Source organism: Tiliqua scincoides, chromosome 3 (assembly GCF_035046505.1).
Source record: "Tiliqua scincoides isolate rTilSci1 chromosome 3, rTilSci1.hap2, whole genome shotgun sequence".
Lineage (NCBI taxonomy): Eukaryota > Metazoa > Chordata > Lepidosauria > Squamata > Scincidae > Tiliqua > Tiliqua scincoides.
Window position 1 is genome coordinate 103,803,156 of NC_089823.1, and position 126,352 is coordinate 103,929,507.

Below are 126,352 nucleotides of genomic sequence, written 5' to 3' on the forward strand. Positions count from 1 at the left end.
TGGCCATTATGGTGAAGGCTTACTGATTACTACTTTTCTGCCAATGTCTACTGTGTGCAGCCTGATTACCGTGATTTGTTATGGAGTAGCTAAGTTTTAAGATGTCATTCAAGATAAGTAAGTACAGTGGTGCCTCGCAAGATGAAATTAATTCGTTCCACAAGTCGTTTCGTATTGCGAAAATTTCGTCTTGCGAAGCGCGGTTTCTCATAGGAATGCATTGAAATTTAATTAATGCGTTCCTATGGGCAAAAAAAGTCAGAACAAAGTCAAATTTGGTTTACAAAGTGTTTATTAAGTGCTCTTTAAAGGCATACATACTGTACAGAGGATTTCAAAAATTTCAAGCACAAAACTTCAACTTTTTAATTTTAAAAATTTGTCTTGTGAAGCACAGCCATAGAAAAATTCGTCTTGCGAGTCACCAGAAAAAATCGCAAAAACGCTTTCGTCTTGCGAGTTTTTCGGTGTGCGAGGCATTCGTCTTGCGAGGCACCACTGTATCTCAAATAAGGATAAGGAGCTAGTGTAGCATAGTGGCTAAGAGATGGGCAGCTTAACTTGTGCTGGAACAGCCTGCCTACAGTAGCCTGTGCTGTAACCAGTGCAGGTTAGGTGCACAGTGGAGGTCACCTTGGCATAAGGGGATATTTTTACCCTTACCCAGTGTCAATCTCAGCCTACCGTATGGGACTGCTCAGATCTACACCAGCTATTTAGCTGGTGCAAATCCTGCTTGGCACAGGATGGGGTTAGGTTGTGACCAATGCCACAGTGGCCAAGCCCAGCCCCCCTCTGGGGCCCAATCCATCTCCCATTCTGCCCCCCCTTGCACAAAAACACTCCCTTCACACCCTGGAAAGACTTCCTGCCACCCTCTCCCACCCCGTGCACCTCTTACTACAGGGTCCAGATCTGGCCCTCCCAGGTTGATGCAGGCCGCCACACCAGCCCAGCCAAATCCAGAGTCACAAGTGGGATGTTTGCAACTCTTGGGAGCAGGCACAGAGGGCCCCTCAGTATTGCACCTTAAGCTGTTAATCAGGATTTCATTGGTTCAAGTCTCACCTCTGCCACAGACTCACATGGTGACCTTAGGTGACAAATCTCTTGATATGGTGTTTGTGATCAGGCAAGATGAAGTCAAGGCAATCTGGGGATGGGGGTGTTAAATTAATTCCCTAGTCATGGACAATTACTGGGCAGGGTTTAGATCAGGGATGTCAAACAAATGTGGACTCAGGAAGCAATTTATCCAAACCCCCCCCCCCCCGTTATAATTGGGCTCTCCCAGCTTGTTAGTCGGGCTCTCTCATATCTTGAAAATATTAACAAAATTTGCACATTTTCTCTTCTGACATTTGTAGCTACTGAGTTTCTGTGTGAGAAGTGTTTATTTCTGGCCATCATCTGCTTAATAATGTCACTTTCTGGTTAATGTTGTCACTTCCAGCCCTCAGTAGGTACTATGAATGCAAACTTTGGGTAGGAGGTCTGGCTCAGTTGGTAGAGCTGCCGCCTTGTATGCCTGAAGATCTGAGGCTGCCAGTTCGAAACAACCGGAAGTACCCGAGAACTGACGACACGCTGATATACTGATGAGCTGACCCTCGGTGAAAGAGAGGAGTTGCCATCAAGTGGAGCGTGGGAGGCGAAGGGCAGAGAGAGGCCAGACCGGGAAGGAATCCAGCTGGAATGAGGAGTTTGATGAAAGACTAGAACTATTCAATTGTAAAAATGCCTACGGGGGTTTAGAACAGGCTGCCTATGTAAACCGCCTTGGATTAAAGTCTGAGGAGAAATCTGACAACCAAAGAAAGGCAGTATATAAATACCTGTATAAAATAAATAAATAAACAAACTTTGGCCCTCTGTATGAAACACATTTAGCACCCCTGGTTTAGATTTTTCATTTCTTTGAATCCCCACAGTGATTGCATTTTTATTTTTGTATTATTATATTTAGGATAATTTTAATTTATATTTGAATTTTTATGTTTTATTACTGCATTTTTTTTAATATTGCAAGCCATCTTGGAGGAAGAACAGTGGGATATAGAAGCCTGGATAGATAGGTTGTGCTAAATAATCTGCATAGGTTCATTCAAGCTTTTATGCGCACAATGGTAACCTGACCACTTCATAAATGTTTGTCTGCAAATAATCCACCCAAACACAAATATAACAGGTACAGTCCAACTAAAATATGTTAAGGGTTGTACTTCTCTACTGGGAAAAATACCTTGGCCTAGACGCAGTAGAACATCATGTATTTGAATGACTTATTTGGCATCCAAACTATTTGAATAATGAAACTAAGACTAGGGAGAAGGCTTATTTACGCATGCCTCTCCAAATCAGAGCCTATAATACAGTGGTTCCCAAACTGTGAGCCATGGCACTCCAGGGAGCCACAGAAATCAGCCTGGGGAGCTACGAAATCTTCACAAAAAAACTTGCCACCCTATACGATGTATAGAATTGTAACCCTAATGGGGAAGCTGCGGCCCAGTAGGTCAAGAGAGCTGCCAGTCAAAAAAGTTTTGGAACAATTTTTAGGATATATTTTCAGATGGAAAATAGACTTTGAACAGTGCACCTAGTGGGGGCCAAAACATCCCTGAAGCAGTCACCACCCACAAACTCCTCTTGTTTCCTTCAGCATCTGAAGCAACCCTAAACATGCATTAGTGTGTGTGCACAGGGCTCTCTCCATGTGATTGGAAACCCTGACTAACTGTTTGGAAAGGTTCCAACATGCATGTAAGTGTACCCAGATGGGGTCACTTCATACACTGAGGCAGACAGACATGCAGGTTGGGGGCTACTATTAGCCCTGCCCATCACATTTATTCAATCCATGCACATTTAACATCATAAAAGGGTTCATAGCAATCTTGGACAACAAGTTTTGTTCACTGAACCAAGTTCAGAAAGTTGATAAGATCTAGAGATGTTCTTTTCTTCTTGCTCTATTCCTGACCTTCCCATCAACAATATATTCTCTTCATACCATTTTTTTCCCTACCCATTCGTGAAAATGGTATGAGAGAGCACAGTAGCACAACTAATATTGTTGGAGAAGGTTGTTGGTAGTATTTTTTAAACATGGTTCTCCAGTGGATTTTCTCCCTATAGATTTTTTTTTTTAACTTGGTATTTTAATTGCCGATTTTATTGAATTCTTATTCACAGCGCTACAGCAATCTGACTGTGTTATTCATGATGCAAAACTTAATTAGATACTAAGTAAATGGTTCATTAAATAAATCCTATTCTGATTGTTCTGGGAAATGCCAAGCATAAACATTGGCTTTGGAAATGTGACTTATTTAGGATGAAGGGAGAGAATGCTCCAATTTAGTCCGGGTTGGTGCAATTAGGCATAAGGATGGCTGGATTATAGAGTGTCATTTCTGCAAGGCAAAACGATTGTACTTGGATTTTCCATTTGGAAGATCATTGCATCCAGATCAGCTAAATTATGACCCACCATGAAATCATATCTTGAGTAAGCTAAGTTCAATTCAGGAATGAGTCCAAGTGTTTCAACCATAATTATATTCATAGGCTACAATAGATGGAGTTTGATAACACCACATCATTGGGCAATAGTTCCAAAAAGATATGAGCTGGGAACAGCCGCAGCATCCACAAACACAAATGTACATTGTGTGTATATATCTATGGCTCTATTCACTAACAAGAGGCTTTTTAATTATACATGGGCTTCCACAAACAAGTTAGTTCGGAGAGCATTCAATTCACTAAGGCCTCTTTCCCTACACTCGGGGGCCCCCGGTTCTAAGCCATTTCGTTGCTATTGAAACAGCTGTGCAATTTCTGATTTGGTCATGGATAGTTTTAATGGCTGCATAAAATGAAGAAAAGAAGAGAGGGATTATTACCATGCCAGCTTCAAACAGAACTGCCAGACAAGCTCAGCGTATATAATGTGCTGGATAAAGAATCCACTCCGACCAGCACCTGACAATTACTGTTATGAGTTTGGGCCTGATGTGGTGACAGGAAGGCAGCCAAGTGACAATACCAAAGGGCAGAGCAACACACAGTAGGTGGGAGGTAGTATGGGTGTGGGGAGAGAGAGAGAGAAATTCATTGGATTAAACAGGCAGATGAAAATGGAGAGACTAGAACAGGAATGGTCAACTGTATTCTTGACGGCTGCTCTTTTTTCTACATGCTAGTCTGTGGCCCAGAACTGTTGAGTTCATGATCTGCTCCTTCATTGCTATGAGATGATGGGCGCAATCCTAACCCCTTATGTCAGTGCTTTCCAGCACTGACTTAAGGGTGATGCAGTTCTGAGGTAAGGGAACAAACATTCCCTTATTTTGAGGAGACCTCCATGAGCGACACCCAATGGCAGGATGCAATACATGTCCCATTGGCACCACTATGCCAGTGCTGGAAAGCACTGACTTAAGGGGTTAGGATTGCGCCCGTAGTCTTCCAACTCCCAGCTGTCTGGCATAGGTCCAACTTGACAGCTCCTGATCTCATCCTTGTGCCCCATGCCCATGCAGGGCAACCCTCTGAATCACCATCTGACTTCAAGCAGGGGATTAGTTTCACACTTCTCTGCAAACAGGATCTTATAAGGAAGACATCTCCACTTCAAAACATGGCATCCCCGACAGTCAACTTCAAATATTTCCCACTCACCCATCAGAAAGAATGTAACTGGGAAGAGGGGGGACCTGCTATTCTGACACACACACCCCCCAAAGCATATTTGCTTTGAGGGCAAATAACTGTTTCAAGGAACAATTTTGGGTGGGAAATTGCATGAAAGGAAAGAGTTAATCCCCTTCCCCCTTGTATCCCACTCAACCCTGAAGGTCCCCTACAGTTGTTCTTATATGAAATAAGACACATTTCTGGGCTGGAGAACACCTCTACAGCATGTATATACATGAATATTTAGTTCAAGTCTTGGGAACAGCTGAGAAAAGGGCGGTGAGATAATTTTCTACCTGCTACTTGTGCCGCTTTTAAACTTCCCGTCGTGTTCGCAAAGAAGTAATGCCCTCTGACCAAGACTTCACAGTTTTTTGTGTAGAACTAATGCCTGACAAAGCCTCAAATTTCTTAACTGCTACCACCAGTCATTGTGGATGCCAAACAATCCAAAGATGAGCTTAGAATCAGCCTCTTGGTCCTATGTTTCATGGGACGCCAAGTTTCAGACCTGCACCTTAGAAGCACTTATATTTCAAGTTCTACCCGGTGAGCAGCTGTTTTCATCACAAACAATTTCTAGGAATGCATGTCAAAGGCACACGTTCCTTTGCTTAGAAATAAAGGATGAGTGTGGATCTGCACTGAATAGTTTCGTTGCCGTCTTTTTATTGCTCCTCGTGTCTCTGAACTGAAACTTCCTTGGAACAAGGAACTCAGACCCAGATGAGACATGTATAAGAAACCCACATGAAAAATGAGCATTTGCCACAGAATCAGTGCATGCGTGGATGCCAAACCCATGGGATTTTCCTTATCCGTGAGACATCCATGAGTGTTTCCTCAGAGAATATCCACGTACCTTTTTCACTTTTTATTCCATGAGTTCCAAATCTTCCACATGGGTTTTGATGGAACCTTCATGGTTTTTGATATCTGTGGGTGCTGAAGGAAGAGGTCAGATGCACCCTAGACTATCTCCCGGCAGAGCCCTCTTTCACCAGAGCTCATTCACCCATCTCTTCCCCCTTGTTATGGTGTAGGAGAGCCAGCAGCTAAAGTGGCTTTTGCTCGATCTTTGGCTGAAACCTGGGGAAGGGGAAGAAAAGAGGGGAAGCTGACTGGCTATGAAGGGTGGTGTTTTGGGTGACCATCCCCATGTGCTTGCTTTGGAGCATTATCCTGTGGCTGCTTGTTTGGAAGTCCCAGGGAGTGGCTGGCAGCTTGCTCTGCAGAGGTTGCTGGCAGACACACACAGCCTCTGCAGATTTCAGAAAGTCTTCAAGATGCAACTGGAATGTTCCGGTCCGCTTTGGAGGGTTTAACGGGACAAAACCCATGGATTTAGTTATAAGTGGTTTTATGTATCCACAGGGGGTTCAAGAATGATCACTCATGGATACTGATGCCCCACCTATAACTCACAGCCAATCCTATCCTTTTCCCGGTCACAGCATGTAGCCATGCCAAAAGAGGACACACTGCATACAGCAGGGAGGTGAACAAGAGGCTTGGGGGGAAAGTGAAAATACCTTACCTGTCTGTAAGCCCCACTACCCCCAATGGGTGTCTTTTGCCTTCAATATGCCCCTGGTTCCCTCCCTGTTCCACCCCAACCATCCCACCCCTGCACCATTCCACCCATCCCGCTGATTTAGTGGGATTGGCAGGGCTTTTTTCATTGCCACTGCACATGAGGTCTTCCAAAGAGACCTTCCAAACACTGCACTTCCAAAGAGGCTTTCACAACACTAAAGCATCAACCACCACTGGAATACTACTTCCAGCAGTGGAGCTGCATGTGAGGATTGGACCATCAATGAAGGAAAAGGGGAGGTGGCTAATTGCCGCCCTGGAGAGTAGAAGCCACATTGTATTACATGACCAAAATATACTTCCTTTCCTCACTCGCCTGATTAGAGTTGCCAGAGCTCAGGTTTTGGAGGGTCATCCTTGAACCTCTAGGGGAGTGGCTTAATCTGCTTACCACTGGTGCTCCCTCTCCCTTCCCACTTCAAAAATAAGTGCATGTTAGTGGCCCCAGGGCCAGGGTTTGGGCACCCCTGCTTTAGTTTATGCCAAATGCGCAAAGGATGCTCCTGCAGGATGTAAACCTTGGCAATATATTGAAAGTCACTTGCTTACCTATGTTAGACCACAACAACTGTCATTTTACGGCAATGGAAACTGGCCCTGCAAAATGTTACAGCAGTGCAACACAAGTGAGCACAGGATGGAGCACTCAGAAGGAATGCTGAGACATCAGCCAGGAAATTGCAGGGGAGTGGTAGTGGTGAAGAGAGAATCTACCGAATGTGTAAAGGGAGTCTGCAGTGGCTCTTTTTAATATCTTTCCTTGGCCCCACTTCCCCTGCATAACCCTACAGAACGAGTCAGGAAGCACTTGCAGCACGCAGGCAAGGCCGTCGCTGCAGTCTCCTGTGTGCATTGTTTCAGTCGTGCTCGGCTAGAGCTGCTCTTAAAATGTTTATATTTTATTCAGAAAGCTTAATTGGGAGGTTTTTACTGCTCCTGATTAAACTGTGTATAACAAAAGGAAAAGTTAAAAAACTGCTGGCAAATTGCTGCTGGCAAATGATATGCAAACTGCCAGCCCCCCCCCCCCTTCAAAAAAAAGTTTGCTTTAAAAAAAAAGAGAGAGAGAGATGCAATAACACAATTTTCATTTTCACTGCATTTTGGTTAAGGCTTCTTTTCTACTTTATTTCTACAAATACTTGTATCTGTGATGAGCTGTTTCTTAACAAAGGCAACCTTTCCAAGGTGGCTTTTCACCCCACAAGTAAGGACTGCACAAACTAGAGAAAACAAAATAAAAAGCCCTGGCTGGTCATCAAACAGGGCATGGAGGCAGTCCACAAATTGGCAGGAAGGGAGAGTGCACCATTTGGTCCATGGTTGATGTGCTCCTGAAGCCCTGCCCTTCTCGTAAGGGTGATTTCTCCCATTCTCAGTGGCTGTTGCTGCAGAGCAGTACAGATTATAAGGAGGATGAAACTTTGGACATGTGTCAGCTTGGGGGGGGGCAGGATTCAGGGGCACGCACTCACTCTTCCCTCCACAGTTCATGAACTCTGTCCACATGAGATATAACAGGCTGAAAGCCCAATCCTGAGCTTGCTCCGCCAGGGGTGAGTGCCGCAAATGTCCCATAAAGCATGTTCATGGCCCTTACTGCTAGTACAGTGATGGTACTAGTTCAGCGCCAGCCGGCACTGGGATAGCACTGGTGGATAACCAGTGCTCTGCCACTCAGTGGTCGCATGGACCGCTGGGTGGTGGAGAGATGAGTGGAGGCATGGGGGAAGGCAGGGAAGAGGCGTCCCATGAAAGGGCAGGCAGGGGAGAGGGCAAAGAGGGGGCATGGTGGGGGAGTAGAGAGCGTGCTGACATGGAGGCTTTCGATTCTACAACAGCCCAAGGGTTGCCACAGAATCGAGTCGCCTCAATGCAGGACTGCTTGCGTTACCCGGGAGTAGTGGGAAAAGCCCCCTTCTCCTGAGGTGCCACCAGCACTACTCTGTTAGCAATCTGGATGTCACGGCAGCCATTTTTAGCACCGTGGCAGCCCCACGCTCTGGGCAGCATAGGATTGGGCTGCCCAGCATCAGTATCAGAGCCTGTGGAATCTTCCCTTCCAGGGCTAAAACCAGCTTCAGGGGTATGAAGTTTTTGTGTTTTTTGAGGCGGAGGAGGGGGATTGCAGCACAAAGAGAAACGGCTAAGAACATCCACCCCACATTCGACAAAACCCAGCCCTGATCATAACTTTTTTACTTTAAAACTATAGGGCCAAATGATATAGTTAATGGAAACAACATGTTGACCAGTGGCATAGCTAGGGGGGGCCAGAGGTCAATTGCCCCAAGCCTTGAGAGGGTGTCAGGAGAGTGCCTTTCATCCAGGGAGGCCACGCACAGCCTCCTCAAATCTCAGAAGGCCTCAGAAGGCCTGCCAGAGTTCTTAGAAAGGAACTTCTGGTTTTAGCTAAATCTGGAAGTGGCTTTCTAAGGCCTCTGGCAGGCCTTTTAAGGCCAGGGGAGACCTCCCTGTGCCTCAAAAGCACCACCCAGATGGCCCTGAGGGTGTTCTGGGTATCAGGGGGTGTTAACATTTTTTTGCCCCCAGGTGCCAGATCCCTTAACTACATCACTGATGTTGACATTACCATAAGTGAGCAAATAACAAGGTGAAAACACACAACGGCAAAAAATTAGGGGAAAGTACAATAAAATCCATTCACCCCACCCCTGAGTCTCCTCCTCCAGTTTTAGCCAAATTATATCTTCCCGGTCTTCTAAAATCAGTTTGGGGGCAGATGTGCCCATGGGGACCTGGTGCAGGGATCAGCATGGAAGGGCATCATTTCGTGCACTCCTTCAGGCAGCAAAATGCCAAGGTGCCCACACTCCTCCTGATGATGAATTTCAGCTCAGCAAGTTGAGCAATGACATACAAAATGCAGATGGGATTGCCAGCTGAGTGCCTTGTAAAGATACAACCTGACTGCCCAACTCTGGTTGTTTCCACTCATCCCAGTTCAGCAACTTGCTTCTTTGGTTGTATGAACTGGTTGCAATACCAGGGGGAAGCAGAGTGTAAAATAGACCTTCCTCATTGACTCACCAGGCAGTGTTTCTACTCTGTGATGATTACAGAACATTTATAGTAACCATTATAGATGATTGGATAAGGGATATTTAACCCAAGTTTTATGTTTCAGAAAGGAGCTTTAAATACACTGCAATCTCATAAAATTCATCAAGGGAGGATTATTAGATAATGCCACTAATTAATGCTTACACTTTTGAATCCTGTACCTGCAGATAGCTACCCAAAGAAAAAATGCAGAGAAATCAACTTACAGATACACAGAACTGGTTCTAATAAAAGACATTTTCTGGTTGATCCTTCTCCATAGGACTTGCATGGGAGGGCAAATGTTTGTGTGAACCATGGAAAGTAATAACATTGGAACAGCCTTCCCAGATCAGACCAAAGGTTCATTCTAAACCAATAACCTGCTTCCTACAGTAGCCAACCAGATGCCTTCTGGGATGTCTGCTAGTGGGAATTGAAGCCAATTGCTGCTGGTGTTCTTCAGTAGGTGTTATTCAGTTAATATTGCCTCTGAACATATAACCATCATGACTAATGACATGATAGACCTGTCCTCTATGAATCCATGTAGTCTTTCAAGTCACCCAAGCCAGTGGTAAACATCATAACTTTCGGCAACAGATTTCATACACTAACGTTATGGCCACACCACTTTCTTTGATGGGGATAGACTACAAGGATTCCTCTAGTCCAGTGTTCGTTCTCCAACAGTGGCTAATGGAATCTCTGGAAAGCTGACAAACAGAGGAAAATGAAGATGGCCATCTCCTTAGGCCAGTTCTCAGCATCTGGTAATCAGAAGTATAGGTCCATTGACTGTGCTTGTTGAATTCAGACATCATGGCTACTAGCTCTTTATTAAACCCTTTCTCAATCTATCTGAAGTTATTTATTTAAAATTATCACTGAAGTTGCACATACGCCACCCACAGATGGTGGTGCAAGGGATCCTCCACACTGACTCGCCAAGCAAGTTCTGTCAACTTTTTCTGTGCTTTTCCTTTGTCTTTGATGTTGGCAACTGGAAAGCAACTGGAAAACCATTACCCATCATATGGCTAGGTTTAGGGCTACCAGCTGCTGACTTCTAGTATGGATACAATCTTCTGTTATATTGGCTTCAAGTTTAGTTGGTGAATTAATCAACTAATGTTCAGTTGATTAATCTGGGGGCACCAACTTCAAAAACTGAGGATGTATCATTTACTTTAATTACTTTTGAGACTATTTAGAAACTGGAATAGAAAACTGGTGTAGCAGCAAAGAATTAAAATTCTCCTCCTATCTCCCCAATCAGAATTGGGGCCTCTTCATAGCTACATTGCCCTGGAAAGAAAAGAAAATCTACTATGGAGTATCCCATCACTTATTTCCTGTCTCCCCCTTTAAAATCCCATGTGCAGCGCAATCCTATCTTGCTCTGGAACAGGCAAGCCAGGAGGCTTGTGCTGTAATCAGCACAAGATAGGGTGCCAAAGTAGCTCAGCCACAGGCAAAGGAAAACTCTTTCCCTTACCCCGGGTAAGCCACTGCAGCCCCTATGGGTCTCCTCGGATTTGCGCCATCTCCTGAGGTAGCACAACTCTGAGGAGACTGGAGAGGCTTGAAGCTGCTTTGTGTTGCTCAGGAACAGGGGTTGGGATTCTGCGTAACAGCCAGATCCCAGCCCCACCTCCCCACCTGCCTGCCCCGGGACTGCCCTCCACCCCCCCCTGCCCTGTCCCACCCCCAGAACACTTCACTTCTGCCTCCTCCCTGTCCACCCCAGAGCCTTGCATTAGCCGAGCTTGGCCAATGCAAGGCTCCCTCCACAAGCCGCCACAGAGGCTGGATGCAGCCTCCATGTGCCAGCACACCTCCATGCGCTGGTGTAGCTTGCTCCCAAGGAGGCGCAAATGTGCTTTACAGCATGTTTGCGACCTTGCTAGGCTGGTGCAAAGGACTTGTGCCAGTTTAACTCATGGTTAAGATTGCACCCTTAGTTCAGCAAACCTCAATTTTCCACATGTGCTGTGATAGTCTGCTGAAATATGGATGGCTTTAAACTAATTTCTAAGCAGGAAATAAAGCACAATTTATATCTCCTCTAAAGTTTAGGAGTGCATTAAAGAACAACATCTCCTTTGTATTAACATACTACAATACATGCTTAGTGGAAGTAATTGTTCCTTGAGATGATAAAGCCAAGTATTTTTGGAGACAACTTAAAATAAAATTCTGATTAGTAACCATTCTCTCTCAAATAAAAGATTTATTAGTACTATGTCTTTAAGTCAAACTAAAGAACCCATTTGATCTCTGCTTGGCTTCTAAATGTAAAGTTTAAAATGAAAATTAATGAATTTGGCTCATTCATGAGAATCCATTCAGCGGGTTGATAGTTTAGACGGCATTCTTATTTCTAATACGTCTTTATTTTCAGGTATGATCAGTTTTTTAATAGGTGTTTTCCCTATATTATGGACAATTCTTTTTGAATGAAATACTGTTCTGCATATGCCATCTGGTGACTGTACCAGTGGAGAGGTAATTCATCTGAGGATCTCTCAGATTAAAACATCAGAAGTACCCTACAAGTTTAGTGTTCTTCCTACAATCTGAAAAATGACCGTCAGTCAGCTCTCAGATAGTATGTTAATCAATAACAGTGGTTCCCAATCTTTAGGAGCCCATGGACCACCGAGGCAAACATTGGAATTGTTGTGGATCACATGCAATCCCCTCCATCCCCACTACACGAAAAAATTCCATTTGGTAGCCCATTGGGCTTGGCAAGACCATGGAAATGCCAGCTGTGAGGCGGGGTTGAGTCCATTCTCCACCCTCTCTAGTGGTCAATGGGGAAGTGCTTCCACTCTACCTGCACAGGATTCTACTAACACATCCATATGTGCCTACCCTCATGTGTAGATCCAACACACTGTGCATTATACATTGTCTGTTTTTCATACAGAGGGTTAGGGTCAAGAGTCAGTGGCACACTTGTACATACCAGGTGGAATTTGAACCTTCCCAGGTGCCACACCCACTGGAAGGATAGGAGCTGCAGGCAAAGGGAGTAATGATATAAGGAAAGTTATTTTTTCCTAGAGCATTTATACTAAACTAGGCTCTGTACATAAACCAAAATTAAGATACAGATCCTGCCTCTAGGTTTACAAATGAAAAGACAAGGCACACTAGGGAAGGGAGGGGAGGAGATCAATTCTGAGGACACTAGAAGGAAGAGGTGTGTTGTGTGGCAGACATTGAAATCCTCTTGGGGTCTGGGTGATCTTGTATTCTTGTTGGGCTGGAAGTGATGAAGCCACCTAACAGGCCTTAGTCCTGTTGCCAATGACCAAGGCCACATGGTCCTTTCTCTTGCAAGGAGGCTTTTCTCTTAAAGGCTCTTATTTACAAATAGGAGACTTGTCGCCTTAACTTTTAATCCCATATTGCATCACAATGGATGGACGGACACACATACATACAGAGAGAGAGAGAGAGCACCTCAGTTTTTTGTATTCATTCAACAGTGCTGAATTAGGACTTCATCCATTTAAGTAATCAGCAGTGGAAATGAATCCAAATCTTCCATGTTCATAAATATTTAGGCAGTTTCCTTAAAAAAACAAAACTTGAGGCTAAACCATGCCAGTGTTCATAACCCCCCCCCCCACACACACACACACACACAGGGGGGGATGGGGGGAGAGAGAGAGAGCAAATAGCTAACAAGTGAAACATCTTGGGTCATTTTCCTGATGCATCTAACTTTGGAATACATCCTCAAGGGTCTCAGAGATTTCTCCAAGCAGAGATGCAGTAATAATGAAAAGCCAACCAGGAAAGTACTGAGGTTTTTGTTTTTAATGACTACTTTTTAAACTTCAATCTTCCCAACAGGAAATGGGTGCTGTTTGGCCCAGGGTGCAATGTTCCATGGTGAGAATGGCTGTCAAGCATACCAGAACAAAGAGCATTAGCACTGAAGGAAGCAGTGTTTTTGAACATAGCACTGTGCTGAGCTAGATGGACCATTGGACTGATACACTACAAGGCTGCTTCCTCTGTAACTTGCAGGGTTGTTAGGAGCATAATCCCATTTATGCTACCCAAGGGCCAGATGCTAATGTAGTGATGATCTTGATAGGCAGACATTTTTATAACATCTTTGTGGTTCTTTTTAATACTGGTAATGTACAGTTGCTTCTAAAAGTCAACTTTTGATGCAGAACCGGTGTGATTTCTTTGACATCTTGATCAACTTACCTTTGCATCCTCTCCAGTTGCACATTTGGATCCTGAGATGAAATGCCACTGAGTTGATTTAAAATGTTCTCTCTTTTGCTACTGCTTGGAATCCCCCAATAAATAAATAAATAAATAAATCCCAGAGGTCTCCATTTGGCTAATATTACTGCACACCTGATAGCTCCCAGCCCCTTTTAGCAACGAGTTGCGTACCACAAATGTTTGATTACCAAAATGCAGTAAAACAATAATTAGATAAGGGTAATTTACATCAATACTATAAAGTTGCAAAGAACAATCTCCCCAGTAATTGGTCTTGACCAAGGTAAATAATGCCCAGTCCTTTTTATTTACATTTGGTTTCCCCCATAAACTGCCTACTGCGTTGCAAGGAAGTAAGAGCCCAGCAAAAAACTGAATCCCCATCTATCAGTATTAATCTCACACTTTACAGAGGCGCCATCCATTTATCTTTCCGACACAAATTAGAAATTCAAGAGTTTTAACAAATGAGCCTGCAAATGTAAACTTATTAGGCCATATATTTTTACTACACACTGTGCAGTGCTCTCCACAAAGCTGTCCCTTCAGAGAGTGTTTTTCTATTTTGTGTTATTGATGGCAGCTAACTAATCACATTTTTAATGTTGTCTTTGGGGAGGGCTGTTTGAGTGCATGGGCAAACTCAACTACCCAGAATAAATCTACCTTATTAAATGGTTGAAATTATGTGTCTTTTACGATAAAGAAACTCTCGAGCATTGTTACATTTGCTAACCTGCTTTTTCTCCCCCCAGAAATCAAAGAGACTTGGATTAATTAAAATAATACATCAAAACTGGGGATTGTACAGAACATGTCTGGGTATGAGGGAACAGACAAGAAAAATTGGCTAATTGGTCTCTTTATCCCTATTCACATGCCACCTCCATTGAAATAGCTTTAAGACTTTCTTCCATAGCTAGCCCAGCCAAACTGTTTCCAGCCAGGAGCCAGGTCAGTGAAGATTTTGCTGAAATAATGGATGCAACCCATTGTTGTTGTTTATCAGGCAACATCTGTCTGTCTCACCAAATCAGTCTAACCAAAACTACTCCATGAGAATACTCAGGATTTCAAATGTGTACCTGAATGATTATAGAACCCCAGATTTAATGCAACATAATAATAGGTGAAAGGGTATTTTCAGAGAGGGCATACCCTAGGCCTAGCAGAACCTAGGCCTAGCAGAACACCTACAACTAGCTATTTCAACGTTTATGGAAAGTAAACCAGTAGCCAAGAGCATATCTGCATCACTGCTTTTCACAATGTTTTAACCATCATTCTCAACTGTCAAAGAATCCTGGAAACTATAGTTCTATAAATAGGGCCACCTGAATGCTCAGCTTCTTCATCAAACTAAGGGCTCGATCCTATCCCATTTCTAGTGCTGATGCAGCCCCGAGGTAAGGGAACAAATGCTTTCTTACCTCAAGGAGGCCTCTGTCCACCACCACAGGATGCAGTGAGTGCCCTGTTGGCATGACTGCATCAGCACTGGAAAGCTGGATAGCATTGGGCCCTAAGACTCCCAGGATTCCTTGGGGGAAGCTATGATAGTAAAGCTAGAATAAAACCAATATGTTTGCAGTGCAGACATACACTAAAACAGTTGTCTCCAAACCCCAGCCCACTGTTCTCTGGGATTATCCTTCCGAGCAAAACATGGCGGTGGTGAAGCCTTACTGTTCCACACCACAGCCATTCTTCATTACACCCGATCTTCACATAGTCTCATGCCAAGGCAGCCACTTCCACTGCCTGTCACCCCAGAAAGCTCTGTGCCCTAAATTCCCAGGGCAAGCGCCTGCCTGATGCGAGGCTGTGTGCAAATTGGGCGCAACAAATGGTGGCTACAGTGCAGCACGGCTTTGGCACCGCTGCACCCAGAAGCATAACCCTGGAGTGCCGGATGTGGCCACAGACCACAATTGCCAGGACTGTAAAATGCTGCCCCCATCCAGCCTGAAGGCCTCAAAATGTCACTTCTGGTTTTCGGAGATAACAGTTGTTTTTAGGCCTTCTAAGCCCTCTGGCCCTCAGAAGGCCTTGTATGGCCCTGTAAATGGGTCTGAAGAAAACAAAAAAAAAATGGGCTGCAGGGGAAGAGGGTTGCAGTGGCACCTCCTCCCAGGTGGTGCCCAAGGGCATTTGACCTCCTTGACCCTCTTCGAGGTATGCTAGTGCTTTCAGCTACATTTACTATTTGGAGAGGCAGTTCTGGGAGTGGGGATGGATGGAAGGCAAGCTCATACACCCAGGGCACATACAAATGGGGAAAAAGATTTAAGGGAAATATAAGGCTAGGAATGTAATAGGGATAAAACCCAGAAAATATAAACTATTCCAGGAAAACCGTGAACAGTCGGGGGCTTATGGCCTCCCTGTTTTCTTCAGTCACATGAAGAGTGGCTGGCTGCTGATAGCTTTTGTTTGGGGACAGGATGGAGTAAGTGGCGGTTAGTCGCAGCAGGCCAGTGGAAACAACTTAAGAATCTCACTGCATCCTGCTTCTCTTGCTTCCAGCTACAGGATGGCAGCTCATTGACTCATATCAGGAAAGGCTATTCCAGCTGGTTCAGCTCAGCATGCCAATAGCAAGACCCTCATCCTCTCATCCTCACTTGCGGCCAGTTAGAGGGTGGTTGGTGACCAATATCAGCTTGCAGGGAAAAGGCTGGGTGAGAGTTGCACTCAGAAGGCTTCACTGCCTTGCCCTCTGGTTCTGCAACAACAGGACAGCTTGTATGAGAAATGCCTCCGAATGTGGTCCCAGAATTCTTTGCATCATGCCAGGAATCCTCTTAGCAGACAAATCAATGTGAAAAATATTCCCGGAGGGTATGAAGTCTGAAAGCTATTGCCCTAAGTTCCTGAAAGCTTCGGGGTGGGGGGGGGCACACAACCAAAATACCTCCAACATTTCATTCTTGTATTTGCTTTTAAGCAAGAATAGAGACTTTTGATCCAGTATCTCCAATGCAATTTCTAAGCAATGGCTCAAGAACAAATGTAGTAGAATTTGGAACACTACCTTAGAATACTCTGATTCCATCAGCTGTGATCCTTCACAACTGTATAAAACCCGACAGTAGCTCATCAGCTTGTCCTTTCCTTACAAGGATGGATAAATAGATGGGCCACAGCCAATTTTTACAGCCTTACAAGTTAATACACATTAACTCTTTTCTTTCCCCCATTCTATTCAAAATGCCCTTCTTTTTTTCCCCAACTTACCTGGAAGAAGAAACAAATGGTACCTGGTTGGGGAAGATAAATGAACAGCAGAAGGATAATCCATTTCTTACAAACTCCTTCAACAGAACTATATTCAGCAACATCTGGGACCAGTGCATGTTTTCTTCATCCCTCCCTTTACAAAGATTTCTTGCGCTCACTCTAAACTATATATAATAATATGCAGAACAGACAAGCAAAAACATGTCACTTTCCCCAATGCGGTCTTGAGAAGCAGTTCTTTAATCGAGTGCCTAAACAGCCTGACCAATGACATCTGTTCCATATAATCTCATTATTCTTAACATGGAGCAAAATGATGTAATTACTCTAGGAGCTTTTATTACTTTGTGAAAGGGCTTGTTAAATCATTTTAATCAATGATCTGCAGAAATGCTAATTGCCCTTTTTATAACTCCCTTCCCAGCAGCAAATACAAACACAGGCAAAGACCTCGATTCTCATCTTTAAATATCAAACAATATTACATGATTTTTAAAAACCGTGTTGGTCAAGAAAATGCAGAGCTTAGACAGACAAGTGTCAGACACAAGCCTGCAATGGGTCTTGAACTGGTAACCTGTGAGATCTTAAGTGGGCATTCTTAAGTGAGAGCCAGGGTAGTGTAGTGGCTTGGGAGGTGAACTTAGACCTGGAAGATCGAGGTTCAGATCCTCCCTCAGCCACAAAGCTTCCTGGGTGACCTTGGGCCAGTCACTTTCTTTCAGTCTTACCTACCTCACAGGGTTGTTGTGAGGACAAAAGGAGGGGAGCAGCTGTGTACACCACTCTGAGCTCTTTGGAGGAAGGGCGGTATAAAAATGTGAAAACTTAATAAATAATTCAGCCTGTGCATTGCCACTACCACCACCATCACATGCTGAAGAAAGGAAGGCACTGCAGAGAGATCAGCCACAAAATAGTCAGGGAGGCTGGACCAGGCAAGTCAATACAGGGAAACTGTTTTCCCTGAACAGTTTCCAAGTACGTGTGTTCATTAGTTTGTACAACTAGGATCATGCTGCTCCTAAATCTTCTTCACCATGCCCTCAAGCTGCAGATGAATCAAGCCACCAGGTCAAGTCGCAGGTTATATAACAAGTAGAAAATTCACAAAAGTGATACAGATGCCCAAGTTGACTTGTCAAAGAGACAACAAAGAGACTGAGTAGGTCTCTTTACACTCTCACATAACACCAGAACCAGGGGACATCCACTAAAATTGAGTGTTGGAAGAGTTAGATCAGACAAGAGAAAATATTTCTTTACTCAGTGAGTGGTTGGTCTGTGGAACTCCTTGCCACAGGATGTGGTGATGGTGACTGGCCTGGACACCTTTAAAAGGGGATTGGACAAGTTTCTGGAGGAAAAATCCATTACAGGGTACAAGCCATGATGTGTATGCGCAACCTCCTGATTTTAGAAATGGGCTATGTCAGAAGGCCAGATGCAAGGGAGGGCACCAGGAAGAGGTCTCTTGTTATCTGGTGTGCAACCTGGGGCATTTGGTGGGCCGCTGTGAGATACAGGAAGCTGGACTAGATGGGCCTATGGCCTGATCCAGTGGGGCTGTTCTTATGTTCTTAGGTAACAGCTCCACCTACCAGTGGGGGTGAATACACACACCCATGCCCACAGCTACCATTTAGGTCTAGCAGCTCACTTGCTGTCACTCTTCGAATGACTGTAACTTTGACCATTGAAATAAAATCTTAAATCTGAGGCTCCCATTCAGAAGATTGTACATCACAAGTTTTCCTATGTTTAAAAAAATAAAAATCACATAGCTCAAAACCTAGCATTATCAAGGAGAACTCTTAGAGAGATCCCTGACACAAAGTCTTACAAAAGAACACAAGAGAAGTTTAAGGCTTTTTAGGATTGCATGATGTGAAGAAAACAGGCAGAGAAAACGTTTTCTCCCCCTTCTCATAGCACTAAAACCTGGGGTCAGACTGATAGGTGGGGGACACAGAAAGGGCAAGACAAAATACCTCTTCACATAGTTCATAATCTATGAAATTCATTACCAAAAATCTGGCGATGGCTTAGATTCTTTTGAAAGAGAATGAGACAAATTCATGCAGGACAAATATGTGAATATGCAATTTCCAAATCTAAAAGCAGTAAGGCTCTGAATGCCACTCAAAGGCACATGTCCCTTTTGCCATTGCTCCCCTGCTAGTGGGCTACACAGAGGCATCTGGTTGGCCACTATGGAATACATGATGGACCTTTGGCCTGATCCAGTTGGGGTTTTCTGATGTTCAAATGAGCGCTATCAATCCAGCTGTGCAAGGTTTTATGGTATGGGTGTGACTTGGTTATTTACATCAGGAAGCATTCTAATTTGGAATGTTCCATCTTCTGAATGTGACATTAAGGTTTTGCACATGTGCTAGTTTGCATGTGCCAAATGGGAGGGAATCAGAGCCGGCAAAGGGAGGAGAGCAGGAGCATGCAACCACAGGACTTGTTGTAGTGCCAAACCATAGTTTAGTGCGAGACTGTATCCAAAACAATCTATGGTTTGTTCAAGAGTTAGTGTGTGTGTGTGTGTCCAATTTTCACCAATTCCTTCTGCAGCTGCCATCACCGACACCACATGGAATGACATTTTGGAGCATGTCTCCAGCCTCAGAAGTCATTTTGGGGAAGCACAAGGCGCTGCAATTGGGCAGCGACAGAAAAGCTACACTCCATAAGGGTAACTCTGCTTCCGGTTAATGGAAATATTTTTTCCTTCCTTTTGACTCCACTATGGAACCCCCAAGGCAGCTAACCACAGCAAAGAATGCATTAAACATAACAAGAGATAATAAAGTTCTTTGACTCCAAGCCAATATCTCCTATGCCGAGTTTCAAAGTAAAAGGCTCAGGCTTCTGAAGTTCTAAGTAAGAGCTGTGCAAGTAAAATAGTTAACATGTCACAAACCAACTTCATTCTGGCAAATGGATTTCCAACAAAGCAAGTTGCTTAAATGTCTGTCGCTGAACCAAACTCACATGTGAGTGGATGTTTGGAACTTCCAATAGACAAAGAGATCAAGCAAGAGGGAGAATGGTTATTTGCCCAGGTAGACAGGGGAAAATGAGAAAAATCCCTGTGTAATACACATAGGTACTAATGGAAGCAAAGGAAAGGACTGCTGTTAATCAAATGTCAATAGATGTCTAATAGGAGGATAAGAGGAAGCTGTATGTTTGAGACCTTGGGGAACAGCACAAAACAGTTTCCCACTAATATTTGTTCAAAAATTAAATGGATCGTTAGGCTTTGCACATCTCGTGTGTCAGCTTTGTACAAACATTTCATCAAGCAATTTCACAACCTGGGCAAAAAGAAAAAAAGAAAAGATACAATAGAATCCTCTAAGAGTGAACATGGAATTATGAGTTTTCTCAAGTTACATTTTCAATTTAAAAATTAAGGGTATGTCAGGAGGAAGAGAAAAGATGCATGTACAATGTAGATGATTTCATTTTTTAGTCTCTGAAGGCCTGTAGAGTAGTGGTTCTCACACATTTAGCACTGGGACCCACTTTTTAGAATGAGAATCTGTCAGGACCCATCGGAAGTGATGTCATGACTAGTAGTGACATCAGCAAGCAGGAAATTTTTAATAATTCTAGGCTGCAATCCTACCCACACTTATCCAGGAGTAAGTCCCACTGAATATCATTGTTAAAAGAATATATATATTGTAGCTTGTTAAAAGTACAGGTCTGTAACATTTCCCTAAATGCAGTCACATACCATGGTAGCATCAAGTCTAATATATTAAAAATAAAATATTGAAATGAATGAGGACCCACCTGAAATTGGCTCACGACCCACCTAGTGGGTCCCAACCCACTGTTTGAGAAACACTGCTGTAGAGGTTAAACATTTTGATAGCTGCACCAAAATGCAGGTCCTGGTATTAAAATTAGAGATTGGCAAACTGAAGAAATTTCACTTCAGATTATCATGAAAAATATCTGGATTTCCCCATTGCACCATAAACACCCCAAAGAAAAATGGATAAATTTCTCCGCCAATTCGAGATAAGAAAAGCAGATGTTCCCACTATCAAAACACCATCCCACCATCCTTCAAACATACCATAGATACTAGTACATGAAATTTCTGCCGAGTAATCAGGCTCCAATTCTCACTTCGCCTTATCTCCGGGTCAATCAGAGGGCAAAGCCTTTCAACTCTGAAAAGTTTCATTTCTCAAGGGCAGACAGGCGCCAAGTTTCTCAAGCAGCAGCAGGCACAGCTCCTTAGAAGCAATTTGTTTACCTTTTATTCTGCTGCAGCCTGGGTCTGCTTGGCAAATGCTTGCAAAGCAGGTCTGTTTTTTGAAACACCAGGATGGGAATCCTCCTTTCCATCTGAAGCAGGCTACAATTCAATGCACCCTTACTTAAGAATAACACCCATGGAAAGCAGTGGGTCTACTTCTGAGTAAAAAGGGTTGCAAATATATGCAGCTGCATCTCTCTGCTGTGAATTGAATTGCAGACTCTCAGTTATGTGTTATGGGTTGTATGTTGTATGTAGAGCTTCTGGCTTAACACACCAGACACCTTAAAGGTGGATTTGATTCATGGTTCTCCTGCAGTGGTTCCCAACCTTTTTCACTTGCATATCCCTTGGCAGCCCATTTCCATAAATTGTACCCTTCATATTAGCAAAATGTTTGTAATTAAAAATACAAGCCCTCATCTCCTCTATATTAAAGCCCAGACTTCAAGTATTCATCACAGTGTTTTCTCTTTTTATCTGCTTGAAGAACAGAAGACTCTGCCTTTGCACTGTTTTGCACCAGAAGTGTGCTGAGAAATTCTGGCCGATTGATCACTTTCCGTATTATGTTTCAGCTTTTTTACCGTGCTGGTTTTCAATCACTGGTTCATAGAAGAATTGATTACCAAAAACTAGCTATTGGTGGGGCTTTCACGGCCAACTAGCTACCTGCCTTGCTGGTCGTTGCAAGGCATTCCTGTCTTGCAAGGCATTCTGGAGCATGATCTGCCTTTTTCTACCATTATTCCATTCTTTTTCAAGTACCCCTAAAGGTCCTGTTGAGTGTCCCTGGGAGTACATGAATACCACGTTGGGAGCCATTGTTTTACTGATATGTAGTTTACAGTGCACTTACTCTGATAGTGCTTACAAAAAGGTGATGAAGACCAGAATTTAAAAAGAATAAAAATGTATCTTACAATCTTTTACTATGTTTTTAATAAATTAGAGACTACAGTTCTTAAGTAACAATTAGTGGTGGGTTATTTTTCAGGATCTGGCCTCGAGTAGAATCAGACAAAACTATAGTCAGACCTAAGTTTAACCCCTAACTTATCCGAGGGTAATAGAAAATTGCATGATTGTTGGTTCAAAACCTGCCCTCAACTTGTATGTGGGATCGACTTATAGGCGAGTATCTACAGTAATCTTTTCCTTTTACTTACAGTGTAAGTCAATTTACTGCAAATGAGCTAGAGAGAATGAGAGTGAGGAGACATTGTTGTGGGCACCATTCATTATAGAAAGGGAAGCAATCAACACAAGGGTGCACGGAGTAATGGTTTTTCTTAACCTTTCCTCTTCTCCTTGCTTTCCAGTGACTCTTGGGGGACTCTCCTGCCATTGCTTCGATGCTGGCAGGGAGGAGTAAACTTTAAAAACACCACCACCACCAGACCCAAGAGCCCCACTGCTCATTGTCACAAGAGGACACACAACAGGACCTTTAGGGGTACTTGAAAAAGGATAGAATAATGGCAGAAGAGCTGCATGTTTTTGAAAAAGAGGGGACTGGTAGAGAAGGTATTTGGAGAGAGGGAATCCATTCATGGTTCCTTCTGGTGATGTCAACCTGGTATGGTAGTAGGTAGAGAAGGTATTTGGAGAGAGGTAGTATTGTAGCACCCTCACCCATAATCTTGCCATGGTTTCACATACTGGTAGGAAGTCAGAATCCCTAGAACTGTGCCAGAATCAGCAGGTCAAACCGGTGTGCCTTCAGGACTGAAGACTCTTCCTGAGAGGAAGAATCGGAATGACCTTGTCTCCCGAACCACTCCAAGTGGTCTATGCTCTGCATGGGCTCAAGGTTGTTCAAACCAAAGTTGATTACAAATTTGCTGTAGATACTCCACCGGCCATTGAACATCCTGGATCCACTCCTGGTGGCTGTGTGAATGGATCAGGATGTTGTCCAGGTAGGGGTAGACCACCACTTGTCTGAGACAGCATCTTGGAGAAGCCTCTGGGTGCCAGGGACTGTCCAAATGGTAGGGTCACTTCCAAATGTACTGAAAGTAGCTTCCTGTGTAGGCAAAGTTAAGGAATCTCCTGTGAGAAGATATGAGTAGGATGTGTAGGTAGTCCTATAGTTCTATACATACCAGGAAGTCACCCCTTCTGATTGCCTTCGGTTTGAGAGCAAAGTCTCTTCATCTTGAATTATTGTTTCACCCGCCGAGCCACTTTAGGTTCAGTATTTCCCCAACATCCAAGTTGCCATTGGAAGCCTGTCACCATTGGAAGACTATGAAACATCTGACCTTGTGTGCACCAAGAGGGAGTGATTTCCCACATGCTCAATGGGCATGTACCCAGAGCCATCCTGGAACCACTGGAGAAAGACTGAGTTCTTCTACCACTGTTAATCTTCAGTCGTCCCTTGTACTGTTACCAATGTTAAAATGGAATGCCCTCTCCATAAAAGGTTGGTTGGCCCCTAGTCTGTCCTCTGTCAAGTGTTGTGAGAAAATGTGGCTGTTTTGGTCATGCTTTGGGGGGAGGCTGGCAGTCGGGTAGAAATATGTGAGTTTTCAGTTATGGATGGTGGTTTTAATGTAGCTGCCTTATTTTGTTAGGTTATTTATTGTTTATACAGCACCATCTGTGTACATGTTTTTGCATAAATGTTTTAATTGATTGTAAACATCATTGGGTCACCTCTGCAAAAAATGATCAAACCAACGTCTTTTAAGATAAATAAAATCGTAATAAGTGAGGCCCTGCCCAAACCTCTACAACATACAGTGGGCCAAATAGCATTTGTGATTACTGCTGAGGACCAGAAGTGATGACATTAAGAAGGAAGTGATGTCATTAATCAGGTCATGACCAGATATAAGCACTTTCTCACTTAGCAACCTAACTGCAAATGACAAGAGAAAATATGCAAATCTTGATCATATTTTCAAGATATGAAAGAATCCAAGCAGTGACACCTCAACGCAGCTCTGCATCTGATGATGAAGCTGGGAGAGCCTTTGGGCTAGAAAAAGAGCTTCTGTGGGCCCCATGTTAAACACCTGAGCACCTAAATACAATACAAAAAGAAAAAAATTAAGTTGGAGAACGTCAAATATTTCAATGCACCAAGAGCATCATAATCAATTACCCTCCTGCAGGTACCCCCACTGTCTTGCAAGGAAGGCATGTGATTATTGGGGACAAGGTCTTCTCTATGGTGGCACTTCTTTCCCAAGGGAGCTCTCCTGGCACCTACACATCTTTTTTGTACCAACTGAAACCATTTTATGTCCCCAGGCCTTTAACAAAGCGGCTTGAATTTTAACGCTTTGTTGTGTTAAAACGGGGGTGGGCAAACATTTTGGCAAGAGGGCTACATCATCTCTCTGACACTGTGTCGGGGGTCCAGGGAAAAAAGAGAATTAATTTACATTTCAAATTTGACTAAAGTTACATAAATGAATACATTAAAGATGGAACTTATATGAATGAATGAATTCTAACATTTATAATACAAATGTTTCTAAGCAGAAACACATGTCTTAGCAAGGCGGAGACACATGGGGAAAAAATTTTCTAGGCAGAAACTCATCCCAGCAAGGCAGAAACACATGAAGAGAAATTTTTCACCAACTCCCCCAACAACTTACAAAAATGTACAGAACCAAGTATCACAGAACCATCAGAGTTTCACCATTTCTGGATTGCAGGAGATACACACTCACCCAAACACATCAGGACATAAGCGTTAACACAGAATAAGCCTCTCATAAGCAACGGGAGGGGGGGGCCTTCAGACTTGCTGGAGACACCCACTCACTCAAACACACCAAGAGTAACTTAATACAGAATAAGGATCTCACAAACTTCTCCCTCCTGCTCAGCAGCTCCCCACTGCACCAAAGCAAACAAACATAGAAGCAACGTGCAACTTCTCCTCTCAGTGCCCACCCCCCTAACATGAAGCATACCCAAGCAGCATATTCAAACAGACCAGTTGGAGATGGGGGGCTCCCTGGGGGCCATATTAGGGGGTCCCTGAGGCATGCAAATGGCCGGCAGGTCAGAGTTTGCCCAACCCTGTGTTAAAACAACTTTATTGCTTTGTTTGGTAATTGTGACAATCTTCTCTTTTGCATAAACCACTTTGGGAATCAGTGACTGAGGCAAAGAGGCAAAGAAGGAAGGCCCATAGCCAGGGAGACAGACCAGGGACAGACTGCACTTGCTCCCGGTGCGGAAGGGATTGTCACTCCCAAATCAGCCTTTTCAGCCACACTAGACGCTGTTCCAGAACCACCTTTCAGAGAGCGATACCATAGTCTTTCGAGACTGAAGGTTGCCAACAACAACATCGAAGGGCACTATGAAATATACGTATATACTATTCTGTTCTTATGAAATTATACAGGTATAAATATATCATCACATGAACACCTTTCTTCAATCAACCTGTAGTGGAAACCTCAGGCTTTATGAGAAATCACAACATAAGTTTGCGTTCCCCTTGAACAGCAAATTGAATTTTCAGGATCATTTATAAGTTGATCTCAGCATAATGGAATTACAAAAAAATTCTCTACAGGGAAAAGGGCAAGTTCTTGCCAAGGGCATTAAGACCCACCCCTGGCACTAATGAAGCAGTTCGGTTGGTCATTAGGTTGCCGAGTTTCCCTTTGCTGTGTGTGGCACTGTCCTGTGAAGAAGCAGGGGATGTGTGTCCTCTCCTGTGCACTTCTATGGGACTCTATGGATTTTTTAGCACATAGTGCATCAGCCCAAAAGGAATTTCTTACAATGAAGGGAAAAGAGTTGCATAGTAGAAGTCAAAGCATTAGGTTCCAGAGCTCAACTGAATTTTCTTAAAATGTGCTGTGCACAAGGTAGTTATGTGGAACATATGCACTTGGATGGTGTGAGTTCACGGAAGGGGCAGAATTTCCTTAAGAGACAGATTGGAAATGCAAAGGATTGTTTCCATAATATGAAAAAAAGAATACAATGGGTAAAACCAGGCTATCTGTGAGATAATTTTAAAAGTAACTTCCAGGAATTTAAGTAATTCAACTGAAACTTTTATCATTTAGGAAGGAACAAAAGGGATCTAGACAAGTGGTTCTCACACATTTAGCACTGGAACTCACTTTTTAGAATGAGAATCTGTCAGGATCCACCAGAAGTGATGTCATAACTGGAAGTGACATCATCAAGTAGGAACATTTTAAAACAATAATAGGCTGCAATCCTACCCGCACTTACCCAGGAGTTAGTCCCATTTACTAACATTTTTGTTAAAAGAATATAAATAGTAGCTTGTTAAAAGTACAGGTCTGTAACATTTCCCCAATTGCAGTCACATACCATGGTAGCATCAAGCCTAATAAATTAAAAATAAAATTTTGAAATGAATGGGGACCCACCTGAAATAGTCTCTCGGCTCACCTAGTGGGTCTCCACCCACACGTTGAGAAACACTGATCTAGACCATTTTGGAAAGAGAAATCAGAAACTCAAAAGAGGCTTGCTGCATTTATATGGCAGTGAGATATAAAATCTATAATCTGAATCTATAAAATGCAAAGCTATCATGTTCAAACTGATTAGGAATGTTAATAAAATAGTAGCAGTATATGCCACGCCATCATCAACATCACAATCTATAAAAAGCATCGCCCAGCACACAGCCGCAGAATCAATTTAGAGAGCTGTGATGGCAGTTGTCTTACCAAGTTTTTAATTATGTGTTTGTTTGCCATGGTGGCCTAATTTAGTCAAGTAGATGAGCCAACATTAAAAGCTGGTAGGAGAGGTAAGTAATCCCCAGGGCAGGCAGCTTGTGCGGAAAGTTTAAAAGGTACACATACTGCAGCAACCAGCCACTGCACATTTGAGAAGGGGGTCTGCATGATAAACAGCAAAAAGCCGGCAAATCAAATTTTTCACAATTAGTTGAACAACAACTGTGACAGGTTCAGCGCTTAGCGTTTTCATTTGTGTGCTCAAATTTGGTTATCTGTCCTCTTTTATGCAAATGCAATGTGACAGGAGAAGCTGGGAGCACTCAAGCAGGCCGATCACTCACAACAGGAGCTGGAGCCACACAGCTGAGAGGCCTGGATTAAATGGACTGAGAGCTGATGGAGAAGTGACAAGGAGGCGCGCCGGAAATCTTGTGAACTGATTTAAAACTTCGCAAGGAAGGCATCCAAGATCCAACATCGCAACCTTCCAACGCCGTTTCCAGTATGTCAAAGTAAGAAGACAGGCAGCACTGAATACCAGTTATGTGTAAACTTAATTAAACCCAATGCATTTGCCCTCCATTAGGAAAGAAACAATGTGATGAAGATTGTAATAATTGGGATATGCATCTCTTTATGAGAGTATGTGACTTGTTAGGGAATGACGCTTGAGGGGGCAAGAGATGGAAAGAACAGAGCATGGCCAGGAAAGAAAAGAAAAACATGCTTTTTCAAGAGTTATTGGACTATAATTTCTAAAAACAATAGACCTTATGCTCAACACATGCCACCTATGTGCATAGAAATTGTTCAGCCAGTAATTCCTATGGCACTCCAGAGGATACAGTTATTATGATGGCCAGTTGAGCTGGAAAGGCTACTTGCAGCCATATCCTACATCAGTGATTTTCAACCTTTTCCATCTCATGGCACACTGGCAAGGCACTAAAATGGTCAAGGCACACCATCGGTTTTTGGGCAATTGACAAGACACACAGTGTCATCAGTCAGGGGGCTCACATCCCCCAATGGCCCTACTAATAAATGACCCTCTCCCAAATTCCCGCAGCACACCTGGGGACCATTCGTAGCATACCAGTGTGCCTGGCGCAGTGGTTGAAAATGGCTGCCCTACACACATCTTTTTTGAAGTTAAGTCCGAGGTGTCCTGCTATGTATTGCAGCGTAATATGTAGTGAGGAACCATTCTACAAGAGAAGGGCAGATCGTTTTGGCTCCACTGAAAAGCAGACATACTTGAGAAAGAATTATATAGCTCAACGAGTTGTCTGTTAACAGCAAATGCCCTCTGCAGAACAGACTGAGAGCTCCATCTTGGCCAACCGAATGAGGAAAGACAGACCTTAATTCAACTACTCACAAAATAAAGCCAAGATCAAAGTGAAGGTCACAGCCTTCCTAAGAAACAAGAGATACATAATTTTTTAATCTGTTTCCTTTCATGTGGTGGCCAGAGGCCCAGTCAACACCTGATGACTGGGCAAGCTAAAGTGGCCAACATTTTTGACTGCTCCACTTCAAACTGAAGGTGAGGAATCATCTTTTTCAAACTTCCCACATATAGAACACATCTCTTTTGTACAGTAACTACAACATATTTCCTTCCATGTGCTCACTTACCTCAGAGGTTTTTTTGTTTGATTTTGCATGTGGAGCAGCATTTTAAAATATGACTTCCCACCTATATTCTGAAGTGAGTCAAAAATTTTAAGATTTCAAGAATCAAGAATTTTAATCACCTCGTGGTGAATAGATAATACACGCAATATTGGGGTTTGTTTAGCTCCATTATCAAACAAGATTAACTCCCGGTTCCACTTCAACTCCCTGTGGTTCATTCCCATGTTAAAATAACTGTCCAGCAATCATATCTTTTAGACTAAGGGTCCAATCCTATCCAACTTTCCAGCTCTGGTGTAGTCACAATGCAGCCCCGTGGTAAGGGAGATCATGTTCCCATACCTTAAGAAGGCCCCAGTGATTGCCCCTCCACCACAGGATGCAGCACATACACCACTGGCACAATTGCACCAGCACTGGAAAATTGGATAGGATTGGGCCCCAAGTCAGCTCTCAAACTTTTTTGACTGGTGGTTTCCTGGACCTACAGGGCCATTTGGGTTACAATCCTATACATTGCATAAGGCTGCAAGTTCTTTGCAAGGATTCCCTGGGGAGCCATGACTCACAGTTTGGGTACCAATGGACTACGAGACAGAATGAGTCTCACCGGGGATTCTAAATAGTTGTGTCAGATTTAAGGTGGTGAGATATTGATGGAACAATTGCTGATGTGGTCTTTCTTACTGAGGATATACAAAGTGGTCATATAACTAACCAAACCATATGAAGAATCTCAGTGTCTTAAAAATGGTGCTAAAGTCACAATAAAAAATTTCATGTCGTAGTCCAATGTTTAGTGGCCAATATTTCCTTGTTGACCAATTGTATTGCTGGACTAGTCTTTTAAATGTGATTGCTCCACCACAACTCTAGATCTCAATTATTGGGTTTTCCTACTGCAGACTTCTGGAAAACAGGCCAAGCAATAGCATGAATATGTAGCCCATGGTCAACATAAGAACTATGAGGTACATCCCTATTATAGCATCCATTCAAAATAGATTGGAAAATGTAGAAATCACAGATATAGTCACTAGCTGAGAGAAAACTCAAGCCTAGTGAGTACCAGCCCAGGACTTGTTAGAGATAAGTAAATGAGCTTCTGGGAGTCTTTGCTGAGATTATGTAGTGTGATCTTAAGCATGCTAACTCAGAAGTCCCAGTGAGCTCAACGGAACTTACTCCTAGGATTGCTTACTTCAGTGTATTGCTTTGGAAATCTTACTCCAAAATTACACTCAGTGTAATTTTTAACAAAGTACTAGGGATAAAAATACTTTAAATTGAACAACTTTAAACTGCTAAGATATATGCTGTAATTCAGAATGGAGAGAACCATTCCAAAGATCTTAGGTATGCAATCCTATGTACAATTTCTTGAAAGCAACTTCCATGAACAAAGCAAAGCAGAACCTACTTCTGAGTAAAAATGCATAGGTAACATTTCTTGATATGTTATACAAGGTGAATATTGGCTGCTGGGGTTGTTAATCAAGCTGTCATCAATCCAGGTTGATCCCTGCAATTCAGCTATTGGCTACAACTGATTGCCTCTATTTTTGAAGTCTTCCTTAATTTTACATCTTACAGAAGCCAATCCCTTCTACAATAATATGAATGTACAAAAGATAAAAACTTTTGAATAAAACATTAAAGTAAAAAAAATTAAAACAATTTTAAAAAGCGTGCTAATCTGCTCTTATTGCTGTTATTTTTAAAATTGTTTTAATTTTTTTTACTTTAATGTTTTATTCTGGCGTTTTTATCTTTTGTATGTTTATGTTCCGTTGTACTGCACTTTGAGTAATGTAAAAACAGTCATAAAGGAGTCCCTGGGTATTATCTCCCTCCTCAAAGGCCAGGTGAAACAAATGGGTCTTCAAACTCCGCCAGAAACCATATAATGAAAAGACTATCCTCAGGTTTTCTGGCAGTTGGTCCCAGAGGGATAGTGCCACAACTGAGAAGGTCCTGCACCTTGCTGCAACTGTCTGGCTGCAGATGGCAGCAGTATCCTAAGTAAGGCCCTCTCTGATGACTACAGGGGGTGTGTAGGATTATATGGGGGAAGGCAGTCCTTGAAGTATCCAAGTCCTATGCTGTACAGGGTTTTAAAGATCATCACCAACACTTTGAATTGGGCTTGGAAAGGACTCAGCAGCCAGTGTAGCCATTGGAGCAATGGCATGGCATATTCAGCACGCCAAGGCCTGGTGACCAACTGAACTGCCACATTCTTCACTAACTGCAACTTCCGAACTGTTTTCAAAGGTAGCCCCAAGTAGAGTGTGTTGCAATAGTCTAAATGAGAAGCCAATAGACAAGGAATGGGCCACTATCACCAGACCTGACCAACAAAGGTATGTCTTCAACTGGCATTCCAGACGAAGCTGGGCAAAAGACCCCTAGCCAAAGATGCCCATCTGAGCATCTGGGAACAGTTGTGGGTCCAGGAGGACTCTAAGGCTGTGAACTTGTTCTTTCAGAAGGAGTCCTACCCTGTCCAGAGCAAACTATGGGTCCAGTACCTGCACAGCAGCCTTTCAGATCAGGAAGAACTTTGTCTTGCCTGGATTTAATTTCAATTTAATTGTATTTAGGTACATATTAGGAAGAAACCAAAAATGGAAGGAACAAGCTTAATGGTTTTACCAGATGTATAAAGAACACTGAATAAATTGTACTGTGACTAAATTTTGACACAATGTGAACACAAGAAGAGTTGTAAATACAGTTTATTTTAAAAAAATGTTTATTATAAAAGGAAAAAATCAATACAAGTTTCTTGTAAAACTGAAATTACAGAGAATAATTCTGGGACAGAATGAAACACTGCAACTGAGGTGAAAGCATTACATCTGTGTACTCAGCAGTATCACAAACATTGACAGTCATCACAATCTGCCTTGCATGCACATGTGGATTTTTTTTTTTAAATACACAATTCAAAATTCCAAACTTTTTCTACAAGAGACTCAAAGCAAGGAGTCCCCTCATGACTAAACAGGGAATTTATAAGAAGCAAAGAATATGTGATCCTCAAACTCATGTACGAAAGGCGGAAGCTTGGATCTCAATATCATATCCCAACATGTTCACAAACTGGTGTTGTCATAACAAATACTGGCTTGTTCAGTATCATGAAAAGAAACAGAAACCATCCTCCTTTTGTGTGTAGAAGAGGCACGGCTGGAATGGGGTGTGTGAATCAAATGTTCATGAAAAACCATGATTTTGCATGGTTATCCGCACTGGCCAGTGCTTGCCCAAAGCTATCCAATTACCTTCATGGCTGGATAAGGATTTTAACTGGAGTTTTCCATGTCTAAGTAACACTTTAGCCCTGCACCACACTGGCACTGTCTGCTTTAAACAAAGGAAACTTTGTTTAAGCTCTACCCTTGGAGGTTTGCTTAGGCTCCCTCACTGTTGGCATTTTGTTTGCTGGCGAAGACCTTTAGTGTTTTTACCCCACCTAACTGTTCCAATTGGCTGTTGATTACGGATTGTTCCCATTCTGCTCTTACTACCCAATTTTGTTTTATTGTACAATGTTTTTAATGGATTTTATGGATTATGATAAAATGTTCTATTATGTGAGCCGCCTTGGGGGCTGAAAGGCGGGATACAAGTTTCTATATGGATGAATGAATAAATAATCAGCAAATTAAATCTGAAAAATAGCCAGCAAGAGTAATACACTGTGAAACCAGAGCCTTATTTGTCATGTAATGCAAAATGAGGCAAGTAGGTATCTCGCTTATGTTCTTCTTTTGCACAAAAACAGATACAAGAATCTGATAAAAAATTTTCCTATAGAAAACAAATAATTCAGCTCCATAGACTATAGGAGTTTCAGTACTTTGCCAGAAACAGCTTTTTATACATCCTGAATATTTAAATTGGTAACCTGCTCAAAATTATTCTTTGGTCCTTATAGACTAACCAACTCTTGATCAACTCGACTTCCCTTTCCCCCCCTCAATGTTGCCTTTACCAATGTTATTTCTTCTCATATTCAGACAAAACACAGTTGGAAAGAAGGGATTAAAACCCTCCTTCATTGACCAGGAATCCAGCCTCCCAGAGGGGAAATCTTAGAACCATAATTAATAGGAAGGATTGGTCTTCCAAAGACAGAATGCAATTGCTTGATGAGTGTGGGTGGCGGCATGAAGAATTTCTCCATGGAATCCAAAGGCATGCTGTGGTTGATTAGCAGGAAAATTTGCAAAGCCCTCTCTGCCCTGTAATCACAAATGGACAGTAGGGGTAAGGGACAAGCATTTGACTGCCTTCTTTCTGCACAGAAGAAGCAGGCCAAAGGCAACATGATGCTGCCAGGTGAAGTGCAGGTACTCTTCCTATAAACATCTTCCTTCATTTGGGCTCCTCTAACATTCTGGTGAAGAGGATGGGGAGTGAGTACATACATTATCTGCTTTTTTGAAAGACAGCCGGGGAGAAAGGCAGATGAAGATACATGTCCTGGCCTGCCATTAAATCAGCTAGGAGTTGCCTTTTCAACTACGGCCCTGAACAGTTTCCATGTGTACAAAGGTCCATGGAGTTTAATATTTTAAAATCTAGTACTGTGAGCTGAGCAAACAGTGCTATTGCAACACTTACAGATAAAAGACCAGATATTTTATATGTATTTTAAAAAACAGCAGAGGGAGGCACTTGTGTTCTTCTAGTTAAGATACAAATATTCAGAAAAGATTGCATCCAAATCTAGGAAATCAACCTCAAACACATAACCATAAATACTAATTGTGTAAAATCACAAATTCATTTGTATTGCAAAAACAGTCTTTTTATAATGATAGCAGTAAATATGCACAAATTCACAACACCACCACCAGTTTTCCAAGGTCAGCAAGCAGTGACTATTCTGTGTGTAGAGAAAATGAATTCAGTTCATGGCTCTTGAGACAGCAGCAAGTGTTCCAGACAGGGTCAGGACCGATACATTTGTTTCTTGGACTCTCAACTATTGGTAAGTGTCTCTCTTTTAGCAGGTATGCAACAGATACCAATGCTTCTAAGCTGCTTTTTAATGTAGTGCTTTCACCATGTTAAGAGAAGACTGAGTCTGACTCTAGATTGCCAACACTTAACCAATACAAAGGTTATCGGAAATCCATCACTCAATGCAAAATAATAAGACACCTCATATTTTCAGGTGGTAAAAAAGTCAAGACTAGTGTTAATCTTCCAGGCTGTGTTCTAAGGAGAAAGAAGGAAAAATTATCGATAGCTTCTTGCATATTTCCATATCGTACACATAATTAAACATGAAAAAAATTAGGAGGATCTAGAAATGATTGAGGACAGCAATGCAAATAGTTTAAAGAGCTATTGAATCCTCTAGGGAGCAGATTAAATTTCAGTTCAGATGCAACACCAAACCACAGGTTGGCATTATGCAATTATCTCTAGAACTAACTCTCTCCTCCCATCGATTGCCAAGAACCCACCCTCCCTTCCCGTGTTCGTGACAAATCCTAGCTTGCCACTATCTCCAAATAGGCAAACTGTGGTTGCTCTGAAAACTGGAACTGGAAAGCAGGGTTTCAACCCTTGCAGGGCCCTTGCAAAATGTAATTTTCTGGTTCATATATGCAGATCAAAAAGGGATGAAAATGCAGTATGTGAGAAGAGGAGGGAGTCCATGATGTATTTTTGTAGCACCAAACCATGGTTTGCCATTATGTCTGAACTGGGCTTTTAAGGCTGCAAATTCGACATACTCTTTTTTGGGAGTAAGCCCCACTGCACACAATGGGGTTTACTTCTGAGTAAACATGCACAGAATTGTGCTGTAAGTTAATCAGAACATGATTGTACTGCTTTTAAGTTACTGGACCAATTACGTCAACTGGACTGAGCTGTCCAAAGCACTACTATCCCAAGTAGACTACTGGGAACAATGAAAACCATTTCCAATATCTTAACATACGGAAAGTGCTTTCAAATGTTAAAAAGGGAAATTGCATAAAATTACAACAAGGGCTGTTTAAATGCATTCACAACATTATGAATACATAGCTTATCTTTATTGCTGAATCCTGGCAAACCTATTACTCTACTATGACTAGGAATGTAAATGTAGAAAAAGACAAGAAGCCAATAAAAATTTTAATTTTTCAGGTGTCACTTTTTTTTAGCAAGTTGACAGTTCATATTATTTTGTTTCTTTTCAGATTCAAAATGATTTACTTTAAATTCCAAAGTAGCCCCACAATGCTGGTATGCATTCTGAGTCAGTGATGAAGGGCAATGTAGTCTTCTGGACTGCTTGCAACTACTGAACAGCAACTGAAGGTGGAGAAGAATTCCTACACCAATTTTCAGGTGCTGGGAGATGTCGCAACCAGCACTGTGAAAGTGCGCAACTGTTGTCTAGAGCAGTGGTTCTCAAACTTTTAGCACCAGGACCCACTTTTTAGAATGGGAATCAGAATCCACCGGAAGGGATGTCATGACTGGAAGTGACATCATCAAGCAGGAAAATTTTTAGCAATTCAAGGCTGCAATCCTTCCCAGGAGTAAGTCCTACTTACTATCATTTTTGAAAGCATATAGAAAGAAGCCTATGAAAAGTACAAATCTGTAACATTTCCCCATGGAAATAGAAATGGGTTATTACCCATTTCCCCATAGAAATGGGTTGTGTCAGAACGCCAGATGCGAGGGAGGGCACCAGGTCTCTTGCTGTCTTGTGTGCTCCCTGGGGCATTTGGTGGGCCACTGTGAGATACAGGAAGCTGGACTAGATGGGCCTATGGCCTGATCCAAGGGGGCTGTTCTTATGCCCAATTCCGTCACATGCCATGGTAGCATCAAGTCTAATATAATAAAAAAATATTAAAATTAATGGGGACCCACCTGAAATCGGCTCGCGACCTACCTAGTGGGTTCTGATCTACAGTTTGGGAAACACTGGTCTAGAGAATTACCAACATGAGATTCTGTTGTAAGGTCTATACAATCAGCAACTAGGGCTGGCCTCTGCTTCCTGGTCCTAGAAGATGAAAGGACGGGGTCCCCCCCATCATGCTGCAAAAATTAAAAAATTTGATTGCCAGGTAGAGGCACTAGCAGTTTCATCTAGGAAACCGCTTCACCAGGTAGTCATTAAACACTGGTAGAACCTCTCCCTCTGTAAAAACATTTTTTTCCATTTATTTACTGTGACTCTTCTATGTTATTTATCACCTTCAGCAGTTACACATACGAAAGACTGATGATACAATCCAAGTCAGGATACTAGAACCCACTAATGAGAATTACTGATTGCTTCCAAAATGACTTCTTGATCATGACACCATAATCAACCATTATCAAAAAAGAAGTTCAATAGCTTGCAAGGTAAGAATGCTCTATTAGCAAAATACCAGTGTTATTCTTTCACTGATTCTCAAATCCAAGTAGGCTGAACTTCTAACTTTTCATGAAACCAGTTTTTAGATGAGATCATGTAAGAACGTGCCCAATGTTTGCATAGATACATAAACAATGCACAAAGGCCCAAAAGAGGGGGAAATGCCTGAAGATGAACTGATAAAGGCAAGACAATGGAAGTGTTCTCATTGATGTAGATGGAGTGCCCTCTAGCCTTCAACCATGTTATCGGCCTCATTTCAGTGTAGCCTTCAACAGTGTTGTCAACCTTGGAACATTTGGCTGATAAGTATTGCTTTTAGTTTAACAATAAGGAAGTGTTCTCCTAACTTTGCAAATATCTGCAAAGCATGCAGTTTTCAGCATTAGGTATTCTAGAGCCCTTTTGGTTCTCTTCTATGTCTTTGCTGAGGTGCTTTAGCAAAGCAATGCAAACTTTTCAGTGTGACATTGAATGATCCTTGGGAATTGTTAATGTCAGATACATATGAATCAATCAATATGAAGATTACCAGCAAGCAACATTAGAGCTAGTTTCACATCTAGCATGTGAAATCACGCACAAGAGTTTTAGATTGCTTCAGAGATTAAAATATGAACTTTGCCGTTAGTGGTTTATGATTTAGAAAGAAATGTAAATTGCACAAACAAAATGTCAATAAAGAAAACCAGACAAACAGAAAAACCAACATTCACATGTTATATACCACAGATTCAGCAGCTTCAATGTAACTAATTTTAAACATCAGACTCACATCAAGCATAGCTCTCTGTTTGCAATGAAATCATATTGGGTTGAACCCAAAGGAAGTGAATCTTGACTAAGCCCCATTGAAATAAATGGTGCTCAGTTGGGATTCATTTTCTTTGGACATATTCTATTGAATTGTGACACTTATCCTGTGCCATTAAACCAGGAACACTATGGAAATACAGGTGACACTATATCATCCAAGTCATTGTGGCTCAAATGAAAGCTAAATCCTAATACCATACTTGTCTTGCAACCAACTATGTGTTCTTGAATGCTAGAGTTTCTAATAAGCCCTGGAATGTTTGGTGGAAGAATTGGAATCAGCTTGCTATAACAGTTAACTCTACATACTTCCAGTGTGTGCAATGTTATATTAAACAGTAAGTTGTGATTGTCAGCAACACAGTGTTCCCCCACAGAGCTTATCAAAAACTGAACTATTAATGGCTTTAAAGATTACCTTCTCTCCCCTCTTTCTGAAAGGGATGGGCCTATCATCTCCATGTTCAAAGAATCATCAACTGTACTGCTTTGGGGAAAAAAATACCAGAACGTTGAGAGGCTAAAAACAAGCAATGCAGTCAAAAAGGTCAATATTTCGTCAAGCTACAAATAATTCAAAGTAACACACTTGCAGAATGATAAAAGGACTCAAAAGGAGAACAATGTTAAATAAAATAATGGAAACAAGAAAAAAATACAAACATGCAAGGTAATGACACATGATTTTTTTTTTTTAAAGGAAGACTTCACACTTGATTAGAAAGGTATACTATGCTTAGAAACTGCCAAGAGGCAAAGCTAGTTAATATTCCTGAAACCTGGGTAAGAACTTTTTTTCCTCAAAATTAGACAGACTCATAATTTTTTAGTCAGGATTTTAAACAGTGACCATCAATTTTAAACATTCAAATTCTGTAATTTGTAGGTTAAGACACTAACCAGGGTTAACAGTAGATTTTTTTTCTGTAATTTTAACATAACATAATTTCAACTATTAAAACAGATAGGAAAGGATATTATTCTTACAGGATGCAGAAAAAGCATAAAACTGTGTGGAATGGCCCTAGCTTTGCCCAGTTTTGATAGTTTCAGCTAGGAGCCCCCATTTATTTGATAAAAACGATATAAAACTAAACCTATGGTTTCTCTGAACAAGTATCTGACAGAAGACTTTAATTTCAGTCAATGAATTGAATAGGGGTATCCTCTTTCTCCTCTTCTTTTTCAACTTTTTTATAGAACTTTTACCCTAATCTAAATACTTGAGAGACCACCAAGATTCTATTTCATAACTATCCAGGTATGCAGACAGTGTCATCTTATTTCTTGTGGAACCAGAGTATCAACTCTCTTGCAAAGCCTAGTTCCAATATCAAGTAATAACATCAATTGGAAGAAATTGGAGTGGCTGGGTCTTAATATGCTTCCCTGAGAAAAATCTTTATCTAGAACCTGAACTATGCCACAGAAAACATAATGTTGATACTGGCATTCAGATTTCTAATAATTGCACAATCTTGTAAAAGCTATCATAAGAAATTATACATAGAAAGAATATGTTCTGTACAATGGGATAATGTTTCATGGATATGCCAAATTTCGGTTAAGATGAACTTGCTTAACCCCTTATTTTTATTACAATTCAGTAACATAAAACCTGCACATTTAGATAACATAAGTGGAAAATAACGATAAAAGTTTATAGGATAATGTACCCCTTGCCAAAAGATATTCTGACTTCAAACCAAGAAAAACTAGGGGGAAAAATTTAAATTACATTCTTATTTTAGTTCTTGCATAACATTAAATATAAATATACAGGTATCTCCCGCTTTTTGACAGACCGATTTTCAATGATCCACTCTTTCAACTTAAAAAGTGTGTACTCGCTTGTGTGGACGCGGAAGGGTAAGCTGTTGGGTCCTTTTTAGTGGTCACCTCTCTCAGGCAATTTGAATCTGCATGATAAAAGAGACGGTGAAGCAATTTGCCTCTCTCAGGCAAAAGTATTTCAATGAGCAATCAGAATTGGCAATTAGCATTTGTGAGCTAAAAAAAGACTCCCTTCTACTTCTTGATGATTCCAGTTTTTGTCAGTGTTCTGGTCCCTAACCTGTTAAATATGCAGGGGACACCTGTAACTTAAAAATTAGTACAGGCGCCCCCCTCATATCTGGTATCTGCAGATTCAGTTGCTTGTAGTTCTTCATTTCTCCCCCCCCCCCGCAACTATTACCTTTGTTTTTCTTCTTACCGATGGTGCCAAGCAAGCATGACTCTTCCTTCAACAGAATGCTATAAGCAGGCAAGTTTACAGAAAGATGAACAGGCAGGCAGCCTGAACGCTAGAGGGACACCAGCAGAACATTAACAGGAAGCAGGAAGCTTCCCAAAGGAAGACTTGACTAATGATCCATGTATGATTAATAATAAGTTGTTTAAATTAATATAGCTCTTTAGGAATGAAAATGTTATATGGCAATAGTGATAGCAAAAGATGAGCAATATACAGCCTATTATGCCACAGGAAAATCTGACTCTAAGACTAAGATTGTTACCCTCATGCTTTGTTGAGAACCTTGCACATGTTTTAAACATCTGAAAATCCTTATACTGCTTTCAAAATGTTTAATGTCCAGCTCAAGATTTTAAGAAGAGTGTCATGTTTTTAACTATTTCTGTCTAGCGGCATTCCCTGGTTTGCATGATTTCTATGCCAATTCTAGGCTAAATGGTTATGACCCCTGGCACATGATGCATTTTGCAATGCAACATTGTGCAGATGCCTGATCTTGTCTGATCTCAGAAGCTAAGCAGGGTCAGGCCTGGTTAGTACTTGGATGGGAGACCACCTGGGAATACCGGGTGCTGTAGGCTTCTACCATAGTCTTTCGAGACTGAAGGTTGCCAACCATTGTGCAGAACATGCTGCCTGCCCTGAAAATGGAACAGAGACCACATCAGCAGTTTTGGTTTCAACTTGCCTTGAGGGTAATCCTGAGCAGCTTTTTTTTTTTTTTTTAAAGTGACATTTAGCATTCATACATACCCAGCTGAGCCATTTCCAGATGCTATGGTGGTAGGGTACCAGGTGGCCTGGGATGACCATCAGAAGTCTTTCCATTTTTTTCCATCACTGCTTAAAAGAGCCTAGAGTCCAGGAATATCTTTGTAGCTTAATGTACCACTGTTCTGAGTTACCTGAGAACAGAAAGAGATATGGCAAAGGTACCTGGATATTTTCTGAGGTGGCACAATACTGGCAATCCTACACTAACGCTCAATTCATTTTCTTAGTGTCACCAACAACGCAGTGATCCAGTGCTGAATCAGGAAACTAAACGTGCTGTGAATACATATAACCATTTACTACGCAGTAACTTGCTACTATGCACCAAGTAGTCACTTGATAAACCAGTCATCTGCAATGTTCTGTAGTGAGGAAAATGTCACCATATTGCCCACTTTCCTAACCTTCCGACTAGATAGAGAAGTGAGGCAAACTTATCCTGGCTCTTGGCAGGATGACAAAATGTCTACACTGATACTTGTTATCTGATGTTCTGGGCAGGGGCATAGTGGTAACTTTTGAAGTCATTACACACACCTACAACCCCATACTCATGCCCCACTATGCAAAAACAAAATCAACTTTAAATGTCTTCATTAGTGTGTCTTCTTCTCCAGCTACCTATTTCTACTGTAAAAGTTGGATTTAATTCATTTCATCCCAAACTCTTGAAGTGAGTTATAAAAATTCAACACAAAAGTAAAAATATTGAAAAGATTTTTAAAATCCCAAATATAAAAACTAAAATATTAGCCTACACATGCTTACTCAGAAGCCCCATTGTATTCAACAGAACCTTCTCCCAGGTTAAGGCAACATGAGATGTATACTGTCTCCCTTGGGAAAGTCAATGGCCTAGAAATTAATGTGTCCCCTTGGCACATTTTTCAGTTTGTTTGTGCTGAGCCTGATGTTCTCCTCAGTTAACGACCTTTGAAAACTGTTTCAAAGACAGACCCTGAACACTCCCTGCTCCTGCTGTAAGAGAAGTTCCTATGCAGCACTCTTTTCCCTTACACTGGATCATAATGCTAGCTACATTCACATTGTTCTGTTAATGATTGTCCATATTCTCTTGTGGTCATCTAGAAAAAAAATATCAATATTAGCTATCACTGTCCACATGGTTTCAAGGTGGACTGTAAATGCCATGGTACAGCTCATGCCAAGGGTGCTCTCACTCTGAGATTACAAACTTTAGTCTCTACTGGGTATCAGCCTATATTGAAGCATTTTCTTTTGGCAAAGCTTATATCAACTCAGTGTGTAGCTTGTTCAGAATATTTAATTATACGCTTAGTATATTTTGTAAAAACTAAATTTAAAGATTAAGATTCCAAATGCTTACATACCTGTGGAATTTTAACAATTTTAAACCTAGCAATGCTATCATTATAACTGTATTTCTTAATTATAGTTATAACATACCTGCTTCAAGAGAACTCCGGGAGGCATGCAGAGTTCCTATCAAAGCACTGTCAAGACCTGCTTCAGCAAGGCTGCAGCATCATGTACTTCCAGACCACAGGCCTGGACCTTGTAAAAACTTATAATTTATCATTATTCTAATTATTGTAAGACCCTGAATGTTCAGGGTGGCATACAAATATTTTAGCTAGCAATTATTCTAGAGTAAAATTTGGATCTCTTTCCAATTAAGGCAGGTAACAATACAGGCATGATGCAGAGCACACTATCAAAACAAAAGAATACTGGTAAAGTCGAAAAGGCTAGCAGTTGTGCTGAGAAACTACAGCTTTTCACCGTTTCCCCCCCACTACTTGCCAGAATAATTGTTCAGCAGATAACTAAAAAGTAACTAAATACACAGTTCATTAAAAAAAATATGCAATTACTACCAAATCCACATTTAAACTAATCTATCACATTTAAATCTGAACAACTGAAAAGTTTATTATAATCAGAACAAATGGCTGTTCCTAGATTCTATCCACTTGCAAGTAGCTGTTTTTATTATCTCTTCAAATGTTAACCAAACTGAAAAACAAAGCATACACACAAAGAGTGCATGAGCAAAATAAGCACATCAAAGTATGATGTGAAATTGCAACTGTTACGGGAAGGGCAGCTTGGCTTTTGCCACCTTGGCTGGAAAAACAGAATTTATCTCACCTTGGGTAATTAATTTAATTGCCTCGGGCAATAGCAACCAAAAGTTAGTCATTGCAAAAAAAATCACTCTCTCCCCTCCCAACACTATATACATCTATATAGGGAACCTTTTGGTAAGAAGCAGAAAGCAAAATTCTTCAAACTTTAACTGGAACCACTCCACTGATGACTCTGCTCTGTGCAAGGCAGGACCAGTCTGGGAAGTTAGGAGACAAGCATGTGGAGTCACAAACTCTAACTGGCCCCCAACCTTGGGTGATGGGCTAACCCAGCAATTTTCAAACTCTCAGGGAGAGTTTGAACCACAGTAAGTCTTGGTGGGTGTGGGATGAGGCAGCAACACGATCCCCAGGATCACACAGCTAACAGGGCTGCTGAGTGTGGTAGTGGAGCGTGATTGCTCCACTTTCACTTTCAGAAGCCTGGGGAGCCTTGCAGGTGCTCATGCAGGGCTCCCAGCACCCCAGGACGGCTGCTGCAAGGACTGGTGAGTGCATCCCAGTTCCTGCAGCGCCATTAGCTATGTGATCCTGGGGATCGTGTTGCTGCCTCCTCCCTGCTCCCACCCCTTAAGGGGGCAGAGGCCAGGGCCTTTAGGCTGGGGCGTCGCAATGTCCCAGTGTGAAAAGCACTGTGCTAACCAATGTATGGAAAGCACCAGGGAGGAAACTGGGTTCCTCTCCCCCAGTACAGACCACATCAAAGACCTTTCAACCTCACCATCTCTAACACGACTGGAGCGGATCCCAGAATGTTCACATTCAACTACTGTTGCCTGCCTGTATCTATTAGACAACAATCCATTTTGGAAGAGATTCTTGATTATTTGTACAATTTTAAGTGCTCAATAAATAAGTAATACCTACCGGTTTCTCATTGAGCCTTCACTTGACTGAGAAACAAAGTATTCCTCAGTTTCCCAAATGCAAGAGTAGTCGTCTCATTCCTGGAGCCAGAATTTCCATTGAAAGTCTCAGTTACAACTTCAATGCTTTTTAAAAAATTGTTTATGAAACTGAAGGATAAGACAGTGATTCAGCTCTTTTTTTGAGTATGGGGGGTGGGGGTCACCACTTGGAATGGTCTCATTCTTTTTTTTAAAAAAGTTTCTTTTCTATCATGGGCCATAGTATAACTTCGTTATTGCTTTTTTTTCTTTTCTTTTTTTTTTTGAAGACCATTCCATTTCTTTATTTTTTTAACATCTTAGTGATAAGGAGATATATGCAAAGCAGTCATACACTGTATCATTAAAACTCATACGTAAAATACGTACACAAATCCAACAAAAGGCTACTACATAGTAAAGCCTAAGCATACTACTATGCAATATTATGAATACATAACATTAGAGACTTCAGTTTAGTACTGTTATCTATCATTTCTGAAAACATTCACAAAGATCTTAAATGCAAATTTTCATTCCGTACTTGGAATAAAACAAAAACAATTGTTTGTGTTATAACAACTCTTGGTCATTTTTGTTGTGTGACCAATTCTTCTTTAAATTACAAAGAACCCAAAGAATTCTGTAATGTTTCAGTAGAAGTAATAAAAACATTGCATATGTTCCTAATATGATGTCTTTAGCAATCATTTACAGAAATGTAAATGCAACTCGGTCAATCACTCAAAATACAGGATCAGTCAGCTGCTCAGGTCTATCTGAAATCCAAGTTCACCACTTCCACCTAAACTTCTTGTAGCACAAATATGCCAAAGTACATTAGGAAATGCTAATGTAACACAGGTACAGTTCTAATATTATCAGTGATCAGCTGAATCATCTTCTCCAGGAACGAGATTCATTATCATCATCATCTTCATCATCATCTTGAAGCAATGAGTCATCTACCAAAGATTCTTCCTGAAACTGCAAAGGAAATGCCTCATAAGACACTGCTTAAAAAGCTAGGTGACATCACAACACTGAAAAAAGGAGTGGCTGCACCTAGGCACCTTTCAGATTACAAGTAAATCATCATTGGCACTTGAAAGATTGGTGAAGGTGAAGTAAACCCTATGAAAACATTAACATCTCCAGTCAACAATATCTATTTCATTCTCTAAAGCAGCGATTCCAAAACTGTGGGTCCATGGCCCACCAGTAGGTCATGAGTCAATTTTTAGTGGGTTGCTGTAAGCATACAATAAGCTGGCAATCAAGTGAACACAGAAATCAACACTTTATTTTTGCAAAACAATAACCCCGTCTATGACCTGATTACCATTGTGCAGCATACCTTCAGAATGCACACTATTTTAAAAACTCTTCTTGTAGGAAACTATACTGCAAGTTCTTCACGAACAAGAACACACCCATCTATTAATTCACATTTCTTGTTATGTGGGCTGCAAGCTTTCTGGAAAGGACAGGCCTGAATCTGAATACTTAAGCAATCAGACAAACTTCAGTTGTCCCCTACTGTATGGAAGTACCCATAATCACAAAAAGGAACTTCAACAGATTTAAATAATGTACCCTTTCTGCAATTAACTAGTTCAGAACTAGGGATAATCAATCCTGAAGGAGAAGTTACAAAAGTAATTTTCATAAATGAAATATGCATCTTCTAGAAGGTGCTTATACAAAGGTCAGAGCTAAAGACCGTAAATAACAGAAAATGTCCTGACACTGGAACAGCAACTCTGACAAAATTTATGGTGAAAGCAATGTAGGTTCTTACTCATAATTTCTCTACAGCTGATACATCTAGGACCTGGTGATTACAAATATTCTATTTCAATACTCCTGGGTGCCTGTGCTAGAAGCAGTAGTGAACTTTTCTCCTAGGAAAAGCTGACATTTAAGAAATGCAAAATGCTTGAGGGAACTTTGATTGGAAATCCATTATGTATGGGAATTTATTGAAGAAAAGAGAACTAGTTCAGTAATAGCAGAAGAGAACGTAAATTAATACAACCTGGTTAATCAAACCAGAGAAAGGCCAACACATGTAAAAGAGGAAGTGTGGGTATAAGTAGCTGAGAATCATTTCAAGTATCAGCTAGTAAAATAAATGATTTTGAATATACAGGTTTGTGATAACTATAAGAAATGCTAAATGCACAGCTTCAGAGAAAATGTTGCAATTTCGTTGCAAGAGTATTTCAACACATTCTGGTAAGGGGAAGCTCAAAGTAGACCAAAAGATATTTTATGCTTCCAAAATAAGTAAGGCGAGATCTATGTATCAAAATGCTTCTGCTAAGTCTTGTGTGTGATGTGTTCTCTGTCTGCCCCTCTGTGCCTCTGTATGCCCTTACTTTGTTTTTATTTATTGTCTTTTTGTTATTGTATGTATTGTGGTTTTTTTGTTTAAAGTTTGAAATTGTAAGCCACCTTGGGCATCTGCTCTGGCAGGGAAAAGGTGGGTTTGTGCGTGTGTTTTATAGTCCCTGTCAAGTTACTAACACATGTTAACCTTACTCAGAGCTGCTCTTGCAAGTATAAAAAGGGATAATTCCCAAGCTTCTTGAAAGAGAGGCATGACACAAATACAGTAAATAAATGGCATACAAATGTAGAATATATAGAACAGAAACAAAATACAGGATTAATACTAAATAAAATATTGTAACTGAAGTATTGCTCTGCATCCTGACCTGCAGTGTTCACTCCAGAAGCTAATATAACATCACAGCAGAAATGTAATCCCCAAAATCTTATTTTCAAAATCATGAACCACACAACAGCATGCTGCTTCCCTCTTTCATTAGGATTACTACAAAATGGGCAGGTGGTAGATATGGGAGATAAAGGAGCAGACAATGGTCTTCCTTTCTAAGGGTTTTTGTATTACTACTTAGATGGAAACACAGCATCTGTTCAAGTGCCCTTCTCTATTTCTACTTACTACAAGTAAATCCTGTTGTCCATCATGGAGTGAAGTGGCATATATGGGCTTTCCCATAGGCATCTCTGAGGTGGGTGCCAACCGGTGCACCGCTTACCCGGAGCAGCTTGGTGTTCTGGAAGCTCAGGGGTGATGTAATCACATCACCTTTGACCTTTGGGGCTATTTCATTGCTTCAAATGCAAAAAACCTGCCTCCAGACAGTGACCTTTGGCTCGCTCTGGGTCCAGTTGCTTAGTGTTCTCACTAGCAAGTGGCAAAAACATGATTGTCTGCAAGAAAATAAGACATCTGAGCCTGGAGTGGGTAGAATATCACCAACAGAGGCTCAAGCAGTGCAGTGTCACTCTTCCTGAGGTGGGCCCATACCTGATGGATTCCCCTTGTGATGCTACTGGGCTTCCCAGGCAATCACCAGATCTAGACCTATTTATCTTAGATGCCTGTATCATGTGCCTTCAGATCATGCAACCAGATAATCTTTCCTTCAAAAACTATTTATGAAACTCTCCTACACAGCTCAGGTGGACCGAGCTGGAATCCTCTGAGCAGACTGGATGCAAATATCTACATAAACAACCAACTCAACCAGGGGTTATGCTATTAAGGGTGCAATCCTAACCCCTTATGTCAGTGCTTTCCAGCACTGACATAAGGGCAACGCAGCTCTGAGGTCAGGGAACAAACATTTGCTCACTTTGAGGAGGCCTCCATGAGTGACACCCAACTGCAGGATGCAGCACATATCCCATTGGCACTGCTATGCCAGCGCTGGAAAGCACTGACAAAGGGTTAGGACTGCACCCTAAGACTATTATTGACACTATCTTTTCAATAAATGTGTATAATGACATTTCTGTCATTAAAATTCATTTGAGAGGAAATCAAGTGATACAGACCATACGGATGCAATGAAATAGCAGAAAATCTAGAAGGATGTTAAAAACCAGATACTGTCTACTTTTTGTTTTCTATCCTTTCATTTCTTTCTGAGAAAATAAAGAGACACAAACTTACTTCTTCTTCATCTGGTTCCATCTCCTCAGTTTCCACTATGGACATATTTGTGACTGGTTTGTTCCAAGCCAACTTCAGATCTTGTCCTTTGAATCGAGCTCCAAGAACAGCAGCCTAAACGGAACAATAATATTTTCCATGAACTTTCCTTCAGAAAAAAAAATACGTACTCTATGACCAGCAGCCCAAAGAGAACAGACAATGGGGACACGATCCAAAAAGCTGTGCGATTACCTCTACACATCCAGATCAAAACAACTGTTTCACATATTTGTCTGTGTGTCCAAAGTGGCCTTTGGGCTTGGGTTTCTAGCACAGCTTTTATCATGCCACATGGCAAGTCACATCTGGAACTGAAGGAAGTATTCCAAACCAGTAGGTGGTATGGCATAGGGGTCTGCTGTTCAAAATAAAAAATCTCACTAAGTACACTTAAGGCCTTGTTCACACACTTCAGTAACTCAATGGTTCCCAGACACAAACTGCAAAGCAAGTATAAGCAAGTCTTTCTCTCTGATAACAGAAGCTCAGTAGTGCAGTGTAATGTAGACTTTTGTTTTAAAGAAATGTGAATTTAAGGTTTAATTCAGTTTAAATTCACTGAGATTAAAACTGAATTAAGTATTATGCTTCATTAAATCACTATATACTATTTCACAGAGATTACAAATAAATAAGCTTAGAAGTTTGTTTACATGTTTAAGACGTGTCCATATACCAAGAGTACACAATGAAACAAAAAAAAATGAAATTAAGCCCTGATTTATTTCAAGATGCAGGTAACATGCTGTACAGAGCAATCAATTGTTGCTTAACAGTCCTCTCAATTGTGTTTTGCTTTTGAAATATTTATAATACTTTTTAATCTTCATACATTATTACTAGTACCCAAAACAAGGCACCCTGAAAATGAGCTTATGTTTTAAAAAAATTATACTTAGTGAATGTGGCTTATTCTGTTGAAAAATGTTCCGTTTTCTTCAAAGGCTTGGTAATTGAAATGTTAAAAAAATTTAACCTATGGGATATTCATGCCTTCTTAAGTACCAGATGCATTAAGTGGCTGCTTTGGAAATAGTATGTTCAAATTAAAGTAACATGAACTAGAATAAATCAGCGTTAGCAACATTCCGAAATAACTGCCATGGTCACAAAAGATTTATAGTACAATCTGAAAGTACAGCATAATGTGAAATGTGGAAACAATTACATGTTCAATGACATCTGAACATGAATTGTGTGATATTAAAGTCCCCAGGTATAAATTTTAAATCTGTACATATAAATTTATGATAAATTTTAAAAGATTCCCCGCCTGTTAAAATAGAGCTCAGGAGGTTGAATTTTTTGTCCATGGTCTCATCACAATGTCACACCACTGGAATTTTTTTAAGATACTTATAACGTGACATTTAGGCTCAGAAACAACTCCTAATCTATGAAAAAAAAAATTATTGCAACATAAAAATGCAACATTTTATGACTAGGGAATCCTCCCCTCCCTCCCAAGCTAAAATGTACATGATCATAAAATTTAAACCCTTTTCATTCGAGGTAGTAAAATATTAGCTCCATTCCACTGAAGAAAGCTTTTTACAAAGCTGTTAACTGCTTTTGAGATGAATTTTTACTGCCAATTACTACTTAAATTATATTTGATTTACTAACAAGTAGAAACGTGTAGATTTTTGATTTATGTATATGACTTTTTAAATTTCAAACTTCTAACTTTTGAAACTGCACAAATATATTGCATAATAATTTTATATAAAAAATTGAGACATGCACCAAAACACATCTCTCTCACTATGTATGAAACATTTATCTGTGTTACTCAATTAACTGTCTTCGCATAGGAACTTTTTGTGTACTTGTACCTGTATGTTTCATTTTGAGGATCTTTCAAAATTAAGCAAGTCTCCTGATAACAAAGTAAATTTCTGTTTCACCAATTACCGGTAAAACACTGTTAAAAGTCATGACACTTTCAGAGACTCCAATTTATAATCCTAGCAATTAACAAATAAAAAATATATGGTAAGGAAAACCATACCTTAGCTCTTTCTAAAATTGGTAACTTTCATTATGTACATTTCTAGCTGCTTCTTAGTCTTTAATTAAAATCTGACAGAGAACTAAGCCACAGAAAGCTTCCTTAGTAATTAAAAGCAGAAACATACATACAGAAAGGCCAAACATCTAGGCTCCCATGAAACTACAGAAATGTTGCAAATTATTTTTCAAGATATTGTTACTTGCAAGTATTATTAACAGTATTTAAGAGTAAGTAACCTCCATTAACACCCTTAAATATCTTAATTTACAATACACTGATATGCAGGAGAGATTTCTTCCTACATAATTACTTGTTTCAGCTATTTGATCCGTAGTATTTAAATCAATAATCAAAATTAAATAAAATTGGTGTTGAATCAAGTATGAATGCAACTGCAAGAAACACAGAAGCACAGTTAAAAGCACCTCACCTCCTAATGTGGAAGACAGTTTGAAAAGAAAGAAGAATGTACTTACTGCTTCAGCTTCAGCTCGGGTCTTGAAAGTAATCACTGCATGGAGAGATGAGTCATCTATCTGGCAGTCTTCAATTTCACCATATTGCTTTTTAAGGAGGAGGAAAATAATCAACTAAGTCTGTAACAGTTTGGGATGAACATTACCTAATGACCCCGAACCTATTACAACACTTGTAGGACTATCACCACCCCAAGCAAAGCTCAAAAATGGTCTCGGGTGAAACGGAAGAATATATTGCAAAACCTGTGCAACTTCAGGTATCACAGAAAACAAATCTTTTAACTACCCAAAGGTCACAAACAGACAGCACTTTGATAACATACAGTTTTCTGAATGGCAGCCCAAGAATTTCTTGCACAAATTAGATTTCAAAGTTCACCAGAAACTCTGTTTGATCTAGTACTTTTGATCAAACACAAGGTGGCATTCAAAGGTGCCTCTAAAGGGTTTTGCAAGGCAAGGCTATTTCAGAGGATGGTAAATATATTATATTCCAGAATATTTAGGGTGCTACCAGCAGACACTGTAAAATATGTTGCAATTGCCTCTTGCACGAGCTCATTATCACCTGCACAAACTTAAAAGATAGTCATCCACTAGAAGCTAGATGGAGGACTGCTATCATTAGAATTCCTTCCAGATGTGTTCACAGTAAATGACACTGAATATTAGTTTTCAACATCAGTTTTAGTTCTTAGATCTGGCTAAGGCAGCTCCATGCAACTTATCTGTTGTGAAAACAAATTATGAATAACTAGACATTTTTCAGGGAACACAAGTCGATAAGGCTTCCTTATTATGAGTGTATTATAATTGTAACTGTAATCTTTTGTAATCTACAATACAATTGTAATTGGATGAGTGTAATACATTATGAGTGTATTAGCTCACACTCACATAGATGCACATGTACACCTATGACATACTTCAAACAGCAAGCACACTTTATGGAGAAACGAGGGCATTATCCAAAGAGATTAATGGGCCAATTCTGCATGACCGGTTTTCTACGCAGAAAACACTAATTTTTACTTTCTTTGATCAAGAAAACGGAAAATCTACAAAACCTTGGGTTTTTAGATTGTGGGTTTTTATTATCACTGGTGGGTAATGGTGGGTTTTTATTATCACTGATAATGGCCCTCTAAATGGATTAAGAATTGGTTGAGGCCAGGAAACAGAGAGTGGGTGTCAATGGGCTGTTTTCACAATGGAGAGAGGTGAAAAGTGGTGTGCCCCAGGAATTTGTCCTGGGACCAGTGCTTTTCAGCTTGTTCATAAATGACCTGGAGACAAGGATAAGCCGTGAGTTAGCCAAGTTTGTGGATGACACTAAACTTTTCTGGGTGGTGAAGACCAGAAAGGATTGTGAAGAGCTCCACAAGGATCTCACCAAACTGGGAGAATGGACAGCAAAATGTAGATGTATTTCAATATAAGTAAGTGTAAAATAATGCATACTTGGGGCAAAGAAAAACACAAAACACATATAGGCTGAGCTGTGTGTGACAGCTCAGGAGATAGATCTTGGGGTGCTGGTAGATAGTTCGATGAAAGTGTCAACCCAATATGCAGTGGCAGTGAAGAAGGCCAATTTTAAGGAATCATTAAAAAGGGGATTGAGAATAAAACAGCTAATATCATAATGCCATTGTACAAATCAATGGTACGGCCACACCTGGAATACTGTGTTCAGTTCTGGTCACTGCATCTCAAAAAAGGATCTAGTGGAATTCGAAAAGGTGCAGAAGAGAGCTGGAGCTGCAGCACTTCCCTTATGGGGAAAGGTTACAGCATTTGATGCTCTCCAGTATAGAAAGAGACACCTGAGAGGGGGACATGAGTGAGACATACAAAATTATGCAGGAGATGGATAAGTGGATACAGAGATGCTCTTTTCCCTCTCACACAACACCAGAACAACGGGACATCCACTAAAATTGAGTGTCGGGAGAGTTAGTACAGACAAAGGAAAATATTTCTTTATCCAGCATGCAATTTGTCTGTGGCACTCCTTGCTGCAGGATGTGGTGATGGTGTCTGGCCTAGATGCCTTTAAAAGGGGACTGGATAAATTTCTGAGGGAAAGCTCCATCACAGGTTATAAGGCATGATTGGTATGCACAGTCTAAGATTAGCTGGTCACTCATCATGAGCGCCAGGTAGTTGTTTTTTTCTATCACCCGAACTGGCTGTGGATGGCAGTTTTTTTACTTACCCCAGACTGGCGAGGAAGGGAAGGTGTATTCAGAAGGTTTCAAGTGTTAAAAACTGATCACTTGTGTTTAATGAAGTGGCCCAAGTTAAACTTAAGTGCAGTCTGTTGTCTTTGTTGGGGGTATGCTAGGGTAAAGAGAATGCCAGATGCAGGGAAGTGGCAGCAAGATGCAAGCACACTATGGTCTCATGTGCTCCCTGATGCATCTGGTGGGCTGCTATAAGATACAGGGAACTTGACAAGATGGGCCCTGGGCCTGATCCAGCAGAGCTCTTCTTAAGTTTGTGCCAATCTAGACATGACCTGCTGAAATTATAACAGCAAAACTCCAACATACCGCGAAGTGAGGAAGAAGATCTTCTCGATCGTTCTCTGTAAAAGCAGAGATTTCAAGTGCCCTAGGACGGTGATCCACCACAGCATGAACAGGAACACCTCTTCCTCGCCCCCGTCCTCGAACTCCCCTCCCTCTGCCACGTGACACACCGCGACCTCGTGCATGAACTCCTCTTCCACGACCTGAAGAAAGAATTCCTCGTTTTGCAGCCTAACAAGCAACAAAAATACTCCAATTTATATTGTTCTTTAGAATATTCAAAATGCTTCACATTTATATCTTGTAATTCTTACAACAACCCAATGAGGTCAGTCATTATTATACTGCAGCTGGGCAGGGAAGAGGGGTGAGAGAGAGGCTTGCTTAAGGTTATCTAGTGAATTCATGATAGAGACAAGATATGAAACTGAGACTTTCTGATTCACAGCTCAGTCACTAACATCTCTCTTTAAAACACCTTTGTTAAAAAACTAACAGATGAATCCAAACAATTTCATTCACACTGTGAGCAAAGAGCCCAGAACTCCTTGGCTTCAAAGGCTGCTAAACATTTTAGAATCCTGCATCTATGGGTTGATCTTTTCTCTCCTAATCTACCAACCTTCATTTTATTTTAAATCTGGTTCACACATGCCCCATTTAGGAAATGTTGTGTGCACAATAGAGTAACATGTTCACTCCTGCCAAGTACTGTGACAGATACATGATAGGCAGAATGATATATATAGAAAGACTTCTTTGAAGCTTTAAAACTTATATTCAGCATACCGATTTGCTTCAATGAGATACTTTTCTTATTTTCTAGTTCCTATTCTTCAAGACAGACTACTCAATAACTATTGTTCAAAGTGCTCTTATCTGGTAAGTAAGAAAGGTTTACAGTCCAAGTCTCACTGTACACAGTGGGCTTTCTTCTGAGTAAAATAAACACCATTTGCAAACATCTAACTATTGTATATAAATGTGGTGCCCATAAAACACAACAGGAAAACAAATAAGACTATATTAAGTTTGGACATGGTGAAGTCATTTCCAAAGGGGGGGAAAACAGGAAATAAAGTTAGACTTATCACAGACAAAATTAGAAAATAAGAAAAAGCTAGTAACTTGTTTTAAAGAGACCAAGGCAAATAATTTGGATGAAATATCTTTCTGTTGTATAATTACATAATTCTAGAGTTACCATTAACCCATTGGGGTTAATATAGGATGACTTTCAATGTGCCCAGACTCCTTTAAAACAGTGGATCTCTGAAAAAGGATATTCAATAACAAGCAGCCAGCTCGAAACACCAATAGCACCATCTGTGGGACAAATTTTAAAAATGCATGCTTCTCAAAAAGTAATATCAGATGATGTGCTTTTCACAGAAAGCCTATTCGAAAACAGACAAATAAAGCAATGAGCTTCTAACAGAAGAGATCCAGAATTCTAACAGAAGAGATCCAGTACTATGCAATTCCTACACGATACTGATTAAAACTATACAAACAAAAGGCATATAGAATTATGCAATAAAGACCATAAAAGCTGAAAGATATTTACTTCAAGCTGCAATTCAGTGTACTTTCTTCTTAATTCAGTGACTTCTTCACCAGCCTGCATCTTCTTGTGCAAGTCCAACTCGGTGTCCAGTAATTCTTTCTGCATCTAAGGAGTTAATGAAGCAAATTAATATTCATTTTTTAAGAAGGAACACATGACATTAGTCAGTCCCTACTGGTGAATTTCAAAACTGCAAGTTGAAAGGGGCAGGTCCCAAAGACTAACATTAACCGATCACCAACATGAAGACAGATGACCAGCTGGACAAAAGGGCTTTCCTTTCTAACAGTGGGAAAATAAGGTTCAAGAACTGATTCTGAGCCTGGGGGGGGGGGGGAGAATTAGTAACCAGGAAGATGAAGGAGCGGTCGTTTTTCACAACGCAGCTACCTTCTACACCTCCACACCCTGCAGAAGACAAAATATTGTGGTTGGAACACATGTCAAAATATGGTATGACAAATGTCATGATCCAGTAAACGAAAGTGACTAGCATAGCACAAGGCTTCTTAAACTAGGGCTTCGCAATGCCCCAGCCTGTGGGCCCTGGACTCTGCCCCCTTAAGGGGCAGGGGGAAGGCAGCGATATGATCCCTAGGACGTGATCCCTAAGCCCCCCTCTGCTCCGCAGGATCCAAGGAGCTCGTGCTGGGCTCCGCACCCTACACGAGTGCCTTTACCTTACCACCAACCTTTTGGTCAGCGGTAAGGTGAGTAGCCCCATTGTGGGGCTCCTTACCTTACTCGGGGGAAGGGGTCAAAAGTTCCCTTCTTCCGAGGTGCCTCCTGCGGTAGCCTGGGGCACGCAGGATCCGGCGGCAGCTGTTCTTGGTGCCGCCGAGCCTGGGTGCCCCAGGCAGCTCAAGATTGGGCTGCCCTTTAGCAACTTTAGAGGTTAGAACAAAATTAAAGAAAAAATCAGTTTATAGAGGATTAATAGGTAACAAAATGTGAATACCTGCATCCTGGTTTTTAAGTTTTTCAGTGGAGCACTTGCTGGGGTGGAGACTCCTTTCAATTCATCCTTTAATTTAGTGATGCTGTTAGTCAAAGTTTCTAGAGTTTTCATGATCTCAGCTTTGTCCTCAGACTTCATAGTTTTATTCTTTTCCAGCTTTGAAATTAGCATCTATCAGAATTACAAATATTATTACCAGGCATCCTCTACAAGAGTATTGTTTTTCATGTTCTATTTCTGGTATGTTAAATGCACAGAATTTTTTTTAACATCTGAGTTTCAAAAAAAAAATCCTCCCTTTCCTGATTATGAGGAAAGGCTGCCAAATATTCAAACTAGCAACAACACATTTCCAGTGAAAATAGCTATAATAGGGAGGGACAGGAGTTATGTCCTGTGTAGGCACCACTCTGCCACTATATATGGCAGGGGTCGGCAACCTTAAACACTCAAAGAGCCAATTGGACCCATTTTCCAGAGGAAAAAAAACCTCAGGAGCCACAAAACCCTTTTGACATCTAAAATGAAGATAATACTGCATATATAGTTGTTGTTTTTACCTTTATGCTCTTATAGGTCCCATTTTTATAATGTAGCCCCCCTTGTAGCTTTTAGCTAGTTTTGTCATACATTCTTGTCCTGTGTTTTCAGACGCCTGGTCCTCTGTGGTGTTTTGCCTGATTCCAAGGCCATTCTCTGCCTGGAGAATTATGCCCACTTTAAGCAAATTAGCTCCCCTTCTTTCCTCCAACAAATGACCCTGGTTCTGCCCTGTAGTCCTGCTGGACCCCACCTCCAGGGTAGCTCGTCTGTTCAACCTGCAGAGGTCCTCTCTCCTGCCAGCAGCCTCCCACCACTACAGCAGCCCCTTGGTCCTCAGCAGGTCTAGGGCACAGCAGCCACACACCAAACTCCAGTGTCTCCAGCAGTCCATTAGTCACAAAGTCAGTCAGAGTATCCAGGGCAAAGTCAATAAGCCAAGTCACAGTCCAAGATCAGATTCCAAAGTAAGTCAGTCAAATCAGTCAGAGTATCCAAGTCAAAGTCAATAAGCCCAGTCACATCACGTCTCCTCTGCAACCTGCACTCCTTCTCCAACCCACACCCCCTTCCTCAGGTGCCCGTTATATCCCTGACAGCCCTATTGCCTTCAAGTGGCTGCAGCTGTGCAGCACACTCTGCTGGATGCCCAGACCTTACCCTTAAAGGGGCCACTGCTGACACCACATCTACCTCCTCACCAGATCTTCCAGGATTCCAATACATATGGTGATTATGACATCTGCTTATCTTACATGGATACTAAAGAACTCCCCCCACCTTCCAGAGGCACCCTCCTGGGAGGAAAAAAGGACACAGACTCCAGAGGTGGGGAAGAGAAGAAGGGGGGGGCAACCACAGGCCAGCTTCTGCCCTGCCTGCCTGCCCTCCCTCAGGCTGCAACCCTCTCCACACTATCCTGGGAGTAAGTCCCATTGGCTACAATGGGACTTCTGAGCAGACAAGTTGGTTGGAGCTCTCAGGTTGCAGTCCTGAGTACTTGTCAGTAGACCTGCATAGGAGGGGGCTGAGGCTTCAGCCCTCCACACCTTCCTGGGAGGAAGCCTCACTGACTACAGCGGGGCTTACTTGTGAGTAGACCTGCACAGGAGGAGGCTAAGGCTACAGCCCTGCACACCTTCCTGGGAGTAGCCCAGGGACTACATTGGGGCTTACTCTTGAACAGACCTGCGCTGGCTCCCACTCACCCGTCCTTGCGCTTGGCCTTGAGCAGGCTTCAAGGCTGCCATCCCAGGCACGCTTTCCTGGGAGTAAGCTTCATCTGCTGTAATGGGGCTTACTACTGAGTAGACACACAGGATGTCTCCTTGCACTGAGTGGGGACCTGCTCAAGGAAAGGCAGGCTGCAAGGGCTTGCAATGGCTGAGGAGGAGGGCAGCTCAGGACTGGCTGGTGATCAGCCAGTGAAGGGCCCTGAGCCATTCCAACAGAAAAAGCCAGGAGCCTGCTGGATGCTGATTGGTTGAGCCTGCTGGAGAGTTGGGAAAGGGAAAAACAGGGACCTTAAGCCTGCAGAGTGGGCAAAATTGAAAAGGGAAACCAATGCGGGGCAGGTGGGGGTGAAGGGAGAGGAGGGCAGTGAGCTCAGGGGGCAGAGGGAAGCAGCCTGCACTCCCAACACAGGTGCCTCCTGTTAACCCCTTTGCCACTTTCACCGGGTGGAGCCGCAGCAGACAGCTGAAAGAGCCACATGCGGCTCTAGAGCCGCAGGTTGCCGACCCCTGATATATGGTATACTCAAAGATGGATCTATAACTGTCTTTTAGAAAATCCAACCATTTGTTTTTAGAAGGTTTCTACAAACTTTGAAAATTGTGGTCTCTTATTTGTGGAAACACCTGGAAAAAAGGGCTAGGGGACTCCTGGAAAAGCACAGCAGTGTCACATGGCCTTGACCTACATTTGTAGCACCTGTCGCTATAACCTAAATTGGTGAGATCATTTACTTCTAATTTGTAATATCAGAATTACAATTCTTAAGTCAAGGCCAGGCCAGTACTGCATTTGTACTAGCAGTACAAATAAGACCATAAAAATCATTGTGAGAAATGATGCCAGTGTCTTGAAAGTAAGAATTAAAATTGGTAACACTACTCAATGTTGTCATTCTCCTCATGTAAAAGACTACTAACAAATACCCAGGATATCTGGACATTTCTATTGCTACTATCTCTTAACAACAGTGTGCTATAAAAATTCAACTAGTTAACTCAGAAAAGAAACCAACATACTTAAATTTTATAAGATTCCCATGAGTACTGAAAATACACAAGAGCGTTATTTTCTTACATGAAACTCAACAGCTTTCATAATTTTAACTGTGACATAACCAGTACTGTACCTTACAAGCACATCAGCGTTAGATGCTTTTCAACAGTGGTCCAATCATAGAAATATATATATTACCTTTTGTGTTTCAATGTGCTTTTCTAAGATTTCTTGCTTTTTTTTCCTTACATCTTGCTGAAGTCTTAGTGCCTCCTGGAGGAATAAGAAATGGATTAGCATCTTAACAGGAAAAAAATGATAAACTCTGCTAAGCACAGCCAGCAGCTACCTATATTTGGCCCTTGTCATCTGCGGGTTTGATATCCACAGATTTGACTCACTATGGGTGCCGACCCCATGACTGAGAGGCCTCAGATCACCTTTCAGATGTGGCTGGAAACTGTTGTAGTCACATCTGAAAGTTCTTTTGAGGACTTTCTGAGGACCCTAGTATCTGCAGAGATCGGTATCTACAGGGGTCCTGGAACAGATCCCTTGTGGATACCGAGGGCCCACTGTACACAGAGCTCACTTCTGTGTTTGCTCCTCTTTGGAAAACTCATTATTATGCATAATGAACCATAATATGGAAAGGATGATGGATCTAAAGGTCACTCAAACTGGACACACAAAATTTCCAAAGTATTAGCACCCTCCGAAAAAAATATATTGTAATATGCAGCAGTTCAGAATGCTTTCTTAGACCATCTCAACTGAATAATTCTACATGTTTTTTTCCTTCCACATCCATTTGTTTCTACCTAATTGTCTGTTAATAAGATTAACCCTGAATGGTAATGGGTAGCAGCCTGAATTGCCTCATGTTGACATAAGATAAATTCTTATTTGTCAAAGCTGTAATTGAACATTCTTATATGTTTAAGAATAAAAAAAGAATTAAACAGAAATATTTCAATTTTGAAACTGAACCATCAATTTACCTGAAAAGTAGCAAGAATAGAAATCATGAAGAAAGTATGTTATATATCACATAAAAAACCACCCACTACTCTAAAACTTAACATATCATTAGGTGAACAAATATTACCATTACTTTTATGAAGCCTTCTCATACAGCTATTCTTTTACTCCATCTACTCAACATTCTCTTTCTTAGAAAACTGAACTGTCTGCAGCACCATGGCTCTAAAGGCCAGACAAGCAACTTCCTAAAGTTATCTGGAAAAGGGAAAGAACTGCACACAGCAGCACCATAATTTGATTTTATTATCCAGTTTAAGGAAATGTGGCTGACTTGAACTTTGTAGCTATTTTAACATGAACGACATGCTAGGAAACTAGACACTTTATTATTTGTTCCCAGAAACATTAACAGTGAAAACCTGCTACAAGATGTAATACAGACAGCTGCTAAACATAGGTTAACACGAATCACTGTCTCCTGACAATGAAACATGAATATTTGATCTCTGAGAATGATCAATCTAACCTTTAGATACATTCATGTTTCACTGTTAAATGGAAGAAAATTATGTTTGTCTATTATATATTCTTATGAAAATGTGATGCAGCAAGAAGATCCTCCCAAACTATTTTATGTATTAACTGAGCATTTTAATGTTTTGCCTTTGATTATCCATAAAAACAATGTGGCAAGTATGAAATTCCCAAATGATTATGCAAACCCTTTACAATAAACTAAATAATATAAAAATTATAAAGAATCAAACTTGTGTTTTGGAATTGGGTGAATATGAACCCATTTTTTAAAGAAAAGATCCACAGAAAGTTATATAGCACTGCATAGCTTCAAGAAAAAGGTTTCTAGATTGTCAGTAACTCATCATACGTATTAGTCTATTTAGCATCAGCTATGCAAGTCTCTCTCTGCAAGTGGAACCAGATGATCCAGTACAAATAGGGAAGTATAAATGTCCATTATACTCATCCAAATCAATATTCTTGGAGCCTAAAGCATGTAGTTCAAGAGCTGCTATAGGTGTATTACTAAATCCTCACACATCAGTCTAAAACAGTGCTTCCCAAACTACTACAAGGAGTTGGGAGGTCTGTAAGTGTGTGCAGTAGAGAGGCTATGGCAGCAGTGCAGTTCCCAGGATCACACTGCCGCGGGGGGGGGGGGGGGGTTCAACTTATCTGAGGGAGTGCCAACCTCTGAGGGGTACAGGGAGCCCTGCAGGGGCATGCATTTTAGCATACCTTGGCACTGGAATGGATCATTTTTCATTGTCCAGCAGTATAGCAAATTCAACATTAGAACATGGACAATTATTTTGTAAATGTTTTAGACCAGTGGTTCCCAAACTGGTGGGTCATGACACCCACCAACCAGGGAAGTGTTCCTGTTCCTTTCAGGGGTGAGGAGGGAAGGCAGCAATGTAATCCCCACAATCTGCTGCTGCCAGGGGAGGGGGTTTTTAAACTTACCTAAGGGGGTGCCAGCCTTCAGGGGGCGTGGGGAACCCTGAAGGTACCTCTGTAGGACTCCCCAAATCTCCAAAACAGTAAAAATAAAAAAGTGATCGAAAACCACTTCCAGCCTTCTATCAAAACCTGAAAGTGGGTTTCAATCTTTTTTTTTTTTAATTGTTTTGAAGGCTTGGAGAGTCCTACAGAGGCACCTGCAGGGTTCCCCACGCCCCCTGAAGGCTGGCACCCCCTTAGGTAAGTTTAAAAACCCCCTCCCCTGGCAGCAGCAGATTGTGGGGATTACATTCCAGTGCCAAGGTATGCTGAAATGATTCATGTGAACTTCCTAGAAAGACTTAACCCCAAGAAGTTCACAGCATTGATCATCATGCCAATTTACGTGAGTTTGTCTCACATCTCTGAAATTTTTACCCCAATGAAAAGATCAGCTTGGACCTTCTGAAGGAGTTAATCCACAGATACATTTCATGCAATAGAAGCAAAAATTCAACAAAATGACAGAATGCTACACATGAGAATCTACCTGCAGAAGTTGAATTTTCAGCTAGACCTTCCCTGTATCATCTCAGGCTATCCAAGAAATCTACTAATCTAGAAAGAATTTTGCAGAAACTTTACTTGCACACTGAGAAGTTTTCACTGGATGAAAAATGCTACAGAAATGGCACTCCGAAAAGTAACATGTGCTACGGAAATATAAAGGGCTGCAATACCTTACAGAGTTTTAGTTGCCCAAGGCAATTCAGGGGAACAATATGCAATAGCAGTGCTGGCTATTGTAAAACTACAACAGTGCCTCATTCTCATTAGAATCAGGTGAAAATGGAAATAGCTTAATCTCCAAGAATAATGCAGAAATGCAAGAAGCTCTGAGAAACATAGCATCTGCTCAAGGCAGAGAATCTTAGAAAAATGGGTTTTCAGGATCCTAAGACCACATTCTTTGAAAATAAAAGGCAGAGGGAGTATGGTCAAATCTGCAAAACAAAGTAATGTACCGATAGAAAGGATATGAGAACTAGCTCTCCATGTCATGTTAAAAACAAAAGGCAAGTTCAAAATTTTGACAGCTGTCAAAGCAGCACTAAGCCTGTACTTCTCTAGCATGACAAAATGAAGACTCTTTAAATCTGTCCTGAGATATAAGAGAACTATACCAATATTAGTCTTGTTACTGAAATATAAATTATTTACAAGTTATATACTTTTACTGACACCAAATAGTTTATTTAAAATTAACTTAATTTGTACAAGATTTTCATATATTTCTAGCTCAATGAAGTTATTGACCAGGGACCATCCTCTGTTCTGACCACAGAAATAGAAGTTAAAGTTATGCATCAAGATGGGATCAAAAAAGTCCCCCAAGGACTATCGTTGTACGATTAGAAGGATTCCACAGACCGTGTACTCCATCTGAAAGTAACTTCCTCACTTCTTGGAACTATCCTTGGTGTAAAGGTTATACCTGCCTTTTGGAGCTATTCATGGTTAGCAAATCGCAGTCCACAAGCCTTTTCCTAATTAAAAGTAGCAGACCAACCAAGGATAGCAAAAGTCCCAGTGACAATATAATAATGATGCACCAAAAAATGAAGGGAAGAATGTGTGCAAGAGGGACAGAAGGAAAGAGTTGTGATACCGCAGTTGCTCCCAGCATCCTTTACAGCAGCAATCTCCAAAGTGGAGACCGCCATGGACCGGTAAAGATGACCCCAGCACAGACGGAGCTTACCATTCCACCTGGGGGCCTCTCTTTCATGCCACAGATCTCCCTGATGTTCATGCTGGCCAGCTGCCACCACGGTCTGTCACGCCAGCAGACTCTGTGCCTGGATTTCTGGGCATGTGTGGCTGGCCAGCATGAAGGTCGGGGGGGGGGGGGTGATCTGCAGTGTGACAGAGGCCCCAGGCTGAACAGTAAGCTCTGTGCACAAGGGAAAGGATTGTGGTGGGTGCCAGTTCCGGCCTGTGGGCCGGGTTTGACCCCTGCTGCTTTATAGGGAGCATTATATCTGCACTGGGCCTAAGGCACTGCAAAGTATCCATCATTCAATATGTAGCCTGGGGAAAGGCGGTACAAAAAGCTTCTAAATATAATCACAACTGTGGTTAATATTCTATGTAATCTACAGCTAGTGATCAAAGTGCTACCCAACAAGCATTCATTGCCATATAGCCCTAGAAGTCAATACAGTCTTCAAAAACATAGTTCTCTATGTTGGATAACAAGGGAAGAATTACTTATCCTAAGTAGTATCTCTGAAAGCAATTCCACAATTTGCTTGTTCTCTATGGGCTATATTCTAAAACGTGCATGCAGAAACCAGGTGGCATTTTGGGCTGTGTGCTTAAGCAAGTGCATTCAGAAGAAGACTGCACAGAAATGAGGTAGCAGTAATTGCGTAACTTGTTGTGCAAGATGTTATACAAGTGCAAATCCAACTCAAAATTCCATTCAGATTTCTGTGTGCAAGACCCTTGCCCTATCACTTCTGTGTGCACAAGTCCCTTATGCTTAATGTAGGATACAATTCTATCTGTACAATAAAAAAAATCTCAAACTGAAATGATTAAATTATTCTTAGAACCAGAAACAAGGATTCTGGCAAAGATAAGTCAGCTTTTTGAAGTACAAACAATCATGAAAAATACGTACCAGACGGAACAAATATCTAGATCAGTTACTGCTGCTTTATAAAGAAGCATAATTAAAGTTTTACCTGTTTTTTCTTCTGTACTTCACTAGAGTCTAGCATGGAAGCGTTAACAGGCAATGTTTTCTGAGCTGCCTTCAAAGCAGCTGGATTATACACTGTTTTTGTCAAGCCAGTAGAAGTAGACAACACCTAGAAGAAAACCATTTGATTTTGCTAGTAAGCTGACTTTTTAAATAATTGATTCATAGTATATCATTCCAAGACAGATGCTTGTTGCTGTGATTGTGAAGACAGCAAGGACAGAAACATCTGAAGTAAGAGACTTAAAAGTCCAAGTTAAACACAGGTTTACGCCAACTCTAAAGTCAATGTTCCATAAAATATTATATATAGCTTGGAGAATAACTACATAAGCTGGAGCTTTATCAATGGACTATGTTCAGGGTTGCGTCTGACGATTTTCATGCTAAAGAAAAAGCCAGCAGGTACAAACTGTTGTCAGCCAATGCTGAAGCCTGGGGTTTCCCATCCCTCACATCTTCGGTTGAACAACGTAAGTGCTGACAAATAGTGTTGTTTACGAAGTCAGAGAACTCTATAGCGGGAACATACCTACTCAACTAGACCAATTCCTAACTGCAACAGTAGATGCTTAATAATATTTCTATATATTCTAATAATATGCACTTGGTCTATGACTATCAAGATAATAGCAAGCCATCAGAGCTCATATAAGTACAACCATATCAGTTACATAAAATAAGGAACATAGGTGGCTTAAACATCAGCAAAAATAGATGGCTAAAACAAGCAACCTGTGTGACATGTAACATGGCAAAACTCCTACAATGTTACTAGCAAAAATGACTCGGGGAGATATTCCTTCCTACCCTGGAACACAATGAACTGTACAAGTGTTTATATATTTGTCACCCGCTGTACCATTTTGAATGGTCCACCTACTGGAAATACTACCTGAAGTAACTAGCAATGATGGCATCACCAGCTATGTCTGGATTGGGAGACTAGATGCAATGCGACAAACACCAGTAAGAGGGTCCAAGTGGATGGGAGCGCTTTCACAAGTGCACCAGAAGTGCCTAGTTGAGCTTCAGTGTGTGAACTGAGTCTCCTCCTGCTATTTGTCATGTTACATTGCTGGACTTGCTGTCAGGTGGCGGGGGCCTGGAGGTCCTGCACATACACCAGACACCACCTCAAATACCACAAGTGGTACAGTAAGCGTACCACTGGTTGAGAAACACTGTGTTGAACCAAAGCGTGCAAACAGGCAACTCACAGCCCCGTCCCACACAACTTTCAGCCCCATTCTAGGCATGTTTACTCAGAAATAAGCCTCATTATAATCAATGGGCTTAATCCCATGTAAGCATGGGATTGCAGCCTTAGATTTGCTTTTGCCTAAACTTTCCTAGAAAATTGTAGCACTATAGCTAAGGGGTATCCGTTTTCATTCAAGAAAATTTACTATAAGGCTAGAAAGTCTTCCATGCATAAACACAAGGTTCCCCAGAGTAGGTTCCCCAAAATAGGCTGTTAGTAAAGAAAAAAACACACACAAACACACACAAAGGCATTCTTCATAAAGTTCTCAAATGCTCAAAAATTTTGCTACCAATATGATAAAATTTTTTATGATATATAAAAAACTATATATTTTATAGGTAACTAACATGGGTCAGGTTTCAAGAACTTTTAGCAATCCCAAGTACTTCGAGATGCCCAGTAAGGTATTTTTTTTACTTTTCCTCTGAATTGCAGATTTCCATGCCATAATATAGACTACTTTGCAAGTTTCTCTGGGTTTTCAAGAGACATTTCCTATGCAGTGTCAATAACTACTCTTCAAGAACCACAGTTCAAGTAACAGAGCACAAGTAGAAGGCCTCAGGTTCAATCTACTCACATCTACAGCTAGGGATCAGAAAGACCCTTCTGACCCCCTAGCAAGGCGCTGCCAGCCATTATAGACAATGCTGATATAGATGGACCAAAGGTCTGACTCAGGACAAAGCATGTGTAGATATTCATATAGCAAACATTAGAATATTCTTTTTTTTATCTATAATCGATCATGATCATGTGTTCTGTCTGCTGTGTGCAGGCATGTGGCAACCATGGAAACAAGGTTAAAACTTCAATTCATTAAATTTTTCCAGCTTTACTTTGAGGGAAAATTAAGTCTGCAAAATGAACTGACTCCTAAAGAGCATTGGCCTCCTTCAGAAACCTAACACTGTCCCCTCCTCCCCATTCAAAAGGTGAAAAGCGGAATACTGAAGGGAAACTGATAGTAAAAGACAATTATGATGAGTTACTCAGTCTCAAACAACAGGATTCAGAATTCAAAAAATGAGATTATCTGGTACTGTATGTAATCATCTAGGGAAGTAACTTTAACAAAGCAAGAAAATTGTTTTAAAGTGTGTGTGTGCACAAGAGAGAGAGAGGGGGAGAGAATGAGGTGGCATACTGAAATTGTGAGCTAACAGGAGTGCTTTTGTTGTTTGTTAAAGTAGGCAAACTTTTTAAAGTACTCCACAACAGCCACAAGAAATGCATTCTGGGCTATTGAAACCTATTCTTCAGTACAAACATAAGGCATCAATTTAAAGGTTAATTTTATCCACTACTATATTGATTCTCTTCACACCTAAACAATACCTTCAGCCATAGCACTGTGGACACTATCACTGAAGTCAAATGACCCTGAGACACTTCATGTATACTGATCCAACAAGATAAAAAAGTTAAGACTATAGTCAAAGGTCAACATCAGGTGAACTATCAGGACCCACTCCAGCCAGTATCTATCCCCCACTTTCTGCCATGCAATTTCACTATGTAGAACAAAATAGGTCTAGACAGGATATGTGCTGCTCTGGGATCACTAACACCCCAGCCCTGAGGGAGGTAAGTCACATATGCAAGAGTGGAGTATCACCACAAACAAAATGCAGCATAGTCTATCCCTTGCCAAGAGCCTCTATGATTTCATGGAAAGGGGCAGCACAATTCCAACTGTCAATACTTTAGTCCAAATATGCATCATGTGATTTGTTTCTTACTATATAAGTGCACATAGGATTAAAATGCCACTTGCATAATCCACTTTAGACAACCCACTTCTGACATTCAGTTGTGGGTCATAACCCGTCAGCTGAAGATCAAAGGCCCAGAGCAGGGTTTCCAAACTGCAGACCGCTTGCATAGCAACGTTACCCATCCGGGCGCGACACAGCAAGGGCAAAGTCCTGCACTGCAGCCTCTCATTTTGCAGCTGATCTCAGAACCTCATGCCGGGCAGACAATTCTGTTGCCCATTGCCTCAGCAGGCTTTGAGCCCTGATTTCTGGGTGGAAGCAACTGATTTCTCACACGGTTGTGAGAAGACTGGCTGCAAAATGTAGAAGCTGCAGCACAGAACTGAAAGCCTTTGCCCCCGAACCACATTTTTCTTACCTTTTCAGTAGTGGAAGTAGGTGGTTTCGGCACAAACCCCAGTCTTTCCTTCACAGATAGTTTTGTTACACTCTAGGAAAAACCAGGATAATTAAATATTTGTAATTCAACATTTTTAAACTAAGCACTTGCATTTCCTCTTCCACTTTAAATATTTCAAAAAGAAGTTATGCAAAGCCAGTACTGAAGCATTTGAACTTTCAAGATGCTCTAAAATAACTTGAGTGGGCAGGCTGGTAGCTGGCCTGATCTGAAGAGAGCACAGCAATGCAGCTGCCACAGCGTCCTGCAGGACGCAAGAGCAAGAGGCAGTGCTTGCAACAGAACAGAACAAGAAAGACCAACTCATATAGTTATGGGTAGGCATTCCTTAATTAGATGCAGTAAGGATCAGAAGCTCCACTGCTGTGGTAAGACCTGCTTGTTCGGTCAGCAAGGAGGGCAGCAAGTAGTAGTTAAATCACCATCCCTACTGCATATAATCTCCAGACAGCATGACTTTCAGATTTTCCTAGATGAATGCTGGATTGGAATGTCCTATGCTCTTAGAGGCTCAAATAGGCTACTACTCGTATTTCTGGAGTCATTGAAGTAATAAAGCTTCTTATCCCACACCCCTGACCAAAACAAAATATGTCAGTAGTGACAACAGTCATACAAGGGTAATATCCCCCTCAAAGTGGCTACAGGATCAGGATCCCATGGCCAATTATGGCCCTGGTAGAAATTCTTTCCTGGACTTGCCAAACAATAAAGTGTTCAGTCTATAATGATCCACCATGGCACCAAAGGTCAGAATTCAGGGCAGGCAACCAGCATGTAGTGTGGACTGCAGTGGAAAGAGGAAGAAGTTGGAAGTTGAACAGTTCAGGTATTTGAGCTAAGGGCCGCACACAAGACTTCAAAAGAATCAACACAAGGAAATTTTGTCCAATCCACCACCCCCTTAGTTACATTTAATGCATCAAAACATTTTAAAGGTAACTTTGCAATTTCTTATTTGCCTTGTCATAACAAGTGTCAGAGTAAGCACCTACGGCAAACTCCCCTTACCAAAATAAGACACTATATGTTCTGAACATGTGACTTTTCACCATCTAGAGTCCAACAAAGGAGACTCTCCCCTACTGTAGAATTCAACCCATCTCAAAATAAAAACAGCCTCCTAATTATCTATATTCGGGGTCTCCAAACTGGAGACCACTATGCGCTGGGAAAGGCTTCCCCAGCACTTAGTGCCACTTCTGTTCAAGGTGCTGATCTCACCTGATCTGTGCCCTGGTATGCTGCATTTGCTCAGAAATCCAGGCGCAATGGCGCTGGGCTGACAGAACTTGGAAGCAGCTGGCAGGAGCATAGTTCGGGGGAGATCGGCACCACGAACAGGAGGCTCCCCGAGGAACAGTGGTGTTCATGAGGGGGAGAGATTTGGCAGGGTGCCGAATCTGGCCCATGAGTCAGAGTCTAGAGAGCCCTGGTCTATACCCCTAGAATCACCACTATCAAGAACATACCCTTGATATAATGTGTAATGAAGCAATGCTTCAGAAGTCATACCGGCGATTTACATAAATACAACAGCATCTTTCACTTATAATGTAACCAACGTTCAATACTGCAAAGGTCAAGATGGATAGGGTTATTTTAGGTGGGCTCAAGAGTTTGTGACGGACATATCCTGGAGAGTAAGAGAGAAGTAGTCTTCTTTCTAATGACCAACAACCTCAATTCATGTGATTTATCTATTTTAACACACCTGTCACTACAACGCTCTATTTATGCAACTCAAAAACAGAGGGGGGGAAATGAGATTGTTTAACAATGTTGTTCAATATCACCATTACATAAAGGGTTCCCTTTGATACCTTCCAGCATCCCTTAATGTCTTGCAACCTTAAACTGCATGGCAAAGCAATTACAAGTCAGTGAGTTGACAAAACTGTCAGAAACCATAAGGTTTGCTTTATTCAGAAGGAATACATACACTTTAACATACTATAATATGCCCTACTCTAGGGCTGGGGATAAGAATAGGCCCTCAGTTTGGCTGTACTTGTCGTAAGAGGCGACTAAACAGCCACCGGGTGGATGGGACTTGTCAGCCTGGGAAGGCAGGTCATCTGAGAGAAGGAAAACTCTGATCCCAAACCTCCACTGCCTTGTGGCTACATCCAGTTATGGAAAAGGCTTCAGGAGTTAACCTCGAGGCAAAATCCAGAGCCGGAGTCCCTGAGGCAGTTCATGGCTGAACACAGTCACGTTCTGGCAACTCCTGCGACGCCGCTGGAACCAACCATATTGGCCTCTGCCTTTCCATTGGACCATTTCAGCGACTTGGAGAGGGGGGATTTGCTGCATGGGTAACAGCCTATCCTCCATACCTACTTTACCCAGGCTTCGCACACTGGAGAGGATACTGTTCCAGAACCACCATTCAGAGCGTGACACCATGGTCTTCCGAGACTGAAGGATGCCAACATTAGGCATATTTGCAAAAACTATACTCTCTAATGCCTAGCTGCAGGTGGGGAGATGCAGTGCCAAGGTGAGAGATGCCTGTTACCTGAACAGCTTCTGTACTGGCACTCTGCGCTTCTGGAGGCTCGATGTTACTGGCAGGTACCGGACCTAAGCGTTCCTTGACTGACTGCTTCACAACAGGTAGAATGGGTTGCTGGGCTAAAGGCTGTATTACCTTAAGAAGAAAATAAGGTATTAATGCACTTCAATGAACATTTCTACCACAAGATCAAATTACTACACACTTCAGTATAAAGGTACATTCGGGTACCCTCACAAAGTTCTCAAGCTGAAAGTATCCATTGGATTGCCAGAACAAACAGCTAAGGATCAAATACTTTTAGATCTTTTTTTTAATTTCCAGTGTTGTTATTTAGGACTGTAGTTTTATAAAGGCTACTTGAGTTTAAAATCAGATTACTTCAGAATTAGGAGTTTCAAGTCTAAGCAGTTAAGCTAGATTACAATAAGTGTAAACAAATACAATTCTACTCTATTCCAACATTATCTGGACTGCAATCCTATATATACTTTCCTGGCTATAGTCCCAGTTAACTCAAAGAGACTTATTTCTGAGCAGACATGCATTTTAGAGTCTAGCTTCTAACAGTATCTAAACTCAGAACATCCCAAATTTCTGAACTCCATTCATGCGATGTTGATACTTTAGAAAACCTCAGATCTACAGAAAAAGATTCATGTTTAAAGGTAGGTTTTGATACAGACTGGAAACTACAAGAATAAAGCAGACACACATCGTAATATTCATGCTAGGTATGTACTGCAATACTGTCAATGGGATGCACTTTGGATCTGTGCCCAAAAACGTTTCCCACTGAAAGTAACAGAGTGTGGATATATTTATACATTCAAGTGCATATTCAATTTATAATTGAATTCAATTTTAATTGAATATGGATTTTCCTTCATTAAATCAGGGCATTCAATTTTGTTGCCCTTTCTGATCTCACTTTTAATTGGTTCACTATCAGCTCCATGGAAATCCAGTCTGTTACCTGAATAGGCTCAAGTAGCAAGGCCTAGTCATTCACTTCAAAGGATGCAGCGTAGCTTCACAAATACCCCAGCAGATTACAGGCACTATACTTCACATGTTCTACGAAACCTTATCTTAACGTTTCCTATCTCTAGTTAACTTGTACACTTTGGGAAAGTAGGATGAGTAACAGTCCGCCAGCCTTCCATCAACCGTAGGAGCACTGGAGGCAACCCGCATTGCAGGTGAACCTAACCCCAAAAGCCCCCAAGCCAACCAAGAGACGGATCAGCTCAGGGGCGCCCAAGGGGCACACCACCTCTCCACACTAGCAATGACCACACAGACCACCCACAGAGGATCCTCTGGACCCAGGATCCATGACCGGAGGCTGCCATAAGGCTGGTCTGGCACAGCTGGCCATGCAAGACGAGACCAGGCACATCCTACTCTCTAGCCTTGGACTTAATGACTTATGGACTCTAAACCCACTACTTGTAACCACCTGAAATGGACTTGCATACTATGCCTGAATTCTCTGTGCTTGTGATCACCCATATCTTTTCACTGTATGCAACCATGTTTCAGGACCAGATATTTGCTAATCGGTTATTTTTGTTTGTAAATGCAAAACAACCTCTAATAAAAAGTTAATCTGTAAACTGTTTATACCTAAACAACCTTCCTTGCCAGCTCTGACACAGCTTGTACCACTGGGGAGCAGGAACAACTGGCAAGGGCAGCCATCTCCATGACACCAGTACCAAGTTTCTGAAATTATCCTCTTGAAACCGATAAGTACCACGTATGTACTTTTTGTACTGTTTTTTTTAAAATATCTGTTGTTCTCACAAAGTGCTTGGTATCTTCCTCTAAAGTTCTAATTTCTTGCAAAACCTCATTAGCATTTTTCTGTTCTTTTCAGTAAATCTACTTCCTGTAGTATTATCAAATGCTTTTAAAAAGGTTGGTATGTCATAGATACTGCTTTGTTAACAATCTCAACCAAGTTTATTTATTTACTGGAATTTATCTGAAACTATATTCCACTAAAATCAGTGCAATATACGTGCTAGAATGCATATTTAGGATTGCAGCTTAGTTTTGTTGTTGCTTTCTTCATTTTAAAATAGGCTAAACAATAGTCATATAGGGTCTTCCACCAGAATACTGTTGTATGATCTTTGAAAATCTAATAGTTTAAAACTGGAACTACTGCACTCTCTAGAGCCACTTACTCCTCAAACAATGGTCCAGAGTCTAGCATTGCAATTTGCAATATTTCTTTTTCTTGATCTCTGAAAACATTTCTATCCCCTGCCCCCCTTTTGTTTTTCACAAGTGAAACTGTGGGTGAATTCTTATTTACCGTACACTGAACAACATTTGATATGGCCTCAGGGTAGGGGAAGTTGTGAAATGATTCATCTTGCATGAATCATCCCTTATCTATATAGATACAACTTACCGTGAAAAAAATAAAATAAAATGGGATCCATGCAAGAATGAAATTGATGGACTATTATAAAGGTCTACCATGAGCTCTGAACTATCAAAACATGAAATGAATTAAAAATATGGAATGAAATATACATATAAATAAAAACCCACTGCTTAGAATTGGCCGTGATGTGTTAGTTTCTTCTTCTTCTTGATATTGTATTCTGGCAAAGTAGCAGCTGAGACGCAAAACTCAAAAACGCCTACTTGAGTTCAAAAACAATGAAGTAAATTCTGCCTAGTGTTCTATTAAATTCAGACAGTTGCTAAAAACAGCAAAATATTCTACCTATTTCCTAGAATTTACTGAAGCCAAGGCCTTAGGAAAATTTGGGAAGCTTATCAGATAATTAAAAATAAACCAAATTACTACAATTCTACCTTTTGCACTGAAGTTGGCATTGGTGAAGCACTGCCTTCTCTATGCCAATAAACTTTGATGAACCGATTGTTTAACACTGCTTCTGTGCTCGATATTGCTTTCTTTGCCTCCTCATGGGTAGCAAACTGGATGAGGGCACCTTCTGGATCTCCCTGGTAGGCAACCTATTGTTTTTAAGAAAAGTCAAGTATTAACACAATGATTGCTGAAGTGCTCAGCTGTCTAACACAAATAAGAGCACGAGTGCTACAATTTCAGTGTAGCATCTGAGTGCCTGGAGTACAAGGTGCTCTGCAAAATCTAATCCAATCCTGTATGAGTATACATTTATTTATCAGCACTGTGTTAGTGATTCAGAAGTAGTATAGGCCCTGACTTAAAAGACTTACATTTTACCTTCTAAGCTCACTTTATGAAAAAGGAATTCAGGGTGGAAAGAAGAGGTGAAAGGTGAGAAGGAAAAGAAATAAAGGTTTCCACCTCCACAGGGTAGAACTATTTCAGTTCAAAAGGTGTATACTTTTGATTGATTCTAAGATTAGAAGTGCTCTTATTTAGCTACCATATTTTAAACTATACAATGGTGAAGATTAAACATTTCCAGATCTGAAAGATACATGTTTATACCTGCCTAAACAGACCCTTATAGTGTTTCATGTCTGCAAGTTTGCCTATTTTGACTTTCCTTCTCAAACTGCTTCACTGTCATAAAAGGAAGTGTCACTACCACAACACATACAGGGAAGAAAAGGCAATAAATTGAATTTTGAGTACTTGTGACAATTCCCTTTTCTTTCAAGAAACACAATGGGGGAAGTGGAAGACTTTGACATCAGCAACCTAGAGGCCAATGCAGTCCCTCTACCCTTGTATCTACATAATTACAAAACCCTTTGCTTTTATAGGTGGAATGGGAACCTGAAATAAGGAGTAAAAGACAGGTAACAGAGGCAGTCTTATACAAGATGAATACAGAAAAAACTATCACCTACAAGTGACTGCTATATTAGGGATAAAGTGATAATAATCAAAGAATTGTCCAGATTCTTGTTTCAAACTCTCATTGAAAGGTATTTCTAACAAGTAGTTCTCATAAGTGCCACCTACCTGCAAATTGACTAAGTTCCCAAATTTGCTGAAGTGCTCATTTAGTTTGCTGATATTATTAAGCTCTGGAGGAACCTTCCTCAATTCAAGTTTAGTATTTTCATTTCCAAACTGCACTTTCTTCTGGAAAGCTGGACTATTTGTTCTATTAAAGTTCTGCCTGCAAGAAAATGATGGGCCAAGGATTATCTTGAGCTAGTAGCAGTATGTTACTTTGCAAAAGAACATGGACTACAACGACAAGATGTCTGAAACTCATTTCAATAAATATTTCCAAACATAACTGAAAAAAAGAGCACACACTTGCACAATGGAATAGCAGCAACTAACCAGGCAAATACCAATGTCTTCAATAGCTATTAAGGAAGCACATGTACATAATCTAAAATAATCTAAACTGATTTTTTTTGTAAGGGAGTGCCTCTCAGGAGTTGCCTCCTAGATTGGTTTTTAAACCCATCCCTGCTTCAAGTGTAGCTTGGAGATCTGACATGAATTTTTTTTGTAAATGCCTAAAAAGAGATGTAATAGCAAATCCTTGTTCAACAGTTCTTGAGCAGTTACTTAAAGAGCAAGCCTACGCAGATCTCCTGGAAAGTGTATAAAAGTTCTTAAATCTGATAAGTGTAAGCCAGTGGTATTCAAACTGAGGCATTGCAACGCCCCAGCCCGAGGGCCCTGGCCTCTTTCCCCTTAAGGGGTGGGGGCAGGGGGGAAGGCAGCAACGTGATCCCCAGGATCATGTCGCTCAAGGGGCTGCAGAGACTGGGATGCACTCACCAGTCCCTGCAGCAGCCTTCCCGGGGTGCGGGGAGCCCTGCGTGAGTGTCTTGCAAGGCTCCCCATGTCTTCAAAGTGAGCTAAATGAGCACGCCCTGCCTCCGCAAAACTGGAAGTGGAGTGCGATTTAGAAGGCTTTTAGAAGCCTGGGGAGCTCTGCAGATGCTCTCACGCAGGGCTTCCCGCACCCTGGAAACGCTGCTGCAGGGACTGGTGAGTGCATCCCAGTCCCTGCAGGCCCCTGAGCGACGTGATCCTTGGGATCACGTCACTGCCTTCCCCCGTCCCTGCTGCAAGGACTTACTGTGGCTTCCAAACTCCTGGAGAGTTTGAAAACCGCAGGTGTAAGCTGATAGTATTGGGGTCTGGAGGCAAATTTTTGCTGAAAATTTCAGCTGTACTCAGATACTGCATATGCCTAATTAGACCATTTTTGCCTCCTGCATATTTTCAAGTTTGAAAAAAGTATAAGCTTCCCAAAGTAAAGGTACGCACGCAGGAGGTCTGGTCTAAAGGGTAGAGCCTCTGTTAGCCTGAAGATCACATCAGAAGGTCGCCAGTTCGAGGACACCGGCAGCTCCCTGAACGGCTGAGAATGGCGAGACCTTGAAGCAGCTGACAAGCCAAGCTGAGTGATTTCACCTGCTCTTGGTGTGAGCAAGAAGCGTCTTGGCTGCCCTCCATGTGAGAGATGGAGCTGCTTGTCAGCCTGCGTGGGAGAACTGGAGGCCAGAAGTGAGACCAAACCAGGAAGATCCATTCTGAAATGTTGTTGGTTCTTGAAAGAGAGAACCTCCATGATTGTAAAAATCCCCTTGAGGGGATTCAGAAAAAAATCCCCTTGAGGGATTCAGAAATGCCTGCCTATGTAAACCGCCTTGAATAAAGTCAGAGGAGTAACCCCGATGACCAGAAAGGCGGTATATAAATACCTGGTTGTTGTTGTTGTTATTATTATTATTATATGTAGTCCTTTCTATTACTAACTGGTAAACCACTAATTGAATTCATGCCTTCATGATCATAATTTTAAATGCTAGTACCAGGGATGACCAAACATAATCAGCTGACCAACCCAAAGCCCCCACCAATAATTCCCGACCAAACTATGAGTCCCCCTCAAAAATTGCGACCACAGAGGGTAGCAATCCAGCTCCCTACTTCCTCATACAGCTCCTTCGTTGTATAGTCCCTTTAAACAAATAAGGAACTGCAGAATGCACTGTGTGCACTCCCAATGCACCCCGCATATCCTATTTGTTTAAAAGAACTGTGCAAAGGAGGTAGGGAAGTGGATCACCATCTTCCAATCCACTTTCAGCAAGTAGAAATCAGATAGGAATGACCTTCTCCATGGGATGGGATGGTGGGTGGCAGCTGACTTGGCATGAAAGGCACCCCAAGTCTTGTTCGCTGCTTCCTACAACCTGCCACTTGATGCAAGCTGTTTGATCATATGCATGAGGTGGCCATGGGTAGCACAGCTTGACTGCCTTACAGGGAGACCAGAGTGTATATACATCTTTATCATAGTATTCAGTGTGACATGTAAACATTTAATAGATTCAATTTCTCCAAAACAGCTACAATTTCTCAAGTTAAGAGGATTATTGAAATTTCTCTTTTCTAGAAAATCATCAGCAGTTATGGTCAACCAATTAAAATGCATATATTATTCAAGCTGTTCCCATAAAAACAATTTAATCTCTTTAAGGAAATGTGTATGGGTAACTAAAGTGTTGGCGATTACAGCACCCACACAAAGGTTGTGAAAGGTGGTAGACAAGAAAGCATCTTCACCGTGGATGCTACAGGGGAAGAGAGGTAACTCCAAAATAAAGGTGAGAGGGTTTAATTGGAAGAGATTGAATGAACTGGAAAGACAAGCACAGAAAGTGAATATTTCAAGCGCCTTATACAGTTAAGAAAATTAACAGCCCTCAACTACTCACTTGTCAAACCAGTTCTTCTTTGCTGGAACTCCATCACCTGCACCAATAGTTCGTTTTCGGGACTCAGAATCTACCACTATTCTCATGCTGCTTTTATTAGGAGGTTTTTCTGTGTGTGGAAGAAAAGAGTATACTGATTAATTTTTAAAGGATGTTTGTCTGTGCATTTTATAGTAGGAATTTCTCTCCTTATTACCATCAGCTGATTTACTGCATTTTTGGAACATACTAAGTGCTGCAGTTCTTCAAACCCAAGGTCCCTTTGGTTCATCACTGGTCTCCAACAGATACCAAAACCAGATGCTTCAAAAGGAAGTGAAAGAAACCCCACAGGGCAACTACAGAAAACATTGCCCAGAAAGCAAAATTTCTTTTCAACTCTAGATATTTAGCAGATGGCTTATGACTTGAAGCCTGAAAGGGATTCCTTTGATATTTTCCAATATTTTTCAAAAAAGAAAAGAAAACAGACAAGAGGTGGGGGGAATATGTTACATCTGCACTGAGGTTCTATGACACATTACCAATCTCATAACCATGCTTAGGGGATCACACAGGTTCACACAATCCATCTATCTCCCTCCCTTCTCGGCACACAAATTCCCCCTTCCCTTTTTTGACATGCAGTCCTTTATTTTGTTTAAACTGATATTCCACTTTTCCTTCAAGTAGCTCAAGGTTCTCTCCCTTCTCACTTTATCTTCACAACCTTTTTTATAAATTTATGTTTTGTTATGATGTTTATGCCAATAAAGGTCTTATCATAATCTTCACCACCCCGTGATGTAGGTTAGTCTGAAAGATTGTGACTGGTCCATGGTAATGCAGGGAATTCCATGGCTGAGTGGGGATTTGAATCCTGGGCTTCCCAATCCAAATCCAGCACTCTAAGCATTGGATCGTGTCGGTATGCTTTTGGTGCAGTTTAGGCAAGTTCTGTTGCTTTTCAAGCTGGCACAAGCAAGCTTTCCCAATAACTCCTGAGTAAACTGTCCGATTCCCAGCTGCTTCCAGGTACAACCTACAAACTAGACTCTATAGGCCTCTACTACCCTGGGGAACTACAGGAAAGCTCTACCAGAATGCTTCCAAATACTTAAGGATTGGAATAGAAATACTATCTCTAATGCATAGGAAACCTCAAAGTTTATGGAACATGTGAATATCATACAAAAATAAAAAATGTGCAAACCACCAAGTTTGGAACGCAACCTCTCTTTATATATTGATTACCTTAGGTGGCCTGCCTGATTTCCAGAAGGGTTTTGTCAGTGAAGATCTAAACTAAAAGTTTCAATAATGTAGGAAAATAATTTGGAGCAAGTTCTTTGGGTATTACAGCTTTCCTGACCACCTAAGTAGTGAAATCTTGGTAATTTTCTGAACAGATAACCTATTTCATTGTGGTGATGAAAGACAAGTCACCTGGATCACACATTAGTTGATATCCCTGCTCTTTGCCATACCCTCATTTATTCTTCACTATTTTAAGCCAGTATTACTCCAGAAGGATCTCTCCAGACTGGCAGAATGGGCAGCAAAATGGCAGATGCGCTTCAATGTCAGTAAGTGTAAAGTCATGCACATTGGGGCAAAAAATCAAAACTTTAGATATAGGCTGATGGGTTCTGAGCTGTCTGTGACAGATCAGGAGAGAGATCTTGGGGTGGTGGTGGACAGGTCGATGAAAGTGTCGACCCAATGTGCGGCGGCAGTGAAGAAGGCCAATTCTATGCTTGGGATCATTAGGAAAGGTATTGAGAACAAAACGGTTAGTATTATAATGCCGTTGTACAAATCGATGGTAAGGCCACACCTGGAGTATTGTGTCCAGTTCTGGTCGCCGCATCTCAAAAAAGACATAGTGGAAATGGAAAAGGTGCAAAAGAGAGCGACTAAGATGATTACGGGGCTGGGGCACCTTCCTTATGAGGAAAGGCTACGGCGTTTGGGCCTCTTCAGCCTAGAAAAGAGACGCTTGAGGGGGGACATGATTGAGACATACAAAATTATGCAGGGGATGGACAGAGTGGATAGGGAGATGCTCTTTACACTCTCACATAATACCAGAACCAGGGGACATCCACTAAAATTGAGTGTTGGGCGGGTTAGGACAGACAAAAGAAAATATTTCTTTACTCAGCGCGTGGTCGGTCTGTGGAACTCCTTGCCACAGGATGTGGTGCTGGCGTCTAGCCTAGACGCCTTTAAAAGGGGATTGGACGAGTTTCTGGAGGAAAAATCCATTATGGGGTACAAGCCATGATGTGTATGCGCAACCTCCTGATTTTAGGAATGGGTTAAGTCAGAATGCCAGATGTAGGGGAGGGAACCAGGATGAGGTCTCTTGTTATCTGGTGTGCTCCCTGGGGCATTTGGTGGGCCGCTGTGAGATACAGGAAGCTGGACTAGATGGGCCTATGGCCTGATCCAGTGGGGCTGTTCTTATGTTTATGTTCTTATGAAAATCCTGCACTTCTGGGTATGCTTACTTTTACCAATGCAGAACACCTTTCTGTTTTTGCACTTTTGTAATAAAAATGGTGATAATATATTTGCAGACAAAAATTAAAAAGGTATCAACTTTAAAGGCCTTAGCATTCATATCAAAAAGGTATAAACATCTTTAGGACTGACAGGTTGAAGAAAGGTGAGCATGTGGTAGCGCATGAGAACAAAATCCCCTCTCCTTGCAATAACTAGAATGTCAGAAACCAGTGTAGGACTAACTTTCCCCACATCATCGTAAGATCCATTTCAAGTTTACTAATTTGTTCTGTTTGTGAAGGTGGTACCCTTAACAATTACTACAAAAGTACTTTGTTACATCAGAAAAAATGGAATGTTACCACTAACACATTCTCAGTGCATAAACTTGAGAATTACCTGACTTTTAACCCTTGAGAAGCTCTCAAAGCACTTACAAGTTACATAAGAGGTTGCATCCTGGGTTGTTCTTCCACTTACAAAAAAAGCTCGACTTGGCAAAAAAAAAAATCTTTCCTCACTTGTGCAATCTTTCCTCACTTTGTGCATACCCTTTGCAGCTCCCTCCCAAATTGTTCCTGAGGGTTGGGGTAAAGCTACAGGGCGTTGTTGAGGAAAGGGGAAATTGGCAAAACACACCAGAAGAAAGGGAAATTGGCAGAGCACACCCCTCCCCCCTTGCACAAAATAAAGCTTCTTCTGCAAATGGAAAAACTTAAGATGCAACCCATAAACAAGATCTTCATAAAACTGTACCGGTAGAAGAAAACCACTCCAGACATACTAAAAGATCACAACAGTATTAAAACAGCATTCAGCTAAGCTATCCAAAGCCTCCCAATATAAAAGCACACATTTAACTCAGCTTATAAAAACAATGAGTGGTTTCCTGGCAGGCTTCCTGGGGTAGTAGCAGTGTTACAAAAAAAGAAGAGCCCTGTACCATCAATATGTTTTTCTACAGTTATTGTCCAAATCTAACTAGGCAAAAGAACATAGGAAATATCAACTTCCTAGCTTGCCAAGATAGCAGTAAATGAGTTACAGTATCACATTACTAAAATTTCAATTATTTCCCAAACAGTAACACAGGAGGAATCTAAAACTGCAGGTCAAGAAATATTTTGAAATACCTCTTGGTGGCAGGTCCATATCACCTGATGTAAGTCCTATCAAATTTGGTCGTTGGGCATGCACTCTGTGTCTATACATCGGTCTTGAGGTGCTAGTTATACTTGGTGCTTCAGGATTATATCCATCCGTGTCATATGTGTCTGGTAAAGAAAAAAAGAATATAATAAGGGCCATAAAACTTCATGTTCAAATTAGCTAACTGTATACGCCTAGAAAAGCAAAACTCTTGGTATCTATATAAAGCCAGAAGGATTTATACAAAACAGATCAAACTATTCTTCCCCATGGTTGGACATATTTGTTCCCATCTGGTTGAACAATGAAGAACTGCTTCAGCCCACACAAAGTAGCCTGACCTTAATTCCAGTGGAATTTTTGAATTTTTTTCCTTTTCACAGGAGATCTCCATGCCAAACTGCTTCTGAAATTCTCTTGAGTTTCAAAAGCAGTTTGCTATGGGAAAAGAGCTGTTTGAGGCACATACACATTTAATGCTCCACTGGACTCACAGAATTATTTTCACTAGTTCTTTGGTTTCTGGTTCTTGACTGTTATATTCACAAAAGCACATGTTGCTATTTTATATTAAGTTAGTTATAATTCACCCTTCCTTCTCATAAAGTTTTCACTGTATGGTGAATTCATTATAGAGGAGAAGTTCACTGAAACTATAAAAGCACAATAGATTCTTCAACATGGGTAAAAAATAAATTCAAGTATCACACCTGTAAAAAGAGATGGTGGAGCAGGGGGAGGTTGGTGATGAATACCCGTTGTTACAACTGTAGGAACAGAACTGGTTGCAGAATTTGGGGGAGCATCCATACCAGAGGGCTGCAAAGGTGGAAGTGGAGGAGGTGGTCCTGTCAAAACCAGAAATAAAGTACCAGAAATGAAGAAATAGCAGTGACAAATAATGTATAACCTGCGAGATCTTGTCTATTAGAGTGTTCTGGGTCTTCAGACGTGGACAGCAGCTTAGTTTAGTCAGGAAATTCCCTACTCTCACCATTCACTTCCTGCTTCCAACTTCAGAGTTAAAGGCTACCTTCAACATGAAGATACAAATCCCAACCCAATTGTTTTAGCCAACAATTATCAAATCTAACCGCTAGGTAAGTCATAGCAGTCATACCAAGTTGGTTCATTACAAAGTAACACATCGACACACAGACTAACATAAACATCAAAATACAAGGTAAATAGTTTTAAACTAAAACCACATTCTGGGAACAATGTCCCATACTTTTGCAAAATAAATTGTGTGGACACAAAGCGTTCAGAATAATTATGGAAACAACAGTGATACACAGTATATGGTTGCAACAAACTAGACAGGCTACAATAGAGTGGTTTTAAATCTCCACAATAAAAGATTTTACATGACTGCTGTTGGAAGACATCAGTCTTATTAATTTGGCCTATCCTGCTTTTAGCCCAACTCTGACATTATCATTAATAATTTTCTTAGTGAAAAAGAAAAAAGTGAGCCCATATACAGGTGTGCGCCACTTAATACATTCTCCAATCCCTGTTATTATGCGATTAGATCATTAAGTGAACATTCAGTCCAATCTATTGCCTTTGTTGTGTCAACAGACAGACCCTGCCAGACACTAGCTGGCAGCACAGGCTATTGGAGATAGATTGTCTCTTCTCTGCATTAAGAGCCTCTGTGCTGTGTAAACAGACACTTTGCTGCAGGCTGTGGGAGATGCAATTGCCTCATTAAGAGCACTGTTATTGTGCTTTGACCACCTTCATATATGCGGGTCCGCCATTAAGTGAACTGTTAAGCAGTGGATGCCTGTATAGATCTAGTTCAGCAGACTGCAGAGATTACATGGGATTTCTCTGTGGACTTCAGACCAGGCAACTATGATCAGCAGGACTCTGATCCCCAGAACCCTTCATTACACATAACGTACACCAAGGAAGCAGACATTGAGGGTAACATAAGGAGTATTATGAAAGGGGCAGCAGTGGCACCTTAATACACACAGCAGAATGATGGCATTTGGTGGTTTTCATCTCAAGAAGTATGGTGGAAGGCCTAAAATGGATGAGGTCACAACCTGTGAGGATGCAGGTTTGCAGATAGGAATTTGCTCCCACAGAAGTATCTGTTTGCACCCTCTCAACAGTTAAGAACTCCACTCCCATTATTCAAGCCTTGGTAACCTTTAGATTAGATCAGTGGTTCTCACACATTTACCACCGGGACCCACTTTTTCAAATGAGAATCTGTCAGGACCCACTGGAAGTGATGTCATGACCGGAAGTGAAATCATCAAGCAGGAAAATTTTTAACAATCCTAGGTTGAAATCCTACCCACACTTATCCAGGAGAAAGTCCCACTGACTATCATTGTTAAAAGAATATACATAGTAGCATGTTAAAAGTATAGGTCTGTAAAATTTCCCCAAATGCAGTCACATACCTTGTTAGCATCAAGTCTAATATATTAAAAATAAAATATTGAAATGAATGGGGACCCACCTGAAATTGGTTTGAGACCCACCTAGTGGGTCCCGACCCACAGTTTGAGAAACACTGGATTAGATTATTGTAAAGTGCTCTGTGCAGGACTACCCTTAACGACTACCCATAAACTATTCTAAGAATTCAGAAGCCAAAATTTTAATCAGAACAGGACATAAGAACGATGTAAACAGTCATGAGAAACACAGACTGGTTGTTGGTTGACTTGCAAACAATATGCTGGTTTTGGTCTCTGAAGTTTACATAGGCAGGACCATGTACCCAAAATCATATCAACTCCTACATAGACCTTCTCTTGTACTGAAAAATTTTAGGTTGTCTCTGCAGGGGCCCCGCATTGTCTGTAATACAACAGGCTGCTATAAAGTCTAAAACTTTTCAGTGATGACAATCCAGCTGTAGAACTTCATCTATTTTTGAACTTGCATTGATTTAAACAAAACACAAGTATGGTATACATGGGGCTGGATTCAAACTTACACTAACACTACTTCTAGTTGATTTATGTGGAGTTCAGATATTTAGCAGCAGGATTTCACTCCCTTTGAACCTTTTTAGATGCCATTCTCCTGCCTGTTGCACTGAAAGTTTTCTTAGCAGCTTGGCTCCTGCTGGCTGCCATTTTTTTCCCTCCAGAATACATGGTGCATTCCTCCTGCATTCTGGAGAAAAAAAGTGGGAACGCCCTTGTGTCGCAAGTGCTGCTTTCCCCAAAGGAACAGCAAAACAATAGTTAGCCCCCATGCAGCAGATGTTGATTTAAAAAATTAAAAATTGGAAGCTATCATTGTACTAATACAACGAATCTGGATTCTTCCTCCTCCCCCAAGCTAGCCCTACCACAAGCATTAGAATCTTTGGAATGCAAAGGGGCCTCCTAGGATGCAACTCATGCTCTACAATTCGCCTACTGTGAAGAATGTTTATAGCCAGCTCCCAGAAATTAGTCCCACAACATTACATCATTCCAATTAAAAAAAAAATCACACACAGATTAATAGCTCGGTTACATACATTAAATGCATTTGGTCATTTTTTTTAAGGTACATCCTACCTGTAACAGGTGGAAGGCTGGGTGGTAAAGGGCCTGGAGGTGGAACTGGGGGTCTAAGGTTTACCGGAGGAGGAGTAAGAATAGGTGGTGGGGGAGGAAGTCCCGGAGGAGGTGGTCCTTCAACAACCGGAGGCTGGGCTGGAAAGGGCAGTATGCCTGGTAGATTCACATCTTCTACAACTACAGGATCACTTCCATGATCAAAAGGACACATATCTCCTCTCATACAGAAACCCTTTTCTGAAAGTTAAAAGAAAGCATCACCAGGAAAGTCTGCAATGATCTGAACTATATTAACAGCTTCCCATTCAGTTTATAAACTTTGCATTTGCAGCTTGACAAACTTATTCATTGGGGGGAGGTACATTTATTTGAAAAATACTAAGATACAAATCACTGATGAATATGAAATCATTTAAGAATACTTATGATTGTTCAAGTACACAAAAGTTATTTTCAAGAATGACTAACAGGGCAATATGAGCACTGTGATTTTGTTAAGTCTGAAGTAGGCATGGTGGACTGACCTAAATGGTAATGGCAAACAAAAAAAAATGCACACTACTATAGTTGCAATGTGTGTATTATAACATTCTAGGCTTACCATCATAGTCTCTGCAACGTTTCTTTGGCAATGGAGGTCTTCCATAGGAGTTGTGATCCAACTGCTCTTCATGAAATTCTGACCAACTTTCAGTAGTATTATTTCCATGGTGAGCAGGAGCAATAACTGTTATAGTGCTACTTAGTGTGGGGACAGGATAGTGGCCAGATGAAATGTTTGTTACAGAGGAAACAGGAGTATAGTTGTTTTCTAAAGGCTCAGTTCTGTCCAAATCATATTTTGGCTTGCCCAGATCTCGTTCTGCAAGAAAGTGTTTTAAAAGGGTACAAAATGTTTATGTAATATAAGAACGGCAAGAAGAATTGTGTCAATTGACCAACTTTGCTGAAGTTACAGAGATTTCAATTCACAGCTGACATAACAACCAGCAATCATAGAAGGTAACTGATAGCTGCTACAAATTACACTAGCAAAAAATGATTGGCTACGTTTCATAAATCCCAACACTCACATGTATGCATTTTACAATGGGAGCCAATGTACCTTTAAGCTTTCATTAAAATTTGAGGTCATACACAATAACTTGTTCTTATTGTATCCCCTCAGATTATACTTGGCAGGACATAAGATGTCAGATTTGTTCATTCCTTCCTCTGATTCCCTCATCACAAGTAAGAGATGATATCTGAACGTTAGACAGGTCAGTCAAAATAAATGCAGTATTTGCTAGTTTAGCCATCCCCTTCTAACCATGGTGAGAAGTGCAGGGAAAAGCCATGGGAGAAAAAAGCCTGACCTGCCCCCAAGTTCTTGTAGAAGGGGAAATGTCCCCAGTCAGACTACTTTCAGAAAATTTCAGGTGGCACATTTGTAAAACATTATGCTCCTCTCAAAAGAAAAGCTCTTGTCTTCTTTGTACTTTATTTAATTATGTTCTCGTATGAACACAATGATAGCCCTGCAAAGTTACACATAAGGCAGAAAAGCAGACTTTTCTAAACATCTGCCAAGTAATAGCAACTATATCTGTTATCACATGAAACTACCAAACAAATGTCAAAACACAACACGTTAACCAAGTATTGAACGAGAAGTCTTTCCACGTAAAATGTGAAGGTATTTAACTCTAGCAAGAATATCAACGGTATAATTTTCAATACTACAACAGAAATAGAAAACCACCAACTACCTCTGCTTCTGGTTCGACTCCGAGTTCTGCTCCTGTCCCTATCTCGATCTCGCAACCTTTCCTTGCTCCAGCTTCTGCTGCGACTCCTGCTGTAGCTCCGACTGCGCCCTCTTCTTCTGTTGTACCGGTCTCTGTAAGACTCTCTCCGTGGAGGATTTCGATCATATTCTCTTTTGCGAGAGCGCTCCTCCTTCTTTCTTTCATCCCTGCTTCTAAATATTTGTGTTAATTGTTATGCAGAAATATGTTTTACACTCTAAGCTAAACTGGAACTTACAATTAACAATAAAACATAATCACTTGCATCAAAATAAGTCTTTCAATATGTTCACTTAACATGAGCAGGCTACATGGTAAACCAGAACGCTAGACCAACTGCAAGTATCAAACAAATCATCATATTGCTGCCACAGGAGTCTTCAAAAAATCTAAGTTAGCCTTTGGGCTGGTTCAGGTGCTTGAATAGACACTCCTGTCACCATCCCCAAAACCATTCCCTGCAGGGGAACAAAACCTATTTGAATGTCTAAGTAGCTCTTTGACACGCTTGTCTAACATTTACCACAAATGGTTTATTCTCATTCAGTTACAAAAGGAAACTATTTTCTTGTACCTTAAAAGCCAACTGCAGGTCAAACACCTGAGACTGCCCCCTCCTTACCTATCTATCCACTATGGGATAAAACAAGAACCGCTAGAGTAAAGAAGTCCATCCTTCTATCTTCTCCCACTGGAGAAGACAAGAAAAGCAAGGACTAAGGTCCCCAGGGGGACCCTGGTTTGTGGCTTGTGTTTGATTGTTCTAAGACCTGCCTGTATCCATGTGGCACGTATGGTGCATGAGCAACAGCTGGAACAGTGTAAATAGCTCCCATGGTAGAGCTTGTTCACATTTCATGCACATGGGCCTACCACACATTAAACTTTATAAGTCCCAATTCAACTACTCCAGTTCATAGATAAGTCTCATTCTGATACAAACTGCTTGTATGGGATAACCCTACCAGAGAACATGAAACCTGTACTGAAACTTTCCTTCAATGGTTACCCTTTTAACCGTTCTTTTCTTTATTAAATAGCAGCATTCAAGCGACTGGCAAAAATATAGGCGATGCTACAGAGATAGGTCACTATGAGAAAATGCATGAGGTTCACAATTTTCTAATACAAAATTATTCAACCTTTTATTTTGGTAAACTGCACTAAGAACAAAATGATTGAAGTAGGAGGGAATAGGCATCTCTTGAAGAATAAGTATAGCTGTCTTAAGTGTACATCCATTCTTTTTATTAAGTTGCAACTTTAAAAAAGTTAAAAAAACTAGGGTGCTGATAGGTATTCGTAGCTATACATATGCGCAAATTTTGCACACCCATTTGTGTATTTGTATTTCAACAGTACATTCAGAAGTAATTGTTTGAAATTGCACCATCAAACCCATCTGAAGTATCTCTCACAACATTTAAATGTCATAAAGCAGTATGGAAAAGTCTCTGAAAACTGGAAACTTACATTAAGCAGCTTATGATCTATTTATTGCAAGAGTGAGAACAACAGATGGTTACCTAGTTTCTCGGTACCGTGAGCTTGACTGAGGAGGACTATGATTTAGCCTTCTTGAGAACTTTTTCTCTCGCTCTTCCTCTTTAATTACCTTGAAAAAGAAGAAGAATTATTTTCATCTCTCTACCAAATACGCTGCTGGATTCACCAAGACTGAAGTCTACTCTTAAGAAGTTTCTCATCAGATGTATTGCAACCTCTTAATAAACTGACATTTTAAATCAATTGCTTCTTTAAAAAAAGCAAATCAAATATACCAAAATCACAAAAGTTGTAAGTTGAGACAAAGAATAGACATGACTAACTACTACCTCTTCCTTTTTCGTTTCTTTTTCTTGATGCTGAAAAAAATCTGATTTCAAGCTTCCTGACAATGGCTGTTCTGGTGGAGGTAGATAGCTTTTCGTATTCACAGCATCAAAAAGTTTTTCTACAAATATCTGGGTCTCTAAAATGTAGGCCAAAGATACAAAAGTTAGTACAGTGCCACCAAAGTACAGTATGCATAATATATACTACATGATACTATATTTCTATGAAACAAAGTTGGTTTCATATAAATATATTTTTCTATAAATATTTGTACTTCTTAATGTGCAAATGGTTCAATTCGTTGTAGTAAAGTCAACAGTAGTGAATCCTAATAGGAATCAGACTTCACAACTCACTGAAGCTTTGTATTTACAACATCTTACCCTTTTGAAGAAAGACATCCAGTTGATCAACACACAATGCTTTCAGTTCTTTCTCACTTTTATCCTTTTTGACCAGAGCAAGGACATACTTAGCAAGAGCTGATGGATCTGCATCACATCTGTAAATGAAGACATACAAGAGTACTGTCAGTAATAAATACCAATTTTAAATGTTATCCAACCAACACTGGCAAAAACTGCACGTGTGCTGTATTCTCCAAGCAGGTTTCATCCAACATACTAAATTCCCTATGCTCCAACAATTAAAAAATGACATTCATAGTTAACTATGGATTTTGCTACCCTTACTAACACACTTTGGCTAAAGAAATATCAATGGACTCATTCTACTACTGTAACAATGCTTCCTTGAGGTTTCAAAGCAATACTAAGCCTAAGATCTTGCCACCACCAATTAGGAAAATTAATGTATGAACAAGCCCACTATACTCAGTATCTTCAAGTACAAAAAGTAATATTTAAAATCAACCAACAGGATTTTGAGTGTTTTTATCCAAGTAATGCAATTGTGGGTTTTGTCAATGACAGGTAGGTGAGAAAAAAAGAACAAACCCTAGATCCTCTCTCAAAGGACTAAAAAAACTTTACTAATTACAAATACCAAGGTGATGTTCCAGTTCCTACATTCACAACTTATTCACATTTCATCTTTCTATCACGTTATGGTCACAGCCCACATTCACTGCTCCATTTCAGACTCAAATTAACACTATGACCAAAGATTTAATACCATCACGCAAGCAAAATAAATGTTCATTCATTCCTATCAAGTCTCTGTAATAAAACATGAAAACCTCTTACCCTAGTAATTCCTGCAGTTTCACATGGCACAATCCTATGCATTTCTACTCAGAAGTAAGTCCCATTATGTTCAATGCAACTCACTCCTAGGAAAGCGTGTATAGGACTGTAGTCTTAGCGCCCAATCCTATCAAATTTTCCAGCACTGGTGCAGCCGCAATGCAGCCCCATGATAAGGGAATAAATGTTCCCATACCTTAAGGAGGCCTCCGTGAATGCCTCCCCACCACAGGATGCAGTGCATGCCCCACTGGCACAGCTGCACCGGCACTGGAAAACTGGATAGGATTGGACCGTTAGTCTCAGGTAAGTGTGCATAAGACTGCAGTATAAACATCAGAAAATTGTCATCCTTATTAGCTGCATTGAATGCCTTGTTGTACATGGTGGAAAAATGGGGTGCACATTTTAACTGCATGGTTTGACAGCTGAATGAAAAAAACTTGTCCCCTACACAATAAACAGATCCCTACTTGTACAAATTTATTCTCATACATAACTAGCTGGACAACAACACGCTGTTAACACAGGGCAGATAATAAGATGTCAGTTTCAGTTGTTGTTTATGTAGATCATTTGCGGCAGTGAAGAGACCATTTTTAAATGACAGGATTGAATTCTAAGCAACACGTATGGAAGTGAAATTCCTCACCACCTCTTCAGCACAGCACGCTTCTGCGACCACTGAAAATTCACACAGGGTTGTGTCGGTGGGTCAGGCAACCCCCTAAAGCAGGACTGCATAAGGCACAGACTTCTGCAGAATTAAGGGTGGGGGGTGTTGGAGAAAGTTGCGTTTCGCTCTCATTGAAGCGAAATTTGGAATACAAGTCACTAACTGCCCTAAACAGTTGCTCTCTGCCTTGAATTTACCACATCTGTAGAGAAAAACGTCTTCAGATAAAGAAACTATCACAAATCTGTAACCAGAAGTTACGATATAAAGAACAGATGTTTTAATATCTTTTTCTTTCTTTTGCATGAAAGCTGTTAATGCTTATATTTCAGGTAAATATGATTATCAGTTAGACAGTCTTGAAAGAAACACATTTCCATTATCACCTTTAATAAGCTTCAAGAACATTTGACTCCACTATTATGAGGGAGCAAGTTATTTCCCACCCACCCCAATTAGTTTCACTGGCTGCAGCAAGACAGAATGCAGAAAGTGGCTCACAGAGCACTCTCCAATTTTTTTTTTGCGTATGTACAGTAAGTGTATTTATATATGTATTGGCTCCCCCCCACCACCACCAACCAAAATACTATCACTTTAAGGGCCCAGTGCTATCCTATTAGGCACCACAAGAAAGCACTGGGTCACTATGACAATCTGGTGCCTGAAATTTGTAGATTCCTGCCTTAAGAAATGATACAAGGAAACTGAAGACACTTGAAAGCAGGAGATGCCTTTTAAATTAAAAATTAACTTTGCACCATTTAATTCAACCACATCCTTCCAGAAGAAACAAACCATGTACTGACACTGCTTACCTGCAGAGGCCAACATAACACTTAGCATAATGTTCTAGATACAACTGACAAAATCAGTTGTAAGATTAAATTGTTGTAAGATTAAGCTGTAAGATTTTACAAGTTGTAAAATCAGTGGTAAAATTTCCCTATTCTTTTAAAAAGAAGGAAAAAGGCAGTACAAGCTGACAAGTGCATTTTCTAAAAAGGTATCTGGATTGGGCATAGTTGAGCACCAAAATTGGGCTTTGTGGACATGAAACATTGAGAAGTTTCTAAATCATTTAGAAGTTTCTAAATTCTGAGATTGGAATTACCTAGTTGACATGCTGAATTCTAAGTTCTGCCTGTATTTTTGGTGGCTGATGTTTCCATTTGGCCAGCTGCTAATATATGTAACATGTTCCACACAATGTACACACAGAAAATTAAGTTCATGTTAGTGTGACTGAGACAGGCCAATGAAGAACACTTTTTCTTCTCTTTGTTTTCAGAAATTAACCACCCTGACTCCAGTGGCGTACCTAGGCCACCTGTCACCCGAGGCAAACTAAAATTTTAGCGCCCCCAATTTAATTAATTAATTAATTAAATTTATTATTTGCAAAACTATGTGATTTTTAAAAGCTGCCTAACACACAGCTGCCTAAGATAGACAGCACCACATTGGACAAGCAGCACAGCAGCATATTAATGTTGCACAGAAGACTCAATTTGCAGCACTGGACTGCTTTGACAGCATAGGGAAGAGCCCTGCTGAACACACTGAGAACAACATAGATATTTATGGCATAAAACCACAAGACCAGATTTGCAGTGTTAGTGAGACACTGACAGCAAAACAGACATACGCATGTGAGTTCACTGAAAGCAAAAGAGACTTGGGTGAATGGTTCACAAGACAGCATGGAAACAGGCGAGGGCAAGGCCAATCTAGCATCTGTTTCCCACAGAAAGCAGCGTAAGGTAGACACCACTACAGAGAAGCAGTACGACACAGCAGCATTAACCATCTCACATCTGACAAATGATTTCAAGGCTACACCACTGTAGCAAGCAAACCCATACTTCTGAGAGTAGTGAAAACCACAAGGCCAGCAAAAGTGACATGTATGAATCAACCTAAGGCAAGGCCAATTTAGTCCTGCTTTCTTTATCTCTGTTTCCCACAGATAGCTGCCTAAGTGGTAGACTAAATAACAGTGAAGGCCAGGACAGCACGATAGCGTATTACTGAACACAGCACTGTAGCATGATTTGTGTATGTAAAACAACAGTAAGGAGCACTGGCGTTAGAGCATTAGAATAAAGCATCAGCAGCAGGGCCTCTGAGAAGAATTTTATCAGGGGGTACAAAGTTTCTTTGGGGCCCCTTCCCAAAGGAGGAGGGGGGCAATGGGGCAGGCAGAACAGAGGGCCAAATAATCCAGGGGAGTGTGCTGACAGCCAAAACAGTCTTTGAAGCCCAGGTCTACCAGGCTTCTTGATGTGGAGCCCAGTTCTATCTGACTATGCAGCATTGGCAGCTAGATAAAATAATGTGGAAACCCAAACACACTGCCAAGTCTCTCTAAAATCTTTGAAATATAGAAAATCCATTGCAGAAAATTAGCATCATCATGCTTGCACTAGAATGGACAGTGTGCTGTGTGCACCAAAATGAGCTTCTGCAGCAGCTGTAGCCCCAGAACCCCTATCCTAGCCATTGTCAACCACTGTGTGCCATGTGCCATGAGTGGTTCACAGGTATGCCACAGGAATTTGGGGGAAAGTCATTTATTAGTAGGGCCAATGGGGATGTGAGCCCCCCATTGGCAGCATGGTGTGCCTTGGCAATTATCAAAAACCTGACTGTGTGCCTTGACAATTTTAGTGCCTTCACAGTGTGCCATGAGATGGAAAAAGTTGAAAATCACTGCCCAATACACTCCTTCATGGTTATGGGATCCACAAGCCAGAAAGCTACTGTAGCAGGCCAGTTTCCTCCCAGATTTGATTCTGTTAGGGAGGGTCATGGATGCATTCCTGGGCCCGATGTGCAGGGCTTGTAGCAGCAGTTGCCACTTCATGCCTGTGGTTGTGCCCCCAGTATCATGTGCAGGCAGTGAGTTTGGGTGAGAATGGAAAACACAATATCCCAAGAACTACCTGGACCCCCTCCTTTGGCTCCTGTGCCCCCTTTCTGACCCTGGTACAAATTATTCCCTTTATCCCCCTCTCCTAGGCCCTGATCAGCAGAAGTACTCATTAAGTTCAAGTCTTCATTTTTTATTGCATACATGCTTATTATTATTAACAGTAGCACAGAATAACAGTGTATAACAGACACCCAATTCCCTGCCTCTCAGCAGATTATGAATGCTTAGTAGCTTCTAATAATGAGAAAATAAGAAGAGCCCCAAGATCTGGATCAGGCCAAAGGCCCACCTAGTCCAGTTTCCTATATTAGAGGACAGGTCCTCTCCTGGATTGAGACCTGGTTGAAGATCAGGAAACAGAGAGTGGGTGTCAATGGGCAATTTTCACAGTGGAGAGAGGTGAAAAGCGGTGTGCCCCAAGGATCTGTCCTGGGACCAGTGCTTTTCAACCTCTTCATAAATGACCTGGAAAACAACAACAACAACAGTATTGTATATACCGCTTTTCAACAAAAAGTTCACAAAGCAGTTTACAGAGAAAATCAAACATCTAATGGCTCCCTGTCCCAAAAGGGCTCACAATCTAAAAAGATGCAACACCAGCAGACAGCCACTAGAAAAGACACTGCTGGGGTGAGGTGGGCCAGTTACTCTCCCCCTGCTAAATAAAAGAGGAGCACCCACTTGAAAAAGCACCTCTTAACCAGTTAGCAGGGGTTGAGACAGGGGTGAGCAGTGAGGTGTTTGCAGACGACACCAAAATTTTTCGAGTGGTGAAGACTAGACGTGATTGTGAGGAGCTCCAGAAGGATCTCTCCAAACTAGCAGAATGGGCAGCAAAAAGGCAGATGCGTTTCAATGTAAGTAAGTGTAAAGTCATGCACATTGGGACAAAAAAATCAAAACTTCACATACAGGCTAATGGGTTCTGAGCTATCTGTGACAGATCAGGGGAGAAATCTTGGGCAGGGGTGGTGGACAGGTTGATGTGTCAACCCAATGTGTGACGGCATTAAAGTAGGCCAATTCTATGCTTGGGGTCATTAGAAAAGATATTGAAAACAAAACAGCTAATATTATAATGCCTTTGTACAAATCTATGGTAAGGCCACACCTGGAGTATTGTGTCCAGTTCTGGTCACCACATCTCAAAAAGGACATAGTGGAAATGGAAAAGGTACAAAAGAGAGTGACTAAGATGATTACTGGGCTGGGGCACATTCCTTATGAGGAAAGGCTACAGCATTTGGGCCTCTTCAGCCTTGAAAAGAGACGCCTTAGGGGGGACATGATTGAGACATACAAAATTATGCATGGGAAGGATAAAGTGGATAGAGAGATGCTCTTTACACTCTCACATAACACCAGAACCAGGGAACATCCACTCAAATTGAGTGTTGGGAGGGTTAGGACAGACAAAAGAAAATATTTCTTTACTCAACATGTAAAGAACTGTCTGTGTCTGTGGAACTCCTTGCCACAGGATGTGGTGACGGCATCTGGCCTGGATGCCTTTAAAAGGGGATTGGACAAGTTTCTGGAGGAAAAATCCATTATGGGTTACAAGCCAAGATGTGTATGTGCAACTTCCTGATTTTAGAAATGGGTTATGTCAGAATGCAGGATGCAAGGGAAGGGCACCAGGATGCAGGTCTCTTGTTATCTGGTGTGCTCCCTGGGGCATTTGGTGAGCCGCTGTGAGACACAGGAAGCTGAACCAGATGGGCCTATGGCCTGATCCAGTGGGGCTGTTCTTATATCTCACAGTGGCCCACCAAATGCTTCAGGGAGCACACAAGATAACAGACACAACCTGTGGCCTGGTGCCCTCCTCTGCATCTGGCAATCAGAGGCAGCCTGCCTCTAAAACCAAGAGCTTGCACATACCTACTATGACTCGTAACCTGTAATGAACTTTTCCTCCAGAATTTGTCCAATCCCCTCTTAAAGGTACAAGTTGCCATCAGTACTTCCTGTGGCAAAGAGTTCCACAGATAAATTACACGCTGGGCAGAGAAATACTGGCAGGGAGGGGGTGGCTGCAAGACCTGGCCACTGCTCATTTTCTCAAACAAGAATTTTTTTTTTTTTTAAAAAAAGCTAAATAATCCACTACCCACTAGTTGGTGCCAACAAAGGCTGCAATCCTACCCACACTTTCCTGAGTAGACCCAGATAGGATTGTGCCCAAAATCTCTGCTGACCCTGGAAATCAGGAGCAGTCAACAGCAGCATGTGGAATGAGAATGAATGGCTGAGGGGGCAGCAGAAGGAGGGCAGTTCCTGATTTGCTGGCGATCAGCCAGTAAAGTGGTCTGTACTGTTCCAGGAGAAAAAAGCTGGATGGTGATTGGCTTGGGCCGGCTGGAGACTTGGGGAAGGGAGAAAAACACACCTTAGCCAAGCACAGCCAGCAAAATTATAAAGGGAAACCAAAGGCAGCGATGGAACAGGAGGGCAGTGGCTAGGGGGGCGGGCAGTGAGCTCGGGGGTGGAGGGAAGCAGCCCCCCTCCCCCCAACACACGGGAGCTCTGAGGCTTGGAAAAAGCCTTGCAGAAGCTGCGTTTTCTTTTAAAGTGAAACATGTGAGGGGGGAATGCAACTTCAGCACCCCTCCCCAGGCTGCCTGGACTCAGCAGCTGGGGCTTTTGCCCCATTTGCCCCATAGCCAGGTCTGCCAGTGCCTGACTCAAGATAGCCTCTTCAGGATGAGAAGAGTTTCAAATAAATAAACAAATAGGACACAGAACAGGAGGACCACCTGTTCTGTTAGAAAAGATGATGGAAGGATACCCAAAGCCCTGAAAATTAGCATGCACAGAGGTCTCTAAAGTACATCTTACACAACCCCCATTGTGTGATACTCTTAACTTGAGAGACTTCTGCTTCTTCAAATATTACAGACCCATGCTATGAATCTGCTAAACAGCAACATGTATCCAAAATTATAGGCTTGGAACCAAATATGTCTTTGGACATACCCAGTCAAATCATTGACTTTTTCCTTTTGACAGATCCCCACAACATATCATACTGCTTTTCAAACTTTCTTCCTGAAAAACTAATGAATGACAATGGTAAAAGCAAATAAAAGAAAACAATTGAAATGAAGTCCAGACTTTTCCCAGGAAACACAAAAGGAGGCAAGGACCCTCAACATGATAGTAAAGAGGAATGCAATATGCCCAGTAGATTGCTTTCTTCAGGAGCAAATCAAACCATTTTGTCTGACTGAATTGCAGTGATATATGGAACAGTAATCTCTTTGTAGGTAATGATCCCTGAAGGTAATGATACACCCAAACACGTTAATTTACATTTTCCCCCTCTTACATCTTTCTTCACTCTGAGCATCATTTTGAGGCTGTTTCATTTTTAGAGGTCTATCCCTCAGTGCTGCTCCCTCTTTTACTATCTGAAGACTTTCCCTGTCACACACACCTTACAAAAACACACAATACAGAAGGAAATGATCATCAGCTATGAACCAATTTTAAATCATCACCTTGGTTTTATTCCCTTTATAATGAATTACAGCAGGAAAATCCCAGGGTATTTAGCAAGCAAAAGGCACACTTGAGATTTTAATGAGCCTATGCTTCTCTAGTGTCTCTAGACAACCAAGTGTTCAACCACCATTTTCTATAAACACAAATTAGCAAACAAGACATAGAGGAAATGCTACATATTCTGAACAGCCTGAAAAAAACTGTTGGGAGAGTTAGAACAGACAAAAAAAATATTTCTTTACTCAGCATGTGGTCGGTCTGTGGAACTCCTTGCCACAGGATGTGGTGATGGCGTCTAGCCTGGACGCCTTTAAAAGGGGATTGGACAAGTTTCTGGAGGAAAAATCCATTATGGGGTGCAAGCCATGATGTGTATGCGCAACCTCCTGATTTTAGAAATGAGTTATGTCAGAATGCCAGATGCAAGGGACAGTACCGGGATGCGGGTGTCTTTTTGTCTTGTGTGCTCCCTGGGGCATTTGGTGGGCCGCTGTGAGATACAGGAAGCTGGACTAGATGGGCCTATGGCCTGATCCAGTGGGGCTGTTCTTATGTTCTTAGGATCGTTGTGTTCATTTCAGAACTATACTGCAAACTGAAAAGCTTGGCATTATTCTGCATGAACTCATTTGAAATGGTTCAAAAGTGTCTGAACCAGTTACCAACCACATTTTAAAGTTAGTTCTTGAACTTGTGAGTTAAAAAAAAAAGAGGCAAACCAATGAGCCTGAAGTACTGTGCTGAATAGACATTTTTACTGGTTCTGATGTTTAGACAAGTGCATTCAGGCATTCTTTTATTCATCTTGGCCCTAAATATAAGCCAAACAGGAAAGAGAAACCATCCAATCTCTTAATATCAGGGTATTATGCTAGTCTTTCCAAGGTGGACAAATCACATACCTGTACTACTAAAGTGGTTGCAAACATATCTTTCTCAAGTCTGATCTACAAATCCAGTAGAAGAGAATTCTGAGATGGCAGGTGCAGACTGCAGGTGAGGGTTACTATTTCCAAATGCTCTCTTATGTAATAAATTACACGGGGGGGGGGGCTCTAGCACATTAGAAAGAGTGGTTCCAGACCAGCTTATGAGCTGTCTGCTGCTTTTCAACTTGCAGGGATTTTTCCCTTTAAAGGAAGCATTCAAAAATGTTATTTCTCCACTAGCCATAAAAAGAACAATCCATTCTACTCCCTAATTATTCTACTGCCTCTTTCTGTAATGTATATAGACCAGATATCAGGCGTTTAACATTCTGTAGGGACAGAAAACAGAATGCTATGGGCACATCTACTGTGTGGTATTTCCCTAATATAGGACCAACAAAATAGTAGCATGGTGGTTACATATGCCCTTTGTATGAGACATACATATCTCTTCCAAAGTAAAGGCAAAGACATAATGCAATACTGCTTCTCTGCAGCTGAGGAAAATCCGTAATACAACTATAGCAGCTATTTGTTACAACCAGAAGCACAAATAAAAAAACTGAAAATGTGCACATACACCCACAAACCTAGTAACTGCCATAATGTAGCATTGTTTATTTCCACCCTGGGCTATGCTTAGGACAGCAGTGGGAAGAAAGGAAAGATTGGTACCATCTAGAGAACAAGGAATCACTTCTCAGCACTTAACTGCAAAAACGCTCCAAAATATACACAACTCACCTAGGATCAAAGATATGATAATTTTAACATGGAAAAGTGTCACGTTTTACAATGGAGAGAGCACTTTGACACCACAGTGCTTCACTAGGCAAACATACTAAACAACATTCCTTATATTTTCAGTACAGATTGGCACTCAAAGTCAAGCCTTCAAAATCTGTTTGCATTTGTTTACTGTTTGTTTACTGTGGGACAGACAAGTGATTTTCAACACACACAAAACAAGTGACCCTGCACTTCTGTCTTAGAGAAAAGGAATTGCTGGGGTGAACAGGAGTTCAACTTTCTGAACCAGAACTGTGTATTTTTGCCACATATACTGATTAATTATTCTGCTTTTCAGCAAAAAGTTCTCTTCTGTGCCATATTTTTCATCATGACGGCATGAATCTCTGTAACATATAATCACAAAGAATGAAATTCCTGTAGAGATCAATTTTTTTTTTGTTTTAACAAAGAATGTTTTACAGAAATTTCTAATGAGTTTCTTCTCCCCAGCTTTTCATGTGCAGCAGGTAAGAAGCAATGGGGAAATTAGCCACTAGGATAGCACAATTTTCAGTCCACCAAAATACAATTCCTACATTTGTTTCTGCAGATCAGATGCACATTACAGATGCTATAAAACATATGATCACCAACAGGAACAGCTAAGGAAGACAAACCCCACACCAAACCAAGTTCTACACTCTGCAGCCTATCCTACTAGCCAAAGAAGCAAAGAATGAAAGGAACAATTTCATTAAGCTGCCTTAAAAAGCTTATTTCAAGGGGTCTTAAGTAGGCAAGAACTCATCTGGGGTGATCTTCTGAAGATTACTTGCAACTGAACTTTAAACTCCCTGATCACAGCCATCTTTAAGTAATTCTGACATGCAGGATCTGAAGAATGTTATTTATATACCGCTTTTCAACAAAAAGTTCACAAAGCGGTTTACAGAAAAAAATCAAATAACTAATGGCTGTCCCTGGGATGATGCACCAATTCAGACTGCAGGTGGGAACTCCTGGAATGGAATGATCTTCCATGCAATAGATAGATAAAGCATGGTGTCATGGAAGAAGGAAGCAGAAGGGCATATCACATCTCAGTTATATGCAGCCTGCACCAAGGCGGGTGTGCAGGGGAAAAAAAGAGCTTAACCCATTTCTGCCCACTCCACAGGTAGATATTTGATCCCTGTTGGTGTACATTTGATTTGTACATTTGTGCACAGCTGTACATTTGTTCCGTGTTGCATAAATGCAACACTGGGCAGAAATGGCTTAATAATTAGGGAAACCTAATTAGTGGTTCTCAATCCTAATTAGTGGTTTGCAAACTTTTAGCACCAGAACCCTCTGTTTAGAAAGGGAATCTGTCAGGACCCACTGGAAGTGAGATCATCAAGCAGGAAATTTTTTAACAATCCTAGGCTGCAATTCTACCCACACTTAACCAGGAGTAAGTCCCATTGACTATCACTGTTAAAAGCAGATACTTGTGAGAAGACATCCATAGAGTCCGACTCTCAGGCTGCAATCCTATCCGTGTTTTCCTGGGAGTAAGCCACACTGACGATAATGGAACTTACTTCTGAGTAGACATGCATGGGATTGGGCCCTCAGGCCTTAATGCTATGCACACTTTCCTGGGAGTAAGCCCCAATGACTCTGCTGGAAGTTACTTCTGAGTAGACAGGCACAGGATTAAGCATCATTGTTTAAAGCATATACGCAACAGACAGTTAAAAACACAAATCTCCCCGAGTGCAGTCACCTACCATGGTGGCATCAGGTCTAAAAATGAATGGAGACCCACCTGGAATTGGCTGGCGACCCACCTGGTGGGTCCCGACCCGCAGCTTTAAGAAACACTACTTTCGTTAATGGGTTTCATTAATTAAGCCTTAGAGAGAAACTGAGGCTCGCGCAAGGTTCTGCAGCAGAACACGCGCAGCTTGCGCGCCAGGCACATGCAGAGCGCAGGCAGAGGGCGCCCGGCGGACCCCAGGGAGCGGCCCCGGCCCCGGCACTCACATGGGCTCCAAGGTCTTGCTGAGCCAGGACTTCAGCGCCTCGAAGTTTTCTATGATCATTCTGACCACCATCCAGAGCGGCCTCGGCCTCGGCCCCGCCCCCAGGCAGCAGCGCAGGGCTGGCGACCAGGGCCCAAGCTCGGGCCAGGAGAGGGGCGGCAACCGCGACCCCGCCGCCGCTCCCGAGGAAGGCCGCACCGCCCGGCCGCGCGACCTCCTGACTCGCCTGCCCGCTCCCTCGCTCGCGGCCGGGGCCAAGGTCAGCGGGCGCGGCGCTCGCCCCCCTCTCAACCAGCCACACAGGCCGCCTCCCTCTTCGCGCAACGACTGCCGCCGCCGCCACAGCGACTAAGATGGCGGCGCGCGACTCTCGCGACGCCTGCAACGAGCCTCGCGAGGCTTACAGCGAGACGTGGGGCCGGCGGGAAGAGGGGGAGGGGATCGAACGGAGAGGCGCTGGGCGTTCTGAGGTGGCTCTGCCTCGAGGCGGCGTTGCCAGGCTGAGGGGTGACGAGGGCTTCCTGCGCCGGGCGCAGCATTGGGTCCTCCGGCTGCAGTCAGCCCCGCTGACTTCTGAGTAGGCACGCGCAGGGTGGGGCCCCCAGGCTGTCCTGGGAGGAAGCCCACTGACTCTAATGTAGTCATCCATACTCTCGGGCGCTCAGGCTGCCATCCTACCCACACTTTCCTGGGAGTAAGCCCCACTGACTCTAGTGGGACTTCCTTCTGAGTAGACAGGCGCAGGACTGGCCTTGCAGTCCTGACGTTTAATAAAAGGTCTTCTGATGGTACCTTCAGGCTCCAACGCTGTGTCCGCATGTCTGCGAGTGTCCCTACTTGGAAGTAAAGTTGGGAGACAGTTCCCAGTGGGATATACCCAGGTGTGCATACAAGGTGAGCAGATGTCATAACCACGAAAGGAGGACCAGGCCCCCCAAATGTAGGACATCCAAGACAAATGGAGGACACAACAACATAAAAACTAAAAACACTCATCTAGTTCATGTGGTTGATTGCAACACTCTGTTGCTTATAGCTTTAAAGTTAATACTTATTACATATAATTTATTAGATACCAGAGGGCAGGCCTTATCGGTAGTGGTGCCACAATTAAGGAACTCCCTATGGGGGAATCAAAATTTACCCCCTCTCTCATGACGTTTTGGCAAGGGCTTAAATATTTTTGTTTCTTTTTGCATTTGGGATGTCTGCCTCCTGTGCCTTTATAGCAGTTCCTTGAGTATTTTTGCCCTCCTCCAAGTAGGTGTTCCCTCCCATTGTACTTACAATTTATTTTCTATTGTTATATTGTATTTTCTATGGTATTGTATGTGTGTATTATTTTATTATCTATGAATTGCAAGCCACCTTGGGCTTCTGCTTCAGCAGAGGAAAGGTGGGGTAGAAATCTTATAAATAAATAAAATGTGTTAATTACAAGAAGGCTATGCGCTGCCTGCTCACAGGAAAATGGAGAACATTTAAGTCCAGGACACAAGGCTAAAAAAAGAGGACCTGTCTTGGATAAAGAGGGTGTCTGGTTGTCCTGGTAGATGTGTGCATAGGTAGGGTGATCAGATACCAAATGGGATAGAGTGCATATACCTTTAACCACTGTATGGAAGAGGGAATTTTGGCAGGTAGAGCTCAGCATGGAAGGGTTTAAAAAGCTGCACCTGCCCAAATTCCCCTCTTCTATACAATGGTTAAAGGTATAGGCATTCTCCATTGCATCTAGTCACCCTATGTGTAGCTTAGAACTGTTACTGTTTAACTTAGATGGCTGAAATATCTGTGCTTGTAAATGGGTTGACACAAATCTCTATCAATGGAACTAAAAGACCATGAAATACAAAGAGCTTGTTGTGTACCCACTGGGGAAGGTGGAGCAATAAATGCTGGAGCAAAAAGACCTGAACTGAAAGGTATACATTGTACCTTTTGGTTTTCACTGTTCCGCTGCATGCTGATTTTCCTCCCAGCCCTGATCCGCCTGCACAGATCAACATGGTCTAGTTGCTTGGCAAGAAGCCTTATTTTTTAATATGCATAAAATTGTCTGTGGGAGTTGCTACGAAGATGGGCAGGATCTTGTTGCTAGAATCACAGTCTTGCCCCACAGACCTTCATTTGTTTACTCAGAAGTAAGCCCCAGTAAATCAAACTGGGTTTACTTTCAATTAAGTGTGTACATAGGATTGCAGTCCTGACTGCACTTTTTGTACAAATCAGAAGCCCATTTTATTTCTGAGTAAACATAAAATATATTTAAGCTCCATTTCTTTCAATGAGACTCATTTCCAAATGATAATATGCTTAAGACCTTAGCAAAACTGGTCAGATGCTGTTTGCCTTCCTTCCTTCAAAAGGAGAAAGTATATATACATAAGCTTATATAAATGTTTAAAGAGAAAGGCGGTATATAAATACTATAATAAATAACTGAAATAGATAAGTTTTCTCTTCTGATCCTATTAAGGCTTGCCTAAAGGAAGGGCAAAATGTTGGGTAGGCCTCTGCAGCCCCGGCATAAGACAACAATCCTATACCCACCTTACTAGGGGTAAGCCCCACTGGACGCAATGGGATTTACTTCTGATTAAATGTGCATAGATTGGGCTGTACGTTTTATAGGATGCCAAAAATAAAATGGCCTGGCTACTGGCCCAAATGGTGAGCAGTGGCAGCAAGACTACAGTGGCCTCCATGGGAGTGCTGGTAAGTTAGAATGGGGTGGGCAGTAGGTGAAACAGGATGAGAAGGTGGTAGGACCTTCTGGTAGCTGGAATGAGAGTGTGTTGAGGGTGGGAAGGGGTGGTTATCAGCAGAACCACCAATCTCGTATTCCTCTTTCCCAGCCTTGATCCACCTAGCTGGATCCACTTGAACTTGCACCCACAAAATAGCTGGCACAGGTCCCAGTAGATCTGTCCAAGCAGCAGAGGCTTACCCTCAGGCAAAACAAATGTTCCCTTATCTTAAGGAGGCCTCTGGGACTTGAAATTCCCTGACAGGATGCAGGACATGCCCCCTGTTGGTGCAGCTGCATTGGTGCTGGGGTGTTACATTGGAATTGAACTGTGAGGCAGTGAAATTGCAGCTAACTTACATAAATGACATATCACCCAGGCACATCTTTATACTTGGATTACCTCACCTAAATTGAAAATTCTGTACTCTTGGAACCTCTCCCATAAATGCATATTTAGAGTAAATCCACTCTGTTGCCACTCCTTTTCTTGCTCAGCCTTCCCTGACAGTGAGTTTAAGGGGTCAAAGCAAGGATATAGAAAGGTAAACTACACTGGTGAGGAAATTGTAAATTATACTAAGAATTGTTTTGTGTTTATGTCTTGGACTGAAAACAAACTCACACACTTGTAAATGCTCTCCACATGTAACATGGAAATTGTAAATTATAACACTTATTACACAATTTAACTTATAATAACTTATATAACACATATATACTTGTTATATAAGTGTAACAATTGTAAACTTATTATACAATTATAAATTGTAACATGGAAATTGTAAATTATACTAAGAATTGTTTTGTGTCTATGGCTTGGACTGAAACAAACTCACACACTTATAAATGCTATCCACATGTAACATGTTTTTCCCTAAGGGCCCAGTCCTATCCAATTTCCAGTGCTGGTGCAGCTGTGCCATTGGGGTGTGCCTGTGGTGGGGAGGCAGTAACATTTGTTCCTTTACCTTGGGGCTGTATTGTGACTGCACTGGTGCTGGAAAGTTGGATAGGATTGGGCCCTAAATGAGTGTGAATGCTCATGTTGGACAGTAATTATAGCTGCTTGATATCCATCCATCCATGTTTCCATTCACAATTAGGATTTAAAAAAAATATGTACAGTATATATTCATAGGTGATGCATTTCTGTGCATGAAGGAGCAATTGCCTGTAACAAACATGGTCACTTTTGATAAAGAAAAGCAGCTTCAGAAGGGGGCTGTTTTAAGGAGATAGGTGACAGGCGGCCTTGTCCTTTTCTGTGCCAACTGTTTTCCACTCTAAGTGCCCCTCCCCAAGGTGGTTTATCCCCTGTGGGGCTCCAGATATGTGTTTGAAAGAGCATTAATTATGATACATTATTGTATATACATATTAATAAGTGTGTCTAATTGAATAAAACACCCAACTTCTGTAATGTGGATGTCTTGCTACTAGAGACAAATATGAAGCCACTAACAGCACACACCTATGGCTAACTACTCAAAAGTAAGTACTGTTAAGTTCAATAGAACTTACTCCCCAGTAAGTATGTATGGGATTGCAGCCTAAATCATATTACACAAGTCCATGGAAGAAAAAGACAAAAAAAGTGTAAAGACATAAGCACTACATACTGTGCATGGGCCTGAACTGAAGATCTCAAACTGAAATTCTCCATGTTTCTGGAATGCATCCAGATCCTTAGCAACACACTCTTAGCTGTTGAACAATTGCCTATAGAATGCAGTGACAGTGCATGGAATCTAGTGACATAGGAATTAAGATGTAGAGCTCATGGAGTGGCTGGCACTTGAAGACTGAGGTTTGACACTACAATCTGAGCCAGATTCTGTGTTTCTGAAGTACGGAGATGGACACAAGAGGAATTTCACCATCTGGCATACCATACAGGCAGAATGAATGTCAGGTACTGCATTATCAATGATCTCAATAAATAGAGAGGAGGAGGAGAAAAACAGGGATTGCCTGCAAGTAAAAACAGTTGGAATTAGGGCAACATATTACCACTTATAAAATACTAGTGTGTTTGCTGCAGGTAAGAATAGAGTATGGAAGGAATTGTCATCTTAGGGTGCTATCCTAACCCCTCATGTCAGTGCTTTCCAGCACTGGCACAGCGGTGCCGGTGCCAATGGGACATGTGCTGCATCCTGCAGTTGGGTATCACTCAGAGGAAAAGGATAAAAAAAGGATAAAAACAGACGCTTGAGCAGCTAGTAAGATGTTTTTTAGTTTTGTAAAGCTGGGTGGGTCCTGATGGTGTGTCATTTTAAAAAGTGGGTCCTGATGGTAAAAAGTTTGGGAACCACTGCATTGAGTGGTTTACCAGCTTTTTCTTCTTTGATATTTATTTTAGTACTTCATTTACAGATGTAATGTAAAGGTGTAATATGTAATGTAACATGAGCTCCAGAGTGCATGGAGGCTGCTTAAAACAACAGTAATAGAGGCCCAGCAGAAGTGTATACCGCAAAGGAAGAAGGGCTCGACTAAGTCCAGGAGGGTGCCTGCATGACTAACCAGCCAAGTTAGAGAGGCCGTAAAGGGCAAAGAAACTTCCGTAAATGGAAGTCTTGCCCTAATGAGGATAATAAAAAGGAAATAAACTGTGGCAAAAGAAGTGTAAGAAGGTGATACGGGAGGCCAAGCGAGACTATGAGGAACGCATGGCCAGCAACATTAAGGGGAATAATAAAAGCTTCTTCAAATATGTTAGAAGCAGGAAACTTGCCAGAGAAGCGGTTGGCCCTCTGGATGGTGAGGGAGGGAAAGGGGAGATAAAAGGAGACTTAGAGATGGCAGAGAAATTCAATGAGTTCTTTGCATCTGTCTTCACAGCAGAAGACCTCAGGCAAATACCGCTGCCCGAAAGGCCCCTCCTGACCAAGGAATTATGTCAGATAGAGGTTGAAAGAGAAGATGTTTCAGACCTCATTGATAAATTAAAGATCAATAAGTCACTGGGCCGGATGGCATCCACCCTAGAGTTATTAAGGAATTAAAGGATGAGGTTGCTGATCTCTTCACTAAAATATGCAACTTGTCCCTCAAAACGGCCACAGTGCCAGAAGATTGGAAGATAGCAAATGTCACGCCTATCTTTAAAAAGGGAAGGAGAGGGGACCCGGCAAACTATAGGCTGGTCAGCCTAACATCTATACTGGGTAAAATGGTGGAATGCCTCATCAAAAATAGAATCTCAAAACACATAGACAAACAAGCCTTGATGAGGGAGAATCAGCATGGCTTCTGCAAGGGTAAGTCTTGCCTCACGAACCTTATAGAATTCTTTGAAAAGGTCAACAGGCATGTGGATGCGGGAGAACTCATGTACATTATATATCTGGACTTTCAGAAGGCATTCGACATGGTCCATCACCAAAGGCTACTGAAAAAAACTCCACAGTCAGGGAATTAGAAGGCAGGTCCTCTCCTGGAGGGAGAACTGGTTGAAGGCCAGGAAACAGAGTGGTGTCAATGGGCAATTTTCACAGTGGAGAGAGGTGAAAAGCGGTGTGCCCCAAGGATCTGTCCTGGGACCGGTGCTTTTCAACCTCTTCATAAATGACCTGAAGACAGGGGTGAGCAGTCAGGTGGCAAAGTTTGCAGATGACACCAACCTTTTCCGAGTGGTGAAGACCAGAAGTGATTGTGAGGAGATCCAGAAGGATCTCTCCAAACTGGCAGAATGGGCAGCAAAATGGCAGATGTGTTTCAATGTAAGTAAGTGTAAAGTCATGCACATTGGGGCAAAAAATCAAAACTTCACATACAGGCTGATGGGTTCTGAGCTGTCTGTGACAGATCAGGAGACAGATCTTGGGGGGGGTGGACAGGTCGATGAAAGTGTCGACCCAATGTGCCACTAGTGACACATGTGTCATGGATTTGCCACCCCTGCATTACACCTTAACCCAGTGGTTCTCAAACCGGGGAGTCGCAACACCTGAGCCTGAGAGCCCTGGCCTCTGCAACCTTAAGGGGCGGGGGAAGGGGGGAAGGCAGGGATATGATCCCCAGGATTGCGCCACTGCAGGGGCAGGGGGACTTTTTTCTACTACATCTTACCTCCTGCAGGAGTCCAGGGGGTACGGAGACCTCCAGAGATTGCTCTGCAGGGCTTTCTGCAGCTTATAAAAAGCGAAATAGCAATTGCAACCCACTTCCGGGTTGTGATCATGAAACTGGAAGTGGGTCTTGATTGCTATGTATACAAGCTGCGGGGAGCCCTGCAGAGCATTCCGTCGGTCTCCCCGCACCCCCTGGATCCCTGCAAGAGGTAAGATGTGTTAGAAAAAAGCCCCATTGCCCACACAGCAGCGTGATCCTAGGGATTGCGGTGCTGCCTTTTCCCCTGCCCATGCAAAGACTTACCTCGGGAGGTTTACTCCCAAAAAGTTTGAGAACCCCTGCCTTAATGGCCCACAGGTGTACACATTTGGTCCCTGTTGTGTACATGCAACGTTGGGCAGAAATGGCTTAACTCTTCAACAGCTTTTTCAGTTAATGTGGTTATAAAGGGACTGTTTTTTCACAATTTCAGTGCATGTGGTTTTAAAATTTGCTACTGTGAATGAAGTAAAAAAATAAAAATAACATACACTTGATGTAGTGGGTATTAACTGTAATGAAATTTGCTTGCTGTCTGTAAATACATTTGCTTTTTGATGGATACTTCAGTTTTTTTTCTTAACCTACAGGCCCACCAGAGGGAGCTCAAACATTATTCCTTGCCCTGAGCATACCTTACTACTTACCATGTAGGATAGCTTTAAAAATGTTCCTGTAGCAAGGGGAACAGGCTATATAATAAAGTAACATGAAAGCAGCACTATATCTAAAAATGTTTGAGGTGTTTCATTAGATGTGAGCAAGGCAAGCAAGTTAGAAGAGATGGAGGAAAGCATGTAGGGCTGAAGCTCTTGACGCTTGCTCTCGCCACAGATCTGCTAGCTTTAGCTAGTTGGTTTTTAATACTGATAGATTTAGAGCAGTGTTTCTCAAACTGTGGGTCGGGACCTCCCCATTCATTTCAATATTTTATTTTTAGTATATTAGACTTGATGCTACCATGCTATGTGACTGCATTTGGGGAAATGTTACAGATGTGTACTTTTAACAAGCCACTATGTATGTTCTTTTAACAATGGTAGTAAGTGGAACTTACTCCTGGGTAAGTGTGGGTAAGATTACAGCCTAGGATTGTGAAAAATGTTCCTGCTTGATGATGTCACTTCCGGTCATGACATCACTTCTGCTGGGTCTGGCTGATTCTCATTCTAAAAATTGGGTCCTGGTGCTAAAAGTGTAAGAACCACTGGTTTAGAGAATATGCTACAAGAGAGTGTCTAAAGTTTGTATGGTATTTTTAAACTAGTTGTGCCAGTAATTTTGATGAATGAACTTAGAGGCGATTCTGTTATCATAGGAACATAACTGTGGTGCCCTTCTGTGGATGAAGTAGAAAAGGGGTGCATAGGAGGGTGCCAGGGATACGACCTCTCCGTCCCTAGCAGATAGTGGGGCCTAAAAAGAAGGGAGAAGAAGTGGGACTGAAGGTCAAGCTGACAGGCCTCAGAAAATTCATAGAGAGAAGGTTAGGGAGTCACGCAGGCCTTTCTTTGTGGGTTAGTAAGCTGGGCCAGCATCACAGGGATAATGTGTGCTCTCTTGCCACTCCCAAGAAGAGATGGGGACTCACCGCTCACTTTCCCAGATCACTGGGTCCCAGTGCTTCACCAACAGTGAGACCTTCATGCCTCATTGCTGGATGGTGCCTCTTTCTCCTCCTTTCCCCTTTGCTTCTAGCTGTGCCCCCCTGGGATCCAGGTGTTGCATCCCTGTAGTACAGTGTGCACTGCCTGAGAGGCCATCTTGAGTCTCCCCCTCGGAATAGTGGATAGGGCTGGAGCAATTGCAGGAGACGGCGCTGAGGATGGTGGGCCTTAGCGGTCCACTGCTGATGGGAAGCCTCAGCCACTGAGAGTGGCAAATTCACCTCTTCTGCTTCTTCCTGACTGAAAGCATTGGTGAATATATCGAAAAGTTTCTGATGCTTGTAAAAACACAAAAGTCACACATCTAAATGCAGTTGTGTCTTTATTGTAAAGTTGTAGAAAATATGTTTTGCTCCCCCCTTCTCTCCTATTTATAAACAGATGGCTCTTCTTTTAAGTTCAAAACATTTCTGCTAAACACACATCCATTTAACAAGAGCGCTATAATACTGCACAGCAGTGTTTATCACTGTGGGTTGGGACCCACTAGGTGGATTGCAAGCCAATTTCAGGTGTATTCCCATTCACTTCGATATTTTATTTTTAATATATTAGACTTGATGCTACCATGGTATGTGACGGCATTTGGGGAAATGCTACAGACCTGTACTTTTAACAAGCTACTATGTATATTCTTTTAACTTTGATAGTAAATGGGACTTACTCCTGGGTGAGTGTGGGTAGGATTGCAACCTATTATTGTTAAAAAATGTTCCTGCTTGATGATGTCACTGCCGGTCATGACATCACTTCCAGTGGGTCCTGACAGATTCTCATTCTAAAAAGTGGGTCCCGGTGCAAAGTGTGTGAGAACCACTGCTGTACGGTATTCCAGTTCTGTTCAAACTTAGGTGTGTGTGCTTAACTCTGCACCTGATCAAGCTGTTAGTGTGTTTGTTATTTCTTCGACTATTCAGAGTGAAAGCTTTAAGTAATGTAAAAATATATATGTAGTCTGCACTGAGCAGAATGCATTTCTTGTGTAATTCAAGATTGCAAGGGCCAACAATTGACAGTTGTCGATTTACTTTATTGTAAATTCGAAATTGGAACCCCCTGAAATAGAGCAGACTGAATATGCAGTTCACTAAAAATAGAAATTACCTCTTGGAGGTAGGGTTTCTCACGATATTACCTATAAATACATTAAGACGCATGCAGATTAATCTTGCAGAGGAAATGCACTGTCCAAAGCTCAGGACAGTGGGATTGCAAGCAATGGAAGGTATCAAAAATGTCACAATGAAGTCACAAAGCCTATCTAACTGCAAATGTTTATGTGAAATTGATATGGTGTATGAATTTGTTTTTATCTTAAGGTGTTATTACAGGTACAGCAGCTTTGAAAATAAGCCCAGAAGTTACTATCTCACATTGTCTGCCTGTCCATGCTGGTCAGAAAGATTCTTCCAATTTATGCTGTTACTCTTTTCAATTTTTTAGGGCAACCCCATACTTTATGACACAGATATTATACCATTGTTCCCTGCAGTCAAAATGTTGCCTATGAACCTTATACATGTGTGAACACTCATTTTAAAATATCTGTGCACGAGCATCTAGGAACCTTAGCCCAATCAAGTTGCCCAGACACATGTCCATGTGTGCATGATGTTGAGAAATGATGTTTGCTCCAGAAAACCTGAACATAATACTGATATTTCCCACAGAATGGTAGCAGGTGGAACAGCCAGAAGATGATAGTTTCATGCTGCTGTGATTAACTTATCTGCCTTTTATCCATTCAGTAATGCTGCAGTCCTGTCCATACTTTCCTGGCAGTAAGTCACATTGAACTCAATGGCGCTTACTTCTGAGTAGGCATCTGTAGCCTTGTGCTGTAAATAAAATTTCTTCATCATGTTATCTGAAGTCTGGCTGTGACATCCAACATCTTTGTACTAACTAGTTACATTACAGATTTAATTACACTTTCAGAAGATGCGTGTGCTGTTTGACAAACTACATGCGGCATTTTGCTTTCAAGCGGTGTGGCCCTCAGGCAGCTAGATGCCTCAGCTGGGGGGCAAGTGCTTATTTTCTTTTGAAGCATTTTTTTCCTGCATTTCTAATTCACAACAGGGTGTAAATTTATGAGATGGGAGCGCTTGAAATGGCACCGATTACCATTATTCGTTTCATGCTTCTGGTCGAAAGGCATGTACAAAGTGTCTCCAAATTTATTGTTGACTGTCGAAGAGAGTCATTAAGGATCAAAAGATGAAAGCTAAACTAGACTTTGCCTGAAAGTCTAATTCATTATCAGAGCTCTGCATCTCTTTTTTCTAATGAGCTGCCTGAAAGGTGTGTTGCAGATAAAATGGTTGGCAGAGGATCCCATTACTGCTACAGAATGGTCGGGAGCTAGTTCAGGGGCTCAGCAGTAGGCAACCCTAAGTAATGCCCAGAGCAGAGTTTTTCAGGGAGTGGCACTTTTGCTGCTGCATTAGATCAAAGTGTCATATGTCATGTTGCTGCCTGCAGTTTTGTTACCCAAGAGCTAGTTGTTTTCAGAATGTTGCGTCTCATCCAATCCAGTCTCATCAGATTTTTCTTCAGGCACAGGTACAAAATAAGATAAGATGGCATGCATTCTTAAACATCTACTTTTGGCTTTTGGTCACTCAGGGTTTGCTCTGAGGACAGAAAACAGTAGCCTGGGTTGTTGGTACTTGCAATTTATTTTTATTTTATAAAGTAATTTATGCTCTGCAGCAAATTCATGTCATCCACTCACCTGTCTTGTAACATACCCTATCCACCCTAAAGACTCTACCCTGAACAGAATGTTCTGTAATCCTCATGGAAGGTTCCAAACCATTTAGTCCTTTGATTTCCCTTTTCTCTCATTATAGCCACCACCCCCTACAAAGGCAAACTTAGTGCCAGCGCTGAGCTCCAGCATTGGCATAGGTATCTTAAACATGCCATAAAGCATGTCTACGGCACAGTGGAAGAAGGGAGCACTGTGCAAGTTGGTGCTGGGCCCGGTGCCAGAATGAGGACACCGTGCAGCTGCCCAGAGGTGAGTGAGAGTATCAGGTGGCAGTGCAGGCTTTCGGGGTGGGGGGAGAGGCGTACTGGGGCAGGGGAGGGTGGGGTGAGGAGGAACCAGCCTGGGAGGAGGGGTGGGACCAGTAGAGGCCTCCACCAGATCTTATCTTCCATGTTGGGCTGAAAAGCCTGACGTAGGGAGGTTTCAAGCCTGTGCTGGCAAAATAGCCAGTGCAGACTTGAGAAGCCCCATTGCGGGGTCTATACCATTATTTGGGAAAAGGGCATGAAGGTCCCCTTACCTCCAAGGAGACCTCTGGCGGCTTCCTTGCACCTGCAGCATACAGTGATTGCCATTTTGGTGCCTCTGTTCCTCTTGGCACCAGGAAGCTTAGGACTGAGTGATTACACAGTGGGTCTTACCTTCTTCTCCTGTGTTCAATCACTACAGTGATAGTAGGTGCTTATTTCCTGTTAATAGAGTTTTAGGTGGAGTAGAAGGCTACTGTCTCACACAAGAAGTCCACAACTTACAAAAGGGTTGTGTTCCAAAAATTTATTTGTAAGTTGAAACTCAATTGTTTGAGAGTTGGAAGTTAATTTGTTTTGAACTCAGAAAGCATTTTCAGTGATATAAATATTATAAGGTTCCTGAGCTTGTCCACGAAAGTCCATCTAACCCATCATTTTGCCTCTCTTCCATTGTCTTTCCCACCATATCCTCCTCCATGTCTTTCTCTTCTGCTTTCTCTTTCTGTCTGTCTCTTGCATTCTCTCCGCCTTTCTCCTATACCCTCCTCTCTCCACCTGCATCCCTACACATCAGACCTTCAGCTCTCTTGGAGCTGACAGCAACTTTTACATCATCACAAGTCACTGAGGATCCCCACTGAGCATCCATTTTTCAGATATAAGGGATTTTCAAGGTAATTTTGAGTATACACAATTTTAGCTTCACGTGCTGACTCTGGAATGTAACCCTCACATAAGATGCAGGCTGACCATATACTGTATAAGAGCCATATCCTAGCCATACTGTGGGGATGTTGGAGTCAGAAGAGTTCATCACTGAGCTATATCACTGCTGGATCATGTTGCTTAATGGACAGAACTATCACTACTGAAGTTTTCCTTGCAAATAAACCCTGTTTCATTTGAAGAGCTGCTTGTGTTTCATTTGTGGCTGCTTGAGATTCTAGTGGAGCACCAAGTTACCAGAGTTAACATGGTTGCAATTAACAACCATGCAGTTAACATGCGCATTGCAATGAAGATGGAAGGAATGAAACTGTTTCTCCTGCAAATCTGTAAGTAGTGACAGAAATACTAAGTGTGTCACCAGTGTTATGGCAGCAGGACATAGTTGCCAAATGACAGAAGATGCTGGCAAGTATAGAAGTTATGTAATGATTATGTAAGAAGTAGAGATTGAAGACAACCCTTGAAAGAATAGCTTTGATGTTAAACCAGACAGATGTGGAACAGAAGAGTCCCCACTGTTCTAATGATGAAGACAGTCACGTATTTGAACACATTAGCAAATACCTGATTACAATCAGGCTAGGGTTGCATCAGCTGGTTCGGCACGTTCTGAAAGTTTTTAAGAGCTGTGTACACAGTATGATAGGTGTGGGAGGACTGGGAGAAACCCTACTGCACTCTGAGGTACGCTGTCTTCCAAAATCAAGAAACGGAATGCTGACCATACAGGTGTATCTTGCCTTGAGCCTCCATCAGCAAACATACGACTACTGTACGGATGATAGATTATTATTATTATTATTATTATTATTATTATTATTATTATTATTATTATTATTATTATTAACAGTATTTATATTCCGCTTTTCAACAAAAAGTTCACAAAGCGGTTTACAGAGAAAATCAAATATCTAAATGGCTCTAATCAAATATCTAGATTTAGGCTTGGATATGCTCCAGACCTGAGCTTTCACTTCAACCTTTCTGTCGTCATATTCTTGTGTTTGCCACTGATCTACTTTGTCATACAAACTGTACTGATAAATGTTACTGAAGTACAAGCATGTAACAACTGAGGAAACATATCCTATGAAAGCATCTAGGACATTATGTTTTGACAAACAGTAGCTATTTCAAATGAGATAGCCAAAACTACCCCAGACTAGTTCTTACAATGTCCATTGTCAACATGACACATGAATACTGTGCTTGCCTACAACTTTAGTTGGTGACTATGTCCAGCCATATAATGGGACATATTTACAACCTGTCATTACTTACAGGCCTGCAAGAGCATATGCCATAACAGCACATGCCTCTGGCACATTTGACACTTATGGGAATCGGTTTTGTCTCTTCCATCTCTTTCCACATGAGTACTACTCCTTTTGTCTCACTTGCCTTCCACTCATTTAAGACACCTGGAATACATTACAATGCAGCTTATAGATAAGAAAATACCTTCCTCATTTTGCGACAAACATACCTTGTCCAGGTCAACAACAGCTCATACTTTGATTCCCAGGGAGAAGACACATGTAAAATGAGCTTCCTGAAATTGTCTTGGAGTTTCTAACCTTCTTTCCAGATAGACACGTGCATGATCCTTGACAGTTTGGAAAGACATTTGAGAGTACAGCTATGTCTGCAAAGACATAGGCCCAGTGGAGATGCCACATGCAGAACCATGCTTTACCCATAGTTCCATGCCAGATCACAAGACTTTGGCTCGGTGTGCTCCCCACTCTCTCCTTGGTCCCAGTTCCTTATCCTGGTTTGTTTATAAATTTGAGTGAGAATAAAGTAGAATTTGCTGAGTTTGGACACCATAGCAAATTCCAGTTCTGTGTGATATGTGAACTAGGCCAATGTGGAAAGTGATCCTTTCACTTGTTTTAATATTTTTACTCTCATTTATATGCTGTCTGTGGTGCAAATCCCTTTCCCCCCCACTTATTATTCCCCTATTTTGGACTTTTCTAACAACCGAGAGGTTTTTGTGAAGTTTTGGCCTCCTAAAAAGACTGTGGAATCACCAAGATGCAGTACCATTATTCTTGTTGCTATCTATTGTTTGAGTATCCTTTATCCCGAGCTGACTGGTACACAAAGGAACTGGCTTCAAGCCTGTTCATTAAAAACCTTGGTTTGCAAAAGCAGGAAATATCTAAACTGGTTTGCAAAAGCAGGAAATATCCAACCTCACAGGTAAAGCAGAGTTAACATTCAGATATTATTTAAAATGGCAGAACATACCCACTTCTTGTGATCCTTGCCTTGAATTCTTTTTGTCCTAGCTACTGTTGCATCCCTTCTTTTCCATGCTTGTGTGCTTTTAATCATATGTTTTAAGTCTGATAGCATTCACGTCTAAGTCTTCACTAAAATGGTCACAAAAGGCTTTTTATTCATCTTTCTTCTGACTATGAACACTTATTTTCCATCCCTCAGCAATGACCTTTCAAATCCTTTCCCTCAGCTCTCCTGTGCGCCATTAAATGTACTTGTGCGTACAGGGGCACCCATCCAGCTGTGTATAGATATGACATCATTTGTTTCAAAAACACAATTAAGCCTGTAACAAATAATTACAAATGAAGGAAGTCTATTTAGATTGTAAACTGAGCACAATGTACAAAGAGCATGGCACTATCTGCGTGGGGTCAACCTGGGGCAATGCATTAAACAAGAAAAATTAAGGACTGCAGTGGAAATGCTCCTTGCTGGACAAAACCTTAACATTAATGGACACAGTCTTGAATCAACAGCCAAAGGAGACTTCTTCCTGTTTATGTTTCTGTGTGTGTTTCAAGGATAGATCTGAGTGGTAATCAGATGCCGATACAGCTGTCTACTGTCAACCAAAGAGCTCCACTAGATCTGAGGGTGTTCAGTTTGCCCTTTCATGTAATCCTAGTGAAGGTATACTTGGGAGGGGATAGTCTTCCCTTAAGGAACATCCTGGATCAAGTGTTCTATATCAGTTTTTCTGTGTGATGTTCCAAGAATTTTAAAATTCTGGTCATTGTGATTTTTTAAAAAACACGATTTACAAAAGTAATTTAAGCATATAGCATATTTAACTGTATATCTCTGTAGTCTCACTGAGATCATAGTGGGGGGAAAAAACTTCATTTAATCCAATTAATGTAATGAGTAATCCTGACATTCTGGTAGAGGTGATGTTAGCAGGAAAGTATTTCTTAGTGTTAATTAGATTTCTAGTTGATTAATTGTTTGACTTTTAGCCAATTAAACAACAGATTAATCAGTTTAATCAACATCAGGAGGCATATGAATGAAACACTTGTTATGCATTTTATAGCAGGCTTTCCTTGAAGCACCAAATTACATGTGACAACAGCTAACCTGCATTTTAAAACACAGGTTTGCCCCATTCACAATGAAAGCAGAGGGTGGTGATGTACACATGTGGTGTACATGCATAGGGGTTTGAATTCTGTTCCCACCTATGGCTTTACAGTTTATCTCCCCAGTGTTTCTCACCTAGCCATGCTCAGTTCTGCTATTAGAGCCATAGGCTGTAATCTTATACACACTTACCTGAGAGTAAGCCCCATTAAATACTATGGGACTTACCTCTGAGTAGACATGTTTAGGACTGCACTGTCAGAGAGACAACTGCAAGAACAGACTGGTGTGAGTGTGTGTGTGTCACAGTAGTGGAGGAGCAGAGGCTTAGCATCCCTTTGACCCTTTAAACCGCATCCCATGTTTTTCACATGAATGAGGAAGACCTGCATTTAAAGAGGTGGGTTTCCTACTATTCTGTGTAATTTTAGCTTTAGAAGGAAGAGGCATTCTCTTCTGTGTGAAAGAGAGGTGGAATACCTCTTGTGAGATGCAATCTTATCCAAGATTTTTGTAAGTACTTAAAACAAAAATAATAAGGGTTAAATAATGTTGCCTAATTAATTGGGTAACCCTTTAAATCAGGGGTGTCAAACTAGTTTCATACAGTGGGCTGAACAGCATCCATGATGCTTACTGAGGGCCAGAAGTGATGTTATCAAGCAGGAAGTGATGCCATTAATCAGGTCGTGACCAGAAATAAGCACTTATTTGTAACTTAGGAACTCACTAGCTGCAAATGAAAGAAGAGAAAATTCACAAATCTTGATAATATTTTCAAGACATAGTGGAACCCAATTATCACAGGCTGCCCTTTCAGCAGTGTGACACCTCAGCACAGCTCAGCAGCTGAGACTAGCTGATGGTGGTGCTGAGAGAGCCTGAGGGTCATATAAAGAACTTTCACAGGCCACATCTGAACCATGGGCCTTATATTTTATATGCTTGCTTTAAATGGTCAAAACAGCCCTAATATGAGCTAGAATGGCATAGCAGTTGTCGTGTTGGACTTAGATCTGTAAGACTCAGGTTCAGATCTCCTCTCAGCCATGAAGCTGCCTGGGTGACTTTGGGCCAGTCTTTGACTCTCAGCCTAACCTACCTCACAGGGTTGTTGTGAGGGCAAAAAGGAGGGAAGAACCATGTACACCAGTGGTTCTCACACATTTAGCACTGGGACCCAATTTTTAGAATGAGAATCTGTAGGGACCCACTGGAAGTGATGTCATGACCAGAAATGACATCATCAAGCAGGAAAATTTTTAACAATCTTAGGCTGCAATCCTACCCACACTTACCCAGGAGTAAGTCCCATTGACTATCATTGTTAAAAGCATATACATAGTAGCCTGTTAAAAGAACAGATCTGTAACATGTCCCCAAATGCAGTCACATACAATGGTAGCATCAAGTTTAATAGATTAAAATAAAATATTGAAATGGATGGGGACCCACCTGAAATTGGCTCGCAACCCACCTAGTGGGTCCCGACCCACAGTTTGAGAAACTCTGATGTATACCACTCTAAGCTCTTTGCAGGAAGGGCGGTGTTAAAATCTTTTAAAAATAAAATAACATTTACCTATGAGCTTTAGTATTTAATTAGCCATGTGAAGCATTTGATAACTTCTGCAAATGATTGACAAGCAGATCCTAAATGTCATGATTTGGGATGTGCAAGTTGCAATTTGAAATATGTGACTTGGAAGCCCGTTGTACCTGGGGAGTCACCTCAAAGCCTTCTGGATTAGAAGTTTAATTTTCAGTGCTCCATATCTATGATACAAATCATATTTTTTCAAGCTGTCAAGATTTGTTGTATCTGATTATGTCCTGAGTCTACTAGAAACCCAGCTGCTTTGCACATTACCCAGACATGAGAGTTTCAAGCAGCTGAGCTAGCCGTTTCCTGACCTATCTGGTTACATGATGATTATATTTCAGGATACAGTTTTTCCCATTAGATATTTCTTGCTTGTCTGTCAAGGAAATCAAACAATTGCTCGTGAAATGAAACAATTCTAAAACACCTTGCATCAGAGTGGCATGTAGAAAGCAGTGAGAGCCACATTAACAACATCAACAGGGGTAGCTTGAGCTGCATGTTTGATTCTCCCACTCCCATAATGTTTAGGTCAGAGCTGAACCATCCATGAAGTGGATGATGTGGTTTGTGACCATTAAGTGCTCTTCACCCCAAGTCTACTGCTGCCTGTTGTCAATCTGCTGCAGATGGAGCACTAATAGTGGACCGACAACAGCAGATCAGGGGCGGCATCAGGCAGTAAATTCAATTGGGCCATCTCTGATTTAGGCAAAAGTATCTGTGCTGTGATGTCATCATGTGGTGTGTTTCCTCATGGTGTCAAGGGTTGGCACTGGCAGGTCAGCATTACTGGGCAGCTGCTGAGGGCCCAATGGCTTCAGAAGGGCCCACTGCTAACACCTGAAACCACCTCTCTGCCCACAGTCTTTGTGTAGTGATGAAGAATGTCTCCTTGAGCATCTCTGGAGGAAAGATGCCATTGAGGGCAATTTGTTGAGGGCTCCCTTAAATCCGGTCAGTAGTATACAACAAGGAAAATATTCATATATTCAGGAAATAATATTGTATATTGTGAGTAAGTAAACTTGGCATACAAGTAAGTACCTGTATGCCAAAATGATATAAGGGAGCGGGGAAAGGACTCCATGTGGGACTTCCATTTTTAACAGAAGCCCTGTGTCAAGCATATTGCGTAGTTCCATACTAACCTCAACACACACTTTCTCTCTGCTCCCATTTGTATTTATCATATGTTTATGTCTCTTTTCTCTCAGTATCTATTCTCTCTCTCCCCTCTCTCCCCTTCTCCCAATATCACTATTTGTTTCTGTACATTCATCTGTGTTCTTTGCATGCCACAGATACGTTATCTGTTTTCCTTCCTTTTTATGTGATTGACTGTAAGCATATTTTCCACTCTTCCTAGGAGTTACTTAAAAAAAAAAAAGTTATCTGTCAGACTTGAAAAGAACAAAATCCCCAAACATTAGTTAGTAATGATTACTATTGCATCAACAAAACACTCATTTTATGAGTACACAAACTGCAACACATTTCATTTTAATTGTTGGGCCCAGATGAAACAATATCCGGTAGCATATATGTAACAATGAAATATGCACATTTGATTTGTGCTGGGGGAAATCAGGATGTGCAACTTTTCTAGTGGCCCTGCTCCTTCCAGGCAGCTTAATCTGTAGACATTAGCAAGCAATCTCCATGAACTGAAAAGCAATCTTCACCTGTTGGTTTGACAGATCAAGTTGCTTCTGAAAGCACAGGATGAACCAGGCCATGTCATTTTTGGGGGTCAGTTTGCTACTTAGGGAAAATGTAGGATGAGAGGTTTCCCACAACCTTTCCTTAGTGATCCTGCACTGTATGTGGTTCTATATCCACAGTATGCCCAAAATGTGTTTTTAATCCCAATTAAAAACAAGTCTTATTTTCAAAGTTCAGTTTTTCAAAACTAGGGTTGGAAATATTTCACCTTGATATCAGTACTTAGCAGGCATTGTGATTTCAGCTGTCATTCCCAGAGCCTTTATGTGTAAAGGTTTACCTTCTGCAGGGGTGGAGGGCCTGTGGTAATATCTGTGGATCTGACTAGTTTCCACAAAACTCAAGGAAAATGTCAGATGGTTTTTCAGTTTGGCTATCTAGGATCATCAATGTGATAGCTCCTAGGCATTCTTATCAACTTTCATAATCTTTAGTATTTGCTTTTTATTTAATGGCCTCTATGTGTAGTTCACCAAATTTGAAATAATGGTGATTATCTGAAATAATGGTGAATGCAGTGACACACTATATATTTTGATATCTTATCATCACAAAGTGAAACTAAGCCTAAGCACACGGAACAACTAAAGATGTTTAAGATACATTCAGCTGCTGGGGCATTTCCTGAGTACGACATCATGAAGGGTGCTGGAGTTCTGCAGTTGCTCCAGAGTCAGAATTGCTGTGTGTGGAATTATATTAACATTATTGGTGTGGTAATGCTGCTGGCTCAGAATAGAAACTAGTTTCCAGTACAGAAAGTACAGGTACAGTGGCTACTTTGACAATGAGATAGGCTGCCTACCCGAATATCTTTCTATGTTACAGAAGTTGCTGCAGGCTGAAACTGAGAAGCCAGTAATGAATGAACTTTATTTCACAACCATTGGCGTCGCTAGGGGTGTGTGGGCTGCACTATTATTATTATTATTATTATTATTATTATTATTATTATTATTATTATTATTATTAACAGTATTTATATACCGCTTTTCAACTAAAAGTTCACAAAGTGGTTTACAGAGAAAAATCAAATAACTAAATGGCTCCCTGTCCCAAAAGGGCTCACAATCTAAAAAAATGCAAATGAATACCAGCAGACAGCCACTAGTTCAGACAGTGTTGGGGTGAGATGGGCCAGTTACTCTCCCCCTGCTAAAAAAGGAGCACCCACTTGAAAAAGTGCCTCTTACCCAATTAGCAGGGATGCACTAGGTGATGCAAGGGGGGGTGACGCGCGCTGGGGGGATGATGCGCTAAAATCGTGGTTTTAGAAGCAACTCCATCATGCCATACACTATGGGATGCAGCATTTCCAGTGGAATGCAATGCAAAAAACCAGAGTGAAATAGCTCCTTTCCTTCAAAAGTTATGGCCAAAAAACCAGAAGGAAAAAAATGCATGGAGCCCTATGGGAAGTGAAACTGAGCCGTATCGCATGTTTACTCGTGAGTAGGCGTACTTGCCTTAGTATGTCGGAAAGGGCAGGTTGAGAGGAATCCAACGACACCAGAATGGTCCCTATCCAATGAATGCAGCCCCCCAACAACACCCAAGAAGTAGGTCCCTCCCTCCCAGCTGCAAGTGTATTGAACCCTATGGAAAGCGACATGAAGCCACGTGGCCGTGTTTTCTCACAAGTAGGCGAATTTGGCTTAGTCCGTCGGAAAGGGCAGGCTGAGAGGACTCCAACAATGTCAGAATGGTCCTGATTCAATGAATGAAGTCCCCAAAAGCACCCGAGAAGGAGGTCCCTCCCTCCCAGCTGTGAGTCTATTGAGCCCTATGGAAAGCGAAGCAGCCTCATGGTCGCGTTTACCATGATCGCGTGATCAGGCCAGGCAAAGGGGAATGTGAGGACACCAGAATGGTCCTGATCTGATGGAACTGGAGCTCAACTGATACTCCAGAAGGCAGCCTTCCCCCCCACTAAAAAGGACCAAAAAAAAGTCTTCAGCTGGTAAGGGGAAAGTTTTCTATTTTGCATATGCTTGAAATAGAAGAACTTTAAACTGGGCACTGGGAGGGCTGGAAATCTCACTGATTCTTTGGGGGGGGGTATTGCAGGCAGACTACAGAAAAAATTCACTTGGTGGAACAGGACTGGCTCCCCCTTATTTAATTATTTCTTTTCTTTTAATTTAATTGTTTATAATTATTCATTTTAATTTGCTTGATGATGTCACTTCTGGTCATGACATCACTTCCAATGGGTCCTGGACAGATTGTCATTCTAAAAAGCGGGTCCCGGTACTAAAAGTTTGAGAACTGTTGCAATAAGGTGTTAGTAAGTTGACAGGGTGTGTGTGTGTGTGAGACTCTACAAGTTTTCAAAATCACGAAAATCAGAGTTTGGAGCAATAAGCCCATCATGCTATATATCAATCAATGCGTAATTTCATGCAGAATGCAATGAAACAAACCACATTGAAATATCCGTGTTCTAACAAAAGGTACAGCTGAAAAACCAGTGGGGGCAGAGTGATGTCACATCACTACGCCCACCACCTGGGGCGTTGCCCCGCCCACTGCATGGGGTGACACGCAGGCTTCCCGCACCGGGTGACACGAGTCCTAGTGACGCCACTGTTCACAACACAGTTCCACAGAATGGCACAAGACACCTGCAGTTCCAAAGCATCTGGTTATCTCTTTGCATTTGCTTGGTTTTGCTCTGTGTGTGCATGTGCACGTGACATTCATAGATTCATTCTTAGCCTAGGGTATGATATGGCAGTAAAGGGTACTGGTGTTGCTGATGGTGTTTTCCACTGAGGTGTGTGGTTTGGCTCACTTGCTCGAGTTGTCTGTAGCAACTTGTTTTGGAGTAATTGCAGAGTCATTAGAGTTTGTTTTAGAGTTTGTTTATAGTTTTTGACTTGTTTTAGAGTCACTGCATGCTTGTATCACACTGTGATTTTGATGTTGTAGGCTGATTGACAATGAATGAGTGATCCTGAACTTGTAGGGTTCCTGCCTTTTTCACTGGCCCTGCTCCTGCTCCTTTAAAAGTATTATTTTTGTCACTTTTTTTTCCATGAGAGGAAGAATTTTGGCTGCTCTCATTTCTGCATGCCAGGCTGCTGTTTAAAAAAAAACACAAAAAAAACCAGGAGCCAGGCCAGTAAACAAAGGTAGCAACCTTTGGAGTTAAGCTAATTGGCCTTTGAAACCATACAGCACAAACTTTTGTTTGATGACACTGCAAAAAAAGTTTTAATTGACATACAGCTGGACGCTAGTCCACAGTTTCTGGATCTCCATGTATCAAGTACATAGCTGAAAAACACATCTGTGTGGAAATGGCCTTGTGTGGAAATAACTATTTTTAAAGAGAGAATGGGATGCCTTAGAGGTGGCTTCATGAGACTATCTATTGAAAATAATAGTTTTAAAGTTTAAGCAGTCCCCCCCCCACTCTTTATAAACTTATCTCAGCCTTGTAGATAATTAAATGGGATGCCCCCATTTTCATATCAACAAAACCTTCCAGCCTGTATCAATAACCAGCACAGAAATGACTTTTCATCTGAAGTGTTATGACTCAACTATCACTAAGGCCAGCAACTTACCATGACTGCAATTAGAGGAAACAGCAATGTATGCATTATAAATAGCTAAATGAATGTACTTGGTAGCCTTGAACAAAGCAAATGTGTGAGACACTGGAGTGGGCGGCAGGAGAACTTTTCTCTTTGGAGGTGATCTCCAACTTAATTTTCCAGCACCTCCTACCTCATGTACTCACTTCTGCAGTGTGGCTAAGTGCTTTGAAAATGGTAGCTGCAGAACTACCCGCTCCAAAACACAAACATTCTGTCAGATTTCTAAAAGTTAAGTTTTGTCCCAGAATACGATGAAGTTCTGAATTCAGCTATTCAGGACATCAGTTTATGTTTGCAAATAAAAACAAGAGCCTCCTGGGTAGTCTCTTAAAGAGGACAAGATTGATGGGGCAAGCTTTCATGAACTGTAGTCCATTTCAACAGATGCATGGTGGTGACTAAAGTGGATAAGTATATGCCTTGATGAGAAAGAGCAGACTTTTTTGTTCTTTTTAAACAAGGTGAGACCTTGTTTCTCACACTGGAAACAAAACAAAGTTTTTAAACAATGCAGGGGGTAGCAGATCTCAAGGTACTATATAGAGCACAAATTAATACAGAATGTAATCAAATGAATGTAAGATCAAATTAGCAGGAGCAACCTTGACTAGCAGCACCTAAGGATGAATAGCCATTGCAAAAGAATGATGTAAAAAGATACCTAAAGAGAGACAATGACGTTCTGTAGAGAGCTAGTCAATCTCAGAATTGGTTGATGCCAAGTGCCACATTGTCAGATTTGGTAATGAAATCCAGTTTGGCAGCTTTGAAGTCTTTTTCTCTTTTAGAGCAGGGGTGCCCAAATCCCAGCCCTGGGGGCCACTTGCAGCCCTTGAGAACTCCCAATCCGGCCTGCAGGGAGCCCCCAGTCTCCAATGAACCTCTGGCCCTCCAAAGACCTGCTGGAGCCTGCACTGGCCTGATGCAACTGCTCTCAGCGTGATGGCCAACTGTTCGACCTCTCGCATGAGTTGTGGGACAAGGGCTCCCTCCACTGTTTGCCGTTTCACATCCGTGATGCAGCAGCGGCAGCAAAGGAATAGTTGGCCTTGCTTTGTGCTTTGTGTCAATAGGACTTGAGCTATTGCAAGACCTTCATTCATTCATATAAGTTCCATCTCTAATATATTCATTTATGTAAATTTATTCAAATTTGAAATATAAATTAATTCTTTTTTTTCCCTGGCCCTCAACACAGTGTCAGAGAGATGATGTGACCCTCCTGCCAAAAAGTTTGGACACCCCTATGTTAGAGTCAGGAAATATTATGATCTGCTAGATAATGTCCTGGAAGACTAAAATGCTCCCTACAGGATTCTGAGGACCAGGATGCACATGATGTCAATGCATCGTTGCCCCTAATGGGCTTCATTTTTCTTCAGTAAATAGCAACCATAGGAGATGCCTGGGATCTAGACTGGGATCCCTGGCATGAGGGAGGGGGACATTAACCTCCCCCCACTGCCACTTTGATCTAAATTACTCCCCCTGTCAATGAAAGAAAAACTAAGTGCTAAATGTCATCATGTGTTATGTGGCCCTGAGACATTTTTAATGTTCATTCGTCTTCTAGCATAGAAACTGACTTATTTGGTAAATGAGAGAAGGGCAGAAACTGAGTTATTTGGTAAATGAGAGAAGGGTATTAACATGGTAGAAGCTGTGCTTCAGCGGGGGATGGGGAGTGTCAGTAAACAAACCCAGGGCCCAATCCTATCCAATTTTCCAGTGCCAGTGCAGCTGTGCCAATGGGGCATGCACTGCATCTTGTGGTGGGGCAGCAGTCACAGAGGCCTCCTTAAGATATAGCAACATTTTATCCCTTACCTTGGGGCTGCATTGCAGTTGCACTGGTGCTGGAAAATTGGATAGGATTGGGCCTCCAGTGATCAAATTACAGGGGTGGGGCAGAGGGGGCTGAAAACCTTATCTTTTGTGCCAACTCATACAGAAAGCTTGGGGGACTCAATTTGGCAACGTTGGGGAGAGAAAGGAGGTGGGTAGTGTTTGTTTCATTCTGTCCCATAATTGGAGTACTGGACAGGTCTGCAGTCTACGCAAATCCTGTCATAAAACGGCCTTGTTATGTAATTAGTCAGTTATCCTACAGTAACTACCCTCTGACCTTTGATCTGTGTACATGTCCAAGAAATGAGTCAAAGCTATAAGTGAGTGAAAAGGATCAGAAGCCTCTGGAAAGACCAAGGAGTCTCTGTTCATTTCTCCCTTTACAGAATTCCATCTTTCTGTCCACCAGGATCCATGAGGCAGCCTAAAAACAATATAAAACAAGTAAAACATAAAAACAGCAATAAAACATTAGCAGAAACAATAAAACCACAGCAGAAGCAGCAATAAAACAACAGAGCTATATGGGGAAAAGTTAATTATCAGTTATCCCAAATGCCCTTTGAAACAACAGTCTTAATTTGCCATTGAAACCCAGGAGCCAAATGAGGAGGTATACACCTCTTGCAGGCCAACTGGCACCCAATGTAGACTCCTTGCTGTAGGAGGAAAGTGCTGCTTACAGACAGGCCTCAGTGTCCTACACAGGGCGGGGGCGTCCTTCATCCTCTACCATCTTGTGGGAGCCTTCCTGCTGTCCTATGTGGGTTGTTGAGGACTGACCTGCTGGCTCACACCACCACCGTCCACTTTTACCTATTTTCCAGCCTCATCATCAGCCACTTGACTCCTTTTGTAGCCTGGATTGGCCCTTGCCCCTTTCTGCCCCACCCTGTTGATTCCAGCTGCTGCCCCTGAGAGTCCTCAGGCATCTTCCTCTTATTCCCCCCATTGTCTGGATCCCCCCTCCCAGGGAAGCTCCAGAAGCCCTGGCACTGTGGTCAGAGCCATGCCTCTGCATGGGCGTGTGTCTGTGCCCTGGCTACAGCCATGGCTGAGGCACAGGCTGCTCCAGCAAACTTCTAGGTGTGCTTGCCAGGCACCTTGGTGGCATCATCCTGGTCAGCTCCCCCACAACAGGAGATGGGCGACTGGGGATTTCTTGTTGCAACGGCCCCTCTCCACCACCCCATGGAGGCTGGGTATGTCCCTGGATGGACAGGAGGGCATTTCAGGTCCTTGGCTAAGTGGTACACAAATATTATTTCCCTCTAGGGCAGCCATTTTCAACTAGTGTCATGGCACATTGGTGTGCCACAAGTGGTCTGTAGGTGTGCCATGGGAATTTGGGGGAGTGTCATTTATTAGCAGGGCCATTAGGAGATGTGAGCCCCCACTGGCAGCATGGTGGGCCTTATCAATTGTCAAAAAACAGATGGTGTGCTTTAACAGTTTTAGCAACTTGTCAGTGTTTTCTCAACTTGTCAGATGAGAAAGGTTGAAAATCGCTGCTCTAGGGAGTGTACTAGATGCTGGGGAATGAAGCTTGCCTGTGCTCACTATAAAAGGATGGTAATTCAGAGTGCAATCCCAAACAAATTACCAGTGAGACAGCCCTGCAAAATACAATTGATCTTCTAAGTTTATGTTTTTGACCTGAGACTCAGATTTTGGAGGGTGATCTCAGGCCCTCCAGTTAGGCTTCCAGATGCAGGGAATGCTCTGAACTCAGCATCCCCTGCTTGTGTTTATTGCAAACAGAAGGGCAGAGAGGGGAGGCTGCACAAAGTGATCTTTGTAAGAACAAGGAAGAACAATTTGGGGGAGCTCCAAATTGCCTGTCACAGCCTACTTGGTGCTTCATAAGCAGGGAGAAGTGATTTAGAGCTGCAGCAGTATTTTTTTTCCTACTTCATCCTCCAATAGCACTAAAGGGAGAAGAATGCTGCTGCAGCAGCAGCAATCCTTTTCCAACTTGCTCCCAGTAAGTGTGGATTGGAGCTCCCAGAGGAGTGGCTGGCTAGAGAGGACAGCAGACAGACAAGCAGGGGCATGTCCATTTGCCATGTGGAACCTAATGGTTGGGCCTTCCTTGTAACTAAGGATCCAGTCCTATCCAACTTTCCAGTACTTATGTAGCTATGCCAACGGGGTGTGTGCTACATCCTGTGGAGGGGGCAGTCACGGAGGCCTCCTCAAAGTAAGGGAACATTTGTTCCCTTACCTCAGCACTGGATTACAGCTGCATTGGCATTGGATAGGATTGGCCCCTGACACCAACAGGCCCCACCAACAGATTCAGGAAGTGAGATCTAAATCCCAAATCTTGCTTCCTGAATTTCCGGTCCTCCCGTTCTTCCATCCTGGCAAACTGGCAAACATAATAAACGTGCATAGGATTCTGCTTCCTATTTTTTAATTGTGTGAGGCAGGGGTGCCCGAACCTCAGCCTGGGGGCCATTTGCGGTGTCATGGGCCCCCAATCTGGCCGGCAGGGAGGCCCAGTCTCCAATGAGTCTCTGGTCCTTTGGAGACTTGCTGGAGCCTGCACTGGCCCAATGTGAATGCTCTCATTGCAAGGGCCAACTGTTTAACCTCTTGTGCAGGCTCGGGCCAAGGGCTCCCTCTCCTGCTTGCTGTTTCATGTCTGTGATGCAGCAGCGGCAGCAAAGGAAAGGCCAGACTTGCTTTGTGCAAGGTCTTTTATTAGACCTTGAACTATCAAGAGACCTTTTTTCCTTCATATAAGTTCCATCTCTAATATACCCATTTATGTATATTTATGTACATTTATTCAAAGTTTAAATGCTAATTATTTTTCCCCCACCCCCAACACAGTGTCAGAGATATTATGTGGCCCTCCTGCAAAAAAGTTTGGACACCCCTGGCATGAGGCAATGACTAAGGACCAATTTCAGACATTACTAGGACTGGTCCTTCAGTCTGGCTGATGATGGAAGTAGCTGCCTGAGGCATAAGATTCGGAACAACATTATAGGTCAGCATACAGACAGTTATGCCATTTGATTTGGAGTTTGGGTAATCTTTGGGGTTTTTATTTTGATCCAAAAGATGACTACAGTGGAAAGCATGAGGGAGGTTTGGAAATTTAAAAACGTGGGAACAGATTAATTTTTCCTCCCTCTTTCACATTCAATACTCAGAGTAACCCATTGAAACTGATTAGTGAAATCACAACTGACAAAGTAATAGTACTTTTGCACACAATGCTTGGTGGGTTACAGCCCTCCCCCCCCCCCGGCCCCAGAGGCTGGAACTATTGTATGTGACACTATTCCACAGAAGGAGCAATATTCACTGACCTGATCAGAATCTCTAGGCAGTGCTAGATCTGTATAATAGGGCCAGTATACAACTTGTACATGTTATGAGCCCTACACACAGAAAAAAGGGTCAGGGTTTGTTATTTTCAGTGGTATACCCAGCACTGAATTGGTTGCACCTGAAACACAAACAAGTATCGTAATGCAAGCTCATTTGGAAGCCATTTGCTAGTTACGTGTCCTGATTCTCCAAAGTATGGAGGTGATAGCTATGAGGAATAAAACACTGAGAAAAGGAATTCTGCATATGCTCAGATGAACTGCTGGTGGCTGCAACTCCTTCCACGATCCCCATTAATGAATAGGGATGACTATGCAGAGTAACGGGCAGTGCAATCCTAACTTGTATCCAGTGCAAGTTTGGGGCTGGCTGAGGCTTGGCCCGACACAAGGGAAAAATTTTTTCCCTTAACCCAGAGAGTCACAGCGGCCCCGATAGGGATACTCAGATCTGTGCCACTTGAGGAGATGGCGCAGATTTGAGCAGAACGGAGCAGCCAGGAGCTGCTCTGTGCTGCCTGGGAACGGGGGCTACGAGCTGGCATAACTGATGGGTCCTGGTCC

The 126,352-nt window shown here is 41.8% G+C and overlaps 1 protein-coding gene across 2 annotated transcripts; it reads right to left on the bottom strand.

The window, feature by feature from the left end:
- Positions 1 to 42,928: 42,928 nt before the first annotated feature.
- Positions 42,929 to 98,128, bottom strand: RBM26 (RNA binding motif protein 26). Of its 2 annotated transcripts, XM_066620894.1 has the most exons (22): positions 97,783 to 98,128; positions 86,148 to 86,266; positions 85,764 to 85,900; positions 85,455 to 85,543; positions 83,890 to 84,101; positions 82,740 to 83,000; positions 82,136 to 82,375; positions 79,304 to 79,441; positions 78,578 to 78,718; positions 74,958 to 75,066; positions 72,226 to 72,385; positions 71,118 to 71,282; positions 68,283 to 68,414; positions 65,720 to 65,791; positions 62,300 to 62,425; positions 57,303 to 57,377; positions 54,336 to 54,506; positions 53,378 to 53,482; positions 51,832 to 52,041; positions 49,274 to 49,360; positions 46,742 to 46,855; positions 42,929 to 43,740 (listed from the first exon to the last, which is right to left on the bottom strand). In XM_066620894.1, exons 1-22 carry the CDS (start codon positions 97,851 to 97,853, stop codon positions 43,651 to 43,653), a joined length of 3,024 nt encoding a protein of 1,007 aa, XP_066476991.1. In that variant the 5' UTR covers positions 97,854 to 98,128; the 3' UTR covers positions 42,929 to 43,650. The 2 variants fall into 2 exon arrangements, with proteins under 2 accessions (XP_066476991.1, XP_066476992.1); XM_066620895.1 differs by lacking the exon at positions 62,300 to 62,425.
- Positions 98,129 to 126,352: the final 28,224 nt, after the last annotated feature.

Excerpts from the sequence above, each read along its gene's own strand:
- RBM26 (XM_066620894.1), bottom strand. The coding sequence starts at position 97,853 with ATGGTGGTCAGAATGATCATAGAAAACTTCGAGGCGCTGAAGTCCTGG. Across the intron at positions 78,719-79,303 it reads TCCACCATCTCTTTTTACAG|ACACATATGACACGGATGGA; the intron begins GTGTGATACTTG and ends TTTCTTTACCAG. Across the intron at positions 68,415-71,117 it reads TGCCAACTTCAGTGCAAAAG|GTAATACAGCCTTTAGCCCA; the intron begins GTAGAATTGTAG and ends TTTCTTCTTAAG.